This window comes from Copadichromis virginalis, linkage group LG9, assembly GCF_057382275.1.
Source record: "Copadichromis virginalis isolate Kocher_CV1m ecotype Utaka linkage group LG9, C_Virginalis_male_GT1.1, whole genome shotgun sequence".
NCBI lineage: Eukaryota > Metazoa > Chordata > Actinopteri > Cichliformes > Cichlidae > Copadichromis > Copadichromis virginalis.
The window spans coordinates 30,021,457-30,165,635 of record NC_140626.1 but is presented as its reverse complement, the minus strand read 5'-3'; the positions used below and the strand labels follow the sequence as shown (position 1 = coordinate 30,165,635).

The 144,179-nt window shown below is 40.5% G+C and overlaps 1 protein-coding gene across 1 annotated transcript; it reads right to left on the bottom strand.

Annotated features, from left to right (window-relative positions):
* Nucleotides 1-26,429: 26,429 nt before the first annotated feature.
* Nucleotides 26,430-103,213, bottom strand: ofcc1 (orofacial cleft 1 candidate 1). The gene is made up of 24 exons (XM_085468694.1): nt 103,168-103,213; nt 100,647-100,723; nt 96,345-96,411; nt 95,785-95,964; nt 93,290-93,398; nt 92,579-92,658; nt 90,263-90,487; nt 89,837-89,934; nt 88,361-88,447; nt 88,202-88,272; nt 86,837-86,963; nt 82,924-83,166; nt 79,702-79,850; nt 79,278-79,392; nt 78,157-78,454; nt 72,294-72,385; nt 70,334-70,479; nt 58,600-58,854; nt 56,302-56,554; nt 55,756-55,919; nt 50,461-50,620; nt 33,072-33,272; nt 27,708-27,840; nt 26,430-27,512 (listed from the first exon to the last, which is right to left on the bottom strand). The coding sequence occupies exons 2-24, from the start codon at nt 100,662-100,664 to the stop codon at nt 27,439-27,441; spliced, it is 3,345 nt and encodes a 1,114-aa protein (XP_085324820.1). The 5' UTR covers nt 100,665-100,723; nt 103,168-103,213; the 3' UTR covers nt 26,430-27,438.
* Between the last annotated feature and the right edge of the window lie 40,966 nt (nt 103,214-144,179).

Here is a 144,179-nt window from a genome sequence, read left to right as displayed (position 1 = left end):
TACAAATTAATAAGAGTTAGAAAACGTGACAAGACAAGGTTCACTTCTTGCTTTCACTTCAACATGATGGAAGGTGAAGCCTTTATTTCAGGTGCGATATTCACTCAAAGCAGTTAATAACATTACAACGTTCCTTCCCTTTGGTCATATCAGCATTGTCCCCTCTCTGCATGCAATCGCCATACCAGGCGGTGTTGGCATCAGAAACTATTTTCAATAATTGATTCTGCACCCTAATTGAACAGCAAGACTGAACGACATAGCTCATTACTTTACTCATTAGTTAATTATCGGAGAAGTAGGACAAGTCAATAAAAGTGAAGGCAGTAAATTCCGATACTAATTAGCCGAGCTTCCTTCGAGACATATTTAAAGGCAGATTAGTTACCTGAATGTCCCGCGACGGGATAGGTGGGGGCTAGTGGGCGTTGTGGGTAGAGGGAGGGGGAGGCTTAGACGGGGGATTCGGTTAAATCTTTCAAAAGTGACACATTGTAGGTAAAACTATGCAAGTGGCAAACTTTTCACCAACATGGGGATTCAAGGAAGGGTGAGTAAAGAGAGGTTAATAGCTACAGAAGAAATGACAAGAAGATCGTCTAAGTTATGGCTTTTGGTGGTTTTCTTTGTGGTGAGATTACCTTTGACATTTTAATTTATACTGCATCCATATTACCAATAATAAAAACATTAGTAATAATAGGAAAAACAAAGAGATATCCCTTAATTTAATATTACTTGAAATTTGAAGAATTTACAAAATAATGCTTTATGTGACTTGTCAGCAGTATCATCTGGGGCTGTGCCTTTGACATATTGCTCCAAATTGATTAATGAGGAGAATTGATTAAAACAATTTATTCCCTTTCATTATGAGGCTCTCCGCCTCTATTTGTTTCCCTGGCTAACGCTGCCAATAATAACCGTTTGACATATTGGGCCCTCTGTGAATAGCCTTGAATGGGTTCATGCACTCCTAACAGGGGGGCTTTGCAACAGTGTAGCGCAGATGCGCTGTCAGCCAATCAAAAGGCAGGAAAAAGGGCCGGGGCGAAGCAAGCGCTAGCGTCTTTTTCACATGCAAATGCTACAATGTGATAATAAACACCTGACATGGAGCATGACTGAATTATCCTGCCTGTTTAATCAAAGGCACTTCTTATTGTAACTCCCCAACCTCATGTTGCCCTTCTCTTTTTCTCACATTCCTCTTCCTCAGTAACATCATCACCTTCTCTGTGTTTTTTTTTTTTTGTTTGTTTTATTTGTTCATCACTCGGATTTCTCTTGTCCCTCTCTAAATTCTCTTCCTTCTTTCCTCTCACCTCACTTTCTCCCCTTCCCTCAAATCCACTTCCAAGCCAGTTAATCTCCCTCTCTGTCCGTCCCCTCCCTCCTTTCTGTCACTCAGCTGTTTTCACAGTCATACATTATCACTTTTTCTGTCAATTGGCTTTAACAGTGCTAAGTTTTGTGAAGAGGCGTCGGGGGGGCCCCCTTGGGGATGAGGAAATGACAGAAGGCGGCCTTTATTTACCTCTGTGGCCCCTACCGTGTCATCTGCTTAATCATGTGGCTAATCGACAACACTGTCTCCCCGCTCGCCCGCACCAGGACAATAGGGAACCTCATTCATATTTAATACAATGGAGTGTTTAAGTCATTGCACGCGTCTGAGGAGGAGGATATTGTGTTTCATTGTGAAGGGCTCCACAGGGACCTCCTCCCTGCCCACCCAGGCCTTCCTATCAGCCCTCCTCCTTCCAACGAGCATATGCTTGGCACTTCTGGTGTTAAGCAGGCAGGCCATGGCCAGTGCAGCTGGCTGGACGCAAGGACCTATAAAAGCTTTAATTCCCATGATTAATTCAAATGGTTAATTCTGCTTTATCATAGCGTACGAAAAAATAACTAAGACAAATATGTACTCCGCTGCAGAATGAATTACATAGAGGTGTGTTTAATTATGCAACGGGGCGTGTAATAGGGGTTCTTTTTCCCCGCACTAATCTTTTTTTTGCCACCTCCACTTTAGAGAGCACGATGCGAGATGCTGGGCACCATGTGCTGCCTCTGTTCTCTTTGTAAGAGGGATTTATCCGACAAAACAGATCACTGGGAGCTGGATCTGTTTAAGTGTCTGTTGCTGCTTAACCACTCTCCAAAACCACTTGAAATAGCATTTCAGTGGTCCAGTTTGGGTTTGGCAGAAATTATATAACGCCGCAAACAATTGATGGAAGCAATCAATATCTGGTTCCTCTCTCGCTGTCAAGCTTCCCTCTGCTCCCTCTCGTTGTCTGCTCTCCTCTCCGTTTCTTTAAAAGATTAACCAGGGTCATTAAGGACACAGAGAAGGTTCATTTCGTCATTATGAGCGGCAAATTAATCATGGAGGGATGCCGTTTAATGACACACTTCCCCGGACTGATTACTTGTGTTCTTGCTAATTACATTGGTTAACTACAGTGCACCTATGATGGTCCTTTTGGTATTTGGTCTCTCAAGTCCATGGGCCTCCTTAAAGACACAATCACATGCTTTATTTTCTCCTCCGAGCAAATTAAGGAGCATAAAAGAAACAGCTGTACAAGGCACAGTTCCCCCAACGAGCCCATTACTTGCACGTCTGCCTGTGCCAGGAACTTAACTGTGTCCTATAACCTTAAAATGAGGGTGCGCCACTCACCACAGTTTTACTGTCGCAGTGCTGCGGCAGTTTGCCTCCTCATCTCTCGCTTCTTGTCTAAATGAAAGGAGCACAAAAGCTCAGTGTCATTAAAAACCACCACCATTAGGGCCGCCTGGCTTCATTTGTCCTCCATTATTACTGAAGACGGCTCAGCCTTCAGAGCCTCACAGCTGGGGAGGGGGTGATAGGCAGTAGAATACAGGTTAGACAGAGGGCCACAGCCCAGTTAATAAGAGAGGGAATCTTGGGGCAGGTAGGGGTCAAACTGGACACTTCCTAGCATGCAGCGAAGAGCCATTCATCTGAATGGAAATGTCAGCGGAGACCATCAGGTCAACAGCTCCAGGCTAACTTGGACCTGGGTGTGACTCCTGACACTCAACAGTGGACAGGGGCCAGATAATGGGTTTAGGACCCTGATGGTTATCGCTTCAACTCTGGCTTGTTTTCATTCCTCTCCTCCCCTGCCCCTCCTACCATTGCTCTGCTCACCCCCCTCCTCTACTGACAACTGAGGAGGGGTTAAATGGTCTAATTCCACAGAGATTTTTGGAGGGAGAAGATACGTGACAGATTTATAGCGATAAACATGAGAAAAAGCAAGTAAGAAGCCAGAGACATGAATGAGAATGTTGTTTCCTTTGTGACGTATGCCGGTGACTATTTATAGGGTGTGTGTAAACAACAAGAAGTCCCGCCTTATGACTATCATAATTGGTAGGTTCGTTTATTTATTTATTTTTTTCAGATCAAACAAGGCCCGGCGTTTTTTTTGCACTCTTTGAGAAGCGAACTGATCTGAAGCTGAAAGCGGTTGTAAGGACTTGTTCCAAGTGTAATTGATTTTTCTTAATTGATTTATATTTTCAGTCACCCTCATTTAAAAAATAATCTAATTGTAACTAGGAGACAAATTGCTGTAATATTAATTTGACTGCAGGAATTTATTCACAAGTGCAAAAAAAAAAAGAAATGCGGTGCTATTTTTTTTTTTCAGGAATGCGACCACTTTGTGTGGAAAACAGCAGGCAAATATCCACATCTTCTTCATGTCAAAATCTGTCGAAGCATTCGGAGTCCTTTGATTTTTTTTTTCCCTCTTGCTCATATTGAGACGGCTTAGAAGAGATCCTGAAAAGACCTTTTGAAATGGACCAGAGCTGGCAGTCTGGCTATTTGGTAACCCCCTCCTTCTCCTCGGCCTGTTTTACAATCTCATTAAATCAGCCCTTTGTTTTGCCACTTTCCAAGCTCTGATCTCTGGCTTAGGACGAGTCAAGAGGCCGAGACAGTTTGAAAAAGGCTCCCTCCGCCACAAAGAGGCCGCTTGTTCGCAATCATTCCCCTCTTCAACGCCGCCCAGACAAAAAAAAAAAAAAAGAGAGCGAGAGAGCAAGTGGGTCATTCACTGGCGCGATATCGTGAGAACTTAATGAAAGTTTTATAACACTTGAAATGTTTATGACCTTCCCACTCAACAGCTTGTCCCACCAATTAATGGCTGATTCTGACAGACTCGATGAGCTCAGCTGGCCCAACCAGATAAAACAAGGAAAAAAGGCAGTGAGAAAAATATTTCAAACGCCTGACACTGCTGACATGTTCATGATTTACTAAGTAATGTGATTAACATTCAAAGCTAAAACTACTACCTGAAACAAGATGTGGTACTCCTATTTTTTTATTAAGCAAGACTAATCCAACCTGGGTTGTTATTTACTTCCTGATAGTATATGCCATCAGTACTTTACGCTGGCTGTTCAGATGCTTCAGGGAAGCACAGCAAGGAGATATTACAATCTCTCTGGCAGGCCAGGCCTCTCAGGCACAGCTAACAAAGTCTTCCTACTCTTCCCTGCCCAGAAGCTCTCCAGCGCTTGATAAATGCTGCTTTATAGAGGCCTTATTATGCAACCGTTCACTCGATTATGTCACGATGTTTACAGGGTATAAAAAAAGAAGGGGGAATTGAAAAGGCCACAATCAAAGGTTTGCAAATAATGCATTCAAAAGTGCTGCACCAAAGACCAAATGAACAGTAAGTGAAGCCTCTTTCATCCAGTAGACAGTAGTTACTGAATTACTCTTCTTGCATAGACTTAGCAGAGATCCATCTTGGTACCGTGAACCTGTCATAGAGCAATGAAGGGGAATCCAGCGCCCATCTGAAACAAATGACAAAGTCTATCGCCCAAGGCCCAACTCTCCCTCTTCTTAACAGCTATGCTGAGAAGCCATCACTGTCCACAAAATATGATAAAACCCATGCCATAATAGGATTCATAAACATGCCCAAATACAATTTGCTGAGATGTATTTCAGGAAAAGACAATCATTTACAACTTCTGAGGGGGATTTAGAATAAGTATGTTTGTATGCAAATCCGGCAAACACGTTTTATGTACTCCGCACCCACAGATCATGAAAGCGCATTAGATTTATGGCAATGCATGTGCATAATTGTGAAAATGGTGGGGTGGGGGAAAAGAAGGAGAAGAAGAAGAGGTCTCAGGATTTATACTGAGACCTTTTTTGGGGGGTTTTGATTAGTGTAGAACGAGCCCAGCTTTCATGCCCCCAACATGGAAAACAAACGCTGCCACTTGGCTGAGTCCTGGGCATCAGGGCCCCCATTGCTTCCACATGGGATGCCGCCAACATTCGCTTTTGGCAATAAAGATAGCTGAGGACAAAAAAACAGGCAGCAAGTACCTCTTGGCAAGTTCTTATTGCAAGCAGGGCTTCTTAATTTATATATGTTTTATTTTTTTATAAAACCCGTTATGAGGAAAAAGTTAAACAGGAGAGGAATTTGGAGACTGGAGAATTATTCTGCTGCTTTAGTTTTGAAGAAATTCATTAATTAAACAGGGATTGACTTTATTATGTTAACATTACATTTTTCTTTATTTTTTCAGACATTAAAGATCATTTTCTGACTGATGTCATGGTTGCATTCCTCGCCACATTTCGCCACGTTTTTTGTTTTCTTCTCCCGTCAAGAAACTAAAGGACGTTTGTCTTCTGTGAAGATATGACTTTAAATACAGACACCATTATTGTGTGTAATGACTTTTTTTTCCAGACATGCTCTTATGTAAACACCAATAAAGTTCAATTTATAAACTCATTTATTACCAATAAAGAAGAATCCTAACCTCATTTTGACATGTTTTCTTTTTCTCACTCACATTATGTCTCGATTGTTGCTCTTTGCATAAATGTGGCGTAAATTTGGGTGTCTGAGACAGCAGCCACCTCTTCCTCTATTTGAACTACTGGTGGGAGAGAAATAGGAAAGGCGTGGGGGGGTTACCCAGGAATCTGGAGGTTTTTTTGGAATGAGAGTTCAAAGGAACTCCCCGCAGCCTACATAAACCACCCTCAATTGGCACAAAGAGGAAACTCAATTTGCAGGGAGCTGTGCTGTATACTTTTTATAGAGGAACTTTTAGTCATTAGGCCATATACTCCATCTCACTCAAAGAGCCAGGCGACGCGGCAGGAGGCTGCAACGTGCTTCTTCTACACAAAAAAGCAGGACAGAACCACCCCCCCCCCCCCCCACCCCCCCCCCCCCGTCAACTCTAGAGGAGAGAGAAAAAAGAAAAGAAAATGGTCTTAATGAGAGCCTAGTTAGTTCCTGTGTCTTCAGATGGTGTCCTGTTTGTTCGGCAAAGCAGGGGGATCTGTGTTAACCCTTCCACAACGAAATCTGCTTAGATGGTGTAATCCTATCTAGTATGCATGTAGCAGTCTTCAGGCGGGGCTGTGCGGGAAAAACAGCCAAAGATGCTGTATCAAATCAAACATATGTGTGAAAGAAGCACACTCTTTTGGGCAACAATCAGGCCGCATTGAAAGAGACTGAATTTGTTCTGAAAATCTAGTTTAGGGTTGTCATATTCATTTTAGTCAAATGGGATTTGAGAACAAAACGCAGTTTGAAACATGACAAAAGCAGACCCAATAGTTGATCTGTTTATAAAGAGAAAAAAGGAGAAAAACACATCTGCATTCTCTGTTCAGTCACTGTAGGACTTAAAGCAAGTCCACAGCACCTTAAATGAAATTGGGGGATATTATGACACACATTTAATACTAAAAGTTATTAAATACAATCATCTGAATATTATTGATGTAAATATTTTAGTACAATGGAGTTGGAAGTCATAAATAAAAGAAGTGCATTGGCAACGAGACATTTACTTATTGAAATTATGAGCTAGGAATGCATTTATATGTGTGTCATTTTCTTCTTCTTTGCATTGAAGTAGCAAGCATGAGACTTTGTTCCTGTCTTTTTGGAATTGCTGTGGTAAACAAAATCCTGTCATTCCAGTGTTTACTTTTTTTTACTTGTTTGCTAAGTGAGCAAGTCAAATCTAAAGCCGTGTGTGCAGGTGGAGAAAATAAAGTTGCATTGCATTTGTGTGCTGCAACAATCATTAGGTTTATTTTCAGTTAAGACTCCAAACGCTATCATTCATAATCTCCACCACCTCCTCTAGCCCACCTGGGTTCTTGCTAACCTTTGCGAACTTTGACCTTACCACACAACCCTTTGCCAGCCATCATATTTGTCTCTTTGTGTCCTTTGTTGCCCTTCTCTCCTCCCCATTCTCCCCCTTCACTATATATGGCAGATTAATGACAGCTAATAATATCTGATGTTCCTGGACATTGCGTCCGGTAATGAGATGCATTCCCAATGGGTAGGCAAGGTGTCACCACTAACAAATTCACCATTGCTGTGCGCAATTAGCCTGTAAAAAGGGTGGAAAAATACACTAAATCAGTATCGGCCAAGATGGATGAAGTGTGCTGAAAGAAAAATACCCCTTTGTTGCCAAAAACCCAGCATTGAAGAAGAGAGGGGGAGCGAGAAAAATGTCTCTTTTCCTCCTCCACATCTTTCTCCTGCAGGAGATGTGGACAGGTTACCTTTATGGAAACATTATTCCTTGACTGCTCCCTGGCAGGAGTTCATTACAGCTCAGCCCAACGTTGAAATATTCTCCGCAAAATGTCAGCATATGTAAATGAGGACTCAGCACTCATTCGCGTGTCATGTTTTGTTAAAAGTTGTTGCAACCTCTCTTTGCTCGTTATTTCTGCCTTTCCTTTCCCCATTCTTCCTCATCAACAAGAATTCCGTCTACTTCCGAAACGATAGATGTCCGCTAAAAAAGGACGGAAAGGAAAATGTCTACTGGTGTATTTGTACAGTACTGATGATCCCTGGCGGCCATTTTTGATTTAATAAAGTATTAAATATTTTCAGTTTAAAATAAGACATGAAAGAGTTGTTGTCTCTTTAAAAAAAAAAAAAAAGTTAAATCTGAGACCAAATAATCGATTTTCTGTGTTATGTGGCTGTATTTATATCTGTACTAGTAGGCCATATTAAATCATGTTCAACAGTATTGATCCCTCAGGGCAGTTTAAATATTAGTGAGCATTAAATCAATATCAATGCAGGCTGTTGTTACACACTAAAAGGACGCTGGCATGATTCAACATTTATGCAAAACAACAGCTAAACTCTGGCATAATGTCTTGGCTGGTGCCATCCTCACTGTACAGGCCCTGTGGCTACTCCAAATGATGAGAATGGATAGAGCTTCCATTCACAACCATCCATGTGCGCCCAGTAGCTTAAAGCATCAACTAGTTGCCCAGTCATTCCCCAATGTGACAGCTAGCTGCAGTCAGAGCAAGCGTCTAACGCTACGCTAATGCTGAAACACCACCCACTTCTTTGCTGTGAACTTGCGCGATATCAGTGCTGATCAGCACCAGAATAAAAACTCTTTTTCTTACAAATCTGCACGTGACGCTGGCTTAGATGGAGGGCAATATGGTAAATAATTTCCCACTTTTTTGGCGTCTTGTAGGGGGGGTGCTCAATTTATGCTACTATGCATGCATGAATGCATTGACTTCTCAGCGTTGCACTGTTAAAAATTCATTTTATGCAAGGGTACAGTTTGAAGTTGCCAACTAGTTCACCTAGAGCTGTAAGAAAAGGGGATTTAGTGCATTGCGCCGCTGAAAAGAAAACTGCAGTACTCCCATATTCAACAGCCAGCTCCCTGCTCTGTTCTGTGCCCCTACTTTACCCGTATGCACAGGCTGGATCTGTGGGGGCTCTATCAGCAGCCTGATGAAAATTACATTCACACCCGTGCCATTCCTGCCTATACAGTCTACATTATGCAACAGATGAGCATTGGGGCCATGGTGTCTAAGTTTGATAGCATTTCTTAAGCAGGATCAGACTGGAAGCGCGGGAGGAGTGTTGGCAGTGATGTGAATTTGATGAGTTCAACAGTAAAAATATTCACTTTTCACGTATAATGAGTATGACAAACAGGTCGGCGCTGGGTAGACTTTTCGAGTAGACTTTTCAGGGGGTGAATCTTCTTTGCAATATCATTATGTGGGGTAAAATTGATATAAAAATGAACTTTTTGGAATAATTGACTCTGTGCTCATAAGGAGAGGGGATCCCGTCATTTGTTATGAGCCAAATGTATGCTACAATATAGGAAATCCAGTTAGAAGAAAAGTGATGAGTTTCAGGAAGGCACTGAAATCTACATGCAAATGCATAATAATCACACATCTACAATATTGCAGTGTTAAGAAAAAAAATACCTTGGATTCAATTATCATGTGGGCTGGAATAATCATAATGTTATTGGAAACTCAATTATGGAGGCAAGCCATGTCTGGAAATTAGCTGAACTTAGCTAAGGCAAGTCAGCCCCTTGAATTCATCAAGTATGGATTATCACAATATTACATGTTCACTTTGATTCTGCTGTCCAAAGACAAACATTCACAGTCACTGCTGCATAGTCCCTACGTTTGTTTTATTCATGAACTGCGCTCTGATCTATTATACATACAAAACTGATTCTATGCTGATCGCCCCAGGCTAAGAGGCTCAGACATAGAATTAATTATATTATATACACATGCATGATAATTGTGTACGATTCGGTCAAACACAGAGGTATTTCTCTATGTGTGATTACCATTGTTGCTTCACCGGCAATTATTTTCATTATTGTTGCTAATATTGTTAATGTTATTGTTTTCTCATTACAGCATTTCTCTGGGGCTTATTTTTAAGTTATTAGAATGTATGTGACCGCTACTCTGGAATAAATCATGGCATTGGCTGACGAGGCCCATGACATTAATACATAAACTGCATGCTCATATAGCAAGAAAATGACTTTGAAATTAAACACCAGGCTAGCACAGGTCGGGCACAGGAAATAGAGATAAGGGTGCTAATTCATTAAAAAATATTAATGAAATATCCCCCTCTACACAGCATGCATGGAGACAACCATACTTTTGAATATTGCAACATTAAAAGCATTTCCTCTGGCTGATATGAACAGTAGATCTATCTTTATTATTAATAAGTTGATACTTTTAGCCTGTTTTCCACGCCTGAACGTGATTGAAAATATCATTTCCATTTGGTACTGGGAGCATCATGCATGGTTTTGTTATCAAATTCCAACACACACTGTGAGGTGATCCCAGCCCAAGATTGTCCAAAGACATTTACAATAAATACATCGGCTTTATGCAGATATGAAAAAAAAGGTCAATTGCATGCCTGGGTAGCATTTCTAATAACCATATTTAGGCCTGGACCATGAAAAAAAAGGTGCAAGGAACTTTATTGATATTTGCATAGATTCATCCACAATGTGAGAGCATTAGAAGGTCATAAAGAAGACAAAGGATCTTGTAGCACAAGAGGAAATTCCCTTCATTTTAAATGATCAGGGATGTTAGACGAATTATGCTAGTCCTATAATTTCTTCTTTTTTTTTTCTGTTGGCCAGCATCGAGGATTCTTGTCATTTGTGCGTTCCTGTCCTTGTGTGCATATCAGTGTGTATGCTTCTGTCAACTTTGAGAGTTCCTTTCAGTTCACTCTGTCACCAGCCTTACCCCCGTTCCCTCTGCACCACTGCTTGCCATGGCTGAGCTGGGGAACATGCAACCTCGCTTCGAGACGACTTCAATCCCCTATTATCAGGAGAGCGCACATTGCCGCTCACAAGGGTTTAATTTATTTGTGCCTGTTTCAGCCCAAGATTAAAGTTTAATTGGCGCTGACTGGCAGCTCCCAAGTTTTGACTAATTCTCCTTATCGGGAATCCTTACCGAGTAGCTGTGGGCAATGTGAGGCCTGCCTGCCTGCTTGCCTGCCTGTGTGCATGGCAGCGGTGCCCCCCTCCTCCTCCCCCCCACACACACATTCAGCATAGTAATCCTTTATTTTAATTAGTCGATATATTGAGTACCTGTGACTTTGTGTTTATTTGAGTTGTGCGTTTTCTACTCGTGTGAGCTAGTGTGAAACCAATTATGTGCATTTGGGATTTTTAAATATGTGTGTGTGTGTGTGTGTGTTTGCATGGTATTACGTGTGTTTGCTCCATTACTCCTTGGCAAGGCCCCTAAAAGCTTTTGAATTGTTGGGTAATAAGACACGCATCATATTATTTAGTCCGGACTTAATAATTGATTTGTAAAGGTGTAACCATTGTACTCTGTACACAGACCACTCGTGTTTCCGAAACACAGCCTGAGCCTTTGTGATACATGCACATGTAAGCATTAGCAGGAACCACGTCTATGTTGGGAAACAGGATGGGAAGAAATGCTAGTTAAAAAATCAACTTTTTTGTGGGTTGAATCTGCCTATATGCCGCCCCATTTTCCATGAATCATTTCGGCATAAATCATTGCTGTGTCTTACCACAGAAGGATTGCATTTCCATAAATGCGTGTTTATGCCAGAGAAATACAAGCGTAAATAACACTGATAATCTCAGTCTGTGTTTGATCAGCCAAATCTGAGTCTCAGGGTGCAATCATTTGTGACCTGTAATATTAGCGGCAGCTATTAAAAGCTGTAGAGGATTTGCAAAGCTTCATTTAGTCAGTCGGGGAGATGTGCGTGAAATAGAGTTCCTTTGGTCGTAACTAATGTCTCTAATTCTAATGAGCAGAGCTTCTGTGTTGCAGCTACATGCTCCTAAACTGGGAAGCACTGGATTAAGAGAGTTCTCATGAGGGCAAATGGACCCTAGTTCAAAGTCATCAGCTTTGATCATGCGTGCAGATGTACAAACTGGCATAAAAGCCTGTTTCAAATCCCTCTGCTGATGTACTATGCATGCTTAAACCACGCATACTCCCTTTCATCCTACAGATTTGAGACACATTTGAATGTATGACCCTGACTTTTTTCCAACATTTGATAATTTGTCAGTGTTCCCCCATAAAAGGTTTGGATGCAACCCTACCAAAACCTACTTAGTACCACCCTTTATCCTGTATTAAATTACAGTTGTTTTAGAGGCTTTAATAAATAAACGATTTCAAAGAGAAAAAATAGAAAAAGAGCAGAGAAGAGAGTAAACAGACATCTATGCTGGGAATTGAGGACTGAAAAGAAAAAGTCAGGAAGGAAGGAGGGGCTGACGCAACTTCGGAGAGTGGATCAGAATAAAAATTAGTGACACACGTAAACAGAAGAAGAAGGAAAAAAAGGAGGAGGAGGAGGGTGGGGGTGACTGGGCCAGGCTGGCCGGCTGGAAACAGTTTCTCATTCGGCAGAGCAAATCTGGGATAACGCCAAAACTCACAGGTAGCATGAGTGCTGTGTCCAGCTGGAGATGGCAGGTTCCCCTGTAGTACCAATAATGACTTAATATACAATCTCTGGCTACATTAGCACATTTCCAGGTTGGGCTTGGCTGTGTGAGCAGACATACCACCACTGATTAGATGTATGCGGTAGAACAGAGCACACAGTGGAAACAGCTCCTTGCTCCTTTATACATATGTGACTTCAGCTTCAACTTCTGTTGATAGAAATCTTAAAAATTCAAAAAAGAAGGAGAAAAATTTTAAATAGATATTCCACCTTCTGCAGCTCTCCCCTCCCTGTTGTAAGCCCAGGTGTCAGGGGGCATATTGTGCTTCCTACACACCAAAAAAACAGGTGAAAGTCTTCTTGTTCCTGCTACGGTCTGCAAAGAAGTGTGATTAGCCAAAGTCTCCCATAGCCCAGGTCTTCTAAACCCTGTAAACAGAGCAAAGAAGAGCTGCAGGAGTCTAGTCCCCTGCACTTGCATGTGATGAAAGGTTGTTATGGATTTTTATTTGGTTCAGTAATGCCAAAAAAAACATGTTGCCAAGCAATGTACATAATCAATTTATCACAGGTAAGTCTGTCTCACAGAAGCTCTTTCATGACCTTTCGTCTTTTCAAAACTTGAGAAAAAAACAGTACAACGTTCAGGAGATACATTTATTATTTTCCTTGCCAGACGTTGATGAGACTATCAATTTTACTCTCATCTGTTTCTTATGTATGAAGCTGCAGTTTGACTTGCTTAGCACTTGTCCAAAAGCAATGGAGTTTTTGAAAAAAGGCACACTAGTGAGATTTAGAGGTGGTTCTGGGTGGATGTTTGTTATCCGGTGAGCTGTTTAGCTAATCTAACCACATGTTTAAAGGGTTAGCTAAGGACAATACTATCACTATACTATACAACACTTCAAACTACAGTTTGTATTATGATACTTTCCCTGGTGCCGTATAAATCATAAAATCAATGCCTAGACACCATAACAAAACATTTTTTTTTCTAATTTGGGTTTCCTGTCAATCAAAATGTAAAACTAGGAAGAAGCAGTACAAGGATGAAAAACTGAGAGATAACTTCTTTAGTGATTCTGCTCTGATGTTATCTTATTGAAAGAGACAGCAAGCTTGTTGAAGTGTAGAAGAAGATACTTGTGAATGATGTTTTGTAGTTGGTGTGGTGTTTGCTGAAGTGGCCCTGTAGCATCACACACGTCCTCACAGGCAAAACAGAGAGGGCCAGGACACACATGCACTGACAAACACTCACTCACACACACACACGGATACACGCTCCTCCTTGAACTTGGTGAGACTTTTCGCTGGGAGTCATTATTTGGAACAGAGGGGAATGGAGTGTGTCTACCATGCACGTGTGTGTTTGGAAGTCAAGGGTGGAAGTGTGAAGGGCTGTCAGCTTGCTGAGATGGGGGCGGTTGTCCCTAATGAATCCCCCAGGTCTGAGGGTCCTTTTATTGACGGCTGCTAATTTCACCTGACACTGCTGAGCCGCTGCTGAGCACGGCCTCGCAACCAATCGGCATGCATCAGTCTCAATCAGAAAGGAGACCTTTCTGGTGGTCACGTGCACGCTCACGCACAGACATGAACACTTTATACCGGGTCAGGGCTGCTATCAGGGTTCCCACATCGCCCGTCCCCAAGGAGAGCACCTGATCCTGACCAGGAGGAAGGTTTTTACTGAGTCTACCTCCACCTGACCTCTAGGTGCTAAAGACTGTTCTGACTTTGTTGTCACATCTGTCACACCTGAGGAAGAGGGCTAGCCGCTCTGGAGAAACACACTAATACAACACTCAGGGCCTCTTCTCTTCTCTTAGTAAAAACCCTTGACGAAACACTTGGCTTATTGCCATCTTTGCACACTCAATGAAAAGTGTTCTAAGACGCGGTTTGCACCACCTGACGAGCAGCAGACTAGATTCCTCTTGAGCTGAAGTCAAGCAGCACCAAACAAACAGCACCCAGCAGACACAGATCGTGTCACGCTTTTGAGCTTGAGCACTTTGGAAGCACTTCCAAATAACCAGGATTTCCTATAAAAAGAGTGTATGAATCCATGTTATATGTTAATTTATTTCTTTTATTAGCTCAAAGTCTGATATGTGCATGCTTACTTCAGCATTCAGACGGTGTCAGTAACTTGGCTGGAGAACTCTCGCATATAACACAGATGCATGATGGCAGTCTCTGCTGGTCATCTGTGCAGCAATAACTCCACAAACATCTCTTTAATTCAGAAATCTGACAAATGCACAACCATCGTCTGCCTTCATCATCCTCCCACTGGTCCTTTTATTTGGGCTTTTTTTTCCAAGGTCGTTACTCCGGGGCACGAAAAAAAAAAAAGCTTCTTTCTGCCATCCACTGTCGAGTTATGATGAACAAATCGTAAGGCAAGAGTTGTTTACAGGAGAAACAAAAAAACAAGAAACAATGTTGAAAAATGGGCTCCGCAGTTAGCTTTTGCGAAACAATTAATGTTGCTTGTGGTGGGCAAAAGCGCTCGGGGCCAAAACCCATCTCTCGTTCTCCTCAGCTTGTGTATGTAGTTGACGTTGTGGGTTTCTCACTGTGTCAAGATAGAACATATTCAAATGTGTATTGCTATTAAATGTTAATTTGCACAACAGATGAATGTCAAGTACAGCACTTTATCAAGAAAATGCCCCTTTGTTTCAGCATGCAAAGAGCCGGGCTTCCACCAAGTCGAATGAGCTCTTGATTTTGGCATTAAAGAAAAACTTATCATATTTCTTTCCGAGCTTTGAAAAGTTTGTTCTTGTTTTTCCACCTAGCTTCACATTTGGAAGCGGTTGATGTTTTGTTCAGCTTGACAGCAGAAAGCTTTTAATGCAACTTATTTAAATAAAAGCTCTTTTTCTTTCAGCGGTGATCAAAACACTCATTTCTCTACTTCTGCTACACTGTACCGCGATGAGAAATGAATCTGAGCGAACAGCTTGAGCTGTCCGCAGACACAAAGTGGCTAATATGCTCGCTCTGTGCGGAGTGAGGTGTCTTGATGAGAGCCTTTATTGGAAAAATGTCTTTAAGCACTAAAGATAACACTTTTTATCGCAGCTAGCTTAGTGTGTTGATAGATGGAGATTATCAGTGGCAACGGAGAGTTGTGCCTCTCAACACTTGAGTGAGAATTTTAAATCCAAACTCAAACAGCGTTTGATTCCTTAATGCCTCATGTATCTTCAGCTAAAGAGTAGGTTAAACAATACTCTTACTGTTGCTTTTTTGAGAGAAAGGTTTGGCTACTACGCCCGCGCCTTCATCCTTTTTATATTACTCTACAGTTTTGTTCATGAATCCCTAGAAATGATGTTGGTGTGTCATATTAGGCTATGCGGGCTGTTTTATTCATACGTCATTCTTAAAATTATTAAAAAACGGTCTCGACCAGAGCTTGAGCTTTTGTTCCCTGTCTGTACTGTAGCTAAACCACAAAGCAATGTCCAGAGGTGAGTCAGCCCCGCTCTCTTTCATCTACACATGCACTAAAGCGCCCCTGTCAGAAGTGCTCTCAGTGCATACACACCTGACACCTTCTCCCAGCCGCGATGAAGACACACAGCACGCTCGCACTCCAGATGCTGATGCGGAGACACAAAGAAAGGAAACAGCCTTCTGTGCCTCACACCCAAAGCTTGAGCTGATGTTGCTTGACACAGTCAAAACAAAGCTCGGTGTTCCTTCACCGCTACGTTAAGCATCGAGGATGGTGTGTCAGACCTTACCTGCTTCCTGTTTAAAGGCTCCATGGAAACACGTAGTGACGAAGCCACCTGGTCAGTGTCAGCAGAAGTCAGTATGAGACAGATAACAGGGGAAGGGGAAATGGGGAATAAAGGAACACCAGATCCTCATACCGTTTCCCTTTAGTGAACCGCTGTCTGTATTTACCAGCATTACTTTGATCTAAAGCAGCACCATGCTGTATGTTGTCGGTCCCTGCTAGATTTTTCCACAATGCTGCTCTTTGGACTTAATTTAGACAATATGGCATTGTACTAAACCCTCACATGGAGTGTTAATCACCCTGGATTAAAGTGCTTCTGGGACACATGTGAGAGGTAATTCTCAGAAATATTTCTCTGATAATGAACCTGTTTCTTATTTTTTATTTTATTTTTTGAGCTCTAGTGTTGTCAGATGTAGCACATTGAGGCTAGAGAAACACAAGATGCCTCCGGGGGATTTTCTTTAAGCTGCTTGTGCATTTTAAGAAGTTACATACATAAAATGTATTCCTAGTGTCAGCCTATTATTTATTGATAACTAAAGCTGTCCCATGTATTCATATTTTGTATTTTGTAAGCTTGATAATAATAATAATAACAATGATAATAATAGATTCGGGAACATAATCTAGAAATTGTGGCTGATTTAAATGACAGTTGATTATGTAACGTGTCACTCTGTGCTTTTGAAGAAAGTGAAATATTGTACAATAGATACACAAGTTCTCCCAGAGTGACTCCAGTGGTGCTGTTCTTTGGCTGAATCCAACAACTGGGGAAATCCCAATGATCAAGTCTAAAAAGCTGCTAGCTGATTTGCAGTATCTGCAATTAATTTACTTCCATTTTTGTGAAAAACTGTAAACAATCACGGTGATAAAAGTAGGGCACTGCAGCACAAGTGCAACGCAGAAGGAGAAGCAGAACGCGCGCATGTTTTTTTTTCAGCCTTCCCCCAAATTGAGGCCACACTTTTAAGGTCAGCAGAGTGCGAGGAAGTGCAGCGGGTTGCAGAATGTTGCTGGCACTTAGCTTGGCGCACTTCTGAACCTCGTAGACATCTGTGGCAAGGTCACCGCAGGAAGCATAAATGGGAGTTGATGGCTCCGTTGTTCCGTGTCATCCGACGTGCTCGCCACCATATTTTTTTTTCAGGGACGGCACTACTGAGCGCAGCTGACGTCGTATGTGAAGAAAGGAGGAAGGCGATGTTGAAAACGTGTGCGTGTGTGTGTAGGGGGGGGCAAAAAATAGAGCCGAGGTTGATGTTATTAAGACACAAGCTTCAGTTAGCCCACACAATGTGACGATGGGAAATAATTGAGGCATCTCCCATTTTAAACCTGAGACAGCTTTTCACGCTAGCCTTCACAAACACACATCCTTGAGCCTTACGCCGTGCGAGTGCAAGTTTTTCAAATCTCCCCTTTCAAATGCAAAGGGATAATGGAAGCTGGTGATGCGAGGGCCAGAGTTGTCCTGATTCTCCGCTCATCCTTTTTCTACTAGAGACTTTCTTTCTTTTCTTTTTTTTACTTTGGGAATGCATTGTTTTACTGCAAATTATAACCATAAAAAAGCCTCTGATCCCCCATTCTGTTAAATTAATAGAATTACGCAAAAAATGTAATGATAGCAATTAAGTCTTGAAAATGCAAATTTTATAGTCAAGGACGATTACCTCATTTATAGCATGTGCTGGAATGATGCCAGACGAAGGTAATTTAGATCCGGGTTGCTCACGGTTACATCATGATGAATATGAGGCGAATGGGGCCTCATCGCGTACCTCCAGTCACCCAACTCTCAATCAAACGAAGAGGCGGCGGGTGGGGGAGTTCTAGGGGATGAGGCGTACGTATGCTGTTAGGGACAGCTCTCCCCCAAGAAAGAAAGACATACATCAGGAGTAAATGGGACTGAAGGAGGTTATTCTACAGGTATTTCTCAAAGATTTTTTTTATGTCTGTGTGTGTGTCTGTGGCATTTAAAAGGGCACTACGCACTGACCATAGGTTTTAAAGTGTCTGCTCTTGACTTCCGTGACTTTACAAATATTATGCATTCCAGCAACTTCCCACCAAGAGAAACAGTAATGCACTTTACAACCAATCTTGACATTTTAGACCAGGCTTTGATGGAAGCATCTCAGATGACAGCGAATGTCCTGTTAACCTCATAACGTTTATTGTCCCAGATTAAAAAGTCACATCAAAAGTCCGCTCACAAATGACATTTAAATGCACAGGTTTTTGAACGATAACTGCATTTGGCTGAGCAAAATACTCACATTAGTTAATTATTCGAGAAGGCACCTGTGAATGGCATGAATCTTTTATGGTGTGTGCGGGTGGGAGGGTGGGGGGGGTCTGCCTGGTGTCACGATCTCTAATAGCTTAACATTTCACTTTAGCACTCCCTCGCTAGGGCAGTATAACCCAGGTCTGCCCTAATCAAAAAAATGCTTTACATGCTAGAGTGTGATGCTAACTTGAGTCCAAATCATGGGTGCTATTTTTGTTGTTGTTGTTTTTTTTTAATAAATCCTGAATTACTGTCTGTCTGCCACTGCTTTAATCACTGTGGAGGATAACTGATCGCCATGAAAATCAAGAAAAAGATCATTTTGCTTTGGTGGTTTCAGTCGTATTTTCAAATATACTGATTTAGTTTGAGATCACCTCTAGGGAGAGACAATAGGGTAAAAAAAAAAGAAAAACGCCAAGATAAAATAAGAGAAATAGCACAAATATCCCTCCTGTTTCTTTTAAAACTGGAAAGCCATTTAACTAACATTTCACCCAGGCCTGGCTATTACACAGTCTATTGACACACATTGCACCCGGGCTGGACTCATTCTCAACCCCATCCATCGGTCACACAGAATGTCCCCTGGTAGGCAGAGGCCTGCGACGTTAATGGAAATGGGGCGATGCTGGGAGCATAGAGCCTGGAGAAGCCTGGATGATCCCTCAGGCCATGGCTGCCACGGGATGAAATAGAGAGACTATTACAGCAGAGTTGTAAAGCCCCACACGCTCCACGCACTATCATAATAGAATATTGATTCTATCAGATGCCAGGCCCCAGCCTGTCCCCGCAATGAAGAAAAGAGCACTAAAGGTCACTGTGCAAAAGAACAGTGTGGGGGAAGAGAGACAGAAGAGCAGAGAGGCAGAGTGGACAGGAAAGAACGAGTGGACTGCTGCTGATGCGATGCTGCATTTGTCCAATAACAGAACTTATAATGCTGGAGGCTCCGAGCTATAACTGTTCGAAAAAAGTGTAACGGCAAATATATATATATATATATTGTTCCCAAGCATGTATGAATAAAGTTAAATAAATCTGAACTTCATTTCTGTTGTTCAATTAAACTTCTTTTTCCACTATTTTTTACTTTTTTTTTGCATTGCTGCATCTGTCTCCACAGCCATAAGTAACAGGGAAGCAATTTCAACCATTAATTGTTGATCAAGGCGGTTGGGAAAAGCGCCAAAGGAAAAGGATGACAAATAAGCGCCCACCACGCGAACAGCAGTACAAATTACACCACAAGCAGGAGACGTTTATGCTTGATTGGAGCAATTTAATGTTTTCTTACAAAAAAAAGCCCACAAATCCTGGGAGGACAGTTAAGGAAATGACTTTTTAATCATCCAAGGAGCCGCTGCGCCTTGTATCTCCTGATGGCCCCATATTGAAGACTTGAAGCCATTAGGAGAAGGACTTCATTGGTAGAAGCTGTTGTTAGCAACAGTTGGGCTTTTTAGGGATGAACTAGTCCAAACTAAAGAGCGCCTGGGATGAAACACTGGAAACATCTGATGTGCATTTCTTTTTTTCTTTATAAATAATGGTTTTAAAAATTCTGTTCTTTGTTCAGGCCGCTTGCTGCGTACATACGCGTCGATAATATATGTTTTATAAGATTCGACACAGCTGCAAATCTACTCCCATTAAATTATAATTTATGGAGTATAGATTTAATTGGGCTCTAAGGCTTTTAGGAGAAACCCAAAACACAGTTTTACTAAAACAGCACAAAGTTTTGCACCCTGCCTACAACCATCCCACTCTGTAACTCTGCGAGTCAGGAGAGGCGTATGCTTAACAGTGCCACTGTGCATTAGGAGATTGACTAATCTTTGCTGTGACATTATGGCCTGTATACAAACTTCATGATGAATTCTGTTTTTCCTGGCCCTTGGAAAATATATTCATGAAATTTCAATGTCCGATGAGACAAGTCATCTTTTAACCAGAGCTTGACTGTGACATTCCATTCCTCATTTCTTTACCAGGCAAGGCTTTATTTTAGTCAAATAAATATCCATTTGTCTTGCTGTATTTCTTTTTTTCCTTCTCCCCAATTCACAGACGTCCCCGGTAATTGAACAGTAGTTGTTGTCGAGAGGCCCCAGCAAATGAAACTGCCATTGTAGCATCAAAAATAATCAATTTGATGAGTCTTGTATATACTCCCATACTAAGTAATGCGATATTGATTTGCCACTCTGATGTAGTACTCCTCTCCTGCACCAGAATGATTATTGGCTTTTGACAAATTCCAGCACAATCTTTTATTCCCGCCCTCCTCGCTCTGCCCAGCCACCTCCTTTGTCTCAAAGTCCTCGGCACCAGTGCTACACGGCAGCCTGTCTTTCCGTGTGTTTGTAGCACACTCGGACAATAAAAGACGACTTCCTTTATTTCTTCTATCCTTTATTGCTAAACAACAGTGGGAATACAATTTGACCCAATCAGTCTGCATCAAACCATTTTACACGCAGCTCAATTTGCATCTAAAAGACATCCAATTTCATCTCCTTTGCTTTCCTTCACCTTCGCACACAAGCCTGCACGCACACACGCGCACCTTTAAGTTATTATGTTTCACAGTGTTGTGAGGTATTGTGGATGGTAGCTCTGAAAAACTAATACATTATTTAAATCCAAATCACCTTCCCCTGTCCAGCTACGTTATGGATGACAATAATGCTGCCAGCCCACAATTCACTGCCGCCACACCCCCACCTCTCTTTGCGCACTCTTTCTTTTACTCTTCACAACTTCTTGTGATGCCCCCCCCCCCCCTCCTGAATCAAAGGGATGCCAAGGACCGAGACAGTCATATAGAAGGAGTGATGGCTGGGCAGTGAAATGAGCGGATAAGAGCTGATAGATGGACGAGGAAGGGGATTGATGGCATTCAGGTGCGGAGAGGTGAAGGAGGGAAGGAAAATGATAGATGAGCGATGGGTGCTGGGGTGGAGGGTTGAAGAGGGTGTGTGTGTTGGGGAAAGATGAAAAGATGGCAAGCCTCAACGCCAGGTCAGTCTGTATTGATTAATGTGTACATAATAAAGAAAGTGAGACACCTGGGTGAGGCCACGGTTCACTCGGTGTCTGCTTTAACAAGAAGTGTACTGTATGCGTGTGCGAGCGCGCGTTTAAGATCTGAGACCGCTAAATATGCCGATGCCTGCATTTTACTCCCAGAAATGCCAAAGGGTGTCTACAGAAATGAATAAATGAACAAGTACAGTATCTGTGCGTGTGCACCTGGGCATGCGTCTTTTTGTGTGGCGCATTTAGCTGTGTGCGTGTGTGTGTTCGTGCATGCTGCAGGCTGCATTCCCTATGCGCTGTGCATGAAAACACTTCACACACATGCACACACGCATACAACAAGGGCCTGCTCATGGAAAAATCAATTTGATGGTGATAGAAATATGCTTGAATTTGATAGATTGATCTGAGCTCCACAGAGAATCTGTCCGAAGCCAAATAATGGTTAGGAGCCAGTGACCTCGAGATCTCTGCAGAAAACAATAATTATGACCACACTGTATATGCCTGGAATAAGCATAAAGGCGTGAAAGATGAACACTAATGTTACAAATATTGTGTTTCAGCATAAAACAAAAACCTGGAACTTTCAACAATAATTGCATTCACACTGTCAACACTTCTGTTTTCTTCTCAAATATGTGTCTTCTGGTACGCATCATTTACCCTAGTTAACTATTTCCTGGCCACCTAATGATTCTCACTAAACTTGGTCACTTAAAGACAACAAACCCTGGTTACTGTAGTAAACTTAGAGTGCTGTGAGTACTTTTCGAATGCATAAATTCGTAGGCGGACGTCAATAGATTATACAAATATTGCCTAAAGTAAAATGTTTTACAGAGGTATCAATAATGAACACACATGAAACAAATAAAACACAAAAACCACACAAAAGCCTGAACAGATGAGTTTTAAGCTCCTATAGAGTCAGGGGTGAGAAGAATGGATGGTAAGCCGGTTTGGACTGTACAGTATCCTCAGTTTTTAGACGGGTAAGTGCAATCACAAGAATGGCTCTGAGCATAAATAAAGATATAAAAAGAATTAAGAAACAAAACAAAATAAAAGACAAATATTATTTTATAGATTAAACTAAACTGAAAAAATAAATGTCACAAAACCCAGATTCAAATGCATCATGTTCAGCATGCAGACATTTATGGTAATGCCTGTGTCCAACTTCTTCTTGGCAAATGCATTAACTGAGGCGAGTAAGACAGACTGATGGTGTGAAGCCAAAGCATGCTGGAGGTCCTGTGGGTAGCACAGAATTAACTGGTCCAGCCCTATTGTCAGGAACAGCCTAATGAAAATAAAGTTTCTCAAATATATTCTGCCATTTTTTTTTCCAATTATGTTACAGGAGCCAAAGGTTTTCCATATGAAAAACATTTCCAGGCTCAGACTGAGTCCTTTAAGTGTTTTGGTGGAGAATATGATATTAAATTGCCCAAGTCTAATTTTTTAAGTAGCTGTTCATAATTGCAAATGAAAAAATATGCTAACATGTGACCTGGTCTTTTTCTCTCAAGGCTGGATCTGCCAACAGAAAAATCTTAATATTACCTACCAAGCCTAACATCAGCACAGCCACTTTTTGAGTGATGAGTCTCCTACAGGAACCAACAGCTGTATGTGCAAATCATGCATATAAATCAATTACCGGGGCCCTATGTACTTTAAATGCACCCATTAATTAAGCAATGTCAGACACAATGAACCGTGAAGTTCATTACATTTTTAGCATTCAAACCCAGGATTATTTGAAGAGTGCATGAGAGAGAGGGAGACGGGTTTACCTAATGATTAGCCCCATAGCTCAATGTCGGGCAGACGCCAGCGGAAATTTCAGGAAAGCTGTTGCAAGAGGAGACAGAACAGCAGTGAGCTGTCTCAGCAATCTACAAAACATGAAAGGGTTGATCAAAAGGAAGCCGGGAACAACAACAACAACAACTATGAGCTGTGCCCACTTTTTAAACTTTCAGCTCCAAAGAGCTTGATGCAACCGCTTAAACAACAATAGATCATCCAGTAGACGGTCAAGCTGCTGGATTGGAAAGCTGGATTGGAAAGAGACATACTTTACAGCCTCTTTTCCATTTTCTGAAGCTGTGCAAGCATCGCTCTGCACAAATGAAACACAAGACATACAGCAGCAGTCACTTTAGAAAGTATTCATATACCTTAACTTTTGTTTTTAAAGAGTAAAACTGATATTTTTACTTACGGTGCACCCAAGAAACTATAATGATGCTAAAAATGATTCAAAATCTCTTAGTTTCCACACTTAGAAGCCCATTTGGTAACAAACACAGTCCTGCTGAGGTGATAGTGTAACGTATGAGCCAGATGATAATCACCAGATCTGGTCTCGGGAGTTCTGACCAAAATTTCTGACTGATCAAATATGCTGTCAGGTTTATTCACATGTGGTTTGGCAAACTACATGCAGACATATCAAGATAATTTATACACACACAGTAAATCATGCAATTGTGTTAAACTGAAGTACTTCATAGAAGCAGCAGAGTTGTCTTAATCGGGAAATTGAACAACACAAGGTTTCCTTTTAGGTTTCCTTATAGCTATGGAGACATCCAGGTGTCGTGTACCTGTAGCGTTTGTGAGTGCCTTGCGTGCATTTGTGTGTTTTTTGTGAACTGTGTTGCCAGGCTGTAGTTTGGTTCAAGTTGCTATGAGATGACAGCAGAAATGGTGGTAGTGGTGGTGGTGGTGGTGAGGGTGGGGGGGGAGCTCATAGAGAAGAATCTGGGCCCAGCTGCCTGGCATTAAGCAATGACCTCTGCATAATGAAAGATGGCAACAACATTTCCCACTCATTACAAGGTTCCACACTGTGACAAGATTTGCATATTCATATATTTTTCCCTTCACCACCCCACCTCCCCCCCCCCCCCCCCTTTCTTTTTTTTTTCTTTCCCCCCCACTGCAAATTATTTTTCCTGTGAGCAGGACATCTGCCTCCCCGACACTGCTCTGGAAGAGGAAAAATAAATAAATATGTGTGTGTAGAGAGGCACATGATCTATCCAGATGCCACAGAAATATGGCACGATGTTGACATCGTCACATACCCCAACCGTGTGGATTTTCCACAGCTTAAGCACCAGGGAATCCTTTTCGGGGTCAGCGGAGAAGAATACAGCCTGAGCATAAAAACCTGACAGAGGTCTGGAGTGTATATCTGTTTTGCATAATATTGTTCTTCCACAGTGGCACGAATGCTGCCATCGCACTGGTGTTGAGGTTTTACGGAGACCCTACTAAATTCATTTGACAAGAGGATCAGCGGACTTGCTGCTAAAGCTAGATCGCTATGCCTTGTATCTGATTTGGCACAATCTAAAGCAGAGGGATGCTTTCTTTAAAAATAACACATGAAATAATAGATAAAATAACGTAGCACACCCTTCTGACTCTAATGGTGCACACTCTATAAAAAAGTTTTGGATTTTAAGAAGTGTGTGCCAAGCAGTGCAGAGAAATACAAGATTTGGATTAACACTCGATCACTCTCTATGGTCTCAGACCTTCTTAAGGTCCCAAAGCAACAAGCTCTTCCACTCTTTACAAGACATAATACAATTTCAATATCAAACAAAGCGATGCCATAAATGGGGTTGTGCAAATAGAGAATCCAGGCGTGTATGCCAAAGACTAAAGGTAGAAAATTCCTCATCAAAAGAAATGCTCGGTTGCCTTAAAAACTGGTTTGAAAAGAAGAAGAAAAAGTAGGAATTTGAATCCCTTTTATTTAGTTGAGCAACTTTAATTCAAATGAATCAGGCTGAGCTGCACCCGCCAACCCTGCCCGAAGAGTTGCCGATCTCAACGTGCAGCATAACGATCACGGCAGCACTTCTGAATACAAACTGTTTTATGTGAATACCTCAAGCTGAGGGCTACATAAATATAGAATTAGACAAAGTGTGATTTTTTCTTTTTATGTTTTATTTTCCCCCCTCTGTTCTCACTCTCCAGCAACATCCCCAGGTTGGGTTGGCTGCAAGCAGATGCAGGCACTTACTTCAAAAAGTTGCTGCTCCCTTATGATAGCACTGCAAAAAGGTTTTCTTTTAACTTAAATCAGCAAATGTGTGTAGCAGAGACCTAGCGGCGTGTTTCTCTCCCCTCAGAAATAATTGCTCCCAGGGATCAATTTGAAATTTAAATCGCTGTGAAACGGTGTTTGTCATTAGCAATCAAATATTTGAACCGCTGAAATACCTTTGCCCCCTCCGTTTCTGCACCCTCTGCCCCTAGTTGGGAAAAGAAAATACTGCACGGGGCTTTGTTTTGATGATTGCGAACAGAAAAAGGTGATGGAGCTCCCAGAGAACATCACACGAAAGAGAAAGGAGGACAAAGAAGAGCCATTCATCAAATTTTCTCTATTTATATATGAAAAAAGAGAATAACGTGCCGAAGCAAACGAGAAAACAGGTGAAATATGTCCATCATTTAGCTGCGATGACCTCAGACCAAGGTCATGTCACATATATACTATAGAACAAAGTAAGACAGAGGACACTGAGTAGGTCCGTGAAATGACGCAGGAAGCAAGGTAAGAAAATTAGAGAAAGAGCTTCCTGTCATCTCTGAAAAACAGCGTCTCTGTTTAATGTTCATTTCAGGGCTGATTGAATTGGTGGGTGTAGCACTGTCACCGTTAATGGAGCGATCTCTAATTAGCTCTGTAGGTTCTGGCTAGTGTCAAAGGCAGACAGAAGGGCAAGGTGCAACACTACTCTGACACATCCTGCGAATGCTGGAGGTACACTGTGATAAACAAATAGCTGACATTTGCATAAATTACAGATAACCTATCAACAAGTATGCCGATGTCTTCTAACTTCATTTTCTGTATTAAAAATGGACTTATGAGCCTTAAAGTGCTTTCATTATTCTCCCTCTTTTATAGGGATGGAGAGGCCTCTTGTATGTGTGTGTGTGTCCATACGCACTGTGCACCGGGCCATAGGGGCAGGGCTGTGATGGTTTAAACATGGAGGTGAGGAGCAACTTCAAGGCAAAAGTAAGGTGTGTTCGCGATAATGATGGGCCGCAAACGGGCGCTATCGCCATTCAGCAAGACCCAGAAGTTGATCTATAATGGCTGCCCATAAAGGAGAATCATCATCAATGAAAATGACAGGTTATTAAGATCCGATTTTAGGGGGGTGGCAGGGGGTGCTATGGCTTTAGTATGATAGGTTAGCTATCTATAAAACCTTTAAAGCCTGGCCCTCAATGACAGCAGTCCCGATCCTCATCTCCCTCCACCCTGTGCAGAGACACATGCTAATAAGCTCACAACCTTTAATTAAGCAATATGTGTAAGTAGGCGGCCATTACAGTCTGATTTGTGAGCCACTTCATTACACTAAGCACCGGCTAGCAGACACATATTCAATACAAATCAAGCTGGCCTGAATATTATCCTGCTTAATGTGGGGCCAATATTGATATTTTATCACTCGTGTTCTGATTAGTGACTTTAAGAATCTTCATATTTCATTGTGTTGAGGCAGTCCCCAGCACTTAACAACCTGTATCCATTAGAAGTGGTGGTGAAGTATTTATTTGCTTTATTAGGTCACAGATGGCTTATCAGTTCACATACACCATTTATGTTTACTTGCACAGGGTCTCAAGAGTGAAAAGTACAGTGCATTTCTCACTGTGATTCTTTGAAGTACTACACAATACACAGAACAGGGGGATGTTTTTTGTAACTACTAAAAAACAAACAGGTGATGAGAGCTGTTGTCAGATTAATAAACGCTGATTTTAACACAAAGAGCAGGAAAAGTAACATTCAGAATGCATAACTTCTGCAGTGCATTGCTAAATGATCAATAAGAGGACTCAGTGTTTATTCTCTCTTCCATCTGGTGTCATTGATTGAGGTCTTGTAGTGCAAAACTGGAGTCACACCTGTTTCCTCCTATTGGCTCAACACGATGGGACCCTAAGGGCAATGAAACGACTGATAAAACTGTGTCAATAACAGGTAGGTTTGCACAAGCAAGAGAGTCAAACGTGTGTGAGGTGAGGTGACTGGGACGACTGAATGTGCTGTAGTTGTGTGCTCTGAGTGTGACGAGCTAACTGTGAAAAACATATTTTTGTTACAGTGATAGAAATAACAGAGAGAGACACTCACGCCAGAATCGTTTCTTTCGTTTCCGTAGCTGGAGAGCGTCGCCTCCTTTGTCCTCCCTCTGTTTGTCAGAGCTCTGAGCCGGGCAGGGCACCGTGCTGGATGCGTTGTCGAGGCCTTCTATGTCACCCATCACCTTCAGAAAAAGAAAAAAAAACTCACCCAAAGCATGCTTAAATCAGCCAGGTAGCATAAACGAGAAAAGGTGACAAAAAAGAAATGAACAGCACAACAATGATAAACCCGACTGTTTCAGGAGCCCCCGCGGCCTGTGAACGTATCAAGCGTCACAAAGTGCAGGTTGAACTTGGATGACAGTGACTGAGATTGGCAGAAGAACTGCGATTTTCCTCGAGGCCTGCGAATAGTGTTGTCATGCACAGTCTCTTCCTCTGTCCCCGTGCTTAGAGTGAAGTTGGAGGAGAAGCAGAAATGGAGACTTTATATGACACACTACCTCTCGTCCCAGAGGGGAAACGGCTCTCACAACTCTGGGTTGGCCTACTTATATACAGTGATAGGAAATATAACTTAAATCTCACTGGTATAAGCAATTACAGAATGATGAACCACACATTTGTCAAAAAAAAAGGCATATAAAAGAAGAGAATAATGTTTATCAGGTTGTGCTATACATCAAGTGGTCAGGCTGAAAATGCAGGCTGGCACAAAAGCACCCTATACATGAAACCAGTCTATATATTCAAAGTTTAGTTTTGCAAGTGTTGACAAAAAAATGTTTTCTTTTCTATTATTTATTTCATTTTAGCTCATTTTATTTTTTTATTTTTTCTAAAATTAGTATAAACTTGCTTGACAATTGCCTGTGGTGTACTTCAGGGAAGTCCTCCTATTAAACAGATATGACTGCCAGGGAGGCATTAATCTCCTCATGCAACATATAGTACATAGCCAAGGACATTCCCCTCCCTAATTCTTTTCCTCTGCCTCTCGTAGACACACGCGGCACATGAAACGACATCACACACACGCACGCACACAGAGAGCGCGCTCACTTCCTGTAAAAATCAAATTCATATTTCTGAGGGCTGCCGATGACCTCACGGCAAATGAAGCGCAGGTCTTCAGCTCCACAGCGGCAATCAAACATGCAGCAGAGTAATTACAAAAGAGGGGTAGGAGGGAGAATTGATGTGGTTTGTCAATTAATGTTGCTGCAAGGTGTTTTTTCAAAAGGTTAACTTCTTCATATTGTCTGCATGTTAAATTAGGTCAATATTGGTCCGGTGAAGAGTCGTCGTGTGCAGAAGGACAGTGGACTGAGCTGTGGGAAGGAAAACACACACACACACACGCACACACACACACACAAACAGCTCTGTTAATGAGAGATGGTATATAATGATTATTATGAAACCTCTTCCCAACTTTGCATTGCTCTGCATCATTATTATCATATTTGTTTGCTTTGTCACTGTACTTGTAAAACTCCATAAGTCCAGCTGGGAAGGTAAACTAATAAATGTTATGGAGTTGAAACCGTATGTGTCTAAACTGCATAGCTTTGGTTTCTACAAACAGTTAAGTGCATTCCCAGAACAGGGAGAGAGAGAGAGGGGAGGGAAAAAAAAGCACAGCTGAAATTGCAGAAAAAAAAGTGTTTTTATTTATACAAGTCGCTGGAGATGCTCATCATCAGCGTTTTTTCCGAGCCATAAATAATTTGCAGAGAGAGGTAATATTCAAGCTGGCAGAGCCTTAGTTGTGCATCTTTAATGGAAGTTTTACAGAAGCTGAGCCAGTTCTTGCATATGCTGCTGCCTCCCATATGGAGGAAAGGAGACAAAAGGAGCACAGTTGGCTTGTCCTATCTTTTTATAAGTCCATCGACACTTAAATGTTAGCCCCGGAGAAAAAACGACACAGGGGGACATAAACCCACTGTGGTTTTAGGAGGGAAGATAATGACTTTGCCTGCATTAATTTCTTCATCAGCCATCTTGTTTCTCCAGACAGAGTGGTTATGAGTCCTTCTCTGAAGGTCCTAGGTTATATAGATGCATTTCCCTGCATAATTTTGGCCCTAACAGTTGTTGTCAGCAGTGCGTTTTGTGAGTCGGCAGCTGTGGAACATCTGTTTATAGGTAATGAGTGTTTGAAAAGCTACACCTCACTTTACCTTTAATGTCTTTTATTGGAGCACACTGATGGGAACGTAGCTTTAACTTTTTCTATTGTTGTGATTCAGCGAGAAGATTCCTTCAACATGGTCCATATTACAGACACCTGCCTTGGGCAACAAACTGAACGAGAGCATATGATGGATCATTAATATTAACTTTCTTTAAACAGAATTCAATATGCAAGTCAATAAAGACTTGAGCATCAGTTAATTTTTACGACGCACCCACGATTTCAGCTTTCCTCCGTTTGGTCCTACGTGTCACCGAGGACGGAAACAGAGGAAAGAAAAGAACGGAGCTGTTTCAACAGTAGCTGAATAAACAACAGAAATAGGTTAGTTTCTCGTGACTCTCGCTCAGAAGTTCATTTTACAGCAAATCAAACAGTACACACCTAACTGTTTTGCTCCTTCCAAACTGTGTCTTACAGTGTCTATAGCTCAGGGCACTTCTTCTGGGACTTGCTTTTTAAAATGTGCATTTAGGCAAATCTTGAGTGTATATGTGTTGCGTTATGCAAAGCTACAGGCCCCTCGAGCTGTGGTCATGTTAGGCTAAGGGCGGAACAAGTCCTCCAGGGCACCGATGTCCAGGACGCTGCCTGAAAAAACAAAGGTTTTTAAAGGAAATGAGGCATCAGTCAATATTTCCACAATAAATGGAAACAGACTCCTTAAGTAGTAAGATTAGCTTTTAAGCTAACTGAGGCGGAGAATCGAGTACTGTCAGTACACAGTTTAATTAAGATAAATGCTTTTGTCACTGGTTGTGAAAATTTCACAAATAAAGAATCCATGCAACTGTAGTGTAACCACATCATCACATCTCAAAACATGTTTTTTACATAAAAAAACATGTTTTGAGATGTTTTATATATATATATATATAATTTGTGCTGTTCTCATCTCTCAGCAGCAGTCACCTTACATTTTAAAGCCATTTTGTATATAGGACCCGGCTGCAGTGTGTATATCACTGCCAGAATTACATAAAGCACTAATAAAATCAGCTCAAGTGTTCTTCCAAGTGCTGGGGATGCCCTTTGGAGATTCTTAGATCTTGCCCTATACATAAAACCAGTCTATATATCCAGGGGATTAGTTTTGCATATGTAAAGAGGGGATCTGTTCTGAAAAGCAAAAGGAAGCGACAAAGTACTCTATTGGCAACTCCGCACATCGGCACTATCATACCCACCACTGGCGGGTGAAAGAGGATGCCATCAGCATGTCTTGCTGCTGGGGGTCCTTTGCCTGTGAAGTTGCAAGGAACAGACAGCAATACCCACGGGACATTGTGTGTGTGTGTGTGTGTGTGTGTGTGTGTGTGTGTGTGTGTGTGTGTGTGTGTGTGTGTGTGTGTAAGAGAGAGAGAAAAGGGATCAACAGAAAGATTATGAACAGCATGTGTCTGTGTGTGCATGTGTGTGTGTCTGTGCATGAGTGCGAGCCTGTTTTCCTGTTTTTCTGTGACACCTATCTTTCACTTACGGTGGCTTCTCTGACACTTCCTGCACTGTTTAAAGAATAGCATGTTGCCAGGTTGGGAATGAATTCTGTTTCTCTGAGTGAGCTAAGGCTGTGTCTGCCAAGGTTATTGGTGTAGTAAATTTGTGTGTTTATGCGAAGGGAGAGCGCTGAAGGTTTTGTGTGAACACTATAACTTATTTTTTTCACAGACAGAAAGGATATGTGAGTCGGTGTGTGCGCGGTTTTGTTGTTTGAAAAATCCTCCCAGATGTCTCATCTGCTATGCACAGGTCTAGAGGCTACGCACACACAAACAGACAGACAGTGTGACACCAGTAATAGATATATCATGCCATGTGTTTATTCACATAAGCGCTCCATCATTCAAATTATGATTGAGAGCTATTAGCGCACAACAGAGCCTCAGAGCTAATTGTTAGTGCGTATGACACCCTCTATCCTCACTCTGTTGACATTCAAAATATTAATTTTGTTGGGACGATCCAGGTTGTGAGGGGAGTGACAGAATGATTGAGGAAAGGAAAACATTCTTGCCACAGCAGCAGTCGTTAGGAAGTCCTACTTTTAATTAGGCAACAAGCTATGAATCAGCCGGTTACTCTGGCCTGTCTCTCTTACAAGTGCTTAGAGGACAGCAATCAATATTTTCCAATGTCACCGTGAGTCGTGACTTAAACCGATGTCCGGGACTTTATACAGAGCAGATCTTTGCACCCCAAAAATTCTAAATGATTGTTACCCACACACACGGAGACAGAGGAAATTGTTTTGTCGGCTAAATTTCGGCTTGTAGTTACGCTCACATGTTGAACTCAGTCATGATTTGTTTCTCGAAGCAAATCCTGTCATTTTCTGTTTGAAAAGAAGAAAGAATTTCAAATCTGCTTTAGCCCAAGGATAACAACAAAAAGAAAAGAATCATAGTTATTCACCCTTTCAGGCCACAGAGCTGTACTGTTGCCTCTCATTGTGCTGAAAGTAGAATAAAGAAATAGTTGCTGCATCCACTTCTGTCCTTTCCCATTCTTACTCTATTCAGAGGGAATAAACCAAGTGATGCAAGGGCCAGTGAAACAATCACACCCTCTGTCTTCTTCTTGCTCTCTCTTGCCCTCTTCCTTTAATTTCAACGTCAGTAAGTATTAAAAGAAAGAGTGAGGGAATAAGATAAAACAAACTAAAATGGTCTCAAACTGAATAAATATACAGATAAGCTTTATTAATATGATCTACATTAACAGATTTCTCTTTTAGTATGACGTAAATCCCAGCAACTCCACATCAAATCAAACACCCGTTGTCATGACGCCTTGTGAATAGGGGAGCAGCCAAAGGTAGCTTTTTGTTTATTTACTGCTGATCTGAATGTAGATGAAGCAAAAAGCTTCAATTTTCAGGGAATACACAACTCTGTTTTTTTTAAATGATACAATTGTCTCATGTTTTGTCATTTGTACACCATCTGAAATTCTATCGCATTAGACCTTTAATTTGAATTGAAGTAAATCTTTGAACAAACAGGACAGAGCAACAGAAGAGGGAGCCCTGTTTCAGGTTTTAAAGGCATATAAATTCAGATCCAGTATAGATCACTATACAGTTTCATTTTGGAGCAAAGCAGGAAGCAACGTCTTCCAACAACAGACTCTTTTTTCCTTCTTGTTTCACATTTGCATAAATTGGAGACATGCAAATAAATTAAGACTTCAGTGTCATCTCCATTGATATCTCACCTCTATGATGGCTCCATCTGACTGTCGAAGAAAGTGCCTGTATATTTGTTTAAGCCCGCTGAGGTGCAGTGTGTAGACTGCCACGTGGGTGCTGGTCTCACCCTCTGGCATGTGCGCACCATCCCTATGGGACTCATCGCTGGGCGCTGCAGAGTCTGACACGGGGTCCTCCGTTGTTAAGATATAGTCATACACGGCCACCTTTGAGAGGGAGATAAGAACATAAAGGCCAGCTAACAGCAGGAACACATGAGAAGATATAAAAACACAAAACAAATATGAACGCCGTTGTGTTAAACAGGAGCTAACAGAGTGCATGAGTACCACGTGGCATGTAAAGAGACCAGTTGTTTCTCTGTGTGTCCATATGCACATATTAGGGATTACACACCTGTAATGTACTGCCCTTCCCTATTAGGGTGAGGCATGGGGAGCAAGCGGCGCGTGTAACATGTTATGTAGGTCATGTAACTTGAAGTCATCCATGTGTGAAGATCATGGAAGCTCTCTTCCTCTCCGAGAGTGTCTGCTGGTAAAGTCTTGAACGTGTAATGGTCACAGATTGTATACGTCACTTCAACTGAAAGACCAGGTAGTAAAGCCACGAGCACCGCCCACCTAAATCTGGCTCACAGAGAGTCTTTAAATCAACTTTTTTCTTTCATATTCATAAACTGCGACTGTGACATTGCTGAATCAGTGACGCACTCTTTCTCTGCCTGTGTGTACGTGGCTGTACTTAAAGACATAATTTAAAGTCTAGCTCACAGCTACTGACCCAAAACAGTGAACATTACACGCACGTAAACTGAGCCACACACAGAGAGTCAAAAGAAGGAGGAAGTTTTTCAAGGTGACCCTCTAATTGGCGGCATAATTATGATTCGTCTAAAAATATGGGAAAAAAGGCAAACTCATTCAGAGGGCCGTGAGTGGCAGGGTCAAGCTGAAGGAGAAGTTTAATTTGGCGGTGTATCGATGTCACCTCAGACTTGGAAACGGTTAGCCAAACACAACTCTAGGCGCTTCACTGAGAAAACAGTGGGAGCTATTACCCCTCTTGTAATTAGAAGCCTAGTATAAACTGCAAAGCACACAACCCAAAGAGTGGAAAAAGACCTCAGAGTCGAAATGTCAACGGGTTATGAGTGCAGAAAATAAGACTAGCTAAAAACACTCAAAGAAGATGTGTGTGTGTATTGGGTGTGTATGCTAGGATGGATCTCTTCGATGCTAATTCAGATGCTCATTTGTGGAATCCCCTCAGCTGCCTTGCCTCCAGCCTGTCCTCGGCCCACACGAGAGGGAAACTGATTACCTGGATTTCTTTTGTGTTTAGCGCCCCTGCAAGGCAGCAATCAGTCTGTTTCGATAAGATGTTTACATCGATGTTGATATTCAGATTTTTATTGTTTTCATCTCTCTCTGAGTAAAAGCTACGTAGATCTCTTCCAATACCATGGTTCTCAGTGAGGTCAGGCTGCATTTTTAAGGTCATTCATTAGTCTTAAAAAACGGCTAAGAAAGCATCTTTTCCTCCTTTACTGGCCACAGGAAGTGTGCCTATGACTCAATTATGGCCCCTTTCCAGGATGTTTTAATCCAAGCTGTACAGTGGCGATAGAAACACCATGAATTCTGCCTCTGTGCTCTCAGTCACTTTGGTTAAACGCACCTGCTTGAATTCCCCCGGTATGGTGTGCTGCGTGTCTGTATTTTGGCTTGCATGAAAATGGATTTTTATTTATTTTTTTAAATGTTTGCCATGCCACCATCCTATGCTAATTAGCACGTGAAATCCAGTTGACAAGACGAGACAAAAGCTTGAAAAGGTGTTTGTGTGTTCGGTTTGGGTGATGCCATTTCATGCAATGCACCATGGCTCTCAAGAAGCATCATTGCTAAGACACAAAAAGGAAAGAGCATTAGAGGGCCTGTCTGCTCGACACTACTCTGTTCTGGTCTGTTGTGTTGTGTTATGGTGCTAGCCTGGCTTCTAGCCCTAGCTTGAGTGCTCCCTCCACTCCACCATTGTTCCATTTGATAGCACTAAGTGACTGATTTAGGTTCAATGCCTGCATGGAGCAGACAGGCCAGCTGTGGGTTAAGCAGATAGCATTCAAGTGAGCTAACCCAATTCAAACCCAATCAAGCCAGGATTTATCGTTGGGGTCTGTATTTAGAAATCTGATAGAGTCTGCATCAGTCCCTTGACTTGTATCAGGAGAGATGGGCCTTATTTCTTTTAGCGGAGGACTATAAACGGCAAACCATGTTTTCCAGCAGGGACATAAATTTCAGGATTTGTAGACATTACCGCAAATGCACATTGGGAATGGGAGGGAGGAGCAGGGGCACAGGAAGTGGGGATGGCACAGCTGCAGACGTGGCTCCATGGTTCGCAAATATAGTCTGTCTGTCTTTCTGGGAGAAGATGTGATTTCGCACCTAGCGAATTATACCATACCACATATGAATGCAGAAGAAAAGCCATCAGTCTTTAAATACAAGCGCCTGTGGAAAGGTTCTCTTTAAAAAAAAAATCCAGTGTGACTTGTGATAAAATTTGACTGACCTGACAGTCATTTTTATTCAAGTGCGTGTGCAAATATAAAGTCTAGCAACAGATGGATTTGGATTACCTGTCACCGACAGCATGACGCTTTGTTGCTTTTTTAGTCTGAGGGCAAACAAAATAAAAAATAAACTGCGATCGGAGGCATCTATGGCTCAGAGATAAAAGTATAAATGCACTTCATTCTAAAAGGGTATTCTTTTGTGTTATATTTTAAGAGCGACCCATATTTATACCTAAAATAGGACTTGAACTTGCAAATAACAGCTAAAAAGAGGGCAGACGGAGAGACGCAGTTCCACTGGGTGACACATTTCTCTGGTAATGCGTGTCTGGGAAAGGTACAGTGTATTTTATTTGTTTGTCTTACATGGCCTTCCCCATCATACACATATACATGTGACATCTTGCTCCATTTTGTGGCATGACACATGTAAACACCATGTCTAGATTTGATTGTTATGAAAAAAAAAACCTGTCATGTCGCTCCTGACAATCAAAACAGTTCCCAAATGTAACCCTGTAACCTTGTAATGAACTGATCAAAACACTGTGTCAGAGCAGGGACTAATCACGGGGCCTCAAGAGCAAGTTAAAAATCTCCCACGAATGTGGAAATCCACTATTTTGCAAGTGAGTTAATTACATGTATTAGATATTAATATGTTATTTTTAAAATGATGGGTTTACTATACTAAACTGCACAAACTTGTTTATACTTATACTGTATGATGTACTTGTGCAGCCAGAGTGTGTGTGTACGTTTGCAACTAAAGGGAGGAGGAAAGGAGAACTTTCAATGAGCACACAAGCTGAGCTGGGCTGGCTACTGTCCAGAACAGGAGCCTAAGGCATGGGCACAAACAGGCTTGTCAGTCCCCCTGATCCCTTAATGATTGATCCAAACTAGATAGCCATCATTACCATTCATGCACTCTCTCTTCTCCAGACCTTCCTACCTTCGCCTAATTTTACCTTCCATTTGCACGTTTCCATGGACTAATTAAACATTTCCCTCCTCTCTTGCTCTCTCTGTCTCCCTACCTCTTTCTGTCTCACTCTGTGTCCAGTGGTATGAAAAATAATGCAGCACATTTTTGGCACGTTATTATGTATGAAATGTGAGGGGCATAATGTATTCCAGCCGGTTGGAGTTCTCTTAGACTCGTCTTGCTTGCATCGCCTTGCTTTACAGCCAGTGTGAATGCTATACCTCCCATTTCTGCTTCCCTTCTTAAAAGCTGCTGACCTTGCCTCCGTCCCGCCCGTCACCAACTCACGCCTACTCCGCAAGGGCTGGGGTTTTCTCCACTGCCGTGATCCTTTTGGTTTGTAGTTCTGTCCCACTTGGCTTTAATTTACAGTGGGAAAATAATTAGAATCTCACTTTTGCAAAGAATGGAGTGAAAATGTAAACAATGCTTCCCTGCGGGTGGGTGCTTCATCACTTTGACAGGTGCATTTGAATTTGCCTGGGTGGCGGACAGGCTTGGTTATTTATGTGTCAGTCGCACATGGAAGCCCCGGCTGCGGCTGCAGTTGGGACTCAGACTAGGGACGAGATTGAAACTCAGTGGAGAGGGTGATACGGGGTTTGAATTTTGGGAGACTACAGAGGATGTTGCTGGTTCTGGACCCGGTGCTCAGAACGGTGCTGTGGCTCCTGGCATTTTTGCACATCTTGCCAACCAAAGCAGTTACAGCACCGGTGCCCAACCTAGCACCGCTTCCATGAACTGTCACCACAAAAAGACTGCTGCCCAGCAATTCTGTTTGCATCCAACAAGTTTGCTTGGTCCAAATTCAGATCCACAGTCGTCAGTGGTTTGGGGATTACTGCAAGAAATTAATCAAAGAGTTGCAGATTCAGTCTGCAGATTCCACCCACCATGATTTTTTTTTACCATGTAAATTACCTCAAAAATATGCTGTCTAATATTTGTAATATTTGATTCTAAACCTGCTCGATCCATGCTGCTTCTTATAAGGTAGAAAGGCAGCAACAGCGCTGGCACCAAATCAGTGGGAAAGAAGTGTAGAAGAGAGGAGAGAAATATGGGAGTGAATCTGGATATATGGAGGAGATTTAAGGCCATAGTGGTAAGAGAACCAGTAATGGGGAGAGTAGTAGGACCTATGTTGGATTAAAGAGACTGATGTATGTCTGGAACTGTGTGTATGGATTACTGCTTTAATTTGCCCTATAGAGGTTTAGAAATAAAAAATAGAAGTCTGTGTACAGACTTGGTTTTGGGGTATCCTTAGCAAGTTACTTGGAGATTCTTACATAAGGAATATTTTGAGCACAAAGAAAGCTTTATGGAGTCACCTGGTTTTTAGCAGTCTTTCTGTAAATACATTTTACGCTGGGAACCAGATCAGAGTCATGTTGGCTGGAAATGCTGAACTGTGACATGATCCAAAAGGAAACATTTTAAGTGTTTCAGCAGATCCAGTGAAGCTTCATCTGGATCACTGCATTGCATTAAGTTTACGAAGTAGACTTTGTGTCATAGATAGATAGATCGATTATTTAGTGGTATTGAACATAGGTACTTACATTAAAGCGATATTTTGTTTTCACATTTTCACTGTACATTGAATTAGTGCTCATTGGTATTACCATTTAATACAAATTAATCCGTATACTTTATAACAAAAGGTAATCACATCTAATGCAGTGGGTTAGTACAGACAGATCTGAAAGAAGCATCAGTGATTATTGCCAAGTGAGAAAAGAGGTAGACATGGTTGCTTCTTTTGTCCACATGTACACACAAACAAACACACACACACACATACATACAGAGAGAGAGGAGAGAAACAGTAACACTCATATAAATACTAACACACACATACGACCATGCTCACAGACAGACAAAGCCCCACACAGTAAGGCAACGCATGCGTGCATCTCCAATGCCTGCGGGCGCTTAGGGCTATGCAGCAGGGAGTGGGGGGAGGCAGGGAGTAGTGGGTTGTGGGTTGATGGGGAGGAGGGTGTGTGTTGGGTGTGTGTGTGTGTGTGTACTGTGCATTGAGGCTCTCTAAGCTATAGAGGGTCAATCCCTCCTCTCCAACACCACCATCGTTTCTGTCAGAGCTGGCTTGGGTTCAAGGCCTGGTTGCTGAACACGGGGTTCATGTAACAGATACAGACAGAACGTAGAAACACAAACACACTGTCAACATGGACTCGTGGACACATGCACCACCAACATGTAATTATACATTGCATGCAGCACAACAATTTGAATTAATAAGTGCATATGCTGTGGTGCAGATGCACAGATGCATTGCACGTACGTCAGAGGCTAAATTGTACTAAAGCACAAGCTCATTCTCTGATATCACTTCATGCATTTATGAACATAATGTTGGAAATGTTACTGGAAAATCAGTCACTTAACTCATGACATTATTTAAAAAGTAATCGCATTACTCATTACCCAGCAACAAAAGTCATGAATAACCTGTTGTTACTCGACACTGATCTGAAAGTTTACAAGAAAAACTTTTTTTTGCATCTTAAGGAATTTTGTCTTCAAGGTCACATTAGCCTTATTTCTCAGCAGGTACACTATAACTGTTAAAAATAAAAACTAGGTGACTCCCAGTCGATAGCATGAAACTGTTTGAATTTACTAGAATTGGCATTTGTCTTTTGGTAGAGGTGAACCACCATCCTGGAACAGCTAATAAAAGAGCTAATAGGCCAACCACAAATGTCAAAGTAACTATGGAGGCACTGAGATTAGCAAATGTAATATAACAACTGAATTTCAAATTGTAACCATGTATAGTTCCTGTTAAAGGAAAGAAAAAAATGCATCCACATTAGTGTAGCATTTTTCTAAGTAACAAACTGCTGCACTCCACAGTGCATAGCAGCACATGAAGTTCGTCCAGCACACACACATCCAAAGCCAAGACACGCCACAGCACATTGCACATGGCTGGGAACAGACCAAACCATAAAGCATAAAAGACCACCGACATACATGCATGGATAAGCCAAGCAATGTCAGCCATTAGAATGGAAATAGATATGCTATTATTGCAAATTTAGCCAATATGTGGATGCTCAGCGGATGTAATTGGAGCAGCTTGAAAATGGCATGGATGCACACTGTCTGCGTTGGGCCTGAGTTGGCTGAAGCAAAGGTCTGTGTCTGGTTAAACGCACCACTGGACAAGACAGGCCACCCATTCATATTTGCATGGAGGGACACACATACGTGCATGCGTATACACACACACGCACAGTGACAAAATGACTGTTATGCTACAGTAGCTTCCACCCACCCTCCTCACATGGCTGTGCCGGTAAAGCAAAGATCACCGTCTGCATTTATTTCAACTTGAAGAATGATAGATTATAAGCAATAATACACTCCATCTAAAAGTAGCACAGGCTAAATTGGACTTCTAGAAAAGATAAACAAGCAAAAATGACTGTATTTACAGTCAGAATAAACCAAACGACTTTAAAAGAGATTATACAATGAGATAGCATCTCTGACTGCCTGAGATAATCCAGAAAATAAGATATGCATAATTCACCATTACTAATCTCCTTTGCAGAAAGCCTACTCTCAACCTACAGTAAACAACTCAGATAGCAGCCCATCTTTTTTTCTGCCACACCATGTCTGACTCACCCTGGGCCTTAGGGAGATCACTTTTTCCAGGTTTGTTCTGGAGAATATTGAAGTTTACTTGAAACTTTAACAAAAGATAAATAAGCCTGTGCCACATTTAAATGTTTCAATGTTTACAGATGACTCACAGTCACACGTTTCTGCAAGTAAAGGTGATTAAAGTTGATCGGAATCTTCATCAGTGTTGAAATAATGAATCCACCGGGGAAAGGCGAACACGTAAACCAGTATCCACGAGCATTAAGACTCTTAAGACCAGGATCTGAACTGCTCTTGATAAGTCATGAGCTCACCTGATTATGATTTATGAAATGTTGCTGGTTTCTAAAATATTGATGATATGCTACTTTTTCCACACTCTTTTTTTCTGTATTTGAATTTCCATTGATCATGGGTTTTACTACAGTATTTCTCATGCATGATTCATTACTGCTTCACTTTTTTATAAAGAAACAGAATACACGCTCTCCTGCCAAGGAGCATAGTTTTCACTCTTACCTCCCATAAAACAGAAAATAAATTAGTTACCATTAGTTAAATGTATGAACCTTATCATACTTAAGAATACTGACAAGCAGGGTGAAATAGTAAAGTAGGCACTCGTTCTCTCTGTCAGGAATAAACTGTATTACTGTTATTACTGGAATAAGAAACCTCTCTCTCATAAAGACGCACAGCAGGCAGCAGCTAGTTTTCAACTGTTTTCTTATTATCCTTATTTTCACTAACAGAACTGATGATAAATGAAACTATAATCAAGTGTCAAACGTTTAGTAATTATTTTGTTTTGTCAACATTTGAACTCACACACACACACACACACACACACACACACACACACACACACACACACACATGAATGCATTGGGGGTGACGCTACAACCCCAACCTCCAAGAAAGGTTTGTGTGTCATATTGGCTTCTGTCTTTATTGGCTCCTTATTAAATCCAAAATCAAATTTAAAATCTTTCTCCTCACATGCAAGTTCTTGAATTATCATTCCCCATCTTGTTTTAAAGATCTCATAGTAGAGTACCGTACTAACAGAGCACTTGGCTCTCAGACTACGGGCTTCCTTAAAGTATTTAAAAGCTGAATGGGAGGCAGAGTCGTCAGCTTTCAGGACCCTCCTCTGTGGAATCAGCTCAACAGCTCCCAACCAGTCACTACAGATGGCTGCTCCTCCATTAGCCTGGTTCTGCTGGAAGCTTCTTCCTGTTAAAATTGAGTTTTTCCTTTCCACTGTCGCCAAGTGCTCAAAGGAGGTCGTTTGATTTTTGGGGTTTTCTCTGTATTAATGTAGGGTCTCGACCTTACAATGTTGCTATATAACTTCAATTGAACTGAAATGAACTGATTGGGGTTCAGTATCTTGCCCAAAGATACTTTGTCATGCAGACTGTAGTATCTGGGGAACAAACCACTGACCTTCCGATTGGTAGATGGGTCTTGCTAGACTTTTCCAGCCAGCCCCTACGGTCAGGACCATAACTTTATAACATTAAGTGTATCAAGTTCAAACTAATTGTGTCACCAATACTTTCCAACTTACTCATTTGGCATTTGTCGCATGGACTCCTCATGCTGGCCCTTTTGTGGTGGGAAAACACATTTCCGTCGAGGACGCATTTCAAAATGTCATGTTGAGTTCTTAAAATTTTAGGAGACCAGGCTTCGTATTAAGATGCTGCAGACAGATGCCAAAGTTGAGTATTGCCTTTGATATCCAGAATTTGACTTTGGAGTAGCTTCCACCTAATAAAGCCTCGAAGGCTGGAGGTGATAAGTATCCAAGCCAATAACCAAAATGAGAGCTGGGAATAAGTGGTAAGACTTCACACACATTCTCACTCAGACACACTATAGCTGCATGTGCACACACACGCACGAGCACACACACACACACACACACACCCTAAGTTGTCTCTTTAAGCTTATGAGGGGGAAAAAAAATCTCCAAATGGGGTGAAAAAAAAATCCAAATGTCTATCTCTCCTCTGGATGTCACGTGGGGCTGTTAAGACGCGACACCTGTCACAATCACCAGGACTTCTTCATCCCCTAAGGGCCACAGGAAGCGGCCAAGGTCAAACTCTTTAAAGGGGGAGTGAAGGGAGGAGAAGTAAGTAACGGCAGACAGTCGCAAAAAATCTGATCTGTCAAATTCAAGCCACAAAACCTCTGTGGAGCTAGAAGCTGTATACCTAAGCATGCATGTATGTTGAGTATGCATTACATACAACATTGCCCCAGTGTGTATGCAAAGTATATCTGCCTGCAGGGTACTTGCCCTGTAACATTTCCTCAGCTGATATAATCAAATCTTTTCCTCCAATAATGGCATCTCACTGTGTCATTATTCACTTAAAATGTTTGGTGAAACCACATTCTGCACCAGCTTCACAGATCCGAGCCAGGTGCTCTGGGTGGAAAACCTCTTTAACCGATGTAAAACGAGTCTTCCTAAATTTGTTCTATGGTTGAAAAGCTCTCGCTACAGTCTTTTTCTCACTTTCAAGAGTCCAATTTGTTGTCTTCTGTTTCACATTAGGGGATGGCAGTGCAGCAGAAAAAAAGGACTCTTTAGGACGTGGCCCGCTGGAGGAGGAAGAAGTCGAGGCTTGAAAGTGGCGAAAACCTGTTGTCAGTTTAACCTCTTCCAGCTGCCCATGTTTTGACAGCTGACATGCAAAGCTTCATATTATGAAGAAATTATAGGGAAAAGCTTTTCCTCACTAATGGTTTCATGAGAGTCAAGTGTCCAAAATATTCAAACTCAATGTTTCGAAACAACACCCGAGCATATTACCTAAATCCTTTTGGTTGACACAGAGGTTGAACATAATATAGGCTGCTAACCAAAGGCGCTTCCTTGTTTAGACTCCTCTTTTTCCCCTCTCACATTCCATCTCTTTGAAAGAAAAGCCTGCCCAGGCCCAGGCATTGGTAGATAATGACATCCTCTCCCTGGATTAATTGTAAGGGACACATTAAGCAATGGAGCTGACACTCCCTGTAATTAAACTGTTCACACCGACGAGTTCATACTGGAACACTTTCTCCTTTCTCTTGCTATCTAATGTTGGAACTGTGCGCCTGTTTAGGAATGCAGGTTGACTATAAGAAAAGGAAGTGTGTGGTGAAATTTAAACCCAAATAAGATAAGGTTTGTGCTTTTTAACCCTCTTTATGAGCCTGCAATGATCTCACTACATTTAAAAGTAGTCAGCTCATTTTACTGAAGATATTCTGTATTTGTGTCCATAAAATCTTGCATGCGAATTGGAAAAGAGGTGAATGTGTTTGATCTTTATCTGTTTTTTCCCCCCTCTCTCTTCTTTTTTAACCACTGTGCACCACTTTCACACATTACTGCTCAGCAAAGTCCATGACCTTTTCAGGAACACAGGCATGTAGCCTTTGCAGTCATATCTCATATTGCGCTCCCTAATGCTCCGACTGTGGATGCTGTGCTTGCTGCTGTGTCGCTCCTGTCCTTGCCTGTCTGCTCGCTATCGCCTCGGGCCACTGGGGCCCTCAGCACTGTCCACTAAAAAAAGAAGAAACAAAAATCCACTGTAATTGAAGAAGTCTCTCTAATGTGACATGCACACGCAGGCAAGCAGAAAGGTTTGCATGAACACAGTCACACTTATAAATGTGCATGACAGTTTACACACATGCAGGCATACTGGGCCTACATGAACAGGTTTGCCTTCATACACACGCAACCAAGCAAATAAATGCACGCGTGCACACACACGTACACTTGCCCGCACACTGACCACATTGCTCTTTTGTAGAGCTTATTGGGGGTTGGGAGGACTATTTTGATCCCACGCACAAAGGCGCACACACACAGACACACACACACTACAGACCAGTAGTTGCCCTCTGACTCTAAAAACCCTTCCTGTGCCAGTGAACCACTCAGCTCTTCCTCTCCTCTCCCGGGGTTCCTGTGTTGCTGTTATGGGTTCCTTTTGAGGAGCTGAAGGTTCTATTGTTCTGTGACAGCGGTTCCTGTGTATCCTGTCACGGCCTACTGCTCCCTCTGTCTACCTTCCTCTCCAAAGCTTCTTTCTTTACATGAGTCTAGATTTGCATCTCAAGTGGCTCACACTCATTTAACTGTACTATTTGAACAAGCCCAAGATTGATGAGTACAAGTGCGCAGGCATGCACACTTGTAGTGTTTTGAGGACTGAATTTTATTTATTTAACTATGGGATTAAGATTTTTTTTGATGCCTCTGAAAATAGAGAACGTGCATGTCCTCATAGCTATTGTATAGATTAGGCAGGTATGATATTTGTAGCCTATATTATTTTGTCTGACTCCAGATGAACTTTTGCAAAGAGATTAAAGCTCAAAATCTATTTTTATCACTTGGTAATTGGTGCCAAAAGTGTGACCCTGACAGTCCTCCATGGTCAGGGGCTCACAACACACACAGGCTCTGGATTAAAATGGAGAACACACCTCATATGATTAACAGCCAGCCTCCCAGACACAAGTTATCATTACCACTCCAGTCTGTGCCATTTGACTCTCAACAGGTTTACTCTCCACCAAGCGCACTGCTGTTGCAAAACACCTTGGGTGTTCCCAAACTCGCCTGCTGGTAACCCATTACCTAGACATACAGAGACAAACGGCACAAAGGTACGCAAATGTTGATGCAATCAGGTTGAGAAAACATCTCCAGGGCCATCATACAACCCCCTCTCTCCACTCTCTCCCTCCTTCCTCACTTCTTTTAATCTCTCCCTCCCTCCTTCAATTAATACAATGTCACCACCACCACTGGGAAACTTTCCTTTCGGTGAATTAACAGCAACGGGAAAGCTGGTGCTCTACTCTGTCACTGTCATAGCGGTAGCTCCGACAAAACAGTTTGCGTACCTGCTTAAGTATTACAGAAATTAACACCTCCCTTCCAGGTACAGTAATCAAGGGGGTGACGGGAGACAATTAATTAGGTCCATCTGCATCACTGCCTTTACATAATTAATGGGGCTCATTACTGCACCACTAGTAAGATGTGGAGCATGCAAGCCCTCTCACTAGCTGGGAGCATTACTGACGGCACAGAAAAAGTGAAGATTTTTGTTTATTTGAAATCACTGAAATGCGCCTCTAGTTGGCTAACCTGTGGTACTGATTGCCGTCTACCAGCAAAATATGTGAAGTTTTTATTCATTTATTCCACAGGTTTTAAAAACATCATCCTGAATCAGTCGTATATCAGGGCAAATCTGATAAACAAATGAAGAACATATGATGTTTTCTTTATGATTGTTGTTATCACAGGAAAAGGAAGATTGTATTTATCACACGATTAAATTAAAAAGCTACATACTAGTATTTTACTCGCCCTCTTTGCTTAGTCAGTGGACCCTGCTGTTGACATCTTCACCTGAGGAATTTTTAAACCTTCAAGCAACTCAATGGAACAACTCGATGGATGGATCTTATAATATAAAGTTAATTGGTGAGAAAGTAAAAATGAGATTATGTTTTATGACCACCTTGTGAAAATTACAAGTTTGATAATAATAGGCCATTTGCAGGTTGGTTATTGAATGTGGATTCTTTTTTTATTGTTTCATTGCTTGGGGGACATAGAGCATTACAGAGATTTTGCTGAGCATGCTAACACCATCAAGAATCTACTTTTAGCCTAACTGATTACCTGCCTCTCATATTCTACTTGGTTTAATTTTAGCCTTAAAAAAAAATTCTTTAAAAAGAAACAGTGGGGGAAAAAAAATGGTATGACTTCATGTTGCACTTGGCAGGTCTGTTGTTTGGAGATTTTTGGAGAAATTGCCACCTGTTACAGGGCTAATTTTTATGCCCCTGAAGTTTATCTGGACTGTTTTTTACTTTGGGGTTAGGAGCACTGATCGGTGGCTCCATTATTAGCATTGCACAATCTGTAAAGTCCTTGCTTCAAGGTGTTACATGGTAAGTCAGTTCATGATTTGTATGTGTTTAAAAATAATGGAGAAGTCTCAGCAATATAGCTTCTAGAACAGGTGCCGACATATAATAGAATCATACGTTTCAGAAATTTTTAAATGATTGTCTGTAGAAATCTCCAAAATAGAAAAATAGGTGGTTCTACAACTTTTAAGGAGTGGAGATGTAAGTATAAGCCTAACCTTTATTGCTTGAAAGGAAAAGAAAGTGGGGGTAAAGTGGAACCCATGCCTAGGCCAGAAACAGCTATTCACTGCTAATGTCGTAACGTGCTACAAACGAATGTGTTACTTTCATCCAATTACAGTTACAAATATTTAATTACAAAGGTTCTCAGTGATTTCAACAATAGTTAGAGAGAAAAAAGAAAACTTGCAGCTTGAAGGCTGAAGAAAACGGTGGCGCGGTCTAGATGCGGACATTACTTTTACTTGCACAAAAGGACGAGAGGTCAATGGTGAAGTGAAAAGAGCATCCAGGACAGAAACAGCTACATTACAGGTAGCAAAGAACAGGGACGCCACTTAATCTTGCCATATGAGGGCCAATAAAAGTATTGCGTTGGCACAGCAAAAACAGAATTTCGAATTTTATTTTGCTGTTGTCATATACCTGAAAAATATGGCAAAAAAGAGAGAACTCAAAACTCTGCTAATGCCCACAATGAAGGCTCACCAATGTTCACCCATGCTAACCAACTCTGTGATGATACACTATGTGTAACATGCACATTTAAAGTGCACACATCATGCTTGATGACATGGCTAAAGACTAGATATAGCACCCTGTTTTTTTCCCATTATTATGAAGCCTCTTGTATTTCAGTGAGGGTTAAAGAGGCTTTCTTTTAGCAGGTGAGCTTCTGTGCTACATGACAGTTAGGCAGCCAGAATATGTGCAGTTACAAAACTTTCATATTTACACACTGTTTAACATGATTTTAGCCTAGATGGATACCAGCTAGCTGTTTAGGAGGAATCATAATCAGCAGAGTTGTTTCATGTATTTACTTAAGTATGGATGGGATGAGAAGTTTTCCCCGGGCTGAGAAGAATCTGGAGGTATATCCATGATGACGCTGACACTGTGTGAGCACTGAGCAACACCCACCCTTTTGCACATGGACCACACAAAGGTCAAGTGTGTGGTGGTGACTGTCTGATGAATGCATTGCCTGCTTTCCAGGGGGGGAGAGGGAAAAAGGGGAAGTGGCTTTTCAAAGGTGACCACATTTCAGTAGAGGTGCGATGTTAAAAATAAAAAGCAATAATCGTTCTTTTCCCTTTTAAGGCTAAGCTTCTTTCAGCTTTGGTCCAGCCTCAACACCTCTACAGGGTTAGAAGAGGATCTAAGACTATAAAAATATTCAAAAGTGCCAGAGTTAGTTAAAAGAAACATGGGCTATTTGCAGATCCCGATAGCCCGAGATCGGATTTGTTCAAAATATCTCACTCTATCTTTTTCAATAACGTTTTAAATTTGGTTACAAACTCTTGATGCTCCTATGGGTACCTTGTTTTTCCTTCCCCTCATCCCTCCTTTTTCTCGCTCAGCTAATGAAGGTCTCGTAGCCCACTGTTATTAAAATTACGCCCTTGCCTCTGATATTAATTGGGTCCATAATAAGGAATGCGTCAGATTCATTATTTAATTGCAAGGGCACATTTGGAATACAGTTTCTGAAATGTATTTTTAATGAAAAACACTACATCCTGACCTAATCATATCAACCTTATTCTATCTAATTAAGGATGCAAAAAATCATTAGAGTTGCAAAATATTAGTTTCAGCTCTTTTGGGCTGCTCCTTTGCTCGCTTTCATGAATATATTTTTTCCCTGTCTATGATAAATAGTTAATGAGGGAAAAATGACAAAAATTTGCATGTAGTCAAATTAGTCTAATAGGGATATGTCTTTGCTGAGTTAGGAAAGTGACCCTTTTCATAGGAGAAACTGTTACAATAATTATGAAATAATGGTAAGGCCCATCTTATTTTGATGAAAAATGGTCTGCTTGAATAATGTAAAAATGTTAAAATGCAATAACCCTAAATTTTCATCAGACCAGAGAACGTGTTAACGTGTTAGCATTTTATCAGTTTAATAACATCAAATTAGGTATAATATGAAGTATGCTGTAATTGTTACCATGGAGGGGGATATGCAGTAATGCAAAGATGATTTAGCAGTGCACCACAGCAAGAGGCCATCAGCTGCTAAATGAGGCATTTTCTTAATCACAAACTTTGGGGATGTAATTTCTTTTAAAGTCTCCAAACAACGGAAGGCTCAATTTTCTTCCAATAAACAGGTCCATCACCATCCCATTAATGGCGGTGTAGTCACCTCTCAGAACAGGGGTTGCATTTCATTAAGGCATGAAGACCAATAAACAACAACAACAAAAAAGACTTTAGAAAAAGAATAGCATTTACACGATTACAATTATACTATCTGGTTTAGCAATGTAGTGTAAAACCATTTAAAAAGTGTATTTTTTAGGTCCTGCTGATGCAAAATGTATTCCTCTGTTTCTCTCACTTTTGTAGCTGAGTTTTTGTACAATTTTCTATCAAGAAGAATCCAGCTTTTCAAAGGTATCCATTCCCCTGTGTCTGGCACGTCACAATCGACATAGTTAAATACTTTGTTTAGGAAAACAAGATTTTGCATACTGTTTTGTCTTCATGTCTCCTGCTTCCTGTTGCACGTCCTGTCTTTTGTTTCAAAATAAAGTGTAACTACAGATTAAAAAAACCCCAACAAAGCATTGCATCATTGAGAGGAAGACACAAGTTCTAATGCCATGTTGACACAATCGGCAACAAGCTCACTTTGTTGCATCGTTCACCGCTGAAGTTTTGTTCCGTCTCTGCCTGTGGGGCTCTGTTGGTTGCTGCTTCACCCTGTTATTACTGCCCTGAAGAAATTCAGGAATGTTTAACTTTGCTTTATCACATGTCACACCTGTCACACGGTGACAAGTGTCAGGTATGAGATAGCAGCTTCATGTTGCCTTTTTCATTGAAACGAAATTCGCTTTTCCACAGCGCTGTGAACGCAACATAATGAATGCAGTCCTGCTTGTAGTGTAAACTTTGTTACGACACGGTTTGACGCGACTTTGATGTGTAGTCGTTCAGATATTAACTGCTACGACCCTCAAAAACTACATTTTGGTTTGGCCCACTCTGTTTTAGTTCTACAATTAGACAAAATAATGCATCACTTCCTAATGCGCAGACCATCTTTCACCACAGTCCACTGCAGCCTCTCATCCCGTTGCCTCACATACTTATTTGAGAAAAGAGCAAGGGAGTTAATGAACATGGAGAACATGTAGCGAGCAGTGTGCTACTAAAATACCCTACAGAATAAATTAAAGGGGGCTGCAGTTTGATCGCTGCATTCTATTTCCCTTATCTCAACAAGTCACATTTTCAATCACTATGCAAAGATTTTACATCAGGGGTAGGCTTTGTGCTAATACACTGCCCTCTCCTGTGCCACCATCATCGACCTACACGGGGCTGGGCCACATGCGTCATCCTCTCCCCCGTGATAGTAATTTCATGGGGACAAGCATTTATTTCAGCTGCCTTAGATGATTTCGAAATGTCCGCAATAAGGGAATGCCCACTATATCTCACACACGCATTCCACTGTGTGTGTTGATTGAGCAGTCTCTCTTTAATGAAATATCTTCGAAAATTGGTTTCCACAGACTAATCAGGCTGCCTGTTAGCTGAGTTTCTGTTTTGGTAATTATCTTGTACTAATTAGAACGGAGCTAAAGACCTCTGAGATGAATTCTCAGCTTTCTCAAATGTAACTAAAGAAAATTTAATGATATAAAATGAACCTATTCTATACATCCTCTCGGATGTAATATCTCCTTTAAAGTGACCAGTGAATGCTAACCCTGTGTTATCTTGGCTGCCTTTAAATGCTTCTGTTAGTGCCTCACTGATCTCACCCAGCTCAGCACTTTCATTGAGCACCTGCACCACGGCAGAAGACCTTATTGGTTACAAACACCACAGTTAATTCCTCCCCTTTGACCAGGTTAATTGAAAAGACTAGTATCATTAGCCCAACAGGTCACTATTGGTTTAATTACAATGCAATTTATTTAGAGACAGCAAAGGAGACCAATAATGTATCTACCTTGCGCCTCTCTCCATTGAACCCTCTCCACTGCTCTGCTTTCTTGACAATGTAGCTCAGTTCCTGATTGGACAGCTCAAGGTCTTGAGGCAGGAAGAATACCCCCTCCTTGGCGGTGAGTCGCTGAAAGACATCCAGCATGCGACCATCATTGTGGAGTCTGGAAGGTGTGTGGTGAGAAAAAAGAAAAGATTCAGAAATGTAAGACGGCGCAACAAAAGCAGACTGACTGGAGATCTTAGAGAACGTTTTTGACTAAACACAGCCTTTTGTAATAAAATACTGCACTGCATTCCTGATACAAAAAATATGGCTTCATATCTACATTTTAGCGTTATAATTTTTTAATTGCTGGTGGCAACTCAAGACTGATAAGAAGCTCTTTGAGCACATGAGAATATGCCCGACAGTGGCACGAGATTTAAAAAATGGCGACTTGCTATATGAGGGTACTTAGCCTGCAAATACAGCAGATATTAAAGAAACACAGAAGGGAATGGGAACTTCCCAATGACAGGGAATGAATGATGGCCAATAAAGTATACAGCGGTAACTGTACTGCCCACCACAGACCTAGCATTGTAAAGCCACACCTGGCCCTTTGGTTGTCCCTGACCAGCCCATGTTTGGTCAATCGGATTCAAATGTAAATACATGCATCATGTTGTTTTTCCTATTTCACCCATTAAACACTCTTTTTTATTGGAAATATTTTGAAGAGGATTTCTCTATGTATGTACATACATGTCTGCAAGGGGATATAGCTTCACTGTAAATGCACTGGAGCAGACAGTGATGAGAAATGTCAGATCACGGCAAAAAAAAAAGAATGACTGATGCAGAATGAATGTGGAGTTTTTGACAGGCCACGGACTTCTAAGTATTTATTTACTGAAGTCAGTAAAGCTATGTCCTTAGTTTTTGTCGAGCACATTGCTGTGTTTAAGAATTACATTTAAAATTGCCATTATGAGACTAAACACACAGAGAAATACAAGAACCTGACTGATGCAGCCTAGAAACCTTTACTGGCAAAGCTGCAAAAGCAACAAAGACTTTTTACTCAGATTTACGCCTTAAATCATCAGACTTTACTGAAGCATTATAACACAAACACAACTAATGAGTGAAATTACTCGTTTATGTTATTTCTACAAACACGTATGTATATCAGTTTAGGAGTCACTGGCAATTAACCTGCTTTACCACTGACGTATGAGAACATGTTGCTTGTTTCATTGCCACCAAGAACCAATCTTTTTTTTTTCTTAGTTTGTTATTAAGAATATTAATTGCGTTCATTAAATCATGGTCGCTGGTTGTAAACAAGTGCACCTATGAGAAATGGAGGCTGGAGGATGGTGAACCAAAAAATGTTTCTACTGTTGCAGAAACATGTAAAATGCGGTGCGTAATTAAATATATACGTTTGTTATTTCATAGGTTACTGCAGTATATGCCCTCAAAAGTTCCAAGAGCATTTGAAACATCACCTTTATTCACACATACCTAGAAAAGTTCATATGAAACCTATTTTTGGTTCCAGAACACAGACGTTGTGTGGATCTGCAGCTTGCAGAAATGCACAGGGCCAACTTTTTATTCTGACAGCTGGGTTGGATGCTCTATAAAAGTCTAATACATCAATTGAAACAGCAAAAGGAATCAAACAAATTGGCCTGTGAGTGGGAAGTATTTTGTGGACACAAGCTGAGTGTAGAAATGTCTGAGTTTGGCTGGGTGTCTGCGTGGTTGCACAAATATTAATGTGTGGGAGTCGGATCCTGGGATGTTCTTCAGTGTTAATGCTGTGCTTCAAAGATGGCAGATACAGTGGACGTGCTGGTTGCAGATGCATCTGGAGAGCCCGGCTTGAGTCACAAGAAAATTTTCTGCCCAGCAGAAGGCATATTGATTCATACCTGCACATGAGTACGCATCACCAAAATGCTATTTTTCGTTTGCCACATGCAGCCAACCCCTAAAAAGAAACACCATGTCTGTAAACAAATGTCTTGGCTGACCATCAAAACCAACAGACCTTGTGCCCTTCCACAGAGATTATAGCCTGTCAGAGGGTAATCAACTCTCAAATAAAACCAACATCAAGGAGGCAAGGATTTATACAAGAAGCTGGTACGGAGCTTTGAACTCAGCATCATTCCCCATTGCTCTTGGGAGTGGGATGTTTGTAGAATCTTGACCTCAGACACAGGAATAGCATGCATTCATTTTAATCCTACACTTGAATTGTGCTTCTCATTCATTTATGCGGTTTCTCTCTTGGAGGAATTCACCATCTTTGCATCTCCGAGCTTCAAAACGGGCTAATTTCTTTGGTGTGGAAAAGGCCTGAATTTAAGTATGTAATTCTTTACCATGTAGGTTGTGATCTGGATGACAAGGCTCATGGCAGGTCTTTGTTTAAGCACAAGGTTCACGAGTTGATGTCAGTGGATGAAAGGGTCAGAGAATAAAACACAAATGATTTGTCTTTCTAACGTATATGTTAGTATTATCTCACCCAAAGGTTTTTCTCACTTTGGTTGCTCTGTAGTGTAGTGGTTTACACATTTGCCTAGCAAGCAAAAGATGGGAGGTGACACAAATCCCTTTGGGGTTGCATCAAGAAAGGCATTCAGTGTGAAAACTGCTCAATCAAACATGCAGAGATACCCACTGTGGAAACCCTTAGTGAACAAAGGAGCAGTCAAAAGTAGCTTAAACTGTATTTCTCAATTTACAGAATGTGTGATTTATTTTAAAGGATCCTATCAAACTAAATTTAATGGAACAGAAGGATTCAGTGCAAACAAAGATACCTTCTTATCTTGTTCCATCAAAAACAAACTTGCAAACCTCTTCTAATGAAGAAGGAAAACTGATAAAGACACTGATGAAGTAGACACTTGCAGTAACTGAAACAAACAAAGTTTTTTTTCTTTTACAGTCTTGCAAAAATGTTGATGGAACTACCACTACACTACTACTTTTATAGCTGCTCATTTTGGTTTCCATAAAGGGTCAAAGAATACAGAGGTATTTTACGTGTATTTTTGCAGGCAGTGAATAAAAGCTTCCTAAATGTAATTAAGAAAAAAGGATAACAGTCCATTCTATCTATACATACGGCCTGGAGCATATTTTTTAGAAATAGGTCATGGTCTGTGTCAGAGCCCCTTCCTTGTAGCCAATAGGAAATTGTAACCCATAAAATTATCAGCCTTGCTTCAGCCTCGTGGCCTACATTCAGTACAAACCCGTGTGGCTGCTGAGTGGCAGAAGTCATTATTCCCGGCTGCTGTTTTAATATTGTCCATTTAGTCTGATCCCGATAAGCGTCTCGCTCACTGAAATTAGATGGCACCATCTCCTTGGCTGCCAATCTCAAACTGATTAATTCAATAGGCGCTTTCTTACATTTTAAGCTATTAATGGAATTTGGTCGTATGTTAGAGTGAGAGAACACACCTTGGATGAATACTGAGTTACACTATTCAGTAATTTATCACCTGCCTGCCTTTAAAGTGAGTCCTATATTGCAAAAAGTCTGTCAAATCAAATGCCTTTGAATGTTTGAGAAAGAGCAGTGTTTGTTTTGCCTGGGCTTTCGAACTAATCAGCAAAAGGTCTATAGATGACATGAAAAAGCCATCCGAGTTGCCAAATCACAATGCAGGCTAGCAACCAAATGTTTCAACATGGCTGACCTCAATCTGCAAGACATGAGTGGAACACACAGTGCATTAAGATAGAGTATGTGTGTTCATCACCATCCGCACGCCGTCCTTTTCAATATGTATGAAACCTGCAGTGATCCCAACCATGCAAAACACCCAGCCTAATCGGATAAAGTAAGGGGGTTCCATATTCACGCTATATCAAAACACATCTAACGTTTGAATTAGAAATGATTTCCATTTTCCAGTGAATTGCAGCGAATGGTATGTTCAGGCAATCTAGCTGTGTGGTGCGTGTGTATATTCCTGATTCTGTGTTTAATAAGTTTGTGTATGCTTGTGTATGTGAGCCTTTGATGCATAACTCCATCAGCAATTCCCTGCAACTATAAATTCAAAATAAATTACATCAACATCTGTTTATATTTTTGATTTTTTTTTGTTTACAGTTTTTTTGTGGACAGAAAAGGTGAATAAATACTTGATGAAGGGTGGAACAAGCAGGATAGTAACATTTAGATATACTGTATTATTATTAACTGGTGCTATACTATCCAGTCGTTAAGTGATGACGTGACGAATCCTACTTCCGGGCCTAAAGTAGTCTGCGTTTAATAAGGCCTGGAGACTAGCCAGCAACCCCTGTCAACCTCTAGTCCTTAAAGAAAAATGTGTATTTCCGGTTAGCAAGTGGTTGCTGGAAGTTGCTGTTCAAGAAGAGGTATACAGTCCTACACAAGAAACATCTTCATGATTGTTTTGTTGCTAGCAGATTGCTGTTTCCACCTGCAGTTTGCAAGTTGCAATCAAGTTTCACTACTCCTCGAGGAGCAGTTGGCCAGTGTTTGTAGGCAGGTAGCTGACTTCCAACTATAGGTGGCCACAGCTAGTTGCTAGCTGTATTTTAGCCGTGTGATTACTAGCAACCGAAGCAATCATAAAGAGATTTTTAATGCAGAAACTTTAGCAACCACTTCTTAACCACTTGTTAACAATGTTTCCCTCGAAAATAGAGGTTGTCAGGAGATCACTTACCTGTCTCTAGGCCGGTGTGACTGAGACCCAAAGAAACCAATTTCAAAATGTCATCGTTCTGATTTACTAAATGGGGAGGAGGTAAGGTTTGGACGATTAAGGGCTGGTTGTGCATTTGTGTGCTGTGGGTTGCGGGGGTGTTATAGGTTTTACTGCAGTGGTTTTATTGTCCCAGCTCACTTGAGATCAGATTGACCTACATGTAGCCCCTGAAACAGAATTTAAGGCAGACTTATTTGTGGGTGTCTCATAAAGATACTTTGTATTTAATGCCACAGATACAAGTGGCATTAACAAGTGATATAACTTGTTTTCAGATTCAAAACAAAGTTCTTGTAGATGGTTGACTTAAACCAAGCCAGCAAGTATTAAATACGTTTATTGTACATATTATATACTAGGAGCATACCGAAAACAGAAACAAATTAACATTCAAAAATACATTCATTTTATCTCTAAAATAACAAGAAAATATTTGAGATTTATTTTAATGTTAATGCCAGTTGCTTCAAAACATTTTGTGTTTAAGATAATGTAATTGTTTTCTTGCTATATTTGGTATTCTAACTGTGTAGCTCACCTGAGCAGGTACATGGAAAGGATGGTGATGGAAAGGAGAAAAACGACAGCATAGAGGAAGAGAGTGATGATCACCCCCGCTGCACCTGATTTGTCAGCTTGATAGAAGTGCCAATAAAGCTTGGCAGCATCCCCCACTGGTGTGTCAGGACTGTAGGAGAGGCGCTAAGGAGACAAGGATTAAAAATAAATAATAAGTAGTTTCCTATAACTGTGGATGCAGAAAATCTCTTTTTCTAAATGAAGATCACAAGACAGTTCACGGATTTTCTTTCACATATTTCAAAAGTCAAAATATAACAACGTTTTCTCTCCCTTTTTACGTTTAAGTTGCTGCCTACATGAAACTGCAGCAAGAAATGTCCAATCCATTTCAGTCACCTTACACATCTAACCCGCTGCCAAAAAAGACACCCATCCAACCTTGCACATTTTGCTTCTCACCCTCTCTGCACTCTTTTTTTTGTAATCTAAAGTCACTTTGCCAAGATAAAGTGAACTCCTATTTAAAGTGCACAAGTGTCCAAGTTATTTTTAAGTGACTTACCCCGAGGATGGCGTCCACTGCAAAGACTGCCAGGGGGTCGAGGACTGTCCACACTCCCTGAGCCATGATAAACTTTGACGTGAAGGAAGGGAGTGAGCCAAATATCTGTTGACAGCCCCATCTGATCAGAACCAGCAGGAACGTTATTGCGTTCAAGGTCAGGGGACCCACCACCACCATTGCCAGCTCCTCCCGGGTGTGGAGTAAAGAACTCTGGTACACGAGGTCCACCGTGTGTGCGTGGAAGTGGAATCTGGTATGAGAGGAAAGTGTCAATATATGTGTACCATATTTGTGCTTGTGATGCTTTGCAGCTCAAGGGCAGCTGTTTCCAGCAACTCCATATACTGTGTTATAGTATTTGTGGCTAATTCACTCAAATGACTTTGATGGCATTATGACTGACTGTTGTTAAGGAAACCTTTATACCTATTACTATCATAAAAGGCACTAAAGATGCAAAGGACACTGAAAGTAAGAGTATTACCACCTTTGCCGATACATGGCAGAGCTTATCCAAGCCCGTTGTACGTTAAACTCCCCATTTACAGCAAGCCTCATGAGTTCCTTAATCTTCCCATCAGTCAGGAGGAGGTAGAGCCAGTGGTGGGAGAGGAGGGGTCCAGTTTTCTCTCATTAATTTCCATCTGATTTGCTCCAAGAGTCAAGCATCTCTCAGATTCTGTCCATTAATCTGACAGTAGAGGTCCATTGGTGTTTCATCTGAAGCAAATCTCTCAAGAGATTCAAGCCCCAAAAAGTCATTTCAGAGAACAGAGATTACCTCTCTGGATGACCGGTAAAGACAAGAGACTTTGATGTGTTATTTTTTATATTTCCAGACAAAATTATAAGTAAAAATCTTAAGATCTCTCTCAAATGCTTCCTATTATTTTGGCACAAAATAAGAGACATTTTGTGCTATAATTAAAGTACATTTAGTTAAGTACAACTTTGACATACTTTTTCTGTCCTTGAAGAATGTGATTTATGCTACACTCTACTTCTGATAGCTCTCTTAACAGATTACATTGAAAAACATATTTAATAAGCACAAAAATATTATACTGCTTATGCCTACAGTATATGTTTACTTATAATTCAGGATATTCTGAACACAAGATGTTTAGTACCTTAGACCAGTGTATTACTGCTTTGTAACTTGAGTGAGTAAAAGAAAAGAAGAGAAGAAATGAAGCACTCATAGATGACTGTAGAAGCACTGAAGGCCAGGGACTTTTGCTGTTGGGGACTCTTTGCAGGCCAATGATGTCCCGGGATGGATTATGGGAAGGGAGAATGCAAAAACAAACAGACACAGACGTAGAAAGAAAGAAAAAGGAACGAGTGTGAGATATAAGGGTGAAGCGAGGTATGCCTGTCATCATGCCAACCGCTCTGACTGTCACTTAGTCTCTCTCTCCCTCCCTCTCAATGGGCATCATCAGCTCTGACCATTGCATGGAGAGAGAAATGCTTGGAGGGAGAGCAGCAGATTTGGACATGTGGAAGTTGTCATCCAGCGTTGACCCCCTCTGTTTTCACATTTTTGTTTTCTATCCACCCCCTCAGTCCATTCTTTTTTCCTTTTTTTTTCACTCAGCCACATTTTTTTTTCTTCCTGAGCTCTCCTCCATCACTTTCCATGATGTTTGCGCCCCTGAGTTATTGTAATAAAAACCTGGTTGTATGCATGTTTGCAGCCAGCCCTTTTATTGTGATGAATTAAATCAGCACCATATGCTATTCCAATGTGATTTAACAGTTCTGTGGCATCTTATTGCTGTTTATTATCAATGCTGCGTACCAAATAATAACAATAAATTCCTTCCAAATAATGTAGCCTTTTGGGACTTAAAGCTGTGTGGTGAGCAAACTCCCCCAGCAATGGTTTGTTAATATTGAGAAAGTCTTGTTAAAATGTTAATGGGGGGATTCCAAACAGATGATCTGGGTGTATCAAGCCTGCATTTGCCAACACACACACCAAGACACACACAGCACATCCTCATCCTCTCAGCTTGTTGTCCTCTCCGCATCGTATTTTCCCATAACTGTACACCGCATGTGTGTGAGCCTACATTCAGGTCATGTTATGTGTGGCCATGCTAATGAATTTACAGTATGGTAATATGCTACTATTATCTGGTATGTGTCAGTCCTCCGTTTTTATTAATGGATTTATGTCAGCAGCAATGTGTGCGCTTGAAAAGTTTTGCGCGTCTGTGTGTGTATTCATGCGATCCTCTTCCATGCATGTGTGTGTGTGCAGGGCAATATCAAAGGAAGCAAACTCACTTGTTGACAGGAACTGCTATGGCCTGGAGGTAGAGCCACTGGCTGCAGTAATGCAGGTAGAGCCTCAGAAACCACATCAAAGCCAGCAGCAGTATAATGAGGCCGAGCTGCTGAACGGAGCCATGCCAGCTACTATGCAGTTGTTGTTGTTGCCGCAGCAACGGCAGGCCCAGCTCAGATGGCAGCATGGAGAGAGCCAGACGCGCTCGGTCAGACAGACACGGAGGACAGGAGCCAGGTCCAGTCAGTTGTGATCTGTTTTCATAAGAGGAGGATCATACACACTGTACATGACTATCTGAAGTTTTCTTCAGCATTTCTTTTTTTTTTAGACACTGATACTATTACTCAAGTATGTAATTATGTGAGTTCATTACTCAGATTCCCTCCAATGAAAGCATTGTAATGTCTTTTTTTCTCATTAATTTTACATCACACTTTCAGGCTGGATAAGAACGTTCATGCACAGGTGACCACATAAAGCAAGATTACTGAAACAGAACAAAGGTGTTGACTTTGTTCAGTCGATTTGGAGGTTATGACAATCACTTTGAATAATGATGCAAATCCTTCCTCCTCTTTCTGTTGCATACTATTCAGAAGCTTATTTCCATCACGACAGCCATGCAGTAAACATTAAAGGTAGGGAAATGTAGTATTCAAACTGGCACACACACGCATACAATTGCCAACATATACACAAGTGCTCTCTCTTTTTTTCCCCCTCACTAACACACCAAAGACACGCAAACAGATAGGAATCCCTTTCAGCGGTGCTCAGCTTCCCTCAGCACCTCTGCCTCCTATGTGCCGCCCTTTGTCAGGCCTGCTCAACTATTCCCTTTCATAAGGAGTGCACAGATGGAGCAGTGGAGGCAGGAGCAAAGGAAAGGAAAGGAAAGGAAAGAAAAGGAAAGGAAATACCCTAACATAAAAACCTGACATTTCACATTTGTGTATAGGTAAATTAGGTGTGCATTTACAACATTCGTTGACTTTTGTTCAATATAATTTGCACATGTCAACAAGCAGTGATAGTGATGACTCCTAGCATTCACCTGATAGTAATTAGAACAAGACTTAAAGTAGGTGTTTACAGTAGAGCTATGGCGAGGATCACACAATGTGACTTAAGGCATATGCCTGTGGACATCCCCATGTCTCACCACTGTGTCCCAGAGCACAGTTGGAATTCACTTTGTAGTGTGTATCTAGGGAAAATGGTACATTGCCTAAAGACGAAAAACCGAATCAATTGTATTGCTCTCTCACCCCCATTACCAAATGTGGGCTAGACTTGCATCAAAATGTACAAATGCATTGTGTTCCCTGCTTCTACTAATACGAAAATGTGGAGCCTCACATAGTTTTGTTCGAACCCAGAGATAATTTTGGCCGTCGCTGTGAGGTGCGAAGTGTGAAATTATCTGAAGTTGAATCAAGTTTCCTCAGTGGATGCTATTTAGAGCAGTGGTATATTTTGCTGTACATGTGGGAAAAGTTGGAATTCATTGAAAAAAAAAAAAGGTGCTCAGTCAAGAGTTTGGGCTGATAAATGTTCGAGCTTGGCTGAAATAACATTTATCCTGTTGGGCTAAATGTGTCATGAAAGTCTGTTATCACTCAGCTCTCTGTTTGAGATCTTAAACTAAAGTATACTCCACTGCGAATAAACTGCGTGTTTCCTGTGTGAAACCACTGGTTGCTCATGCACACAGAGTAAATATATATATTTATTCAGCCAAAGTCTTTGTTTACTATCACTGAAAAAGATCCAATTCAGTGCTTTTATACAAGATTTGGAGTTAAAACGCAGATAGAAAGATGATGTCTTAGCAAACGCATCTCATGCTTCTCCACAAAAGCACTTCCAGCTTTATCGCAACTTCACTGTGTTGTACAAAAAATGCTCTCCAAATCCCTGTAAACGCATTGTGTCGCAGACACAGGCGAGATGCTACCCTGTCAACTGGCATCGCGCAGAAACAGCAAACACAATCTGACGTCCATCTTTCATGTAATGAAGATATTGATGATGCATGAAAGAGGAATATTTTTAGACGTCTTCACGAAGCGGCCCCTTCTAAAGGAAACCGGTAACATGATGTGAAATCTGTTATCCCGACTGAATTGATTTCATTATGGCACCTCCAATTACAAAAGTATAATACAGAAAAATAGGGGAAGGCAGCGGGCGGACGTGTGGGATTTTTATCTCGCAGGGATGAAGGATGTTTCATTTCAATATCACAGCCTGTCCTCTGAATGGCTGATAGTATGTGGCACAGTGGCCAAGTGATGAAACCAACCATTTCAACAGGCATGCATGGGACATAATACTATATTTTAATTGTAGTTTTAATGCTTTTGTGAAATCTGGGCCAGAAGCTGTTTGCTCATTATCTTAGTTTTGATATGTTTGTTCTTCATACCCGTGTCATCAAAGCATATTGCAAAAGGACTCATCATCCACTCCAAATCTTTCCTGAGTGTGCCAAGGCCTGTAAATCAGATTTAACTAGCGTGTTTCTGTCAGAAGCATCTCCTGGACTGGTTTTCCCAGGCTGGTGTCCCTTAATGTTGTACGCTATGACAACAAACAGACGCTACGCTCTTAAAAATAGCACAAAGCGAAAAGCAAGTAGTGACATGCATTATACCTTGAAGACGGCACGGGTAATACGAGATGGAAGGGTGGATGGGGGAGGGAGTACAGTGGGGTGTTCCATTTAAAATAGCACACTTATGGTGTGAAGGCTCCAGGGCTGTAGGGAGTAAAGGTAACCCGCAGATTCCCTCTGCGTAGCCCCGATGGCTTAAACCCTCCAGTGTCAGACCACTTAAAGTCTTGGACTTATCCCTTTATTCGGAGGATTAAGATATTTTCTGTCACTTTCTTATTTAGGCCACCGGCATTGTTTTTAAATTCCCACACTTCTTTTCCCACCTAGTCGATGAACGGTTTGCTGTTGGGGAAACAGAGAAAGCAAAAAAAAAAAAAAAAAAAACCCACTGTGAAAATAGACTTAAGAGATTGACAGATAATGTAATTGTTTTCTTAGTGGCCCAGATGCATAAGTGTTGTGGTGATTATGGAAGTGTGATTATCTCTGTCAAGAGATAGGACTCAAGATACCACATCTTTGTTTATATTTCATTTCTGAGGAACGCTGATAATGCATTTGTTTTGAATTAGGAGTGTATCTGTCATCTGTCCTACGTGCGTTACACAATCAGGTCTAAGGCGTTGCTAGGGCTTGGAACGTGGTGAAAGGTTTTTGGTAATCTGAAAGAAACTTATAGGTCATCATGTCAGCCTTGTCACCTGTGTTTGCAGTACCCATGTGATACATCGAGAGCTTAGAGGCATTGCTGGCTAATGACGGTTGCAGACACAGGTAGTGGCAAAATGCGTTTAACTGGAATAAAACAAAGAACGCTGTCTATCAGCCAAGAAAAGAGAGAGCAAGTAACTCAGAGAACAATTAGTGAGGGGATAACTGTGTATTTAAAAGTGGTGAGAGCGTCCAGAATAAAACTTGTGCTTTAAGTGGTCTTTCACAAATTTGATTGGCATTGTATATGTGCATCAGTATGCTGTCAGTGTAGATAGTTATGATGGGGCATGTAGAGGGGAAGACCTAAGCTACTAGAGTCCACAAAGCTGAATCAAAACATACCACAGGCATCACACCCAAAGCTGCGAGACTAAACACCTATATCACTTTAGTCAGTCAGTCAGCCCAGCAACAGCATCCAGCATCACTGTCTTAAATTACAACAAAACAAACACAATATGATAAACAAAATGAATAATAAAAGTAATAAATCCTCTTTTGCTTTAGATGTTAAACTAAATGGCCTTTTTGTTTCAATGTTTTGAAACATACTTGTGTAATGTTAACCAGCCATTGCTCACTCCGGGCATGAGATATCTATCATTTTGTCAGAACATTGTTACATTTTACAAGTTGTTGGCACCCAAAAGTAGTTGGGAGCGCTTTGGCTTCTTTAGACTAACTAATTTAGCCTGGCATGCCACCTGCATAATCACTGTTACACACAAAGTAGACACACCAAGGCACTCCCTGGCCTCCCACAGCTGGATACTCCACAAAAACGGGTCCCCAGCAGATTATTACTTGTTTCAATTGAATCGCTGCCAAAGCCATCACTGCTCCAGCTTCTTATGTCTTGCTTTTCATTTAACACTTTTTTTTTGCCTTTTGTCCCTGGAAACCAAAGAAGTGGATGTTATCAGTTATATTTGAATACTAATAATTATTTTGACATTTGACTCTAATGCAAGTGATCCTGAAAAGCTTGAAAAGTTCTTGAAGCTGTTTTGCATTTCATGCAAGTGGTTTCTTTAGTTCTGTAGGAGATCTATAATGCGAGTGCAAAAAAATCACAATAAAGAATTATTAACTAAAACTGCCAAATAAGTTTCAGAAGTTTGTGTAAATAAAATTCACGTGTATGCATTTCAATTATGTGAACAAACGTATTTATTTTTAAATTTTATTCATGCAGAAGTACAGATGTTTATTGCAGTTCTGGCGCTGAAGCAGTGCTTTGCACAGGTGGGCCAAATATAATGCACGAAGCTTACAAAGTGGAAACCATAAAGAAACACGCTCCCACAAGATGTATTAAATGATAATTATTGGTTTCTAAGCTGGTATCATTTTCCAAAGCACCTCGAACGTGTATGTGTGTGTGCACAATAACAACTTGGACAGAGCATCTCTCTGTGCCTGTAAGGCTTTTAGATAATTGAGTCATTTTATATCATCTTGTGAGAACTTTTATTTATACAAGGAAAAAAAAGAATCAGAAAGCATGAAAAAAAAATGCATCGGATACAACTTTGTGCTCACTCTTTCTCTCGTACTCCCTCCTCTCATTTGTTTTTTTTTCTTTGCTTTATTTTTTTCCAAGTGAAACTACCTTAACATGTTGAGGTTTTATAAGCACATTTATTTATTTATTTATTTTGCAAATCTGCCAAAGAGTATATACATACCCTAAACGAGCTCCATTGACAAAACTGGAGCACAGTGGCAGGTATTTGGAGTCAATTGCCATGTAATAAAACCTGTACACATCAGAATTAAAAATCAAGCCAATTACTTGCAATTAAACAGAAGTTATGGAGAACAGAATTTTAAAAAGTAAAAATATCTATGATACATTCATAGATGAGAGGTATAACAACAGCTCTACAAGTCAAACCATGTAACCGTCTCATATCTCATATTTGTGGATAAACTAGTCTTAGATCATGAGCCATAATTTAGCAACTTGACTCTTGCATTGCCTAAACTCCTCCTGCAAAAACATTTTGGCCTCCTCGCACACATTGGAATAGTTTAGATGCATAAATGAGGTAGCTGTTTCATTGCTGAGCAACATGTGGCGTTTTTATGGAGTGCCTGACTTAGCACGAGAGGGAATTAAAAATGGAAATGGCAGGTCCCTTGGTGCACCATAAAGTAGGGTGGAAACATTTCAAATGCAGATGCACCTGGGATGGACAAACACATACTGACTTTGCGAGTGCTACACACACACACTCTCACACACACACACACACACACACACACACACACACACACACACACACACACACACACACACACACACACACACACAAATGGTGCAACTACCACCACCCTTGTGCTCAACAATGAAGAACAGGTTGTTGTTTTCTCGCTCTCTCTCTAGATTTTTGGGGGGCGCTGAGAAAATACAGATATGGGTGCCAGTGGATGTGCAACACAATAAGCGATAAATGCAGAACAAATAAATGTTCCACATCCATCCATTCAGCAATCTGTGTGAGGTGTACAGGGACGGGTGCTGCAGAATGTATGTATGGCCCTCCAGAGAGTTGCATCAGTATTTAAATGGATTTCACTTTTTTGACCTTGCTTCATAACTGCAGGACATTGTCACCAGAGAGATAGAGACAGGATGGAGAGGGAAAGATGGAGAAAATGAGAGGCAGAGAAGTGAGATAAAGATGGAATTAACAGGAGGGAGGGAGAGGAAGAAAGGAAATAATAAAGAGCTATAGAGTCTAACTGTGCGGGTACGCAGAGATCAATTAAGTGAGTGCTAAAGACAAAAAGCAAAGATGATGTTTGACTTGAAGACGTGGCCTGAAATGCCTTTTGGAGTAGGAGTCTGTAACTCTCAAACCACTTTTTTTCCAATCCCAGGCTTTGTTACAATACATTACCACTAATGGGGGCCAAGTATGTTCAATGATGTAATGTTTTGTTATTGATTCAAATGCTTCATTCAAAGGAATCCAGCCTCAACACAAATATGGATTAACAAAGATCATGTTTTTTTTATAGATACTATAACTGTAACTGTCTCCAAGCAAATATAAGAAGAAGGTAAATGCCTGTCAGGCCTGCTCCACCTTTGTTTATTGCTGATAATAATAGCTAAAACGTGTGCAGATGACATCATGCATATATATATATATACAAATGCTGCAGTAGGCAACTGCAACTTCTGATTACATCGGCATCCAGAGAGCTTGTCAGTTATAGTATCAGAGCTGCCTGTCAGTAATATTTTCCTAAGAGTTCACATTTATTTGCACAGGACACAGTCCATTAGTGCATGTTTGTGCTACAGTGCATTGGCTGTTACATAGCTGCATGTAAAACTTGTAATTTCTGGAAGAGTTATGTGTTTATATAACGCTGGGGAACTAGTGATTACAGATATAAAAGAAAAAAGGAAGAGCGTAAGTTAAGTGCCATCTCTGGCTTAGCTCTATTTTTTCAAGTGCACACAAAGGCCTCATGCACAAATCATATGCGATTACTCATATATTCTTACATATAGCTCCTGCCACTTTTCAGTATCTGACACCTCCCCTCTTTCCCACGTGTCAGTGTGAAGCGCATTCATTTGACCCAGACCACCAATGGGACCGCAGTATGCGCCCACTGATGCACACCATCAGTGTGAATTAACCAATCATATTGCAGTGTTAGTCTGTCAAGGATGTGACAGCTCTGATTTCCATAAAGGAAGCGGCATGTTGATTTTGCGAGTATGTGTCTGTGAGATCTGAAAGTGACCCAGGGCACGTCTGGCCACTAAAAAAACCCCTAACATGTGCACTCGGGCCGTGGTAGCCAGGGGCCACTCTTTCACACATGCAAGCAGGTACTTGGGCATGCAGAAGCGCAGACACTTCCCTGCCCTCTCAGTACAGGAAAGAGCCCTGGAAAGCGCTAGAGAGGGGTGACTAGCACCACCATGTCTCCACCCACTTATCCTACCAGTATTACATCAGAATTTATTGACCCTTGCACAGAGTTGTGATTCGTAGCTGCAGTTTGCAGAGGATTGACAGCCTGAAACTGGGTGTTATTTCAGGTGTTTTTCTGCCTTTTTTCTGTACACAACTTCAGGCTCGGCTTTCTTTCTCTCCACGACAGTTGCTGGTCTTTCCCAGGCGTGCGGCACTGCGGGGTTGCACGTTACCCTTGTTATAAACACGTAAAATAGAATAACACTTAACTTGGAATCTTATATTTGAGCGAGGAAACATGCTCAAACAGATGGAGGGCACAGAATGATAGAGACACAGAGATACACATCAGGGACGCTCCTATAGGCTCGGTTGGGGGAAACGGGTGGAGAGGAACGTTGGTCCCCAACGAGGCGAGTTAACTGGGGGAAATTAGGTCAGTGTGTTCCCTCTGACTCCACAGCAAGAGCAGGCTGTGCGTGTGTGTGTGTGTGTGCGTGTGTGTGTGTGTGTGTGTGTGTGTGTGTGTGTGTGTGTGTGCGTGTGTGTTTTCCAGTGCACCTACAGTATAACACTCCACCACTATAGCAACATACTGTGCTACACAATCAAGGTCTGCTCCTGATTTCGTGTGTGTGTGTGGATTTGTGTACCTGTTTGAGACTTATTAGCATATGAGCTACTGTGCTACCAAAAGTTCAACCTAACTTTAATCTAGTTCACTGTCACCGCAGTGGCTTCTTCCTTCCTTGAGTCCAGACTTAACGGTGGTGTTTAATAGCTGCAGCAATAACAGCTGAAACTGTATTTATTATTATTCATTCAACTTATCTAACTGAGACGACAAACAAGCATGTAACTAATCATGGCATCATAATTAGCAGCAAAATAGTTCAGATTTTGAAACAACTAGATAAAGGTTAAGCGACATTTATCCCCAGATGACCAAACAGCATTTTGTAATAAAAGCTTTGGGGACAGATGGGGACAGTTCTGCAGCCAGTTGTCCTCCAGAGAATGAAAACGCTCTCTGCTACCTTCAACACAGCTTTGTCTTCACTGTCGCTCTTCATGTTTCCCGATCAGGACGAGTCACACATACTATAATTGATATGAGATTTAGGGGATATATTTCAGTGTAATTAGAATCTTGATAATTGGACTAATTAGATCTAATTGCTATATGAGAATGACTTTGATTAAAACAGGTTTCTCTCCTCAAAACGAGAGTAGGAAAAAAAAACAGTTGGGTGACATTGATGAGGTATAATACGACACTATAGCAATTTGATAATAATCATGTAAGTATGTGGTACACTACATAGGAAGAGGGTATATATTATCAGATAACAACTAATAGTAATTATTATTATTAGTAATAATTCGTCAATATCACACATGATGAGGTTTGCACAAGTCGAATGTGAGCTACCATTAGTATCTCATCACCGTGCTGAGTACACAAAATGTAAAGTAGTCTTTAAAGTGTAAAATTAATTCAGCATGTTTATCCTCGACCAAAAGCATTAAATTGGCCCGATCGAATTACAACAGCCATATTGAATCAGGTGCTTTGATTTAGCTCAGTGCTATTCTGTGAGAAAAAAAGAGGAGTATTGAAAATTACACTTGTAGACATCAAATAAACTGGAGGGTCGGCTGGAGTCTTTCAAGCGTGTTCAAACAGATATCAGCGGCACAGTAACGCTTGACAAAAAGATCATTCCTGACATGTTTTCAGACTTTTTCATTTGCCCAGAACTAATTTGCAATTGTCAATACCTGCAGTTTTTTAAAAAAAGTGCATAGCATAGTGTTTTCTTTGATTTTCGACTTCATTATTTTTTTATTTTATTTCTATGCCTTTTTAGATCACCAGCGTGGAAATGTGAAAACAATTACACAAGAAAGCCTGATCCTCACCCAATGAAACAAAGACTTTAAATAAAAAATATACATGTGTGTACTATAATATATAAACAATCATATCCATTGGAAACATCTCCTCCCAAAAGATGTACTTTGCAGTATTTCTGTCAAAGTAGATGACGTTGTCACCATTTGGAATAAAAAAAACTTTTACATAAAGCCTCTAGTAGTTTTCATTCGTGTCGACTTGGTTCTACTTGTATCAGTATTATGTTTTTATGTAGTTGATACATTTAAAAAAAAAAATTTTTAATTTAATTTACAGTCCCACCTGTAACGCACACACAGTCTAAGCACTTGTATACAGGTCCCATACATACTGCAGATCTCTTTAAGACATTAGCCCACTTCATTCCAATTCATCGCGCTGCATTTATTTTACTTGATGAATAAAGTGCTCCTGACTGCGACACATAAATGAATGCACTATGTTAAACCGCTCGTGTGATTCTCCGACTGTCTGAACTGAATCTTACTGTTTCAAAGTCTTTGCTTAATAATGCATGAGCATCTGATTTGCACGTTTGTGTCAGGATGCCTTATAAAAATCTCAATGAGCTCAGTCTCTTGTGGCTCAATAGATGGCAGTAATATCCCTCAATCACTTCAGTATGATTCCTTTCCTCAGTTAAAATACAAGAATATACAGGCAAGTGTGTGTGTGTGTGTGTGCATACTCTACTCGCTTGCATAGTCAAAAAATACTGTACACACCCTCTGTCTCTCACATTCGTCTACAGATGCACATAAACACAGACACAGAGATAAAAACCCGAGCTCCCAAAATGCCAAAAGACGACGCGGGGCGAGATGACATCATTAAGGCAAAATAAATAAAAAAATATCTGTAAATAATCCCTTTTGTCGGCATCTCTGTCAGTCCTCAGGTAATGTAGACAAACCCAGAATAAGTCAAACAACACAGCGGGAGAGACAGATGAGAGACTGCTGCGTCTTTAACGTCACTGTGAAAGCCAGCACTGCCACTGTATCTTTCTAATAGTCTGATTAGGTGAGGGCAAAAAAATAAAATAAAATTATCAGCCTTTAGCTCAAAGATACTGTAATGTGTGTGCTTGTAAAGATGAAATCAATAGCAGCAGCACCTTCACAGGGCATCAGGGAACAGCCAAGTCTCCAACTCAATACAATCCGTACCTATAACTGACAGAAATGTCTCATCTCACCGAACCCAGCAACTGCTCAGAGGTAAAAAGCGGCACTATGAATAATCGTGAAAACCATTTAATTGTGTCCCTTTGTGCGCAGTCTGCCCGGGCTCTGTGTTCATTTTTTTTTTTTTTTTGTATTCACTTTCCCTCAAGATAGTCTCTATGTCGTCATTTGTTGGCAGGATACGCTGGTAATCATTTGAATTCCCTCAGTATGTTCAGAAGATGTCAGGGAGTAGTCTCTGATCTTGTTTAATATGTGACCAGCAGCTATAAATTACAAACTCCCAGAAATGAGGAAACATGGGTACTTTTAAATCTCCAGGGAGCGCTCGCTTTATGTCTCTCTTGCACATACATACAGTAGACTCTCTCGCTGTCTTTACTCTCCCCCCCCAGTGCAGTAATGGTAATCTCCTCCCCTCAATTTAGTTGACATTCAAATAAAAACAAATACCTGAGACTTTTCTTGTTGAAATAAGCAATTTTGCTCTCAGTCTGTTTTGATGCTCCATGGGCATGCGGGTGCTACCTGGATGCTTTTAGCAAATTTGGCCGAGGTGTTTGAAATTCGGCGCTCTGTTTGTATTTCATACATTCTTGTTTTCTCATTAAAATCAAATGCTGTGAGCCACAATAAAGATGAAACGTAATTTCCACGCATTTTTGCAGAGGACTGGGAGACAACAACAACAAAAATTCACGGGGACATTATTGTTGTAGCTTGAGCAGCGTTTGGTTTGGCTTTAAATGCGACACTGTCACAAAGCAAATTAGCTGAAATACGACTGATTATTTTGTCCTGAAAAGCAAAGCACAAAGAAACACTGACTGTTGATTGTGCAGTCTTGAGATCTAAGTCAAATGTAGGCAAGTACAGATTTAATTAACAGACAAAAGAGGACTTGTGACTTCTGAAAGTATCAAATATAAAAATGATAGTATTGTGGGCAGCTGAATTTCTGTGATTCCTCACCAAATTCTTATGGAGTACTTTCCTTTCCTTCGGGACAGATGAGGCCACCAGGCTCTGGAAATTGCTTTGAGTGTGCCTTGTTTATGTTGGGAAATTAAAATTGAGTTATATGCGATTTAAGCTATACCACATACAAACTCATTTGGATTTCCCTCGAAAGACACTCGACTACTTTATCTATATCTGTTAAGGAGGTGTTCTAGGCACGTCTTGTTGTCAGAGTCTGTCTGGTTGATGCTGTACATTTCAGCGTCTGTGAGGCACAGAAACCACTTGTCACCCACGTTTTTCTTTCTTTTGCTTTTTTTTCTTTTCTTTCCCCCACACATTTGAATTTTGCAAGGCTGAGCCGGGATAATGAGTGGTGAGACTTACTGTAGGGAGAATGTATACTCCTCCATCTCCTCCGCGGAGAGGTTCTCCATTGAAGGCTGCATCTTCTGTTTGTCTGCCTGCCGAGGCGGTGCACTTCTGCCGCTCATGCTGGGGCCACAGCTATTTGTCTTCTTGATTGGCTTCTTCTGTGAGGAGCAGAAATCGGGGAGAACACATGCGGATGTCATTTGTAATCAAAGCAGGAAACAGGCCTCTGAATTTATCTTGGGGGATGCACACGGTGACAGTGACAGTGTGCGTGGCGCTTTGGAGCCTCTCCTATATCTCACCCGCGCCTCAATTGACACGAGACAAGAATGACGGCAAAATCGCATACGGCATGCCATCCTTCAACTTGAGTTCATTTGGGAAACATGCGTACAGTGATGGTGGCGTTAAATATGTGATATTTGAGCAGCTGGCACTGTTTTTTTCCACACAAGTCGTTTACTGTCATCGTCATAAACACAGTCAAATGGAGTTAGGAAGTGGGGTTTTAAATTTTTCACTAAGGTACTTGGGAGCAGATATTATTTGTTAAGCCGCCAACATGTTAACGGCTTGCTTTCCCTGGCCGTGTCAGCCCTGCCTGTGTTGCCCTTGGGTGGGCTTAGTGCCTTTCTGCTTGAAGTTGTGAAATACACACTGATGTATGTTAATGAGACCCACAGTTTGGAATAAGCAAGCTGTCTCTTTTTTCCACCCCTTTCTGACTCTACCTCTCTCCGTTTTATTTTTTATTTTTTTCTTCATCTTCCCTTTCCTCCATCCCTCTCTGTCTCTCCCTCTGAGATAAACTAGGCCCAGGAAGTAGTAAATGGGCAGAGTCCCATAAAAGCTCCATCCGTTTTCATAGGGCAATCTTTGCCAAAGCAAGCTTGGATTCCAGAGTGATGATCACAATAAAAAGGTGGAAAAGAGTGAGAGAAAAAGGCAGAGAGACGGGGGGGGGGGGGGGGGGGGGGGGGGGGGGGGGGGGGAATGCAGGAGATATACCACAATGTTCTCCAGTGTCTCCACACAATAAATTTAATGCAATACCTTAAGAGTGGATTCCGTATATAGCTGAATTCCTGCCCTGTGGGCAAAGTGGTCGCCTGGAGAAAATTCATTTTAATTAGGCCTGCACTGCAGGTTGAAGGGCTGAAATCTGATCCCTAGCGCTTCCAGGCTGGGGCAGGTTGGAGATCACTCCACTTAATCATTAGACAACTGGGTTCCAACCAAGACATTTGACAGAGTTAGCAAGGTTTTAAAGATAGGCCAAGAGGGGAAGGAAAAACATGGTCTGCAGAGGCTGCAGAGATATAAAACCTCATATCAACAAACTCATTTATTTAACAGGTCATCCCTGATTAATGGTGGTCCAAAGAGCCTCTTGTACATCAGCAGGAGGAGGTTAGTAGGAATAAAGACGGGCAAGAAAGGGTGGTGGGTATATGTGTTTGAGAGAAGGAGGCTTGATGTTGTTCATAGGCGTCTAACTACCTCAACAATAACATCACAACAACAAAAGGCCGCAGCAGAGGCACAATGGAAGGGGCGGACCGGGAGGCAGCAATGCCAGATCAGCACATGGAGTAATTTTGCAATTACCACTTCAAAGTATGGCAGGTAACACGCAGGCTTTGATTAATTTAGCTTAAGTCGTCTGTAGCCCAGGAAGAGGCGTGTTTAGAACGGTTTGGAGAAGAAGAAAAAAAGGCGAGGCCTGGCTAGCGTTGCTGATTTCACACAATTTGAGCTGCTTTGGCTTGTCAAGCAGATCAAAACTGGCTTTGAAGGCTGAAAAATACCTGTTAGTGTGAAATGTATTTTGACAAATCTCAGATAATAAGCCGGGGAGGTGCGCGCAAGGCCGCAGAGAGGGGCGGGAAGGAAAGGGAGGGAATGGAAGGGGAAAGCAGAAAGGGTGCTCATTTTAAGGGTGGGAACACTTCCCCTTAAATCACAGTGTTACCTTGTAGTGATTCCCACCCTCTGCTTTCTCCCTGCATGGATCACTCTTCTCTCCGGTGCTTCCAGAAATGGCTCCTGATGAGAAATTCTTGCCTGCACGCCCAAAAGAGAAATAATGTGCAGTAAGTGTAAAGAGGAAAAGAATATTTAAGGTTGTTTTCTCTTGCATACCACACTTTATCATTATAATTTCAGGCCTGAGTAATATTAATACACATATAATAAAAAAAGGGGAAGAAAAAATATATAGGGAGATACAGTAAGATATATAGATATGGATATATATGCAATTACAAATGATGAAAAATCAAAAAATAAATTAAATTTTGGTTATGATACATTTTCACACATTTTCCCATCATTTCCCTTCTTCTGAAGTGTTTTTCATCCTCCATTTCTTTTTCTCTTTTTCTGTCTCGCATTTTTTTTCTTGCTGTAATTTAAATGGTAAGCCGCCAGATGTGTGTCTCATGCTTGAAGAGTCGAAGATCTGCATTATTTAGCATATTAACATTCACAGAATTTAAAAAAGGGTTCCTGCTTTGCCTGGAGGTTGCAATTAAGTAAACCTTAGCTTGATACATGTAAAAATCTCACTATGTGAAACTTTTTTTTCCCCCCGTGGAACCAATCACATCTATATAATACATATGGAAGCCTCAGCAATGATATAATTTTTCTCCTGCTGTGGGATTAAATATATCAGTAATAATAACTTAAATATTAGCCACACATCAGAAATCCTCCTGACAGCTAAATTTTTACTGCATTTAAATGGCAGGAAGATTCTGCTCACCTCTATTTTTCACAGAGTCTGAAATCAGATTTCACACTGATGTAGTTTTTAATTACCACCCCTTTGCTGGTAAACATTTGCCCTGGTGTTATAGTTATTCTATTCTCAGGATAAAATTTTTATTTCTACATTATAAAGACGTTACATAACCGTGTACTCAGTTGTGTGGTCACATCAGGGCTTGGGATAAACACACTTGCCAGCCACAAGATTAAAACAGCAGGTGACTAGAACTGACCACTTTGTTAAATGCAATGTTTTGCTCTCTTTCTTGTTAGTCACTGCAGGCCAGGCCCTTTCTGGTTTCAGTGACCCCCTCCAGAAGACTCTAAGCCAAAAAGTGCTCAGTAATGACTCAAACAAGGAGAATAAGAGCCTGAGAAATATACCTGGTCTTTCAAACTCCCTTGTTACCAATCCAATCGAGCATTCACAGTATGCACAGAGACTCCACCCCTGCAAACCACAGGAACTAAAGGATCTAAACACCATGGGACACTTTCAGACATCCTCTGTGCCAGTTTTTACTGGTTAGAACTGGTTTGGTGGCATGAAAAGAACTTGCACAATATTAGACAAGTGATTTTAAAGTTGTGTCAAATTGGTGTGTCTTAGTATAAAGAGTATAAAAAAGTACAGGTCTTCAAGTGTCAAAAAATCAAAGAATCTTTTTGTAAACTATAGGATGTTACCCTACCTTGTTTTAAAAAGCATAGTCGGATTAAATAGCACACAGCGACACTGCTGACTTTAGTTTACATTGGACAGAAGTCTTTTTAATGTTGCACATGAGCACTACGTCTGTGCTCATGTGCAGACAGTCTGAGTCAGAACAATGCAATGCTCTCACACACAAATACACACACCCCTCATACTCTATTAGCTGAAGCATCAACCACATAAACTCACAGACTTGGACCACCGTGGATTAGGATCTTTTCAGAGACTGTACTATCACACACACACAAACACGAACTTATTACACTAGGCCCCACTTGCTTACGCTCAGACGCTATGGAACGAGAATCAGTGCGGAGGCAGCATCGACAGCTCTGACAGCTAAAGGCTACGTCCATGAACTCAGAGTGCTAGAGCTGCCACAACTCCAGCCTCCCTGGGCACCCAAGGCCAACAACAAACTCCTTGTTTTCCCCCCTGTGCTCTGAGCTATAAGACCAGAACACATACTCATCCACTGCACACACACACACACACGCACACACACTCTGTATTGATGCACCCACACACAAAAAGGCAAAGATATTAATATGTAGAAACTTGCATATATGGACAAACATTTTCCAGGGTAGAAATGTAAGAGTCTACCTCACAAAACGCATAACTCAACGCGCCTCTTTTCTTTCTTGCTTACACACAAAAACAGGCCAAGTAAAGAGAAAAGCCCGAGGCCTGTAACACCGTCGAGACCCCATCACTGTGTTACTGGTGAGATGGAACCAGACTGAGATGGCAGTTCTTGTTCACCTAGGCCCTTAATTGCCTGATGACTGGTCCAAATTTACAGAGGAATCGAAGGTTAGCAACTCACGGATTACCCTTGAGTCTGTCAGGCTCTCATGTTGAGGTTGCTATGATACGGTGCAGATTTATTGTTGCTTCACTCAAGTTTTTTTTCTTTCTTTCTTGTAATCCATTGCATTTTAATGACTATCAAACACTGCAGTGCATACTAATGTCTAAATAGTTATGTGCCATTATATCAGGAGTTACCGGTAAATTCTGTAGGTCTTGCAGGTTAAATCTGTCTACATCGCACCTGCTGAATCAAACACAGCCTTCACTTTTCTGGGAATTCACCTTCCATTGTGTTTGTCCCATGCAGTCTGCTTATACTAAAGTAAAGCTTTAAATGTGTGTTTCTGCATACATTTGGAAGTTGGACATTAACGTTGTCGAATTAATCATCAGGAAGTGGCATGCGGCTGATTGAGAGTTTATGATGTAACATCGCGGTTTGAAATGCTGATGACTGGGAGTGGCCTGGAGGGGGGAAAAAACATCCTGAAAGTAAAGGGCAATGCTCCAAAAGAGAGATGAGATGAGGAATCCTCGAAATCACCATCTATGCTCAAGGGGATGGATGTTAAGATGCCTTTGTGGGATAAAATAAATAAATGAGTTCAAAAAACGAGAGAAAAAAAAGGAAGCAGTGTCATAGTTACAGCAGACTCATCTGCATGCTCACAGTGATCCACTAAAGGCTATCATGAAACAAGATGCTAATCTAATTAGTCATTTGGGTTCAAGTAAACCCATACTAACTGGATCATTCAGTTAATGCGAAAGGTCACTTAACCCATTGTGCCTCCAGCCGATCACTGCGGTAAAAAGCCAAATACACTCCGTTCTGCTTGGACAAGTCAACTGACGTAAATCAGATTACTACCATCCGATAGCTAATAATAATAATATGAAACAGAAACACATTAATGCCCACATAAAATTGTTTTGATTGAAACTCGTCAGAGTTATAATCTTGGTTTGGGATGTCAGGTTTCGTTCCGTATAGACACCTCACCAACGCTGTGTTTCTTCTGTGGGGATTAATTAACTTAAGGCCCGAGGAATGCAATCTTCAAGTCTCACTGTCAAGCTCTGCACTGTGCAGATTATCGCAATGACAAGAGATCTCCATATACTTGTCCTGACTCAGAGACAAATGGGTAATGAGGAAAATCTAGGCGTTACATGCAGAGAGAAAGTGAGCTCCACGCAGAAGACATCAGAAACAGGGAGGCATGAAATAGGAAAGAAATGTCTGAAAACCCTCAGACTTGACTAAAAACTGAGAAGGAGGTGGGGTAGGGGGGTAATTCGATCCTCTTTTCCTGGCTAAATTGGATTTCCATTTTTGGCTAGGTTAAAGTTGTCCATCCAATCGCTCCATTCAACCTTGACGTATCACCCCATCTGAACACCATAATTCGCTCCAGAGGTAATGCAACATGAACGGATCTGTATGCAAATGAGGCACAAACGTCAGGTCGGCTTAGGGAACGGCGCAGATGAGGTGTTGTGCAGGACACCTTTTGATCCGTTATTTCACTTGCGGATTGGGTTCACTTCCCAAGCAACCTCCTCACCTGTGAGAATGTGCGTGCGCGCGAGTGCGTGTGTGTTGACATCTCTGCCTGCGTGCAAGCCAGAGTTTGAAGCCGTGTGCGGTGAAGAGACCTGGTACCTTTTGCCTTGTGTGGCAGAACATAAATCTCCCATAGTGAGTGCTCCTCTCCCTCCCTCGCTCTCTTTCTTTCTCTCTGGAAAGGCAGTCAGTTCGTTGGGGACACTTCCCTTGTGGGCGTTAGGATCTCTGTGGGGGGTCACAGGTCAGCCAGCGGAGGAAGCGACAAGCTGTGAAATGTAAAAGACCAATTTCTTCCACATGTTTCAGTGCTGGGAGAACACTGCCAAGCTGTCAGCCGGCATCACGTTTAAAATGGGCCAGGGTGCTACCCAGCAGACCTGTCACAACTCATTTGTAATTAAAAAGCCTGTGTGATGTTTAAAGCAGAGCACCCCAGAAACTTTTGAGGACTGTTAAATAAAGATGAGCTGTGCGTGCAAAAAAATAGAAAGAAAGAAAGCGAGAAAAGGAAAAAAAGGCCAGTGTATTAATAACAAAGAAGCTAGCCGGTCGTCTTTGTTGAGGATCAATACCAAATGAGTCTGCACTTGATTTGTGGCAATGGCCAGAATGCTAGATGACTAAAACTAGTATGTTTTTAAAATAAGGAGATGGACTCTAATATTATCATTATTATTATCAACAAAATCATTAGCCCCAATTAAATGTGGTTATGATTAAATATGTGATTTCAGCATTTTTATCGCTTAGCTCAAACTTTGGACATTGTAAGATTCATACTTATATCACTTCACTCCATTTCAGTAATGAAATGAAGCAAAAACTATATTAACCCGGGCCCTCTACTAATATACCTGGGTTGGACCACCACATAAGCAAGGAAACCATAAAAAAAACATTTCTCCTACGTAGCTAAAGGATACCTTAATACCTACGTTGTATGACACAGGATATTATCTCTGCATGCTGTAAAAGGGAAGCAAAGGAGCGCCCATCCCTCACTTAAACATGATTTGCTTGTGTTAAGATTTAAAGAAGTAACTACAGGACACAGGAAGAGGTCACACATACATAAGGGAACACACGAACTCTAAAAGCCTCTCCTTGACTTGAAGCAACAGTAAAGACTGAACCAAGATGAAGTCTCATAACTAAATCTAAAATTTCATCATCTGTTTTATATCTTATCTTCCTAAGGAGAAATCATATAAAATAAAGCTAACCGGATGTTATTGAAATGGTGAGTTGTGGATAAAAAGGCAGATGAAGTTAAGATGGTAATCAGAAATGCATTGCAGCATGTAAGCACCTACTATGTATTGAACTTAAAGAAGGAATTTCAGTCAACTGGCAGAAAATTACTATATAGCTCTTTTTATAGCTCGAACTCGGTAATTATAAGTTAGTCATCCACAGTGAACCAAAGCCAGACCGCAAAACACAGCAATGTGTGTCTTCCAGGTCATGTAAGCATGTAAAATGTTTGGTTTGGCTCAGCTGGACACAGAATATAAAGAAGAAAATGTGGTTATAAATTCCAAAACCTTTGTTGTGCTAATCATGGCAGCTAGGCTAACCACTGTTCACCGATAGCTAGCTTGATTGGACTTATTTAACCAGCACTTTACATGCCAGGTTTTTGTTTGCTTGCTGAAGTGGTGGTTTTATTTATCTAAATGTCTGTCAACTATCAGGTTCTGCTAATGTTGTGCACGATACTTTGCCTATGCTAACACTAACATTAGAGTCTATATATTTTACACATAATCTAACTGAGAAAACAAATATAATGTCTGTCTGTCAAGCATTCCCCTACCAAACCCTACCCTCAAGCACATTCACCTCAGTGGAGCTTTGCTGTAAGGGAGGCCTGTCATTCTTCTTTTCCCAGTGTTGGTGACATTAGGGTGACATTTTCTCCACACTGTGGCATAGTTGGGAGTTGTAACATCGGAGCCCTACCTGGCAGAGATGAGGAAGAGCAAGCAGAATCAGCTGACAGGTTGAGAGGGGACCCCCGGTGAGAATGTACCACAGAGGGATCTCCCGCTCTGCAGCTGGGGTCTGTACAGGGCTGCTGTTGGGACTGGGGATGAACGAGCTGAGGACAGAGCTGGTGCTGCGATGGGGGCTTGGGCTGGAGTGGCAGCTGGTTCTGGTGGACCTCAGATTGGGGAATGATAGGTTGTTTAGAAGTGGGGATCGATAGAGTGATGCAGTGCTCTGGTCTCCGAGATGCTCCAGGTGGGAGTCTCTTTACCTAAAACACAAGAAACCAGAAGAGGAACAGGCCTGCTTTGCGTGTGTCAGAGGTCTGCATATGTGTTCAGTGAACATTAATAGCTTGTAATAATCAGTAGTTATGTGCATAATGTTCCATTGCATCATCATTGTTTGTGGGAGAACATCTTGCTGTATGAATAACATTACAGGTGTTCAAAACTGCAGGCACAGAGAACTACTAGCATTTGTCAAAGTGTGCAGTAAAACAATTCAATTAAATCTATAAATGTGACAAGAATATTGTGCTTGTTGTTGTGCTGTGCATATGCAGAGATACAAAAAAAATATCCCACAGCAATCAAAGCAACCGTACCAACAGTAATGATAATGCAGTAATACAAACAACATGTCACAGTCAAAGGGACAAATAAAGAAGCAAATCCAAGACAGAGAGCTTTGTTCTGGTTTTTAATTCAATTAAGATGTTTACTAATCTAATCAATGCATCAGCTCTAATGCTTTCAGAATTGCTGGGTAAAGATGTGGTTCTTGTTTGCTCTCTGGGGCCAATTTTCAATTTCTCTGTAAAAGCTTTTTATCGTTGAAAATCCAAAAATCCACCCCCCATCTTTTCAGATCCACCGTTCTGCCCCCTAAACATTCCAAATAAAAGAAGAGGATCAGAGTGAAAAAGACACAAAAAAAATGGCACACACAAGCACATGGTTTATAACTGAGACCAAAAAATAAACACGCACATACTGTACCTGCACGCAATTACGAATTTAAATAGAATAATCGAGAGGTTCGCGTCATCAAAACAAACATGTGAACAAGGGGTTTCGTAATTGCACACACACCTGAAAATACAGGTTGCACAGCCAGTGGTCGAGATCAGAGGAGATGAGGGCTTCAATCTTTTTAAACTGGTCCAGCTGTGTGCTGGGCTCGCCCCTGACCAGTGGCGTTTTGAACCTGTGCACATAACAGAAACCTGTCACTGTACAAAGAAATGTTGATGAGAAACACTCATAAAAGTTGCAGGTTGCATTTTTTTGGACTGCAGGTATTTTCTCTGAAAATGAATTACAGCCATCCATTTTCATTACCAGTTATCCTATCTGGGGTAACTGGGGGGGCAGAGAGGCAGGGTGCACATGCTAAAAACTAACACGCTTGAGCTAAAGAACTTGTCTTTGGACTGAGTTAGGGGGAAACTCGCAGAATGACAGAGGGAAACACGTGAAGATCATTTTGCTGTTCATCACAGTGGTTTTGACTCACCTGCCCTCGACCAAACCGAGACTTGGCCCACAAGCAGGAAATGCTGCCCAGGCCAACGCAGAGCTGACGTGACTTCTGTCTCCCGGTGCTGTGATCAGCTGGAAAACCAGCACCATGGAAGGGATGATATTACAGGTGGAAGGTAAGACCTGGATAAACATACAGAGCAATATAAGGAAAGAAGAAAGTTGCTCACAGTTTCAGTCAGCTGAGCGCACATGCCTCCAGGGCGCATGCATTAACGCATGCACACATGCAGACACATCAACAGCAGAGTATCTCATGCTAACTGCCTTTTAATCTACATCCTACACTTGAATCCTCCCGTAACTTATCTGCTGTTTTAGGATCGTTCTAAACTGCCACTCTAACCCATCGAGCTCAGAAAATTGCCTAAAAGGAGATGTCGGCGTGATAAAGACTGCGGCATCAAACACTGCGAAGAGGGCAACTCGAGTTTGCTGTTGTAGAGCGTGAGCTGACAGTTACCGAATTTGTGATTCAGAGAAGCCATCATCAATCAGACTGATAATATCAAGGGTGTCTTGCGCGAAGCAAAAATTGTTAGTGGTTAGCAGTCAATGGAAAACACATACATTCTTATTTACCCAGAGAACGGTGGGTTTGCTTAAAAAATGAACTGACAGTGAGGTGCGTGCGACATCATCCATCACTGGGTGGAAATATTTTATCCCTTTATTAGTTGTAATGGAAAATGCAGAGGACTTGTTTTAACACATAAATCATTTGTATCCCGTTCTCTTCAACCCCCCGCCCCCCCTGTAAATCAGCCTTTGGTATGCACCTGTGAAATGATGGGTAGTAGTGTCTGACTCAGGACATAAATTTATGGAATAATATCAGAGATTATAGATATTGAGGATATTCATATTATTCATTTACTGTAAGAAATGTGACCTGCATAAATAGTCATTTACGTGCGCGCGCAGTGCCTTTGTGTAGACACGTGGGCATATGTGCGTATGTGGTGAGAGGTTTGTGAGACTTGATATGCTTCAGAGTTTTTTTCTGCTCCTCTGTTTATGGAGGATCTACTTAAACTATTATAAATATCCAGGTTGACTTTTTTTTTAAAGTGCTGAGGGGAAATTAACGGCTACAGTTGTGCAGTTTACAGTAAACTGATAAAAAGTGATCTTTTAGCAATAAGCACAACACATGACAAAAGATTTAAAAAGTGGAAAAGACAAGAATAAATTCATATACCTCCAAGGATCTTTCCTAATTTTCTTCCTGTCCACTCCCCTCCTCCCCTCTTTAATTAGAATGTGGATCTTTTTTTTTTTCCTTTTTCGGTATAAAACTCTAAAATGAGTCTCGGCCCTTCTCAACTCTTTTCAAGCATTCCCACTCTTCTGCATATCCAAGACATTTCAAAACTAAGCGGCACTGTTTCTGTCTAAATCCAAACCCAGACACACAAAGCAAAGGGTGAATGAAAAAAAGTGGGGGAGAGATATGGAGAAAGAGGAAAGGAAAATAAGCTCCTGGCTTCCTCCTACCATCACTAATTCCTCATTTCCTCTTAGAAGGCACTGCAAGCTCCACTGAAATCGCACGCTATCGTGTGGGCAAGAGGCGAGAGAGACGGAGAGAAAACCAGCTAAGCCAATCCTGGTAGTCTCAGACAAATCTGATCAACGTTCCAACTACTATCAATGAGGACAACAACAACTGGTTTGTCTATAAAGCACAGCTGAGGGCTTGGGGAGGAGAGGAGGGAAGGCAGAGTGACACGAGGCATTTACCATGCTGTACTTAAACCTTTTTCTTTTTCCTCTTTCTTTTTACCTCTGACGCAGAGCCCAGGTTTTGCTTTCAGTTCGTGCCAGATTTTACCCCATCTTTTATGTTTGAGCTTGTGACAATATTATCAGAATGCTCTAGCTCAGTGAATACACCCACCAGCACGCTGACAGTGTCCACATGTGCTAAATGCTCCAGCTAGGCCTTTAGAGTTGCCATCACAACAGTGAAGAAATGCTTTCTCAGCCTGTATGAGACTCTATGGGATCAAGAGGGACACTGCATTTAGTGGTTTCTGTTTTAAGGTTTTGCTTGTGAATCTTTTGTACCGTGCACACATCACTGAATGAATAAACCAAAGAGTTCTAATCCACTGGTCAATATCGACCATCTATAATAAGTATGTGGGTTTTTTTAAAGATTAGCACAGCTTATATAGAAGATCCGCTCCTTCATATCCAAAGGTTTAGGAAAGGGGTTGTAAAATGTGCATAATTTCATCTAATGTAATCTGCTGTGTTGTTTCAATAAAAGAACCAAATGGGAAAACATATTTAGTCATCTATTATGCAATGGAAATGTAGGCTGACATTTTTAAAAATATGTTTCAAATACATATTTTTGTCAGTTCTGCCTAACTTTTCTATTTTTGCTTTTATATGCCTTGATCCGGCTCAAGCATGTGGCAGATGCTGAAAGACACACAGGAAAGAAACGAAATGCTTCATTCCATTTGTGCTCCATTTTTATTCCAATAAAACATTATTTCTTCTATATGAATGAATAATTGATATTGGATTTGATTTACATGCATGGATTAAATGTCATGTTTGAGAAGTTGTTGTTTTATTCATATAGGGATCCCTAGAGAAAAACCTAGAGGCTGTGTGTGACATATTTTCATACGCTGCCTTTACAGTAATATAACTTCTCATAACCCTTTCAGTGTAGAAACTGCTCCATCTTCACTGCAGCTGATGAAAATAAAGGCAGAAGAAGAAAGAGAAATTCTGAAATAGCACCAGAAATGCAGTGTTGTAGCTTCTGTCATTTTTAGCACGTGCAGCTTTATTGTTTGACCAATTTATAAATATAATTTCTTGCCTCCTCAGTGTCAAAATTGCTTCCCGGTGAAAGATGTATTTTATATTTAGTTCCATTTTTCTTTGAAAAAATAAAAATTTAATTCAAGTTTTCCAATTGTCAACTGCAAAACAAAATTGTACTATATTTATACTATTTCTTAACACTTAATAGTCACAACCAGGGACAGATTGTGTGTATTTTCCCTGATGTGTGTTGTTGTATTATTGTCAACAGAGAAAAGACGTATGACACTAAAATTAAAACTTTTTTGTTGTTGTCAGAGCTCAGTGGATATCACCCCATTAGAGCACACCCCATGCTTTGCCCTGATGCTTAAACACAGCTTATACAAAGTGAAATTGTGGCTACCATGAACAGACTCTGGTTAATGTGGAGGTCAATGTCGTAGAAGCGTCCCCGATGCTCAGTGGGCTCAGTAGACGCTGCCCAAACATGTTGCCCTTTCTTACTGCACCAGGCCAGAGCCGGACCCCCTAGATGGCTGTGAAGTGCCACTCTGACAGTATAGAGACCCCTGGGAAGTCTGTCCCTCGTGGCTCTTAGGCAACGCACACACACCTCCACGGGCTGGGGAGCAGTCCTCTGGTCCGCCTACAAAAAAGTACAGGCTTGATTTTATTATCTTTCTTTATTCGTGGAAACTGTGATTATAAAAATATTTTCTTAGGGAAAATACTGTTATTTAATCAACACCCTTATTGAACCAAGACTTCTGTAACTTTGTAAATAACTGTGAGTGTAAATAAAGTTTGTCAAATTCTATTTGAACAGCTTTTCTCTATACTTAATTATAAATATAAATTATTGTATGCTAAGGAAACTACGGGGCAATTAATAATTATATTAATAGATTTTGCCTGTCAACAGTGTCTTTGACTGCTGAGGATATATGAGACCCCCTGAGGAGTTTGCCAAATGGCATCTTAACGTCTGTATTATTTATCATGTAAGCTAAATATTGTCCTTACTTTAATGCTGGTGGCAACATCATTAGAACAAACAAACAGACAGATGGACAAACAAACTAAAAACCTTCATACGAGTATATCTTTCAAACAAGAATTACATTTTTATCTCTCAAAAAATAAATACTCAGATTACAGGTGTTTCAAATGTGATTCCACTAAAGACAAGCTCAGTAAAGTCACAATCTCCTATCTACATATCTCCATTCAATCCCTCAGCGTTTAAAGCTCAAGGCCTTGCTCAAGGGAATACCAGCATTCCTTGATAACGAAACTAGATTCCCTATTCAGACGACTGGTTTAAAAAAAAAACCCCATCCTTGTGTTACTAAGATTATCCCGTTAACCTTCAGGCTACATCATTCCACTTGCAAATGCCTTTGTTTGCTTTGGTGACATGTGCCTTGTTTCAGAGCTTAGGATGAGTAATAGTCTAAGCAGGCTAGACAGTCATTTTTATTTTGTTCTAATGAAACATAATCAGACGACAATGTAGATACTTTTTAGCCTTTTGTGTCCTATGGCATCTGTTGAACAGCAGTGGATGAAAAGTCAATCTAGTTTAAACAGAAACCCCTTAGTCACAATTTATTTACTTTTTTAGCACAAACAGTAAATTTGGCCCATTGCTTGCCTTTGCATGGCAACGTTGTAATAACCTGTACAATGTAATTATGTGCTGTTTCTAAATTTCAATGCAATTCATATTTGAGTTTAGTTTAAGTGTAGGTTAAGATTACAGCAACTCCACTCATGAGTTCATGTTCCATCAGGGGCACTTGCAAGGGAGTCTGGAAAGTATGAGACCCTGTGGAGCATGTGCATGTTGGTGTGTGTGTGATGTGACATCATGCACCATAAGCCACTTTACAGCATTTGCTATTTTGATTTCACACATCAAACAGGAAGCAGCACTGCAGCCACCTGATAGCAATCACAGATCACCACAACCAGCCGGAATATAAGCTTTCTTATGTGCACATGTCATTTTTTAAAAATATATATTTATTTTATTTAACCAGTAACTGCATATTTTATAATTATTTGAAAACCAGCAGGAGAAACTGTCTTATTGGTGATATATATATCAGCCAATATACCACTTTTAAAAAACTAGAAGAAAAGTTGAGCTTATAGTTTGACTCCATCTACTTCTGCTTATTCACATCATAACATCATTTACTGCAGGCTTCTAGCTGGATTGCAACAAAATTCTGAATGCTTGGCAATTAAAGACCTCAGTTCCAATCAATGATATAGCATCACTCAGGGGCTAGTGTCTATACTCATATGCACGCACTTTCACACAGTGCTGTTTGTACCTGAGATTGTTCCCTGCTATTTCATAGTCACGCACCACACACGTTCACCTAGCAAGGGCTGGTGATCCCCATTGCTCTGCCAGCCAATGCAGGGGTGTGTGTGCTGAGCCCTGCAGTAATGCCCCGCAATCTCCCCTCTGTGAGCATCTTTGCATACCAAAACAACTAAAACAATTTAGGCAGAAGTGAAATTAGTATAATTGGTGGCAAAGCCGTTTAGCCCACACATCTCACATTTGGGAGGAGGGGATGAAGACCTCCAAACCCCCACACTGGAACGAGATGTATGCATGCAGACAAGAAAGGAAGAGGAGGAGGAGGAGAAAGGAGCATAAAGAAGCACTGGAATAAAAAATAATAACGTCATACCGGTGTCCAATTTGTAAGCATTGTTATTATCAAGCCCACATGCTTGCACAGGCATCACAGGAGTCAGTCGAGACAGCAAGGTGAAGGTAAAAGGTGAAGTGAGCCAATTTTCCATATCAGAGGTGGTTTGTTTGCCCCAAGCTTGAGTTGTGCCTAAAGTGCCATAACATTACAGCACTCCTACAGATGAGATCAAAGGCTCCAGCGAGGGATCCTCCGTGGTTTTGCTGGCAAGCGGCCGTCCTTTCACTGAAATATCTTTTCAGGGCTTTCCACACATTGACTGATCACACAAAATGCACTCTTAATAGAGACAGGAAATGCCACATACAAAAACTTCCTTTCTTTCTAAGTATGGGCTAATATTCAGAGATTAAGCTTTCTCGTTAATTATTTTCATTTTAATTAGTATATCTTAATTAACAATGAACATTTACCCTTAAAATTTTTTGGCTTTGGAATGAAGGAGGGGGGGTGAAGAAAGGAGAGAATAAATATGACAATCTTTTTGGGACCTCCGGGCAGGATTACTGATGCAGGCTGCCTTAGTTATTAAACACGTTCTAAATTAAATGCCTCCATGAATTTTGCACAGAAATATATTTTCATAGTTTTGCATGCCAAATGTGACATTTTATATTTCAGATTCATCTCGCTGCAGTGATTTTAGGGAAATGTCATATAAACAAAGATTTTGTCATTTACCAAAGGAAATTACTATGCGTGGCAGGTTTGGCCATTGCTTTCTCTTCTTTCTCTCTTTCCCTCTCCCTCTTTTGCCCCCTATTCTGCCTGTGCTAGTTGTTTCAAGTCAGCAAGCCATAAAAAATCTTTATCTCAGTGAAACACAGCAATTTGGGAGATAATCGAATGGTGACTGGGGGGCACAAACGCCAGTCTGAGGAATTATACCACAATCTCCCCTGCATTTACAACCTTCCTCAAAGCCAGTTGTCACCCTGGAAGGAAAGCCCCCGACTGAAGATTCATTACATCTTTAAGCCAGCACGGTGGCATGGCAGCCTCATCCCCAGATGCAACACAACAGCACACTCCTCCCACAGCTGGTGATGCTACCACTAAAGCTGCAGTCCCCTTCTCTCTCTTTCCTACTCGGTTATCTTTTCTCTCCTCTAACTCTGTTCCCCCCTTTTTCTTCTCTAAAGGCTCCCTTTTCCTCCTACTTATTTTGCAAAAACCAAAGACACCATCCCCACAGAAAAAAGATTCTTTATATGCTGTGTAAAAATACATTGTGTCAATATATAGTGATATTGTGACTACGTATTTAGCACGCTGTATAAGGAAAACTGTTTTAGTCAGCGCTGTATTGCAAATATATGCGCCTTTGCGCAGGCGTGTGCACATACAGGAGCAAAATTTGAAAATCTAGAAAATAAAGGATTTTTTTTTGGATACTCTAACAGGTTACAGGATTTCACAAAATTACATCATTCACTTTTGTTTTTTGTGGTTATTTGTAAACACTTCAGGATCAATATCTTCTCCTGCGAGACCACCCTTTTACAGATTAAGGGTATGTCACTTCCTGTTTACATGCTTTCTGTCCTCGGTGAATGTGTGGCTCGCTCTAACAGATCTTACCTGCCACAGGGGCCGTGATGCTGCAGAGGAGGATTCTGGGAGCTCTGTCATCTGGCTGTATTTGGCCATCGCTTCTTCTTGGCCTTCCCCCAACGCTCTGAGTGACGGGCTTTCGATGTCGCGGCTGCTACGTGCACAAACACACACTTGTATGCGATGCGCACAAACACAAGAGGCTAACCCTGTTAACAGCCACCTGCATTTTGGACCCTCTGTTGTTCCACTCTGTAGCCAACAGCGGCTCAATCTAATAACACCACAACAAAACACTTTCCACTGTCTCTAGCTCTCTCTGTCTTTCTCTCCCCCTCCTCTTTTTCTTCTCTCTGCCTTTCAATCTTATCAGTGGTAATGTAATAAGCGGTTGCTTCGCTCTGTCTCCTCGCCACCTCTCTTAATTCCTCAAAATAAAGCAATATCACAAGGGCCCTGGCCTGCCTGTGACTGGGGATAAGATGCTTGTAAAAGGGAGGATAATTCAGCAAATAAATGCTGCGCATCAAAGGCGAGCACTCTTTCTTTTCTTTCTCTCCTTCACTCCCTCCTCTCTGTTTGCCTATCAAAAGTATTACATGTGCTTTCATCAGTTCACAACAAGGCACAATGTGCTTCCTAATGCAATTACTCAACCTCCATTAAATTAGAAACAGTGGAAACAAATGAATTACACATTTGTTACAAAAACCACAAGTCAGCTCTGTGTCTCTGCTCTTTAATTTTTTTCTTTCACAGGCATAGAGAGAGAGAGAGAGAGAGAGAGAGAAAGTGAAATAATTTCTCATTCAATTTCAGGCAGATGTAGCCCTAGGTGATGCATAGAAAGTCTCCCATGTCTAATAGCCACCCACCATTGATATCAGAGGGAATTTACAGGGTTCAAGGCTGTCGAGAGGAGGTCATCTCGCTAAACTCCAAACCACATTCATCTGACAGGGCTGGTGTCCGACTGCCACCCACCCATAATACAACCCGGTGCGAGACGAGATGCTGATGTGTACAGTGGTGTCTTGATTTTATCGTGTCAGCCGGCGCGGTAGTCCGTAATTACTTAAAACTTAAACATGCTAAGCTGATTGCCTTTGGGGCTCTCGCTTCAAGATGTAATGTGTGATCTCTGAATAAAGCGGATGGACCAAGAATTGATGCACCTCCGAGCCCAGTGACATGGACAGATTTCTGTGCCCCGGAGCCATAGTACCCACAACGCAATGTCTGCCGACAAGAGAAGTCATGCGGGGGACACATGAATTACATTCCTTCCCGAACGTCAGTGGGAATACAAATGCTTTCAACACAATTAATGATTACAGTCATGTGACATAAATTTTACATATGGAAAGAAATATGAAATGGGCTGGACTTTACCACGGAAGCAGTGTGTTCATCATGGGTTGTGGTCTCACTGCCTCATCGCTGTCTCTTTGTGAACCGGGCTCCTTTAATTTAAAGTGGATATGTTGTGTTCTCATATGTAGCAAAACAGCAACATCTCTGCTCTGCACTATACAATACATGATCATTTACCTTAAAATCACCAGTGAAGAAAGCCATTAGTCTTTTCTTTCTCTTTGCCCACTCGCTTCTCTTCGGGGGTCCATTCTGAGCCACTTGCTGAAAACATGTTCAAAATCACATGCACGCGTTCTTTTGGGTGCAGCTTTGTGAAACAGTGCAGTGCACCATAATGGCAGAATTAAGCACAAGGAGCAACTGTAATGCAATCTGCAGGCAATCGATACCGAGCCAGACCCTAAAGACATGTAGCGTTTGATGAGTATTTCTGCCGGTTTTACATTCAGTCAGCACATTCACACTCCCCATTCAGACACATTGACACTGCTAAGTGACAATGTCTCGCACTGCAGCGGCTTTGTGCGGCAGAATAGAGAAAGAAGAAAAACGCTATTATTTTTAAAATAGATGTGAAATCTCTGGTGGATAATGTGCTTTCAATGGGAGGTGGGAGTGGAAACAGTAGGAGAGCGCATACATATTATTGTCGAATAAGATAACACCGATCCCACTACTGATACAGTACACAGTAGATGCCACTGATTATCCAGTGAGGAAAGATGAGTCAACTGTTGCTGTGACTTCGGAGTGACAGTAAGTCGTTGTTGGGTATTTTGTTTCCCGGTTACATTTACTTTCTATTCATGTAACTTGATACTCTCTCTCCTCTCTTTTCAAATGGGATTAGAACTAAAAATACAGTGGATGGAAGTCCTGCATTCCTGTGTTTACATATGCATTAATGTGTTTCTTTGGAACCTAGATTTGCCTACACAATGAGAACCTGCTGTTCTTCTATCCACTCCCATTTCTCTTCTGTCTGATCGAATGCAAACACTTGTTTTGAAAGAAGCTTCAGATCTTAAAGCTAGTTCAGAAAATCCTCAGTTGGAAAATGAAAAGTAGTCGTGATCTTTTATTTTTTTCCTGAAAAGACTGTGAGACTTGTAAAGCACCGAGGAAATTCAGCTTCTGTTAGAGACAAATATGCATAATAATGCACAACAAAGTGGAAAGAGAGAAGAAGAGAGTCTACATAAATCAAATAAATTAATGGTTTGAGCTTATCATATGTAGAATAGAATATCGATTTAAAATCCATGTTCTAATTTTGAGTCAAGGATGAATGAGTAATCTAACCTCTGAAGTACCTTGAATGCCCGCTGTTCAAAAGAAACATGAGTGCATTCAGCTGAGACCATCTTCCAAGAAAATGAAATGGATTGAGAAGGGGGGGGGGGGGGGGGGAGGTTTGGGACAACATAGAAAAGAAGAAAAATAGAAAATGAGAAGAAGAAAATTAAGCCAAGGAAGTTACTCACTTTGCAAACAGGCATGTGAAGAGACAAAAAACAGATAGACGTACATGCACACATGCACAGACTCTATGTCCATTAGCCAAGCCACTGGTACACACTATAATGGACATGGCTGATGTGCTGGTGAATATGGGATGATGACACAGATATTCCTCTTTGTAGCGCTGACCTGCTGCAGTGAAAGGCTGCCAAGCATGATCATGTCAGGCCGCGCACGCTCCTTCAGCTGCTGGGTGTAGTGGGGGATCACCTCCTCAGCTGTCCTCACTGCAAGAAATATTACAGAGGCAGCAAAAGCATTCTAATATTTAACAAAACTACAAGATTACCAAAGCATGCATGATTCTTTGAATATTATGTCAAGTCTCCCATTGCATCATTGATCCAATCATGCAACCCTGAATTGAATTAATTAATTTTGCAATGCTGAAATAATATCATGTTACTTTTAACTTTGATTTTATGAGACATTTTCTGCTCTCCAATATATATTTGTTTTAATCAGATAATCCATTTAATTTAGTGCAATAAAATAGTACTATGTATATATGTATAGGATCAATCAACATTAAAACGAATAAAAGGATAGCATTACTTTTTACAGTGCTCTCTCTGCCCATTACCATCCTCCCTGCTTCGAGTCCAGCCTCTCCTCCCAGCTCAGTACTACCCTCAGCCTGGGTTTTGGCAATGGTATGGGCCTGGGAGGGCCTGGAGCCCGAGGCATCACCACCACTGTGGAGCAGCAGTCGCCGCTGAAGCACCAGATCACCCGCCTTCACCTCCAACACCTCCTCATCCCTGGAGGCTAGCAGCGTACCTGGAGAGATTCGCATCAGTGGGCATGTGCAGACACACGCACAACCAGACATACACAAACACACACACATACGCACACGGATTTCCACTCGTAAACACTGGAACATGCATTCACATACTGATGGATGAGCATATTTAGCACATCCAGAAACAGGCACAAACTGATAGATATGTGTATGTTTGCAAACAGTATGATGTACTGAAGTGGAAGTTTGTACAAAAACACAACGGTGAACAGTCAAAAAGCATCATGTTCAATTCACACATCCACATGTTTGGCTTAAAACTATACTGAGGCAGGACTTTGTTTAGAGAAGGAACAAAAAAGAAATGCTGAATCCTATAATGTTAGTTTTTTATTATAAGAGGTGTACAAAAATATATATTTTTAGTTAGTTTAAAAAAAATAGGATGAATCAATGAATATAGCACATTTCATCAAATTGCTCTATTTCAGTAAAAGGCATTCTACAGGCTAGGCTAATCTAACATGCCCAGACTGAAATGGGACCAAGCCTCTAAACTGAAAAAAACATATGCAAAGTAGTTTTAAGTTAGTAACCTAAAAATCATTACTGAATGGAGAGAGGCATTGTTTGCAGTAGCTTATCATGCTCGCTGTTTCTGTTTCAGTTTTGCTGTGCTGGCTCATTGGTAGAAATGTGATGTATTCTTCAACAATCTCTATATTCAACGTGTGCAGTCCAACGTGTGCAAGAGCCAAATCTGTTAAAACTGCTTAATGCTTTTCACATAGAGGCTGATAGCGACGCCTAACGCCTTACAGAAAACCAGAATACCAGTTTTGTGGTCTTTCATCTCCAAGCCAAAGCAAAGGAATTCATCAAGATAAAAAAGAAGAAGAGCTGAAGATCCAAGGCAGACAGACAAGACTTCTCCAGGATTTTTTTTTCTTAAAAAAGGAAAGAAAAAAAGCTCCAACACTGGCCACTGTCCATTTCATTAATGTTTTGTTTTATTCAGGTTCTTTCTTGTGAAATGTGTATGGTGCTTTGTGACAGGCTGTAAAAGCCAAAACAAAAGCCTGAGAAGCAGTCACAAAATGTCAGGATCAGGACTGACATACTCTGAGCCCTCTGCAAAGAACACTTGAAGCCTACACCGGTGGGAGGCATCCATACAACTGCATAAGGTCATTGTCTTGAAGTCTATTGTAGCTCAGTAAAGTGCTAACTGGCAGTAGTGTTGGACAGTACAGAAGTACAAGCTCTCTCTCTCTCTGTTTCCCTGTCTCTCTTTCCTTCCCTTTCTCTCAGCCTATTGCATGAAGCAACTCTTAATCCAAGATCCTCTTTACTTTCTCTGTGGGATTTCATGAACATTCCAAAACAATGGATGGGGTTGCTAATCTCGGTGGTACAGCTAAATCCAAAACAATAGGAAATAATACAAGCCTGCTAAATTCTACCGTGTTGAAGCGGGCCTAAACCCATCACTTGTGCGCTGGAATTACAAGAGAGATGTGCGTCATGTCAACAGGATCTGGTATGACTGTCTTCACCCAGAACAATGCTAAGCTTAAACCATCTCAGTATTGCCTGGATGGCTACATATTTAAATGAAACTGAGCTAATGAGAAAAGGCACGACTACTGTGAGACAATAGGGTTGCTTGGAAAGCACCGTCTGCTGGTGAGCGTCCCTTTCTAGTTTACTCTTTGTTCTATGGTAGTGCTGCTTTTAGTGGGAAATACAGCATCATATTTTTGGGTGGATGGTTTCTGTTATTTACATTTAACATTAGAAAGTAGAACACACAAGAAAATATGATATTCTTGTTCACAAAATTGTGTTTTTAATGATATTTTAATACAGATGGAAGTTAACAGAAAGATGTATCTCTAAAGTCTGAAAACAAATTTAGTGCTTCTGCACTATCTACACTAACCAGCATGTCTGTGAATTATACCAATGATTTAAACCAGCAATACAAGCAAATACATGCAAACTAGTTTAAGTGATACACATAGGTTAAATGTGCAAAACTGGATGAAATTTGGCTAAATATCACAATAAATCAAGGACCCACAAATCACTATGGCACTGTAGTATAGCTAATAGGGGATACATACCAGGTAAGTCAATGAAGGTGTCTTCGTCATCCAGCAACGCAGTTATTCTTTCATACAGTTTCTTTTCATCAGCAGTGAAACTTTCTGTAAATCCAAACAAGTATATTTGAATGGTGCCAAAAAAAGAAATATATTTCTTTTTGTGTGCTTTAATAATTACTTTCTGCTTATCAGCCAACTCAATCGAAACTGCATCTTAACATGCAAATTAGTCGTGGGGAAGGGTGAAAATCAAGTGTATGTAGAGGGGTAATGAAATGGGAGCATTAACATGCCTGTTAGCTGGCCTGTCATCATGTGATGAGATTTGATTTGGTGGATCCTTTGATATTACACGGCAGTGATATCCAAAAGATACAGGTGAAATGCCTTCTCCATTAATAGCCAGGTTTCATTATAACATGCATATTACTTGGCTCCCAAGAGCTTGCCTTTAATAGGCCTACTTTAGGAGGGGGCTGCAAACTCCTGATATGGCTCTGCACGTGTCATTTGACGGGGGGGGGGGGAGAAAATGCCACTGTGAAATGAAAACTGACCAATGATACATGACCTTCATCAATGACAACGACTTGGGTAGCCAATCTAGTGATGCCATCACTTGGTGTATTTACATAGACCGCCGTGGCATCACGAATGGCAGCCTGTTACTAGTGATCTCTCTCACCCCTCTTTAATGAACCGAGGAGAACCATTATGACAGAGAATGGCATACTTAATTCCAGCTCATCTTCAGCGCTGACCCCAGTCATCCTGCAATGCCCCGAGTCCGTCTGCCTTGTCAATGACGGGTCAAAGTAATTTTGCGCACGTTCATTTCCTGTGGAAAGTGCACGACGAGGAAAGCGAATGAGAGAAAGAGGGATTGGGAGTTGGCGGGGTGGTAAGGGAGGGGAAGGAGGGAGTTGTACAGGTTCAGGTTAGTGGTTATTAGAAGCACATGAAGCAAAATGTTAATTTTGAAACCCACACTGTCGAAGGGCAGTGGTAGTGGCTGCTACTAGATAAGGCAGAGCCAAGATGAGACAGGAGTTCAGAGGCGCAGAGAAAGAACTGGGAAAAAGACTCCTGGGTTTCTCAGTGCACCTCTCCACGGCCTGCGGTGCTCTGGGGCCTAATTAGCATGCTGCAAAAGGTCATGGCAAGCAATCTCTTAAATATGACTGCCATATGTTTTCCATGTTCAAAAGGAACTAATGAGAAAGTCTACAAGCCCAAAAGTACCTGGAATTTCAAAGACAATACCAGCTAAATACTCCGAGGTCAGCGGCCTAGAGAAGGAGGCAAGTTTGGGGGAGCAGATCCAAAGGAAAATAACTTGAGCCCATGTCTCATTGACTTCTTATTAGCAATCACTGACCTATGGGTATCAAGTCTGCTCCACAGAGTTTATGGGAATCAGTTGGCTCAGGGGCACTTTCTATTAAAGGTACACCCCACCTACAGCTTTTTTTTAACCCCTGGAATCATTATCATTGCAAGCCTTGAATATTTTGCTCCAATCTAAATTGCTTGACTTGTATTTCTCAGATTGTGAGGGGAAAATGGATTAAGTCATGTTATATATTCCACACAAGGCGCGTTTATAGAAGTCTGAGGGCTTCAGTGATTGGTTGCATAAAAATGCGAGTTTGTTTGCATAAAAGGACCACTGGCCACTCGGCCACTACCCCCCAAAAAAACTCCACAGAAATTCTTTTGTGTTCTTGTAAAATATCTGCATGAGGTTTTCCTGCTCTTTCATACTCCAACTTAAACACTCAGACTGAAATACTTATTAAGAGTCATGCTGCTACATGACTCTTCAATGGTGTCATAAATTGACTGTGAAATTCACATGTTAAATCCTGGTACATTGTTAGCAGAGAGTTTGAACAATTTCTCCGCAAATAGCTCTGAGGTTATGAAACCCTTTTTTCAAATACAAATTTGCATAATGGTAGTAGCTTCGTGAATCGCCTTTTGAATCATAGCTGTGATTTACCTAAATAGTCTGGCTGCCCTCCAATTCATCTCTCTAATGAAAATTTCAATTATCTGTTCTTACATGCACAATATCTGTAACTAGCACTTCTTGGCAGCCAGAGATACTGTTAGCAGAGACCAAGAGATAATGAAAGAGTCTGGAAAAGGCCAAAGTGTCACAAACATGGAACATTTTCTGTTTGGATCTTCCAGTAAAGGCACACAAGTCAGAAGTGCTTATTGCGTGCTACTGATTCATAGTTTGTGGATTCAGAACCTATAAATTCTTCAGTGCATTTTCAATTTTATTTATTTGCAGTGTTTCAGCAACCATAAATTGCCTTCCTAATCAAGTCCATGTAAAAATGAAGGCAGTCCATCAAAGCAGGCTTCCCTTGTCCAATTGCAGCGCTACTCTGAGTTACTGGCAGTCAGATGTAACACTCCTCTCTGAACGGATGGGGCTCGCTCTCTGATTCCGGATTTGGTCGCCTACCTTGCAAATCCTTATAATGGATATTGACAGTGTTTAATTCACACCAAATGCGAGCCGATGGTGGGAGAGAAAAAAAAAGATGATTGCTTTTCCAGAGCAACTTGAGAATGAACTTTATTTTCCACCCAGGATTTGCTCTGCCTCTTGTGCATAAAAAATAATGACAAAATAGATAATAATTACTAGCCATACACAGCGAAAGCAAAATAAACCATATTAAATCAAGAATCTAACATGTGACTCATCCCCGAGAAAACTGGCACACTCACAACCTCGAACACATCCTAATTTACCATCCCATTCCTCAAGAGTTCTCTCTGACATACTGAATTATAAGGGGGCATATTCGTATGCCTGATTGGCCTTAAGCTGTGTTTTGGGGGCGTTGTGAGTACACCACACAGACAGCGGATCGGCTCGATAGCGTAGTAGCGTATGTAAATGCACTCTCCTATGACTCCAGCCCACCACAAGGCATGTAGCCGAGAGTGGGAGTCAAGGCTGATTGTGTCGAGGGTACTTCTAGATAGAGATAGAACACCCACTACTGTAGCGTTCTCCAGCGAAGGAAGAAGTTATACGAGGGTTGCTTGTTAGGACACGCTTGCTTTGGAATGCAGGGACCAAGGGCCCCCCAAATGGAAAGCTACAGACTGAGAGAAGGAAAGAGGCAGTGAGAGAAAGGTTAGATCAGGAACACATCTACTGTCAACAAATTTGAGGCTAATGAAGAATGAAGCTTCACCTCTTTCTTTGGCAGGGGCTCGCGGCTCCATTTTTTTTTGGTGAGCTGCAAGGGTGCTATCTGGTCTGTCACCTCGAATTTCTCTCCCGAGCCAAACCGGAGGAATGGAATGCTCGGTGCTTCTTTCTCCATCAAAGGCTGGGTTTTCAATGCCCACCACATTAGCTCTCGCTTCTCTCCCTGACAGAATAAATAGAAACATAAATGAAAATACAATGACACGCAGGGCCGGGACAACACTTACATCAAAGTGAGTCATTAAAAGAAAAAAGAAAAAAACAAGGCATATTTATAAACAACAGAATTCTATTGGTGCTTTGACTGCCCCAAAATGTTCAAGCGCATCCTCCTCGAATGATGCTAAAACACAATTAGGTTAAAATTAAATCAGAATCTTGCAGGAGGAGGAGAAAAAAAAGAGGAGAAGAAGAAATGATTAAAATAATTACAAATTGCGCCCTGACAAGCAAGAGCAAAATTTAGCCCAAAGCCATTTGTCTGTAATTAGTTAATTAATCCTTACACAAATTATGAGCAATAACTCATCAAGCAGGACTCACCCATCAGAAATTCAGCCGACTTGGATTTCTTCTGCTTAGGTTGCTGCAGAGCCTTCTGCTGTAACTTCTGGAGGGAAATTGTTAAATGAATAAATTAGCTGCAGAATGAAGATCATCATTTATGATCCGCAACTAACGCAGTATTTTAAATATGGGACGACACTGAAATGTCATTTAATTTACATCGCCGCTAAAGGGGTCAAGCACTAATTGAACAACAGGAGTGGAAAAGAATTTAATCATAAATAGATAAGAAAAGTTGACACGAATGTGTAATGAAGGTCACATTAAAATACTCCCTCCTTGTTTCTAAAAAGAACGGGCAACAACACTCGCGCCTGGAAAATTATGCATTTTCTTTCTTTCTTTCTTTTTTTCTGCACAAGCTGCATGAGAGTACACCGTCTCGGTGTGCAAATGAGTATGGAAATCCAGGCACACTTCTCATTACTTCCATTCACATGAACTCAACCTAAAAACCCTCAAAGGAGGGAGAGAAGTGGTGTTTAAATAACATCATGTCAGGTCTCCTGCATTTGGTAAAGACAGATTTTTGATGAAGGACTTATTCTTGAAGATGCCACAAATTTAATATAAATGGCGGCAGGGGGAATACAAAGACAGGCTAAGTGAACACTATTCCGACTTGGAGTTGTAGGTGGTCTTCACTGGTATGAAGTGGAAAGAAAAAAGAAGAAGGGCTATAAGACAGAAAGTATGGGTTTCTTTGAAATCAAGAGTATGTGGAACAAACCCCGCACTCCCACATTTCTCTCATTTCTGCGGACAAGCAGAACAATAAGAAAGCCGAGGTAAAAAGCATAAGTAGTTGTTTTTGTTATTGATATGTTTACATAAGAATGCGCCATATAAAAGAGCTTTGTTGCTCAGAGCGTATGGAGCTTTTTAAGCATCATTTTATGCAGATTTCAGTGATGAACTGTGCTCATGCCCATGAACAGCATGTATTTGTATACAATATTTAATTTCAAAGGAAAAATCAAGGGGCAGAATGGGTGGGGAGGGCTTATTTCAACTCTAAATGACAGAGCAATTAAAATAGCAGAGGACTACTTCCAGACCAATCTGGTAAGAGGAGTTTTTGTAAATCTGTTTTTACATTCAACAAGCCCTACAGCAAGACATTCATTTATACCACTGAGATTAATGCTTATCTAATTGTAACTTATTTAAAAACCATTTTCTTTTCGACTGGGTACCAATCATTTTCTCTGAGTTGCACATACAAAAATGAGAGACAAATTTGGCATTGGTGAAGATGTCTCCATGTCGTTTCTTTCATTTTCTTCTTCTTCTTCTTCTCTCTCTCTCTCTGATTGTTTTTTTTTTACATTTCAGTAAACAATTTACAGAACTTTCTGCACTAATGTTCAGGTGCATACTCAAATTATCGACATTCCCTGCAACAATTAGAAGAAAATTAATCAAACAGTTCTTTTTTTGCTAATGAAAAATGCACACACTCCTCATTTGTACACCAGACAACTTAAATAATATTATCCTGCAAACTAAATCAGTGATTTGAATAAGCTAAATGGTATTTGCATTCTTTATATGGTATTAAAATGCTGATTGTTATTGGAACCTCAGAGCCAATTCGGAAATCCTTAATGACTAAATATAAAATAATGTCCATCCACACTACAGTTTTCCCCCTTGACACTAAAAGCTTGTTGTTCAGCCTTTTAACAACACATACTGTGATTAGAAACATTTCAGATTTGTTTGCTACTGTAATTGATTTTCAGACTAGGAAAATAATCTTTAATAGTCTGCATATATAAGTCCTTTCAACACAGATGTTTGCTATTATTGTTCAATGTTTCTCCCAAGGACACTGTGGCATGTGGCTGGGGATTGAACCACAAACCATCTGAAGAGTGGACGTTTAAGAAGAAGCCACCTTTTATGCTAACAGCCCAATTAGAAATATCTGCAATATCATTTACTTCATAATTTATAGCAGACTTTACATTTTAAGCACATAACATGAAGGGTTTTTGGCACTGTTCTTTTTTTCTTTCTTTGTCTTTACACTGGTTGTCCTCAAAGCACATTTTGGATTACTCTGATTTATAAAAGTTCCCATGTTTCTAACTGTGCATAGTGCGATAGCTTCATGCCCTGCAAATAAAAGTGTCAATTTGAATATAAGGTAACCAAGTAAAGAGCCTAGACTCTATATGGTAGCCCCAGACTCTGGGTGCACATCCTGCCATGTAAAGCTCTCTGTCATGAAAGCTAAGAAAGGACTCATTAAAAAAAACAAAAAAGCCAACTAATTGGTCAGGTGCAGGACTTACTATGCAGTACACTGAGAAATGTGAAAACCAGCCCAAGCCAAAGTTTCTGCTGTTTTCTGTGACTTTGCACAAACATGTGTTAAACTTTTGGAGCTGCACCAAAATTACACGCCAAGAAATTTGGATGTATTATACCATTCACAACAGCCATACTGTAAATAGTAGCACAGCACAAAAGGCCCATTCTCTTCCCATCTGAAGGCATCTACATATGCCCCTTTAAATCCACCCACTCCACCTCATTTCACTGTGAAGCACACCAAATGCTTACTTTGCAGCCAACATGGGAAAAAAATAATTTACAACGGGTGACAAAAAAGGAGAATCGTGACTTTTTTCCCTTTCTTTCTTTTTAAATGTGATTGTTGTCAAAAGGAATTGAGCACAACAATGCCTTGTTCAGTTCTTGTTGCATTCAAAGGCATAGCTAGAAGGGCTTGGGGAAGACCGCTCGCTGCTAGGGGCTGGTGGGCACAGACCAGCTAGAAAGTGAATTTTGCATACTGTACGGATCATCGCCCAGTTCAGCCCAGTCACATTGAATCTGCCATCAACCAATTGTGCTTCATGAAACCGTCAACCCTCATTTACGTCTGCCTGTTTTCTTCCCCATACAGCTGTAAACAAGGCTCCAGCTTTGAGCTGTCTTCCTCTGTCCCTGCGCGCTGCTTGCCAGGGGAGAGTAGACAGCAAAACCTTGTCTTCACTGAGCTACTTAAAGCTACCATTTCCAGACAAGCACCCTGCGCACTAGGCAAAGGATTCAGGGACAAGAGTGATTCTGGAAGTGACAAGAGTTTTAAGAGCTTTACACAGAGATCCCATAATGTGTTTTGTGTCTTCACTGAGCTCCAACTTGTACCTAAAAATAATTTCTTATTTGTCTTGATCAACACAGTTTGAATCCAAGGGCATGATACACACAGCGAGTAAAGTCATTAATATACATATATGTGCGACTACACATCATAACTCCATGCAATAAAACGATGTGACACGCAAAAGTTGAGCCTTAAATCAATGACCACTTTTGTTTTCATGTTGACAAAGTCTCTTTTTATCTATCCACATAATAAAAATTGTTATATTGATAAAATGTCATAAGAATAATTAAAACATCTACAAAGCATCTCTATTTAAATGAGTATAGATAAGGTTAGCATTTTGTTTCAAAAGCATACAAAGCCAATTCTACCCTTAAAATGTGAAACCGTCTCAATTTATAGAGCAGCCTTATATGTGCATGGTAATTGTGACCCACCAAACAGTTTCTTCTAAACAACAACCGCGTCAGTTGGTGTAGACAGAAAACATAATTAGTATTCAAGCTTAATTAATCTACGCTGGCCCCCTTTAAGTGAATTAGTCAATTATTTATGCATGTGTGCTCCTTTGATGCTAACAGATTATGTATGTTGCTGGAAAAAACCTTGAAAAATGACTTTGAAAACTTTCTACCATAAAATGTCACTACAAGCTTTTGTACCGACTTAGAAATGTCATTGAAGGGCATGAATTCTGAATGGATGTGAAAACAAACTGCAGAGAATCTGTAAATTCTTATTGTTGCCAAAATTTTAGATAAGTCGTCTAAACGCTGCAATTCCACAATCCAGGGAAAAATACAAAACAAATACCAAAATAATGCCAGTAAATATGAGCCAAATATGCTCTTTTTGTCCTAATCCATGGAATGGAAATCTAACACAGGTCGGATCAAGGTCTTTCCTAGGATCATGGGAACTCCTTGGGATTTTCAAGAGCCTTTTTGTTTTTACCCTTGAGAACCAGGCACTGGCCTCTGCATCTCTCAGTCCCCCCCCCATTGAAAACCCAGAGGCAGCACAGAGGAATGCTAAATGTCAATGGTCAGGCTGCTCCAGCACCTTGAGAGAGAGGGAGAGCTGGAGGTACAAGGATTTGACCTCGCTGTGTTCAGTCACACTGTTATGAGGGCCAGAAGTGAAACTGTACTCACACTGCCAAAGGTGTCCATCTCCACAAACTGCAAAAGATCATCACTGGCTGACCCTGATTTCTGAACTTAGACCAGGCCTAAAAAACAGAATGTGTGAAAAATGGTGGAAAAAAACATAAAGTTAAACCGAGGCTCATGAAAAACTAAAAACTAAATAAAAAGCACAGAGATGCTACTATTGACTTAATTTCAAACGTTAAATTTGCCTCTTAATTTAAAGCATGCCTATATTATTAGAGCTATAAAAAAAAAAGTTTATTTGAATGTGTGTACGAAAGCCTTTACTGCAGCACACACAGCATTACACACTCTCCTCCTGCTTGTGTGCTTAAAACCGTTATCTCTGCAATGCATCTCAGAGAATGTAGGACACTAAACACCATTTATTATCACAGATAACAAATTATTTGCCTTGATTATTCAAAGTGTTTATTCATTTACATCTGATACAGTATCATTTGGTATTTTTATCGTCTTTTCCTATGGTAATTCACATGGCTTGCACAAGTTTCTGCTGAAATAGCAAAACAAACCCCAGGCAAAATGTGAAAGATTATCCCATACCATGCGAGCTAGGATGAAATGCTATACTTTTTCACACTGAACACTGCTCCACTGGGTGTGATTGAAAAACATGTAAAGCTATTGAATCTGTGGTTTGTATATGTGAGGGAAAATGAGTGTTGTAACAAGTGGGCCAGTGTTTTTGTAATTGTTTCAAATTACACTCGACGTAATAACTCAGTGAAAGCGGAGCCAGTGTGCGGTCCGCGCACATTGACTAGGCAAAGACCACAGGATATCCATGCACCTTATCACGGCCCACAAAAAAAGAGAACAAAAAAAGAAAAGGAAAAAGCGATCGCGTAAACAACTGTGGAGAGTAAAACTTTTCAGCTACATTTCTAGCTGCATCTATTTGTGTCTAATGGCGCTTATCACCAGAAGAAGGATAATACTTTTAGATAAAGAGGTGCTTTGTAGCATTTCCTGTACATGTGTATTTTATTGAATTAAAGACACCCTAACATTCCTGTTTTTAATTTGGTGAACTGTTTTTCTGGCATTGTGTGTTTGCATGTGTGTGTGTGTGTGCAATCGTTTTACACAGGCTGTAAAATTGTGATGCTGTGAGAAAAATAAGTCCATTAGTAGTTAAAACTGAACACCCCCTGCCAAATACTGAGATTGCCAGTACTGTTGTTAACCATATAAAGGACTGGCTCACTTTTCTGCTTTCCGTCAACAGCCATATGTGAATATATTACAGCACTGCACAACAAACCCCAAAAGTCCAGGAGGTTTAATGCACTTTCTGGACTTTTTTTTTTTTTTTTGCTAGTATCAATCCAAAAAAAAAAGACAAGAAGTTTGGACTTCTCTGCTGTGTTAATTTAACTCATGTGTTTACTGAGCAATACACCCATGCAAACACACTCTGCCGACACGAGCCAGGGTGCAGCTAAATGATCTATATACGATTTCCTGCAATTGCATTTGTTTTTGACCTGCACACCACAAAACTGTTCAATCACAGCAAAATGGTGGGAACAAGCAGCTCGGTTCAGAGTTTAAAAAGACAACGCTGCCGTCGATTGATTGCTGTTTTAAATTTTGGAACTGAAAATATTTCGGCTTTTAAAGAACTTTTTCACGACTTTTTCTGGACCTTTCCACACAAAGCAGCATTTTAAAGGTTTTCTCTCAAAACTTTTTAAGAGTTAAACTTTATTCACATAAATTCAAACACTGAATATATTAAATAAGGAGCTTGTGCTTTACCCTAGACGTCTAAAATAGTGACAGCACTAATATGAACAATGGATCTACTGATTAAAAATACCGCAAGTGTGTGCATTGTTCCTCAGGAATGTCACTATATTTGACCTGCAACCTTTTTCCATCTACTTCTTTCGCCCTGAGAAAGACCATCTCCTCTGTCATCTAGTCAGCTAAGCTCAATCAGCCCCTAATCCAGAATGACAGTGGGATCAGTGTTTGCAGTAGACAAGGCACTTCCCCTTTTTTTGAGGCATGGTGTGACCTGAAATCTTCCCTGACATTTTTTTTCCCGTTTCCACAAACACGGATCGGGGCTGTAATTCAATAGTCACAAAGAGACAGGGCATCGCGCACCAAAGAATATTTTATTTGCTTGCAGACAGAAGCCTTTTCTTGTTCTTTGACAGCCGTCAGTCTCCCCCAAAACACACAGTTCACACGGCTGACAATAAGAGTCAAAAAAGGGGCCAGGCTTTTTAACATTTTGCAGCATATTTACTTTAAATGTGCTCTTTGCACTTTATAAATTTATAGTAACATAAGAAACAATCCCTTTTTCTGAGTTCTGTCAAACTGCTCCTCTTCAGGTAAATTAAAAGCAGGTAAGAAGGCTTTTCACTAAACTATGTAATTTGATCTGAATGGATTATTAAGCCAAACTTTTGCAAATAACTAGCACACCATAACAGTAACTGAATACATAGATATTGTTATTACTTAGGATTAAGAGGTATGTTACCTTGTGAAGTCAGAATCCTCCCTCTTTATGGTTAGCTACACCTCAGTCGCCAAGGCGATAGTGACGCAGGTCCTAACAGCAAGCCCTTACACTTGGTGTCAGATGACCTCCTCATGTTCACTTTCTCTGGGTGAAAGTACACACGTCCGGTTTTAAACTTTTTATATTTGAAAGATAGCACACAATTCATTATTCGAGAGTGGCAAGATGACTGTCATGAATACAACATGAATGACAGAAGCAGGAACTGTGAGTTATCCAATTTCACATTTTGGGGAAGGACATTTCTGACAGTTTGTGGCAACCCATGACCAACACCATTAAGCTGGCAAGATAAAGTCTGGTCTGTGTAATAGTTTCATCTAACAGATGGCATCACTGCTCAACAAGGCTGAATTATTAATGCGGAGTGCGGTATGGCGCTTCTTCAAACAAATGTTTACATATAGTTTCACCTGAACAAAAGTACGAAACTTCCCCCTTTTGTCATCGCTCAGTGTCGATTCCAGTGAACCTCCCAAACTGACGTTAAAGTGCTCGTGCTGCTGTGTAAACATCCATTATGTAGTATGTGACAATTCACACGAGTTGCATGCATTATTTAAAGGAAAGTGCAGACAAATGTATTTCTCAGCCAAAGAAAACCAAGCAAGCTTTACAGCTGCTATGAAGGATAGTCACAAAATGCCCAGCGGATTGGCCCATTCATGTTTGGCATAAGGCATATTAACACTAATGTCTCCTTAAAACAGATCATGAACTACTAATGCTTCCCTTAGAACAAACAGTCAGCCTCTGTTTTATTTATGACTGCAAAGCCATCAGGCCATTGGTGGCCTTTTCAACTGAGGAAGAGAGATTGCTCATATGTATCAGCAATGAATAGCCCTCATTTGTTTTTTGCCACTACGGAGTCACTGTTTTGTTTTATCAAAAGTTTATGATAGCTGCTGTGAACACTCTGAGTTCATTCAGGGGACCCGTATCACACTCTTTCTTTGGTTAATGAACAAAGCCGAAAACAATCAGAAGTTAACTACGAACAACAACGCATCATTAATGCATGTTTGAATCAAAAGCAGTATTTACAGGATCTATATTACACTTACATTTGTTTAATTTTATTTTTGCTTATTAAGCTGGTTAAATATATTCTAAATAAGATGCCCACCGATTTGGACCTCCCATTTTCTGCCTAAGCTGTCATTGATCGTTTATGCGATTAAATATAGACCTAAATCTCCATCTTATCCAATTAATTCTCTTTGCAGGCATGAGAGTGGCTAATGATGTTATCTTACCTAATTAACCTGTATAGGGATTCAACTCCAGGACAGGGGATTGTTCATCCTTCATCCAAGTGTTCATTATTATCATTACAATCATTATCATAAAAGGGCCAACTTATGATGTTGGCCATTCCACCACTATTAATCTAGATTGAGTCTTTTTTTTTTTTTCATTTTGGGGAGGGGGATCCTTTGGGTCATTTTTAATTATCACTAAAAGAATGGGAATTCTTGCAAAGCTGAGTAAGTTCAGTTGTGGTCACAGCAATCACTGCAATCCCACGAGGCCACATTACGCGAATGTGATCCGACTGTCTATGACTGAAGGGACATTTCAGATTTTTGCTGTGTTTAGGGCCCTGTGTCCCAAATACATTGAAACTGTTTCTACAGCTTTCTGTCAGCTTTCCATTTGAGTGTGGGCTTCAACCTATTAACTCCGCATACTTGAAGAAGATCAATAGCCTTCATTGGGCCATGTGTCATTAGCTAATCGGATATTGATGAGGGTATTGACACACACCTAATTAATCTCAGGCCTGGTGCTGGCTTTCATATGTTTCCTTAATTATGCACTTCATCTTAGTCCCAACACATCAGCAGATTTCTGCTTCCTGTGTGACAGTGAGTAAAAGTTACCTGTCAAGTCTCACTCTAGCATTTAAAGTTTTTTTTCCTATGTTGCTCTTTTAAAACTGGTATTAATTTTAGGAGCACTGAAGTAAACAAGCATGTTAAGCACGTTTAGTTCTGAGTCAGTTTCCTAAACCTAGTATTATTGTAATCATTGCCACGGAAATCCTATGTGAAGAATGAGTAAAGCATGCCAGCTTTATGCATGTGTGCACAGAAAGTATGCATACACACACTATATAGGTAGGAGGACCCATGCATTCATGTGCACTTCTTTGCACAAACCTTTCATATACGTTCGCATGTGCTTTGTGTGCAGCTGTATATGTATATCTGTTGTGTTGAAACATCCCGGCTGATCAATAGAACAGCGCGCTGGTGTACAGATGAGAGAGCACCTGAAGGTGACCCTGACTACTGGCATCACCACAGGGCTCCAATAAGCTGCTCCTCAACCGCTGCTCTGCAAACCACAAATCTCCAACTTTTAGCCTGCTGCTGTTGGTTTGATTATTGTTTATAGATACAGCCGAGAATTAAAGCATGGCCCGCAGGCAGCATAATTATTTACAGCTGAAAACTCATATCATTACCAGCATGCTCCTAATTGCCAGAAGTAATATCAATGTTAGTTGATTAAGCTTATTTTTTTCATCTTCACTCTCTGTAATGTGCAGAGATTGTTTTCCCTCAGCATATGGGGTGACGGTTTATCTCAATACAGCTGTTCATCTGGCTTCACTTCTATTCCCCCCCCCCCCCCCCCCCGCGCTGTTCATTCCAAAATACAATATTGTGGTATCTTCAGAGGGTAGAGATCGATTGCTCTACTTTTTGTATTTTGCTCACAAGGTCAAAGAAAACACAAGAGATTCATCCTTCATTGCTCAAAAATAATTTATCTCTGTAAAGATTTTCCCTAAATAGACACAGATGTGACTTACAGGAGCAATTGCACATACTGACTCAAGGTGATGTCAGAGTTACAGAGAAAGGTCCAGCGAGATGTAAACCTACCGTTAATTCACAATCGAATGATTAATTCAAACAAATGTTTCTTTGGCCTGGACCTCTCTCCCTTTGCTATGGACTTGTCAAAATATTTCACCCTATATTTAAGGCAGCAAGAAAGATGAGGCTATTAATAACATCGCCCATGAAGGGAAAATATATAAACCTTGAAGGCTACATTATTATTCGCATGTACTGTAGATTACTCAAACATGAATGTGGCGCTGCAGCACCATAAACCTATTTCTTGGATCCAAGTATAGGAAACTGATGTAAAAAAAAAAAAGTTTATCCTGTTGTTTTATGCTAAATGTTAAAATTAAAAAGGATGAAACACTGAACTGTATTATATACTGTTTATCTGAAACTGCCTCCTATGCATGTACATAATGCCTTAACATCCACCAGGTTATTGGGAATCCATTCAGTGTTAAGGGCAAGGTTTGGGGTCTGTGTGCGTTTTTACAGAGAAACTGTAATGGCAAAATCTATGACATCTTTTTATTTTAACATCCTCTAATATAGAAAAACCTGCCTTTTAAAACAATACCCAACTGTAACCCTAAACCTTGACGAGTCATTGGTGACCTGTTGGATTTTATAGGCGAGTGAAACTGGAAAAGGTGTTGCTAAGAGTAAGTGTTAGTGCAATTCTGTCAAAAAAGAAAAAAAATTCTGTATCTATTGTCAAAAAAATTTTTCTGAATTCGCTTTGCTGTCTCTTTCACCATAGAGTTCATGTAGATCTATAAGAGCGGGAGTGAGTGACATTTTTTTTTTTAAAGTGGCTTGCATGTAAAACCTCAACTTTGGTTTCATCAATCTCGAGAAAAATTGCTGTAGAAAGGAAACTTGCTTTACATGATGCACCATAAGCACATGTGAAAATTTCACATTACTTATTTTGAATGCCTCAAATGTCAAAGAGAAAACTGACGTGGCCCTAAAAGATTGCGTCTATAAGGGAATTAATCACAAGAATCCTTCTCCTGTTTCTATGGTTAAAATTGTGCAGAGGAGTGGAATAATTTTTAAAAGGGCAATGCAAATAGTGATTAAAAGTGTGCCTAGGGTCATCATTAGGGCATGATCTCACAGAAATTGAGAGTAAGAGGGACGTGTTTGAGAAACATTTTGGTGACCAACAAGGGGCTTTTCACATGCAAATGACTCCATATGACAAGAATTTATTATTTATTATTTTTGACAGGCAGTGAGTCTGCCCCTTTTGATGAGCACCCAAAGTGCTTGAGGAAATTAGACAATTGTTAGGAAACTTTGTGCTATAAATACATTGTTTTTCTTTCTTTGCCATTTATTCTGAAATACAGCGAAGACATGTCAGAGTGAAGGACTTATGATCTCTTTTTAAAGATCAGGAAGCCAGAGGCTGCACTCTGTTAGTGGCTCAAAGGGTTGGCGTGTATAGGATACGATAAGAAATACAGTCTGAGACAAGAGTGAACATACAAGTTTGGCTTTATCGATTGCTTCAACTTAACTTTGGTGACTCACAGCAAACATCAAAAGAAATATGTAATATAAAACCGTACTGCTGCTTGGTGATTGGTTATATTTAGCTTAAAGTAGCTTAAGTTTATTGACTTTTTTGAACAACTAAACATCAAAAATGTAACAAAAACATGACATACAACATTGTGTAAAAGTCTTAAGCAGCCAAACTTTCTTTTAATTTGTAATTCATCACTTTATAAGAATTATAAAGTGATAAATCCAAATTTAAAATTTTGGTTCAAATCATCAATATATGTGGAGAAGTCCGGGAGAGAGGTACAACAATGAGTGTGTACCACCTGGAAAGCATCTGATTGGCAACAGCTTCATTTTTCAGCATGACAATGAATGCAAACACAGTAATGCAGTAAAATCATACCTGGATATAAAAACACACAATGAAAGACTATCTGTCATGGATTGGCCTCCCCAGAGCCTAAACCTCAACATTACTTAAGCAGTGTGGGATCATCTCGACAGAGAATAGAACAAATAAGCAGACAACATCCACAGATGATGAAGAAGAAGAAGAGCTCTGAATGCCAATTAAAGAAGCCTGGAGGACTATTCCTGAAGACCACTTAAAGAAATTACAAGAAAGCTTGTTCAAGAAAGTTCGGTTTGTTTTGAAGAAGAATTGATGTTAAGGTTTGCTGGAATTGTACAAACTCTGTTTTGCCTTGTATATTGTATTTCCTTGTATATTTTGGCATGTTCCAATCTAATGCCCTTTGCGTGCAATAAAAAGTGCAATTACATTAATATGTTCATTAATAAATTCTAATTGAATTACAATCCTAACTGTACTGTAATGACACTAAATTATTCCTATAATATATAATAGTGGGAGTAGTTACTTGTGTTTTAAAACCTGACATCAGGTGTGATCACTGCAGATCAGAGTAAATCCAGACATTTTTTCCCTATTAAGTACAGTTTAATTCCTATTATATACACACAGTTGCAAAGCTGGACGAGCTTCTGCTTAGAAAAACCTTCTGTATTCCCATTTAACTTCATTTCTGAAAAAAAAGTTTCCTCAATAACACAATCTTAAACTTTAACTGTCATTAGAACTGTATGAGAAAATTGTTAACTCGTTGGGTTTGAAAGATTGATTTGATTGAATCTTTATTTTGAACATGTTGAAAAAGTACAACAACATAGAATTAAAAAGAGACAAACAAACAAAGCAAAACAAAAGGAAAACGAGCAACCACAACTACAAATAACTTTCAAAAAGGAGCAGGAAGAAGCATAAGCTTATTTAATCCCACCCCTTTTCCACTATCTAGTAATCAACAGACTACAGAAATACCTCCTAGCAATTACATTATATGTCACATGTATTTTTATTTATTTATTTATTTATTTATTATATATCTATCCATACATACATATATACACATACACACATATACACATTTTCAATAACCCCAGTAACACCTCAAAGGATACACAACCTACAGATATATATACCCATACCAACGTGCACCCGCACACACATGAAAATATTGGACAAGGACACCCTCAAATCTCTACCTCCTCCCTGTACCCTGCAAAAACCATATCCTTAAACCACTTTTTAAATTGAGCCATGCTCGGACATTGCTTCATGTCTTTACTTAGTCTGTTCCACAGCTTCACTCCACACACAGAGATGCAAAAACTTTTTAATGTTGTACGGATACAAGGATGTTTTAAATTTAATTCCCCCCTCAAATTGTATCCCCATTCTCTTTTAGAAAACAGTTTTAGAATACTGTCAGGAAGCAGGTTGTTTATTGCTTCATATATAATTTGTGCAGTGAGAAAATGAACCACATGTGTGAATTTTAGAATTTTTGATTTTAAGAATAGTGGATTTGTATGATCTCTGTAACCAGTTTTATGGATTATCCTTATGTCCCTTTTTTGTAATATAAAGATTGATGATAGCGAACATTTGTAAGTATTGCCCCAAACCTCTGCACAGTAATGCAAATACGGTGCAATCAGGGAACAATAGAGAATGTGGAGGGATCTGTGCTCCAGAATGTGTTTTACGTTACTCAAGATCGAAACACTTCTTGAAATTTTGTTATGTATATGATTTATATGAGACTTCCAGTTTAATTTATCATCTATAATCACACCAAGAAACTTATGTTCAAGAACTCTTTCAATTTCCACACCATCTATATGAATCTGCACTTGTGCATTTCTAAGGGAATTCCCAAATAAGATTATTTTAGTTGTACTTAGATTTAGCGATAGTTTGTCCCTGTTAAACCATTTTTTAATTTTGCACATTTCTGAAGTAATTGTATCCAGCAGCTCCTTTATATTCCCTCCAGAACAAAAAATATTTGTGTCGTCTGCAAATGATACTAATTTTAATATATCAGATGCCAAAATTATTTAAATAATAAATAATTTTGGACCCAGTACAGAGCCTTGTGGAACACCGCAAGCAATGTCCAAGCATGATGAGGAATGGACACCCAGCTTCACAAATTGTTTCCTGTCACTTTAATAATTTTTCACCCAGTGCAGTACAACCCCCTTTATCCCATACCGTTCCAGTTTATTAATTAATATGTCATGATTGATTGTGTCGAATGCTTTCTTGAGATCCTGAAATAGTCCAGCTGCATACTGTTTCTGATCTATAGCATTTGTAATCTCCTCAATTGATTCGATTAATGCCAGAGATGTTGATCTTTTTGATCTGAATCCATATTAACTGTCAGAGAGTAATTTATATTTATCTAAGAATTTGTCTAATCATTTATTAAACAGGTTTTCTAGGATTTTCAGTTCATTCTTCTTGACATTCAACAGTTTACCCTGTCAAACAACTTTCTAATGTTGTGATGCTTTGTATTAAATTATAGACAGATAGTATACATAGTATACATTACTGTCATCATTTCCTGACAGTCATGCTTTCACATTCAATGTGAACAGTAAGAACTGCTGTGTAGCACAGAAATGCCTGTGTATGTAAATGGTAAATGGTAAATGGTCTGTATTTGTATAGCGCTTTACTTGGTCCTAAGGACCCCAAAGCGCTTTACACTATACACAATCATCCACCCATTCACACACATGTAAGACAACTTAATTAAATATTCAGAGAGGATGTGTGCTTAATTTTTTGAAATCTCAAAAAGTGACTCTAGAAAATACTGTACGCAAGGTTTCTGAAGTTTCTTTAAATCAGTTCATCAAAGGCTCACAAGGACATATCCTGTTTTAATTAATGTACCAGGAAATAGTTGAGCTGTCCAGGTTAACCTCTTTCTGTAACAGCAACTGATTGCCTCAAATGAGTTCAACCATGATCTCTGAGGTTGGTAGCTAACCCACACGTGTGTCTAAATTTCTAGGAGTACGTTTGAAATGTTAATGTCCAATGAGCAACTCCTCTTAGCTTGTCTTCAGTGGACATGCAACACTGACCCTGAAGGCAGTAGCAAGCTCATTGGACTATTCATAGACTATGTGTCCTCTGCCTCTTGCCTTTTAAGTTTTTTAAAGGGTATAATGTTCACTCTGTGAGTTTAACCTAGATCTCTTTTGAACTTTTAATGATCTATTTCCTACAGTTAATGATTCAACACTCGGTTTACTGCTGTGTGTGTGCACTGACATATTAACGCACAAGGGAAGCAAGGACACATTGAGAACTAGGAGTTCTCTGGGGTAAAATTGCATTTTGCTGTTTGTGTCACTCTCAATGTTGTTGTAGATGTTGTAGATTTCGAAATTTGTATGTGTGTGTGTAATATAAAGGTTCTTTTCAAAATAAGACTTGAAATTTGTCACACATTTTTAGACCAGCAGCTAACTAAGCTGCTCAAGCCACAGAAGGCTACATGAGTATTAATCAAAAATAAATAATTAAAGGTTCTACAAAATATCACACCATTTAGTGGCTTACATACTTAATGATTTATTTATTTACAATAATGTAAACATCTATCAGATCAAAAATCAACAGATTTCTACAAAAATATTATTTCACACAGAGCGTGGTGTTTTGCAGTCACTGTTTAGGATGTTTAATAGGTGATAATATATATCTCCCTCCCACCGCTTTACTGATAGCTGGCCTGATCCATGACAGAGGTGAGCTGCTACCCTGGACTGCCTGCTGTAGTTCTCTTTCTTTCATTTTCCAAATCTCTTGTTTCTTGGGATTGTGGCAACTGCTGAATACAAAAGCAGTATGTTACATCAGTGGTCCCCAAGCCCCGGGCCTCGGACCACTGATCCGTGAGTCGTTTGGTACCGGGCCGCGAGAGTTGAGGCTCAGGTGGGAAATGTATGGTTTTCAGGGTTTTTATCGGTTTTCAGCGTTATTTTGTTATCGTTTTCATCGTTAACTCGGTTTTCCTGGGTCTTTTCACATGTGTTATGAATAAATCTTCTTTTTTTCGGTACCGGTACTAGTTTTATTTTGTTGTATTTATCCGCAACACATTAAAGGCCGGTCCGTGAAAATATTGTCGGGCATAAACCGGTCCGTGGCGCAAAAAAGGTTGGAGACCGCTGTGTTACATGATAATTAAGGGTTAATCAGCATTAAATGAATATGCAACATTTAAGGTTTAAAGACATTTGATCGATAACAGTGACCGACACTGATTTAGGTTTGTGACTTGCATTTTTGAATTGTATGTTTTTCTGGAGAATGCTAGGAATATTTCAGTCTGATGATGAGCAAATTATCCAAACTATTCAGGGCATCAACTCTGTCGTCTCTGTTGTTTTTTTTCCTCTGCAGCATGTCACGCAATTTGCTGCTACTCATGTCTTGCAGAGAACTTTGATATATTCTTTCATTTTGTTTGTACTGCTACATTGTCCACTCAGAGCAAAAGCCCAACCTCATGAAGCACCCACAGAACCAGACACCTGGTTTGTCTACTCTAACTAGATGTGTTTATGTTGTTTCCATCCAAAATAATAATGATAATTATTAAAAAGTATTTGTGTAGACAAATGATCACCTAATTCTCTCAGCAATCAAGCAAAGAGACTGACTGAGCTCACGCGTTGCTTTTTATAAGCTAAAAGTGGATTATCATTGCTTGTGTTTGGCTGGCTGTATTATATTGATTGATAGCACATGGATGAGGCTAGGGCAAACACCATCATTACCTGGCTCACCAGAAAAAAGCAGCTAGGAGACATAATGGCGGTTGATTGGCAGGCTTAGCTGCTCATGTGTGGTCTGGCAAAATTATAAAAATATAGTTGCTGGAAATTACATTCTTGAATTGGGAATTGTGTGCTGTGGGCAAAATTTAAGATTAAAATTGAAATTAAAAAAAAAAAAAACACAAAAAAAATTGTCTTGCAAAAAGTGCACTTACCAAGGAAGAGGCCAAAAGGACAGGTGCTTGAGCACCACTGTCAAGACTCCTCCCAGAAACACGTGACTTGAATATGGCTACATGACCTCGGTGTCTTTACATCTTGAACATATTACAAAATAACCTTTAACATTAGCTAATCTCAAGGCAATAGCAGAGGTGAGTAAACAGTATATCAAAGAAAATTTTGGTAGCCCACACAGCAACTTCTTGTGGGTTTTTGTTGTTTACTTTATTGTTTAATTTTGCAGGGACACCATATCTTTACAAGTAGCTGTAACAGAGTAAGCTAGCAGCTTTCTAGCACTGAGCAGTCAGATATAAATAGCCCAAATAAAAAGGCAGTCAGAAAGAAGACTGGGATATAGGTAACATTTAAGCTGTAAGGATTGTAAGCTAGCTCCTTTAGTGGTTATGAGAAAACCACAAGTTTCTTTTCAATTTGATTTCCCAAATTAATTTTCCACATATGCTAGCTAGCCAGCTCCTTCATGTCAGTACAAAAAAAAGAGGTTTCAATGGGGATTATGTGCTCTCATAGGAATGTGAAAGTCTACAACAAGATATTAATGCTATATGTTTTGGCATTTGCCTTGACAGCATTCACGCAGACACATAATTTGATTTTTATTTATGAACGCTTTCAGGGCTAACACCCAAAAGTCATAAGTGATGGATTCTCAAGAATGCAGTCTCTAAAGCTGGGTAATCCATTGTTTGTTTGCTGTGAGATGAGCAGCATTAATAGCTACTGTGTAGAAGATGTTTAACCATAGATGAAAAGTACATAAAAGGCTGGAGTCAACATTCATTTCGTGAACGCATGTTATAACTCAGGTTTGTTAATCCTTGAGTCAACACGTCACCCCGGAGTCCTTCAGAAATCAGACTTCACTTTTCTGTTAAGATCTGACAAAATTATTTGACTGGATTGTGTTCAGCAAAGCTTTTGTCAAATACAGTAAACCCTCCAGATTCCTTTTCTGTCTGTCTTTTCAGGGCTTCAATGAAAAAAGGCATTTTAAAAGCAGGTAACGTATCTCAGGGTGCTTATACTGCTTTGTCAGTTCATATTTTTCATGCGTCTATGATCCCTAAAAACACATATTTTTTAAAAAGCGTGTTATTATTTATAATCACCCCTGATTACCTGACATCTGAGCATTTTGTCCTGCTGTAAACTATAGGTTATAATAAAACTTTCAAAAGTCTGTTTTTTAAGTGTTGTTATCGCAAGATTCTTATCTGGAAAATTATCCACATTTTCTGAATCTCAAAAGGAAATGATAAGATCTTTTTAGAAGTTTAACCACTGAATAGCTTAGAGTGATGATTTATGTCCAATTGCACTCTTTCCCTCAGATGCTTCGTCACATCTACCTCTCTTTTTCTTCATGAGACAAAAAAAAAATGCAACTGAAGGGAAGACTGTCAAATCTGAAGGCAATCACAGTACCACTCTCACATGAGCCAGTGTTTAATGTGGGCCTGTGTGGAGCAACTCTATAAGCTCAATATCTCCAGCACATGAAGTTATAAAGAAGACAGAATCAAAGCATCCTCTGTTGTATAAAAGTCATACATCGCTCGCAGGCACCAAAACACAAAAGAAGTTGAGTCGTGAAAGTATTATGAAACAAGATTGGAGAGTGGCAAATTGGTAATTAGCCTCTGCGTTGCAAATGAGCATTACAGTCTTGCTTATGACTTTCCTCTCTGGTCCCCAAAGCCTCTTCTATTAATTTAGCTCTGAGGGGCCATCCATAAACAGGCTGAATAAGCTGTTAGCCTAAATGACGAGTGCAAATGAAGGGCTGGCTAAATATGCTGAAGGTAACCGAGATAGTGAAACATCCAGTACACAAATTACAGTGAAGAGAAAGTGAAGAAGCTGGAAGTAAATATGCTTTCTCAGGTATAGCTGTCATCATGCATATTTTCTGTGTAATTCCACTGAAAAAGCACCGTACTCCTTCCAAAAGTGTTCTTAGTATTTGATGATGTTTGTATCTTGGGAAACAGAATACAGCAATATAAGGTTTTAGGGACCGTACCATCAGGAAGGTGTATGATTGATCCCAGATTCGCTCTGCAGGATAGGCGACCATAAATAAATATACACTTTATCATATTGATTGCAACCTCCAAAGGTAGTTTGGGATTACATGAAATATCTGGAAAAAGTCTAAATTCCCATAAGACTTGTGGAAAGATTCTCCTAGAACAGACTTGGCCAACTCCAGGCCTTGAGGGCCGGTGTCCTGCAGGTTTTAGATCTCACCCTGGGTCAACACACCTGAATCAAATGTTTAGTTCATTACCAGGCCTCTGGGGAACTTCAAGACATGTTGAGGAGGTCATTTAGCCATTTAAATCAGCTGTGATGGATCAAGGACACATCTAAAACCTGCAGGACACCGGCCCTCGAGGCCTGAGTTTGGACACCACTGTCCTAGAACATCTAGCAGCTGTACCTAGAATAAGTGGTGGTCTGTAGATAGTTTGGTTGCACAATAAGTGGATTTATTTTACTGGACTATAAGAAGTTACAATAAAACTATTTTAAGATGGTTACTTTACTTTTAGTTACTTTGCACAACGCTACAGTTTGTCTATTTGAATCATCATTCCAATTACCATCGCACAAATTAAGCTGTTTCTAATTAAAAAATGTGGTAATAATGTGTTAAATTATCTTCCTATTAACAGAGAACAAATGACTCATCTTTTTTTCCCATCCATGTGCGGCATTTGTCACATATCGTGTTCAGTCTCCCGGTTTTAATAGAAACTGTTCTGAACTCTTGGAATTTTGCTTTCCCTCATGTGGTCAGATTCCTGCTTCTAAATTCATTCAGCCCTCTAGTTGTCTTGCATAAAAAGAAGTACAGCCCATTACTACCAAATGAAAAGGAAGTAAGACAGAAACTTCCAAATTAATTTACAGTAGAACACACCTTACAGGTAACTGACTGAAGTTTGATGTAATTACTCTAGAAACCATAAATGGCTGTAATTGAGAATAAGCCTACAGCACACAAGGATAACGAATGGCAAGATAATGGAAACAGTGAAAGTCTTAGGTATTCAGATTGATGTGGGAGGGAGACACATCTAGCTTCTTTGAGATGGGAAATTCTTGCAAATACTTCTCACCAACACTGGTAGCAGTGCTGCCCTGTTCATGCCCTCCCCTGAGCATGGCGCTTATATTCAGATGAGCCAGCCATTAGCACTAAGTGGTCTTTAGCCCCAAATTCAGCCATTTCACAAATTAGCCAATTTCAACATTAGATGTTAGCCGGTGGCTAGGGTCAAAAGGTCAGCTGTGGTAAATATGAGGTGCAAACCTGCAGTTAAGGGGATTAATAAGGGATCCCTGAAAAGCACTTAAATATAGCATGCACGTTTTAGGAAAAGAAACGTTCCGGCAATTCAGGATGAGTGACATTTCAGTGTTTTAAAATACAGGAGATATTTCACTGAGAAAGAGCAGTGCACTGCACTAACCTCAGCTACGAATGGCACAGGTTTTAAAGTTGTCTCTTTCTGGCTTTGTGTGGCCTACATAGTGGCCTAAATGGCCACTCCATGGTTTAATGCAATAGACAAAACAGCATTAAGCTTTCGCTCTGCACCAGAGTTGGGAGAAAAGCTTGTCAGCCCTGCAAAAATAGGCTGGAAGTAGAGAGAGAATAAAAAAGAGAGAGCACTCTCACATCCCTGTTCTTCCACTCCATCGAGTATGCACCATGGCAGACGGACATATGGGTGACGCTACATTCTCTAAAGAGAGTGAAGCAAATTCCTGACCCCCTATTCCCACCCCCATCCCTCTCTCCTGGCCTGTCGCTCACAAATTGCCCGTTCGAATGTCAGCCCTCCTCTTTATCAAATAAGTTCATTGTCTGCCAATTCGTGGGGCACTGACGAGAAGGGCTAGCAAACTGTGGAACCTCTCATCTGTGAATGAGTGTGTGCGCGTTTAGATATGCTTGCTAGCTGTCGTGTTAGCAGTCAGCCTCTTGAACACGGGGGCACGCAGTTAGACACACAGCCAAAAAAATCAATATAGCTTTGCATTGGCCTGACCCACATACAGAGAGGCCAGTGGCTGTCAAGGCTGTTCCATTATTTTGAAAGTAGATGTATGAATGCATGTATGGACAAGTCTGTGCTTACATACATCGCTGCAGATATTTTTATGAATTTATGGCCGTGCGTGTCTCTGCACATACACTGCTCATTTGCATGTGTGCAAGTCAGAGGCTGCGTGATTGTTGATTTGACTAGGGAGGTTTTTTTTTTTTTTTTGTGATGATGCATGTGTACACATTTGTGTGTATGTGTGTGTCTGTGTGTGTGCAAGTCTGAACATTGGGCCAGAGTGGGTGTTGAGTTCACACAAGCCCTTCCTGCTGCCTGACTTCACTGTCACTGATTGCAAGCGACGCAGAGCTAATAAAAGAGCAAAGCTGACTGTCAGCAGTGATTAGGCTAGCTACACAGACAAGACAAAGAGAGGAGGGAGCACAGCAGCATTAGCCATGGTCATTAAACAACTTGAGTCAAGGAGATTTTCAGACTAACCAGGTCTATTAAAGGAGAGGAGGCCAGTGGTGCGGGGCCTGCTTACTACAATTTCGCCACAACATTTTAAGTAAAAATTGCAACTGAAAACCAACATGTGTGAACAGTGGTGATAGAGTAGAGAAATAAAAATGAATTTTAGAAAATGAGCAATGCACAAGCATTCATTCAACAGCTTCTCTACCATTCAGCCTGTGCAGTGAGTAAGCTAATCAAAAATGTATCTGTCTGCATGTGTCTACCATTTTTATTCTACTCAGACTCATACCTGTGCACCCTGCCCTTTTATTTATATTTAGTTCATGTCCACAAGAAAGACGAGACATCACATATCAGAAAGAAGAGAGGAAAGGTTTCTATCAACACTCCACTCAAAAATGAAACGCTTAGCTTCTTCACATCTTACTGTCCTACTGTCTTGTTTTGGCTACAGCTCAGTTGTTAACGGTTTCTTTCGTATTGCTTGAAAGAAAAGGAAGTGATATAATTTTATAGGACTGACCTTTTTGATTGGCATGACCATGACTCATAATAATGAGATGATGTTTCTGGTTAATTACAATACAATTCTGTGTAATTCTGTGCCTTTATGTCCAGATTTATTCTGATTTTTCGGTCATAAAATGTTAACCAGTGTTTTGATGGTGAAATTTAGTAATTTTATGCTTGCTTTGTTTATTTTCGCTCAGTGCCCACTTATTTGGATTATTTGCACACACATCCCGGCATTGCTTGCAGTTGTTTGAGATCTATGTCTAACTAGTCCATGGTTGCTTTTTAATAACTTATTCATGTAGTCAAAAAAGTGTATAAACACAAACAAACACACTGGCTGCAGTAGCAGGTACCTGTAGATCTTCTGAAAAATGGGTGGGAAGTCTCTTTGCTTTCAGCAGTACTAACTCTCCAGCTGGCTGAGTGGCTACCAGGAATGCTGCCGCACCATGTCCTCTCCCCAACCCCTGCCCATTATCGCCATCCATATCAATAATAGTGCTGTTAGATAAATAGTATCTAGAAGCAAACCATCTGGTTATCTTAGGATTAAGGGGGAAACAAGTTAGGTGTTTAAATGTATGAATGAGGTTGGGAGTGTGTGTGTTTGCAAAGCAGCTTTGCAAATGCTGCTTGTAATCAAAAAATTAAGGAGAGCTTCTGGCACGTCAGCACTTAGTACTACATTTATGAGCAGGTTGTTCAGGGTATCTCATCCAAAATCTTCATCAAATATCTGCTTACTCTGCTCTACCACCAACACCGTCAATAATTCAACATGTATCCTACCTTGGCATCATCCTCCACGATGTTACACATCATCAGAGCCACATTTTTCAAATAAATGTTGCCCTTATTTAAAGTGATCCAGTGGGGGAAAAAATACACCTGTCAGAATTAAAGTCCATCTTGCTTGGGCTGAACTATTCAAAGTCAAGGTCCAAAAGGCTAAATAGGGAAACTGGGGAAAAAATGGATGAAAGGAAGGACAGACGGATGGAGCTAATTAAAGGTAAGAGGTGACCTCAAAGCCCAGACAGGAGGCAGTAAAAACAGCAGTTAGAGTTGCATGTGTAACTTCTTAGGAAAACATGTAAGTGAGATGGAAACGTGTATCTCTGCTGAGATTTCAAACCTTGACTCAAAAATGAGATCACAACCCTGATAGTTTATAATGTATTACTGTGGTCTTATAATACAAATTCAACTGTGCTAGATTTACAGGATGTTTTAAAAAGAATAATCCGATTACAAAGTGGTTTCATTCCACGGCCGTTCACTAGTAATGACTCAAACACATATTGTTGGAATTCGTATTTTAAAATTTACCATAAGCTTCTCTCGCCTTTACTTTGAAAAATATAGCCTTTTCAAATCGGATGACTCTTTTTAAAACACCCTGTACTTACAGTAACACCCACTTATACCTACAGACGTACCTGTGCCTACACCTAAAAAATATAGTTGTTGAAAGATGTAAATTGAGTAATTCTGTCATGAACACTTGCAGCATAATCAGAATTCAGCATTTGAGTAACATGAAATGAGTTAACACGAAATGTTAACACTTTTTCTGCTCCTCAGGCAATTTACTTCAAACAAAATAAAAAGAATGAAGACTTCAAATTTTTATGCTTTTTGTTTGATTCTGTCATTTATACATTCACATATAAATCCAAAATTTATCTTTCACTTTGATTAAAAGTTTAGTAACGACACAAAAGCCCTCTGCAAGAACATTTTGTAATCCTTTTGTTGCATGGACAGAAGAAGAAATGATTCGCTTTTTTAGAAACCAGTTGCTTTCGGATCTCTTCTTTTCTTAGTCTCCGGCTAATTGCCGTTTCTGCCTCTATGTGTCATTTATGTTTTTCAGCAGCTTTATCTAGTCGTGGATCTGTTTTTACCTTCTGTAATCCACACACATTTGCACAGGTGCATGCACAAGTTATCCCACAAACAAAAGCCCGTCTAAAACGCACATGCCTGAGAAACAGACGTACTCTGAAAATACACTCACTCGTACAAAAACAAAACGGACACAGAGAATGACTCAGAAGCGCAGACGTGCGCACACAAACCCGAAGCCTGTTTTTCTAGCTTGTGTTAGATATGAGTGCCAAGAAGCAGGGATATCCCACAAGCCCTGTAGCCAAGAGACCAAGGTTGATAACCAGATTGAAACTTTATGTGAGTGCTTGTGTGGACATGTAGGTGAGAGGAAGGAGGGTTTTTTTTAGCATCTGTAGCATCAGTGAGAATTTCTTTCCCAGCTTTATATGTTCTTGTATGTCCTTTTATTTTTTTTTTTAAAAACCCAAACATTATGATTAAGTGCTCCATTGCATCAAGTTTTGTGCTTGTTTTCATATTCATGCGGGCACTAAGTGTGGGTTGTCCCTGACTCTCTTCAACTAACCTGCCTTTGAAGGTCTTATTACTCCCCTTTGCCTCTGTAGGTCACCCTCCTTGTGAAAAGGTTGGAGGTCTCCCCCCTAAGCTTGGCCTCCCCGGAGGTCCCCCACCCACACAAGAAAAAGCACATGATGAAGGTTTTGCACTAATGATCTAATATATTACTTGTTGCACTGCTTTGGTGCAGCAAACCAGTCTGTGCAAGACTCGACGCTTGGCACAAACAGGAGCCTGCCATTCCGGCTGCAGCAGAGGGCAGACTTTTACATTGTCTCCTCTATTTCTTCATTTTATATATCTTGCAAAATAACACGAACATTTGATACAAGATACACATTTTTGCATGTGTACATGAGAGAACGAGACAACGAGTCAGGCAGAATATATTATAAAAGCAAAACAGAGCATAATAACTATTTTGCTCTTTAGTTTTTTTGGGGGGGTTTTTGTTTTCTTTTTTTCTGTGGACATTCATACGGTTTCACTTGAGTAGTTATCCATATGCAAATCTGATTTAGTGTAGCTTGCAGCAAAAGAGAGTGTGTTAGTGAGAGATTAACTTGCCTACAGATGAGAAAATATGTCTTTGAGCCATGAGCCATAACTGACATTACCAGTTCCTCTCAGTGACTCTGATTAACTGTTGTCTGTGACTTTGTTCAGATGCAGCCATGAATTTCTGCAGGAAAAGCATGCGTGAAATACGAATTTTATTTCACAATAAAAAGCCTAATGCAAGCATTGGAGTCCCTTACTCGGCACTTTTATGCAGGTTTGAATGCAAAGTGCAAAATATTACTGCTGCATTAACAAACACGGAAGCTACCGCAATGAGTATGACAGCCTTTAAACCACATTCCCTTCAGCTTTGAACTTTAACTCTGTGTCACACTGATCTATATATGTAGCTGCACTGTGCAGGAACAGTGTACAGATACACCCGCAGAAGGACTCTAAAGCTTTTGCCTCCACCTCTTTAGCTTTCATCTTAGTTTTTTATACCTCAAAGCTGTTTCTCAAATTCAAGTTTAACAACCCAATGAGCCTTTTTATATCTGGAAGTCAACATTGGTAAAAAAAAAAATAAAAATGTGGTCAATAGAATATACACATCCAGATACAGAAGTGAGCAAATACACACACACATGCATGCACACATAACACACATTCACAATCTCAGAGCTCCAAACATTACCAACAGATACTTTTTTTTGAACTGCTCCACATGCTCTGCAAATCAATACAATTATCTTTTGTTCTTGGTAGTATGTGTTTTCTTTCCCCAATAAAAATCGAAATGTATTTTTATATGCCTAACAAACACAGGCAAAATGTTCAATGACAACACAGCGTCTGGGGAATGAGGGAAGTCTTCGTCCTAGCAAACAAATGCGTGCATGCTATTTTCTGCTCCTCCAAGATCAGATATTTAGGGCAAGGTGTTCGCAGTTTCCTCGTGGGTCTCTCGAGGGAGTCATGTTTTGTGCTTTGTCTTCAGTCTGAGATAAATGAAAAACCTTTTGACTTTCCCTCCAAGGAGAGACTGCAAGTAGGGAGGAACTGTGAGCTATGCTGAGCAGAACCCTGGATGCCTCCAACGGCGAGAGAAAAAGAGAAAAGGGGGGAAACATTAATAAAAAAAAATTTCTCATTATAATACTCTATTTTTATTTTGCATTGAGGAACCTGCGTGTCACTTTAGTTCGCAGTGATTTGACGTAGCAGCCTTTGCCACCGTGGCACACAATTGCATGCTCTTGCTATCACTCAATGTCACTTTTTTTTTATGACATTCCATAATGTCACATATTTGCCTGTTGAAATAATGATAACCGTGGCATATTGTAAACAATGTTTTGTTTCTCATTTAATTTTAAGGCTTAAAGCTGTGCAATTTTTTTTTATTCATGTCATACCAGGCATATTTTGCATTATGCTTTTTTTAAAGCGTCAGTAGGAATGTGACATCGCAAAGTGTTTTTTAAGCTTTATACTTTAGTGTTTTTGTTTAAACAACCTACATTTCCCCTTTTAAGCTATATATTGCACTATTGCCTACTTAACATCCATCCACTTTAACATGCTGTTCTTCATCACACTCTTGTTAACATCGTACAGCTGTGCTTCTCTCAATAAGGAACTTTTACATTAATGTATTCGCATATACAGTTAGTGTTATGAAATCGTCATTGTCTCGATGGCTTAAATGAGATTTCACCTTATTACATATTATGAAGCAATGAAATAGGGTTTGTGTTAACTGTGAATGTAATATCTTCAACACATAAGTGCAGATTCACACACTCGCTAAACTAAAAAACATTAAGTAGTTGTTGGCGTCACAGTGGCGCGGTGGTTAGCACTGTTGCCTGGGTTTGAATTCACCTACTATGCGAGGTTTGAATGTTCTTCCTGTGCTTGTCTATGGGTTCTTTCTGAGTTCCACCCACAGTCCAAAGACATGCATGTTAGGTTAACTAGTAATTTGTGAATGTTTTACAGGACCTGATGACGCGTCCACGGTGTTGCCTGCCTCTAACCTTATGGCAGCTGTGATAGGATACAGCCCAACCACTTGAATTGACCCCCTGTGTATATATTGCCTGTGTTTCCCTCTGTTCTCTGTTGTGTTCTTCTTCATTGTGTGTGATCTTTGTCAATCAGTTCCTGACCTGCCTTATCACTGTTTGCTATTTGCTTTTCCTGCTGTTTTTCCAGCATTAATAAAGCCAAGATTAAGAGATGGGTCCTGTGTCTGGGTTCGCTCCCTGCTTGCCACACGCCCGTACGTGACAGATGAATTAAAATGGTTTACACTGCCTTACTGGCATTAAAAATTAATCTATAGCATTTTCAAATCACTTGAATTTAGTCCGATCTTACTTAGAAGACCAGAGGCAATGTTTCCTCGTTTTGTTTCAGCCTTTAGCTTAAATTCTCTGATGTGCTAAACTGTTGTGGTTAAATCACTGGTGCACCATGTTTATTCTGGAACTGAACTGGTTGAATTAGCAACATGTAACCAGTTAAAACAATGTTAAAAAAACACCTTGATATTATTTAGTTTTGCAGGCAGTTTTTTTTACAAGCTGTTGTCTGGGGCAATTTGACTCTTGTAGGGTCACCCTAGACAAACTTATATTTTCCAAGACTACTGCTATAAGAAGAAGGGAGTTATGTTTGAAAGAAAACTGCTAAATCTAGTTTGGATTTACCTAAATGTTCAAGTTCTTGAGCCAATCTTTTGGAGAGAGGCTGGACTCTATTGGTCTCTGGAGTTGCACTGGGTAAGAAGCAGTGCACAGTGGTGTACACTGCAGTACTCTTGGCTCCAGGTTTAGTGGCCATACATTTTGCTTTCCTCCAGTGCTTTCATTGTACTCTTGGGTTGGGGGACTACTTCAAGCGTCTCTCTGGACTCCTTTGGCGTGACTCCATTGGGGCCTTCAGTGCTCACTTGGGCAGTGGAATGGGACTGCGGTGTGATCAGCAAGAACTGTCTGACCAACTCGTTGTGTTTCATCATAAAAGTGTCAGGCAATTAGTAATCTGGGATCTCTTCAAATCTTGCAAAGCTGTTGAAGCCTTATGTAAGAGTGTGGGGAACCAATGTTCCATGTTCCACATCTCTATTGCTTTGGTGGCTGTGCTGGTGTCAAAAGGCTGTTGTGGACACCATTGGTGAAGAAAGTTTTCTATAGCACTTGGCTGGTTTAAAGAGGAAAGATCTGTATTTTAGCATGTATCTTGGCGCTGGACACACTTGCTATGAGCCCAATTACGTATTCTACCAAAGAGGAGGGATGGCACGAACCCTTTCTGCGCAGAGTTTGGTCGCACAATAGCATAAGGCAAATAACACCGACAGTATATATGAACTAACCTCCATTATTTAGAGTCAAATTCTTGACACAGAGAAAATAACCTACCTAACACATCATGTTGTCTTTGGAGGTGTTTTTTTATTTTGGTCACATAAAGTAAATGATCAAGCTGTAAAGTCTAAATCCCAAAATACTGTGTTTCAGTTACGGGCTGTTCAGGCATTTCTGAACAACCTGGACAGCTTTTTTCATTTCTAACATCCTGAACACTTGCAAAAAAGATTCTCCACACCGTTTTGAAGACAATAACACCTCTCAAGGTCATGTGTCCTCCTCTATTCTGCCCCTGTAAACACCCAGATAGGCAGGAGAATATGGACCGATGACAAGAGCAGCAGGATTTTAAAGCGTGTAATTTTTTTGTAATGTGTTCATACAGGTCCTATATATCAGTGTATACTCTGTACATCTGTGTGGGTGAAAGCAGAAAGAGAAGGTGTGGTATTGTTAACAAACCTGTCGCCACCTGCCAGAATCACAGATGGGTAGCGCTGGGTCATGAGTATGTTTATATCTCCTAACATGTGGACTTGAATTAATGAAAAGACAGACAGTTGACCTTAAATTAAAAAAAAAACCCAATCTTCCCACGCTGGTAGGTGACACATACACACACACACATTCATAAACTTGTCTCGTCTCCTTTTGTTTATCTGGGTGTTCTTCCTATCTCTACATCTCTTTGAATTTCCTCAGTAACTATGCACTGCCTTTTACGTATTAGTCATCAGCGTAACAGGCTTCTAATCTTTCTGTACTATTAGATCTGCTATGACTCATAGTCTCTCTACTCTTCAGATAAATATTTCATCTGAGGCAGCACAGACCACATGAATGTGCCCGTGCAATCAATTGTGTTGCTATGTTCTAGAATCACAAAAAGATTTTTGGTGCATATACAAGTTTGTTTTTGGATACCAGGCTTTTCTCCATTGCTGTGTCATTAAAAAAAACAAATAAATACATAAAAGTTTGACATTTGGCATCGTGTATTGTAACACTCCCAACTTGGAGCTGCACAAAATCTCCTGTTTCAGACATTCACGGTTTCAAACATAAAATTCCTGTGGAACCAGTCCCGGCATCTTGCACAGTGTCGTGAGAAAGGCTCGACAACAGATTTATGAGCTTTCATGACACAGTCAAGTTTGCATACAACCATGTACAATTTACCCTTTTATTTCTTGAATTGCTTTCTGGTTCAAACATGCATGGCAAATGACACCAATACTACACCTAGCCATTGTGTAGCTTCCAATGGAGGAGAGAGATGGAGAGGGTTGATGGAGCTGGAGGCAGAGACAGGTTTGCCTTTACAAAGGTGTAGAGTTACATTTTGTCCATTTAAAGAGACCAAACAAAACCTTCTAAATATGCCATTTTGATTAAGAGAGATGAGCTTTTAGGGGTTTAATCAATACTGGGAGAGAAACTTTCAGATGACTTGTTACACTGCTGGTGTGTGCACTAACCACAAATAGGAATTAAAATCATTGCGTGAAAGGCAGAAGCGTGGTCATTTATTTTCTTCATTGCATAAAGGGTGGGGACGGAACGAGCAAAAGCCACCTCTATCATGTTCATCAAAGTCCCTAACCACATGTTGAGAGGAGAGAAATCCTTTAAACTTGCTCAAGTGGAGGTGTACGTTCAACTTCAGGCAGGGCAAAAACAGCATTAAAAAAGCTCAATGTTCCCCAGTAATCCAATCGCATCACACCAGTCCCTAAATCTTTGTCAAGGAAATGCAATTGTTATAATGCATTTATTGAAACTTGGGCAAGGTTTTATTTAATCATGCCTTGCTCTAACAGCACTGGCGGTAGATGAGAAAAACACACAATCTTTCATCACACCATCATCCTTGGGAAATCCAATTTATTGCTATTCCTCTCACCCTGGTGCGTACCAAACGTGTGATTGCTACGTGGTACAGCTTAGAACATGGAGTAAAGTGTGTTGCATGTGTTTTTCCCTTTTATGTTGCATTATGTGTCATAGCTGTTTCATTTTTCCGGTGATTATCAGAGTAATTCAGTGTGTGAGGAAGACAGGAGGTCTGTGCTGAAGAAGAGCATGTGCATCGTTGTGCGTGTGTGTGGAAACATTCATATTCAAACTTATTCATCTTACACGTATAAGAAAAATATAATATACACAGACTTAATTGTGTGCCACCTTTATCACATTTCAGAGGGGGGATCTGCTTGGTGATTTTATAGCACAAAGGAAGGTTGTTTACTGCAAGCCTGACACTAGCTAAGAATTGATATGAAAAATTACTTGAATAAAAATAATGCTTAATAAATGCCAAGGAGAAAAGGGGGAGGCTTGTTTATCTTTCAGTTTTACAGCATATACTCAGTAGAGAAAGCAGAAGTGAAGTCAACATTGCCACAATAACCTGTGTATCAATTCCTACTGGTGCTTTGAATAATTATGCTCAGATTATGGTTAACTGTTGCCACAAAACCCCACCCCACAGTTCAACTATTTATATCTGTGGAATAGTTTTAGACTCACCAGTTGACCAAAACCCACCAACTGCATGTCTTTGGATCATAGAAGAAGACACGGGAAAAACATGCAAACGCCACACAGAAAGGCCTCGGCCAGTTGCTGGATTCAAACCCAGGACTTCAGCAGCAGCAGTAACCAGGAAACACTGAACTCTAATAATAGACCAGTTGTGTGTTGTTTTGACTTGTACTTACGGCTGTGCATTTATCTATTTTTTTAACGTTTTATTAAATGGTTTCTGAGTATCAACTAAACGAAACAGTGCTGTAGGCCTCTTCTAAGTAGCACACAGACCCACACACATACATTTACACCTAAGCCTAAACATTATTTATTGGAGTGTTTGAGTTGCTGACAGCTCCCAGGTCTCGGGCTCACCGTGCCTTCTTTGCAGTAAAGGTCAGGGCGACAATTGCAAAACACACTGGTTGGACTACATGATACTTCACAATGATCTCTGTGTGTGTGTGTGTGTGTGTGTGTGTGTGTGTGTGTGTGTGTGTGTGTGTGTGTGTGTGTGTGCACATGCATGTAAATGTAAAACACTCAGTGACCATCTAAGATGACGACTGTGTTTGGTGTGTTTATTTGGGATAACTAACACAACCGCACAAATGTGTGTTGGTTAACTTTCAAGGTCGAGCTGCTTGGCATCGGTAGCCGACACACCCTGGCAATGGGAAGTCTAGTCGCTTCATGTGCACGTAGGTGTGCGCGTGCGTGTGTGGTTATAAAAATTTAACAGTGACTGCTCCTCACTCTTCCACCTGCCAACTTGACATCAGTCTCTCTCTCTTTCTCTCTTCTCTCTCTCTCGTAAAGGTTGCCAGATGTTACAGATTAGTCAACATTTCACTCTGGCTCTAGTCTTAAGTCAAATGCCATCACCTCAAGCCACCCCTAGGTAACCATAAAGGCTTGAGGTTAACCAAATGGAGGAGGGCAACAAAATATAGTTGGGCATTGTTTGCAGATGGGAAACCTTATTGGTTGTAAACCAGAAAGGCTCTAATCCAGCTGTGTTTTGAGCCATTACTGTGATGTAGCCTCAGAGGAAAGGAATTTTACTCCAACATTTCAGCCAATTATGTTCTGCTCAGTGCCTCATATGTAGCTGGCATCAGTGTGTTGAAGACCAAACCTTGCAGTTGGGAACTGAAGGCGGAAAAGTTTCACTTTCACAATATAATTACTATTAGTTTTAATAGAATGCTAATATTCTTCCTTACTACTCTTTTTTGAGTACTGTACATATTCAATGTTATCTTGTATGCCAAGATATTATACACCTATACACACTACCTGGCCAAAGGAAAGTAAGTAAGTTTATGGTGTCCTTGAAAGGTCAGTGTACTAAATAGGATAATGCCAAAAAAACACAAAGCACACCAAACACGATGGAAGTGTTTTTCGGGACGAGCTAACTGTATAAGCAAACATGTATCTGCAGTGTTATATGACTCATGCAATTAAAGCAAACACTTCCTTGTATCTTCTTCTTCAAAACAGCGGTGAATGCTCTACTCCTTTGAAGCTTGTCTCAGTACAATCCTTTTCATGTTGTGTTGTGCATGTTCTGTCACTTCCACAGCTGTTCACTCAAGTTATTGTCTCCAAAAAGCACTTCTGTTGTGTTTTGTGTGCTTTTACAGCATTTTTCTTTTTGCTGGTGTTTTCTTAAGTCGAAGTGCGTTTGACTTCTCAGGGCCAACATATTCCTTGGGTCAAAAAGGCAGCAGAGCCCCAAACAGAGGAAATTTGAAAAGTTGACAGGGAGCAAAAAGAAGTATTGGATGTTCAGAAAAGGTGTGCCGGGCCAACCATACTAGCAGAACTACTTCAACCTCAAGTTGAACCTGTCAGATCGATTGTGATGATCAATAACAAAAGCAGGATTATTAATAGTGGCAGGGTTATTGTTTCAAAATGACTGCACCATAAAGGTAACTGACACTTTCATCGTCAATGTCATTGTTAGTTTATTTTTACAATGGCACTGTCACATTTTTTTAAACATACCATGCACCATATTATGAACACGAGATGCAACAAATGATGCTCTATTGTGTCGCCGTATCTCTTACATTTGTTTGTATGAAAAGATACGAAGAAATTTGAATATCTTTTTAGTTTTTTGGGGGGAGAAATTTTGGGAAAGCTTGAGGCCATTGCTGTTAGAATCACAGTTAGAGAAACATATGCATTTTATCTCATGGTGAGCCATTCAGAAGAAGTATTTTGAATGGAAAATATGGCATTGCATTGTGTTCCCATTCTTCACAAATCTGCATGACACGCAGTTTACGTGGAAACGCATATCACAAAACAAAGAACAAAGATACTCTATGTAAATAATTCTAATCCAAGTATTAGCATGCTTCCTTCTAAAAACGTATGCACACATATACCAGCCAGATGAAATCAACCGTCACCAAACAACACGAACGGGCATACACAAAGCCACGCCACACAAGCCTACTGACAGGGTGTGTGTGTGTTTGTAGTTTATAGTGTGTGTGCATGTGCAGCATTAAGGTGCTTCAGATGTTGTGGAAGCTCAGGCCCTCTGGCTTCAGCCAGCTGGAGTTCTCTAAATTAGCCCGGCATTTCATTATGCAGCTCCTGTCTCCTTTCTCATCCCCAATGCTCCCTTCTTCCACCTCACCTCCCCGTTTTTCCCAACCCTCACCCAGCGTCTCACATTATTTTTCATGCTGATTAAAGAAAACTTGCTCCCCAACACTCTTAGCACTGTCAAAATCTGATATAAAATTCTAAAATCAGAAACTGAACAACAGAAGAGAAAAAAAAATCATATCCATTCTTTCGATAGTTGCGTTTAACCACCTCCTCTTCTGGTCTTGCCCTGTTGTCCTGCTGCCCATTTCTTCCCCCTCTCCATGTCTCTGTCCTCACCCCCTTTTCCTCCCTCGTCTCTTACTCCACTCTTCTTCAGATATTTAGCTCCAGGTAAAACAGTGAGCAAACCCTTTCGCTGCTATGAAGCTTTTGTCCTTTTGCTCATAATTGCACCAAGGCTTTCAATACAGTGTGTGTGTGTGTGTGTGTGTGTGTGTGTGTGTGTGTGTGTATGGGTGCATGTGGCGATGACTGTGAATGTGTGTGTACTGTACATGTGTCAAAGAGAAAGAAAAAAACAAGGAGAGGCTGGTAGGAGGACTGATAGCTTGTTCAAGTATGCGTGTGCATATATATGTGTTTTAACTCATACCTCCTTTGCTTTTTCATCTGTTGCCTGTGCCCTCCATGCACAAATATGCACACACTCATACACACAGATTTACAGCCCTGAAGTGAGGTTGTTAGCAGGTGCATGCAGTTTATGTTAGCATTAGCCAAGGTTAGCCTAGCCACCGTAGCCCCCTGTGACTTTCTGTCTCAGTAGAATCCAGGGATTTCTCTTCATTTTAGGGCTGAAGGGAGGGCCTCAGTTTCAGACTCACACACACACACATACACACACTGGGGGGCCTGAGGGAGGGCCAGTAACTGAGCCACCAGCCAAGGGAGCTGGACCAATTACATTGTTAGGATAAATGTAGCGCTGGCTATGCATGGATTGTGGTACTTAACAGCTGGCGCGAAAAAGAAAAGCCCTCCCTTTCCTTGCCTTCTCCTCTCTCCCGTTTGCCCAGGCGTTTTTTAATGGAGGGGAATTTAAAAACAGATTTATGGGTCAGTTAAATATAGTAGGCAAAACTGATTCCCTATCCAACCACCCCCTCCTCTGTAACTCCCTCCTTCCATCCCTCCCTTGTATCACCACCACCCACCCAACCCAGCCCCCAGTTTTTGTCTCCATTTCCCTCCCTTTGGTCGTTTATAAAATGATATATCTCTTAAAAAGGATGGAACAGTTCCCCCAGTGGAACGCTCAAACACAAATTGACAATCCAGGCCTTGTGGTTTAATAGGCACCCTGTATCTCCCTCTCAAGCTTCCCCCTCCCTTTGTTTCTTTCTATCTCCGTCTCCCTCCCGCCCTCCTCTCTCCTGTCTCTTATTCTCCTGACCAACAAGGACTTATTAAATGAAGCCTTAACTAAATCTGAGTTAATGAATTATTCTAACACCTACGATGTGATTATTGTAATTAATGGACCACCGTCGTACCTACCTTCAGACCAGGTTTCCTAAATGAACATCTTGCTCAGGCTTAATGTCTTTCTTTTTGACAAGGATTTAAAGCTTCCTCTAGCTTCCTTCCCTCCTCTTCAACTAACAAGCCAAAATGCACTTTGGGATAGAAATCTGGGTCTGACATTCATTTTTCTTCTCTTAGGAGTGAAAAAATACCCATGGTTATTTATATTATGGTTTTAATAAATTCAAGAGCACTTAAATGAGTGTTTAAAGCATTAGCTGATCTCAGTGGGCATATTTTTATGTCACTGCTAGTTTCTGTAGAGATGGTGACCGCACATAATTTGCTTTCCATTTTGTCAGCAGGCGTAAGCCCAACTGATGGTATTGGGAATGTTTGCATTTGGATGACAGGGATCATTTGGCAATCCAAAATGTTTGTTTTAGGGGCAAAGAGAATCCCTCCTCTGTAGCACTGCTATTTTAGATATGTTTTTGTTGCTTTTCCTTTAAAAAAAAATCTACTGTGGAGGGGAGGGTGGGGGTTCAGTTTCAGTAAAAATGTGTTTACCTCACCATACTGAGAGTTGTAAATGCAACGGTTAGCAGGTTTTCAGCAGCATGCATGGAGGTGCGAATCTTTCCTCCTCACCACACGCTAGCCTCCAGCGCCAACACACAGACATGCACACATAGTTTTTTTTTTTTCATACACACGTACACACTCTGCTTGAGTCTGCTCGCAGCTAATCCTGTGCACCAGCAAAATCCACTTTAAGGGCTGCGCTACTGCAGGCGCGCCAAACAGGCCACAAGTTTGGTTCCCTCTCCAAGACACACAGTTCTAGGCCATGTTTGAGATTCTGTTTCAGCAGCAAACACACAAACCAGCACTGTTCAAAGTTCTGGTAGTATAAAAGCAGATAATTTGACAACAAACAACCTTCCCGGTGTCGGCACTAGTTCACGAACCTCGGCCAAGCCTTTCATCCCACAGCCAATGTGTATGGGGCAAACATTCACTGCGCTTTGATTTTCTACACATTTAAGAAGATTTGGTCATGCTTAATCCAGTTTCTCATCCAAATTTCCCTCCAAGCTGGCAATTACGGCTGAATAAAGCGCATACTCGAAGTATTGCTGTCGTTGCTGTTGTCAAGCCCTGAGCCAAGTGTCGTACCTGTGCTGTTTACTTCCAGGTAAACTAAGAAAGTCACTGACCTGTTCTTCCATGTTAGCTTTGTGGTAAAGCCAAACTGACTTGTACCTAATTGACTGGTATCTGCTGATGTGGATATTTGTTTTTAGGGCAGTGACTTCTACATTAGTGTGTTAAGGAGTCCAGCAAGAAGCAGTTATGGGGGAGTTGGGACAGTGAGCTTTAACCACTTTGTCAGCAGATGTTACGTTTCACTCACTGGGTACCAATTATTTACTTTTTCTTCTAGCCTAAAAGGGGGGCTGAACTGTGTGAACCACAGGCTCTGTTTCAAGAATTCCTGCTACTACACCATCATATGTTTAAGCTTGTGTAACTTTTCTTTATTTTTATTTTATAACAATTCATTAGAGCTGAAATACATTTGAATACATGTCGTATTTCGAAGAAATAACTTACTAAAGAGGAAATGCTTTGTGTGCAGATTATCTCATCCCCACTGTCTTGTTGTATGACTGGATTATCCATCTGTTTTCGTGTCAAACTCGGTGCTTACATCTTTGCTCTATCCTTCTTATGTTTGCATGGTGTCTTTGAAACCTTTAGAGGCACAACTTTAACACAAAGCTTCTCTGTGTTTCTTTCTTAGGACATTTTTTCATGTTTCAACAGGTGCGTTGTGAAGTTAGTGTTTCTGAATTTAAATTTCATGATTTTTCTTTTGTATTTAGATTTTATTTTATGTGACAGCAGTCCTTTTTCAGAGAGGGACAACAATACATAACAAATAACTTTGACCAGATCACGTTAGGAAATTTAAGCATTTTTAGCTTCTTCATTTGTTTACATAATTTTTGTCTGGTTGTATTAGAATACAATATGTATTATGTTTTTAAAGAAAAACACCTTTTTTTTTCTTTGTACGTGAGCTCAACAAGAATAATTTTCCTTTTTTTGTTTTTTTCCCCCGTCTTTTATGTATCAAGTCTACCAAACTGCATCTCCCAGGTATGCTCATTGTGCAGAAATGTGCAGGGTACAGGGTTGACCCATGTGGACCCTCGGCTGGTCTGTGTGCTCTGTGCCTGCAGCAAGAGACAGCCCAGCACTGATGAGAATCCCTATAATTGGCCCAAACCTGCACACATGGCCTCAAGCTCCTCCACTCTACATTGCCAATGAGAGAGTGGAGGATAAAGATGGAGAAAGTGTAGCAGAAAAAGAGAGCTGACCTGACTGAAGATGCACTACACACTGGTCTATGTGAAAAGAGTCTGAGTTACCAAATTCTGGGGAATGAAACTTGAAGAATGCATCATTTTTAATGCAGAGTCATCCAGAAGCTGAAAAATCTTCCAAGAGACGTGAACATCAATTTTTTCTTTCTTTCTTTTGTTTTTTTTTACCTTTAGTTTATTCCCTGTATCTTTGGGACATTTTCCCTTAAGCGTCCCGATACATACATTGCTCAATGTCTTCATTTTCACTGTCAGTCCATGTGTGTGGATGTCTGCATGTGTATGGTGCACCACTGCACGTGGGCTTGCTATCTCCTAGCCACACTTCTGGGGCTGGCAGTGGGACAGAACATCCTGAGGGCCCAAACTTTCCCCAGGCTCCCCGCCCCTCCCTCTATTCTCTGTTTCTCTGTTTGTTAGCTATCCAAGAATATGCCAGTCAGGTCCTGGGCAATCTTCATGCTGCCCTCATGCCATCTCCTACATCCTCTCTTCTCCTCTCTCTTTCCATTCTCACTTCCACTTTTCCTTTCTCTCTCCCTTCATCTTCTCTTTACATCTTTCAGTCCCACATTTTTTTTCTCCACACACCTCATACTCCTTTCCTCTCTGGCCTTTGGCAGCCACTGTAAACCCACTGCATGAAGTGGTGTCTGTTTGTAGCTCAGTACAGTATGTGTGGTGACGCCCTCTGGACATGTTGGCACACTCGCTGACAGCTTGATTTGGACTCAGAGTAGCAGACTGGCATTAGGGATTGTGGCAATATTTAAGCATTTTTATGTATATTTATGTATCCCTTATGTTTCCTTTTTTTACTTTAAATTACATTTTTAATAAAAAAAATTTCTCTGTGGATCTTCTAACTATAGCAAAAATAAGCATTTTTTAAAAAATTGGGTCTAAACAGGCTTATCTTTAGCATCAGGTACTTCTTTGTGTTACATCTTGTACTTTTGACAAACCACTACTGGGTCATTCCAGAATGAGGATGATTTAGGCTTCAAAACTGGTGAAATAAAAGAAATAGACCCTTTACTTTATAATTCTCCATTATGCATTTAAGACATTAACAATAAATCATTAAAAGTTATTCTTGCTCAGATGAGGCATTAACTGCACATTTTTACAAGATATTTTAGTTGCTGTGTGCTATGAATAAACCATCACCATTAAGTTACCCTGATACTGCATAGTCATTCAGTTTTAGATAAGCCCAACTTTTCATTAGTCATTTTGTTACAGTTTTTTTAAAGTTACACTTTTTTGTAACAGGATTGATGAAGTTATATAAATAAAGTAAGGAAACTGAAATTGATATGTTTTGTTTCGTTAGACTGACATACTCGATCTAGTCAGAAAAGACTGAAAAAATACAAAACATCAACAAGCACCGACCTCGGTGTTACGACGCGACTCGATTTTCCTAAATAGTTTCCAGTAACAGGGTTGCACATGTGCAGTGTGCAGTGCAAAATTATTTATTTATTTATGTTAAACTGGTTTAACAGTTATTAAAAGGCACATATCAATACAATCAAAACAAAAATAACTTATTTCACCTGCAATTTGGTAACCAAAAGTTGCCTTATTGGGAGGTGCTCAAAAGCTATTTCATTTTGATTATTTCTATAAATACTATTTTGGAACTGCTTTTCCACAAATTGGTTCACATGTTGTCTCAGGAGAAGACACCAAATGTATGTTTTAGTATTTTGAACATGAGTTATTCAAATTCCAGAGTAGGACAGAAACTGCCCTGCAATGCTTGAATGACCTTAACTTCATTTCTGCTGCACAAAATGGACTCAGATATACATAATTAGCTTGTGAACATATAGTTTATTCAAATATGATTGACTGCTGTGGAACAAAACTGCCCTTTCTAATCTGCTTCTAACCTGAACCGCTGCTGTATGCTGAAACCTGATGTGCCTGCATGTGGTTTGTATCTGTAACTATGGCAAACATCACAAAAGGTCAGGACTAAAAATGTTTTTGCTCATTACTGAATTATGAAACAGTACTTCAAATTTAACCTCCAGACTTCTAAGTAGATGTTTCAGCCATATTACTACCTGCAAAAGAGTTTCTTCAGGTTAAGAAAAATTCCTGAGGCTTTGTGTTGTATTACTGTTTCAGGATAAAGAAAAGGCTTTAATACTTAAACATTGTTGCAGGGAGGATTGGCAACTCTTTCTGTTTGTTAAATTTGTTATTACTTTTCTGTAATACTGACCTTATCACTCTGATACTTCATTTAAGTTACTTTATGGAAGTTTTTTTTTCTTGATGCAGTCCAAAATCCACAGGATGTACACAGTGTTTGGGTTGAATAGTGGACACATCAATAGGCAATTGACTTGCTGTTATTGAATGTTATTGACTGGCCATGTGATTCCGCTGTATATGAATTGGTGTAACTTCACTGTAGGCCACATCTGTGTGGAAACAAATGTGAGGAAACACAGCAGCCACCATAGCAGGACCTCCTTTGAAAAGAACTGATTAATGCAGACTCCTTAAGGGGTAAAGATGGAGGGATGGATGGATGGATGCTAAAGAGGAGAGCCTGGCAGCTAGCTCATAATGCTACAGGGAGAGTGACAAGAGGGAGGGAGGAGAAGGAGCGAGAACATCCGGGGGCAGGCATGCAGGAGCAAATACGCACACAGACACACACACACACACACACACTACACACTACATTGGGAGGATTTTGACTCTTTAATCTTGCCCTGTGTAGCTTTGATAAGAAGAGAAATCCCTTCCTTGCAACGAAGATAGAGCTGTTCTCCTTTTGTCTTAAAGTTACGGGCATATTTATGCATGAGCTGTTTATTTGTGTCAGGCTTACAAATTAATTTTTTAGAGTCCTCCAAAAAAAATAAAAAATAAAGTGTGAGCCCAAGTTTAATGTGACTTTGCAGAGTTTTGAGACAAAGAGAGCCAATGCTGATGCCTGTGTACTGATTACTTCTTAGTGTAAAGAATAGCTCGGCTGCATCTATGAGCATTTTGTGTTAAGATCAGGATGTCAATCAAGTCCCCTTAAGTAAGTACATACCAAAGTGGCAACAGGTCAGTGGATGTCAAGTGCATCACGGCCATTGCTTTTCCCCAGTTGTTCTGAAAGTGGTAGGCAATAACTTTATAACGAGTTTTTGGGAAGATGAACATTTGCCTGCATTAAATGGGAATTATCTGAAGCACTTTCAAGGATTTTTGAAGTGGATCTAAAATTAAAAATTAAAATATGTACATGCCAAAAGTGGGACAGTGATTTTGTCATAATGTCTGCTCACATGAGGAAAAAAATCTACTGAATATAACTGAAAACTTGTTGCAGTATTCTGTTCCTGAGTGCTTCTACTTACAAGCCTCGTTCACTGAACATCTCCTTTCCCCAACGCATTGTTACGAAAGTGTTTCCACTGTTGAGCCATCAAGATAAAGCGATAGGTATTCTTGGCAGGTTTTCATTAAAACCCACCCATTTCAAAATGTTCCATTTTCATACCTCACAAACAGGTTTAGACTTCTACAAACATTATGTAGCTGTCAGAAGTGCCGAGCTCTGCTTTGAAGCTGCTTCCAGGCTTTCAAGTTACTGACCTTTTGGTGTGGCTTGTCACACATGGATGCAGAACTGGATTGTCAAGTTGCCACAGCCTTTCACCACGGTGACTGCCACTAAAAAAAAAGGTATATATATATATATATATATATATATATATATATATATATATATATATATATATATATATACAGTGGGGCAAAAAGTATTTAGTCAGTCACCGATTGTGCAAGTTCCCCCACCTAAAATGATGACAGAGGTCAGTAATTTGCACCAGAGGTACACTTCAACTGTGAGAGACAGAATGTGGAAAAAAAAAAATCCATGAATCCACATGGTAGGATTTGTAAAGAATTTATTCGTAAATCAGGGTGGAAAATAAGTATTTGGTCAATAACAAAAATATAACTCAATACTTTGTAACATAACCTTTGTTGGCAATAACAGAGGTCAAACGTTTACTATAGGTCTTTACCAGGTTTGCACACACAGTAGCTGGTATTTTGGCCCATTCCTCCATGCAGATCTTCTCGAGAGCAGTGATGTTTTGGGGCTGTCGCCGAGCAACACGGACTTTCAACTCCCGCCACAGATTTTCTATGGGGTTGAGGTCTGGAGACTGGCTAGGCCACTCCAGGACTTTCAAATGCTTCTTACGGAGCCACTCCTTTGTTGCCCGGGCGGTGTGTTTTGGATCATTGTCATGTTGGAAGACCCAGCCTCGTTTCATCTTCAACGTTCTCACTGATGGAAGGAGGTTTTGGCTCAAAATCTCACGATACATGGCCCCATTCATTCTGTCCTTAACACGGATCAGTCGTCCTGTCCCCTTGGCAGAAAAACAGCCCCATAGCATGATGTTTCCACCCCCATGCTTCACAGTAGGTATGGTGTTCTTGGGATGCAACTCAGTATTCTTCTTCCTCCAAACACGACGAGTTGAGTTTATACCAAAAAGTTCTACTTTGGTTTCATCTGACCACATGACATTCTCCCAATCCTCTGCTGTATCATCCATGTGCTCTCTGGCAAACTTCAGACGGGCCTGGACATGCACTGGCTTCAGCAGCGGAACACGTCTGGCACTGCGGGATTTGATTCCCTGCCGTTGTAGTGTGTTACTGATGGTGACCTTTGTTACTTTGGTCCCAGCTCTCTGCAGGTCATTCACCAGGTCCCCCCGTGTGGTTCTGGGATCTTTGCTCACCGTTCTCATGATCATTTTGACCCCACGGGATGAGATCTTGCGTGGAGCCCCAGATCGTGGGAGATTATCAGTGGTCTTGTATGTCTTCCATTTTCTGATGATTGCTCCCACAGTTGATTTTTTCACACCAAGCTGCTTGCCTATTGTAGATTTACTCTTCCCAGTCTGGTGCAGGTCTACAATACTTTTCCTGGTGTCCTTCGAAAGCTCTTTGTTCTTGGCCATGGCGGAGTTTGGAGTCTGACTGTTTGAGGCTGTGGACAGGTGTCTTTTATACAGATGATGAGTTCAAACAGGTGCCATTCATACAGGTAACAAGTGGGGGACAGAAAAGCGTCTTACAGAAGACGTTACAGGTCTGTGAGAGCCAGAGATTTTCCTTGTTTGAGGTGACCAAATACTTATTTTCCACCATAATTTACGAATAAATTCTTTACAAATCCTACCATGTGAATTCATGGATTTTTTTTTCACATTCTGTCTCTCACAGTTGAAGTGTACCTCTGGTGCAAATTACTGACCCCTGTCATCATTTTAAGTGGGGCAACTTGCACAATCGGTGGCTGACTAAATACTTTTTTGCCCCACTGTATATATATATATATATATATATATATATATATATATATATATATATATACACATAGACAGGCCTTCTCAGAACAGAGTGAAGCACATGTTCAACTAGTAGGGTGCACATATATTTTACTAAAAATGTTTTTTTTAATATTAATGTTTTTAAAAAACAATAACAAACTCAGGGGAAGGGAAATTCCTAAAATGGGAATGCAGTCATTTTCTTAACCTGTTTTCCAGTTAGGGGTTATGGGGCATGGTGGGGGTTAGAGGTACACTCTGTGCCAGAGTGTCAGTCTGTCACGTTGCCAACACATAGAGATGCTCACATTCACATCTATGGCCAATTTAGAATCCCCAGTGACCCTAACAAACATGTGTTTGGACTGTGGGAGGATGCTGGGGAACCTGGAGAGAACCCGTGCAGGTACAGGGAGGCATGCGGAGTCCACACAGAAAGGTTCCGCCTGGCTGGCAGATTCAGGTCTGTGAGTTGGCAGTGCTAACCACTTCACCACTGGGCCGCCTGTCATGGTAAAATGCAGTGTTAAAAACACAGAAACACACACAGACACACACACAACAGGGATTTATACGTGTTCGTAAACATTACCCTGCTGTGTACGTACTTCTGTTCTTGTGTGTGCAAGAGGGGAACTTGCATACATCTGTTTATGAGTGTGTGCTCACATTTAATGTCTCTCAGGATCACTTTTTTCTTTCCCTCTTCCAGACAGTTACTCATGCACTTAATTTATGGCACACCTGCAGAGTCTGTGTGTGTGTATATGCGTGTGTTTTTGTATTCGTGTCTGTGTGTATGACTGTGTGGTAACTTTCAGGCTCGCAGGGGAACTGTTGATGAAGGAATGCTTCTCGCTCTGACTCACCTGATGATTTGTCCCTTACTTTGTAATCAGCACAGCAGGCAGATCCCGCACAATAGGAAGGCAACGAGCAACACACAGCAGTGCTTTTCAGTTCATGAGTTGAGATTCAAAGACAATGCTGCTTTCTTAGACACAGTTGGATAAAATATGAATTTTAAGATAGCAGCCACTCTGTTCCCAACACAGTTTAGAGAAGCTCCATCAGAAGCAGATACAAGTAAAAAATTCTGCCCCACAATACCATTCAGTTACTACATGGGTGAAATAAGGAGTCGCTGATCAACCATGCAAACATGTAAGAAAGAACACCCACTCACACTTATCCTTCACACACAGTCCTAAAAGAACTGAGTGTCTCATGAGACATATTGCAGGCCGGTGCTAGATAAACGCTAAGCCAGTATAATCACATAATCAATGACTAAAAAGTTCAGTCCGCTGCCCTTTCTTAAGACAGGCACTGACAGACAGGCAATGGGAAACAGTCGGGTGGGTGGTATTTAAAGTTCACATGTGTAAAAGGTTTGAGTGCTGCCTTGGATGGATGGACTCATTTGCATTTTTGCTTCTTTACACTCACGTCTGTCTCCTGAAGCATGGTCTACAGAGAATCGCTCCAGCGTGCTGCCATCTTTCTTTCTCTCTTTCACACACACAAACTTTGAACTGTCAGTTGTGTAAATACAAGGGATGCTTCCAGTTAAGCCTCAAGGCTAGCTAGAGTAAACCCTAATTATGTAAAATAAGATTTTGAGTATGCTGTTGTTAGAATGGTTACTGTTTCTTGGCCGAGGTAAGGTAGACGGATCTCCACGGGGACTTTTCAATGTGGATTGAAGTAAACATGACTGTGTGATATTTTTTTGCCTTCAACCTTCACATCTGACTTCTGGGGACAGATTTAAACCTGATATAAAGCCAAAGTTTGCTCATTCATATTCAATGAATTAGCCAGTTATTATTAATAACATACAGGAAAAAATATAGTTTAAGTTGACCAAAGACTGAGATAGTTCGAGTATATTACTGGACTTAAAACTGACTGCACTCAAAGGGTCTTGCAATCTATGTGTCATACAAGACTGTCTAAGCTACATCATCTCTTTGAGAGCACTACGCTAAGTATATCTTAGTGTCAGTACTTAAAACCGCTGCTAATTTTTGAACATCACAAAGGTGTTTATTAGTTCCTCGTTTAGGCAGACTGCAAAGTTTGAATGTCATAGTTATTACAAAATTCCTTTGTGTGGAGTAAGATCACCTGATATCTTGAGTCATAAGTTGAAGACAGACTGTGGCTCTATGTTTGTGTTGGTACTAAGAAAACTGATACAAATGGCAATTTTTAAAGAAAATTGTATCACCTGTTGAACAGTACTAAGTGTTGCTGACATACTCCATGTGTACAGAAATTGCATTAACATTTATGTTTTATTTAAACATTTTAGGTCACATCAGATCACATGCTATGAAAGAAATTTAAAGAATAGGGGAAGTAATCTATCCTAATGTCGGCATTTGTTGTTTTGTCTGCTCATTGTATTTAAACCATATGTTTGTGATCAGCAGCAACACATGGCACGAGCATGGGATCCTGGGAAAGAAAGGACAGAGATGGGGCCCACACATCCTGTTGGAAAGTAAAAGAGAAAACGACAGATTGCCTCTGTGTTAGCAGGGTTTGGACACCAGGCTTGTGTGTTCTTTTGAGCTTAGGTCAGCACTTATTAAAGAAATACATATTTCTCATTATCAGATTTCTCCTGCTCTGTTTTCCACCACCCCCAGTCTCGAGAGACGGCAAGAACATTAAAGTACCTGAAAGGGATCAGCGTTAAAAATGGCTATTGGATGGTGACAGTCAGTAGTAGCAGCAGAGCTACTACTCCAAGCCCCCGCAGCCATGTGACAGTGATGTGATCTAGTTTAAACAACAGCTGTTTGTGATTCCAAGGGAAATTAGGAGCAAGATTCCCCTTGAGATGACAGTGGCTCACTACTCCAGTTATCTAAATGAGGTGTCTCCACGTCTCAGGCACGCTCACCTTGTAAAAACACACCACCTTCTTCTCTGCTGCCTCTGATGTGTGGAGCTGTTACATCACTTCTGAGTCTGCTTTTCTCTTTTCTCCCTCTCTTGTGGATCATAACACAAACTATCCAACTTATTTTCTTTTCTTACTCATTTGCTACCCTTTTCTTTCGCTTCCTTGAGCTCACTTCTTATCGTATGTCATCTTCTCGTAATGTCCCCGAAGGTTTCATGAATGTCACCTGTTGCTGGGAATGTGTGTGCTTGTGGACATAAAGCTATCTTCCTGCCTACCTCGGTGCTGTATTGAAATGATTAGTGAGCCATTTTTTATGATGCCTCCCTGCTTTTTGAGCGTGTGAATACTTGTACAGGACTTAGACCGAGCTCCCCTCCATCCCCCAACCCTCCCCTCCAGCTATCCCTGCCTCGTCCCATAAAAAATGATGCAACGCAACTGAATTACAAAGGCTGAGATAATCTGTAAATGAAGCAGCATTGAGCCCCCTATAAATTCCTTTAAATTACAAAAAAAGGGTTTTAATGTAAGTCTGCTGTTTTTGTCACATTTAACCCTTCTGTGAATGATTTTTTCTAGCAGGAGGGTTTGTAATGTTGAAAATCAACACTTACATGTTAACTAAACTCTGATATGACTGGTATGACTGAAAATCTTACATATATTAAAAAAGGAGGGAGAGTCGAATAAGTGTCTAAATGCCCTTTCAGGCTTGCAACAGCCAATGACCATCACACCAGTTTAATTTTAGTAGTAAAAATGTGAATGTTGCTGCATATATGTAAGCTGCATGTCCAGGATGTAAATCTTCCATTGAACCATATCCCAGGCCCAATCCATGCTCTCTTAGATTGAGATTTGGTGACTGGGGAGCTCATTTGTGCACAGTGATTTCATTGTCATGTTTAGGAAACCACTTTGAGATTATCTGAGCTTTATTATATGACATGTTATCTTCCTTGAAGCAGACATCAGGAGATGGAGATATTGTGGTCATAAAGGGATGGTCAGCAGCAATACTTGAGTAGGCTGTGGCGACCAAATGGTGAGCAGTTCATACTAAAGGACCCCAAGGATGCCAAGAAGGCATCCCCACACCATCACATCACTAGCCTGAACCTTTGATACAAGTCATGATGCATTCATGTTGTTTGACCCTACCACTGGGCAACATTTTTCTAATTTGGTAACACTGTGCAAATTATACGTTTATAATATTATAAACTTAGTTTCTGGCATAAACTGACTGGAGTGGTCTGCTGCTATTGCCCATCTCCTAAAAGGTCCAACATGTTTTGCATTCAGTGATGCACTTATCATTTTGAATCAGTCCATTCTCCACAGTTTTCTTGATTCTCTTAAACAACATATATGAATTCACCTTTAAATTTGTAGTTCTCCATTGAAAAAAACAAAACAATGGGTGATGTGAATTACATATGGCTCTGTAAACCATTTGTTTTCCATCTTATATCTGTATTTCTAAGAGAAAAACACACACATGGATTCCAAATTTAACTGGCTTTAACCCTGAAGTACCACCACGGCTACACTGCTTCTGGGAAACCCAGAATTTCAGCTAGCCCATGAAACCCTAGCCTCCCTTTTCCCCCTCACGTGTCTTTAACCAGGTCGTATTGTTTCTGCTCTGTGTCAAGTTGTTGTACCAGCCAACACATGGGTGTGCTTAATTAAAGTTATATAGCCTCTATAAATGGAGTTGCCATGATGGATAAGGAACCTTTATAGGAACTTAAAAAATTAAACAGTTTCTTTGAAGTGTGAACCACTTATAGCCATAAAAGTTGTTGAGTCACACACATTTGAATGATATTTTTACTTTTTCCATAAAACACCTGGGTTTGATGTCAAACTTTATAGTTCTGGTAGAAGTATTAATTGGTTATTTTAAAAAGATTATATTGGCCAACTTAAAAGTTTTATAAACTGAAAAGCACATTGGCAGCATATGTATGTGTCTTGATGTATGGGAATGGGACAAGGTGCAACACATTGCTATAATACAAGCATTGCCCTAAATTCTTTCGATTTATAAACTTGAGCTTAAGGGAAGAAGCTGTAAAACCCAAACTCTTTTTCTGTGCGGGACAACATCTCTCGTTTTACTTTCTTGTTAAAGTATTGTGTCAGCAGTGCACATCAGAATTACAAAGCTGAGAATTATGAAACGCATTAGTTGAAATCTTATTCATAAAGTAATTAATCCAGTTTCTAAGGTTTCTCTTTATGCAGATGATGCCATTATGTAAATTCTGCGCTTAGTTCTGTATACTTAAAAGTCCATGACAGCACATAAGAAATAAAAATATTCGATGTACACTAAAATACATTTAAAAGACAGATTACGAGACAGTTTGGGAAAATAAAATCTGTGGTAGCCTTTCACTGAGCTGTGATTCTCGCCGTCTTAGAGCTAAAGGCTTTGTTGTCAAGTTCTAGCCACAAAAATAACTTCTCACACCAGACTGCACATTG

Bases quoted from the DNA above. Each gene is read 5' to 3' on its own strand.
- ofcc1 (XM_085468694.1), bottom strand. The intron at 92,659-93,289 runs GCCATTCTCTGT...ATTTACAGAAAG, and splicing joins GATGAGCTGGAATTAAGTAT to TTTCACTGCTGATGAAAAGA. The intron at 86,964-88,201 runs GTAAAGTCCAGC...TTGTGCACGTAG, and splicing joins ATGAACACACTGCTTCCGTG to CAGCCGCGACATCGAAAGCC.